The 144,179-nt window shown below is 42.2% G+C and overlaps 1 long non-coding RNA gene across 1 annotated transcript; it reads right to left on the bottom strand.

The window, feature by feature from the left end:
* Window positions 1-35,443: 35,443 nt before the first annotated feature.
* Window positions 35,444-108,968, bottom strand: LOC126106463 (uncharacterized). The gene is made up of 3 exons (XR_007523352.1): window positions 108,812-108,968; window positions 69,995-70,234; window positions 35,444-36,022 (listed from the first exon to the last, which is right to left on the bottom strand). It is a non-coding gene; the product is annotated as an uncharacterized LOC126106463 (long non-coding RNA).
* Window positions 108,969-144,179: the final 35,211 nt, after the last annotated feature.

Here is a 144,179-nt window from a genome sequence, read left to right as displayed (position 1 = left end):
CACATCCAAGAAACAACAGAATGGTTTACATTAAGCCTTCCAGCCACAACAGTTTGAGACTGTGCTGCTTCCATTTCTTCTATGACCCTTCAAAGCAGAGAGTCTGGTAAGCTTCTTTGTGCCATACTGCACCGTCTGTGACTGTTTTTGTATGCCCATCCTTTTAGGAGGAGGTCTCTGGGACGACGGCCGTTTACTATCGTGACAGAAAATAAAAACGCCTTCAGCCATCCTTATGATTTTATTTTATTTTGTCGCTACCAGTTTAATAAGTCACAGCTGCAAAATGCTAACGCAAATTCTTTACAGACGAATGGATAAACTGGTAGAAGCCGACCTCGGGGAAGATTAGTTTGGATTCCGTAGAAATGTTGGAACACGTGAGGCAATACTGACCTTACGACTTATCTTAGAAGCTAGATTAAGGAAAGGCAAACCTACGTTTCTAGCATTTGTAGACTTAGAGAAACCTTTTGACAATGTTGACTGGAATACACTTTTTCAAATTCTGGAGGTGGCAGGGGTAAAGTACAGGGAGCGAAAGGCTATTTACAATTTGTAAAGAAACCAAATGGCAGTTATAAGATTCGAGGGACATGAAAGGGAAGCAGTGGTTGGGAAGGGAGTAAGACAGGGTTGTAGCCTCTCCCCGATGTTATTCAATCGGTATATTGAGCAAGCAGTAAAGGAAACAAAAGAAAAATTCGGAGTAGGTATTAAAATCCATGGAGAAGAAATAAAAACTTTGAGGTTTGCCGATGACATTGTAATTCTGTCAGAGATAGCAAAGGACTTGGAAGAGCAGTGTCTTGAAAGGAGGGTATAAGATGAACATCAACAAAAGCAAAACGAGGATAATGGAATGTAGTCGAATTAAGTCGGGTGATGCTGAGGGAATAAGATTAGGAAATGAGACACTTAAAGTAGTAAAGGAGTTTTGCTATTTGGGGAGCAAAATAACTGATGTTGGTCGAAGTAGAGACGATATAAAATGTAGACTGGCAATGGCAAGGAAAGCGTTTCTGAAGAAGAGAAATTTGTTAACATCGAATATAGATTTAAATGTCAGGAAGTCGTTTCTGGAAGTATTTGTGTGGAGTGTAGCCATGTATGGAAGTGAAACATGGATAATAAATAGTTTGGACAAGAAGAGAATAGAAGCTTTCGAAATGTGGTGCTACAGAAGAATGCTGAAGATTAGATGGGTAGATCTCATAACTAATGAGGAGGTATTGAATAGAATTGGGGAGGAGTTTGTGGCACAACTTGACTAGAAGAAGGGATCGGTTGGTAGGACATGTTCTGAGGCATCAAGGGATCACCAATTTAGTATTGGAGGGCAGCGTGGAGGGTAAAAATCGTAGAGGGACACCAAGAGATAAATGCACTAAGCATATTCAGAAGGATGTAGATTGCAGTAGGTACTGGGAGATGAAGAAGCTTTCACAGGATAGAGTAGCATGGAGAGCTGCATCAAACCAGTCTCAGGACTGAAGACCACAACAACAACAATACCAGTTTCAACGCTTCATTGCGTCATCTTCAGGCTGTTTTTGATGCCGTACAGGTTTATTTCACCTCCTGTATAACCCATCAGTTGCCAGCACTGCTGGATACGCAGATAATGTCTGCACTACAAACATCAACAGCCAACTGTTACTGTACACAGCGATTGTGGATGTGGAACTACCCGGCAAACACAACCCCGTTTGATAGATTCCCTGGCATCATTGTTGGCGTGGTTGTCCGTTGACAGGACTGCCACATTCCTTTCAGAATACGATCATACGAACATCCGTTGACAGTTTGTATGATTATGTCGTGAATTACACACAGGACAGGGAAATTGATTTGTTGCTTTAATTTTAGTGACCAGTGTACATCCATATGTATTTCGGTAAAGAGAGAGATGATGTATCTAGTAATTGTGAAGTCAGCGCTCTATTCTAAGCATTGCAGGGGTCCACTATTTTGTGGCAAACACGAGATACTAACCACCGTTTCCCTGCCCTATGGTAATAAAGAAAACCACGGGACATCCGATAAAGTTTCAGTTCCACTTACACCATCCGACAACTGTGAAACAAATGTATGATCATAAGCTTTCCTGGCGAGCCAACCGCTCGTATTGCCCACGTGTGTCCAGAAGCGTGCAGCCGTTTACGAAATACGACATTTCGACAAACCAGTAAGGTTTTAACTTCCTCGCCATATTCGTTTCTGTATGAAATTTAGCCCAACTTTACATCCCACTCTACAAAAATCCACGTGTTACAAAACTAAGTCCCACATGGACTCGTATGATGCTAACCTTTGACTAATCAGAACCTAACTTGAACTGAACTGTAACTGATCTGAATGTAACTTGTCTTTACATTAAATACGCAACGGAAGTAATGCAACTATCTGGCCCGAATCAAAATTTTCACTTACCTCGCGTCTTGACAAAATCGTTACAGATTTCTTGAAAGCAAAACTACAAGCAGGCAGCGGCTACTTTGAAATAAAATTTCCTAACAGTACTCAAACTTATGCTTACCATATGATGCAATGTAGTAATTGGTAATGACAAACCTTCTTTGAACAGCGGGATTGGGAGAGTAACTATTTCTAAGAAATGATTATTCCAAGACAACAATTTTAGAATGAAGTATGTATTCAAAAAGGTAGAGTAAGAATTAGCGTAATCTTCACTCATAACATTGGTCTGAACAATTCTACGCTTAATAAAGCGTGCAATGATTTAAAGAGGGTACACTGTTAACAGAGAATTTCTATAAAAATCAAACAGTTTAATCAGTTAATGTGTTAATGCATGACTCAGAGAAGCGTAGTGGTCTTTCTTTCAGCTCTGAACTATTCTTTTCGCTGTCCAATATATATCATACTCATCCTTGGTGTCCTTTACAGTACTTTTTTTTTTTTTAGCTAACAGATACAGTCCAACACAGCACTACTAATTACGTCTATCACCTACCACACTTCAACTCAGAATGTATGAGACGGCGCAGAGGCAAGGACTGTGCCACTACAAGAACAAAGACTGTTTAACAGTAACGTAGCTTGCTCTCTCCTCACGTGCACATCGATAACATACAAAAACCAAAATGACATGGCCACCTTACAAGGTAAGATGTTGAAATATAGTGTTACGTAAACGACTGCAACCGGCTGGTCACGCAAGAGCAATACAAACACTTGGAAAACAAATGTCCAAGTGGTCTACAACAATTTCTCCGTCCTTTCGACTTTCAAATGACCTTGTTCTTCTCCAGCCACTTCTAAAGCCAACATGTTCTTCCGGCGGAATAAATACGGAATTACCATTTTGTAACGTAATTTCTATAGAACAACGAATCTTCAAGAAGTAACCAAGGTCCTTTAATAGAGCAAGCTCAAAGGGAACCTGAAAAATCAGTTACAATAAGACAAAAATAATGCACAATCGACACAGTGAAAATCAAATGGTGTTAAGTACTAACGAAGCCATAGGAGCTCTTTGCACCATTTTTGTCTTTTAGGTCACATAAAAAAATCACTAAATGGATAGCAAAAGAAATGAACAGTTAAGCACTAGCATTCTGGGACGTTCTCGGCAAATGCTGTAGATTTTGAAACGTTTCTCCTAGTGAATCTGAAATGAAAAGTGTGCAGGTAGCTTGTGCATTACCAGCTTAGACGAATGACAGAGACAGACGTTCAAGATAAATACTATACAAAAACTTTGCGTTCATCAGCAAGCAATGGACAGATACATCTAGAGAACTATTAGGTCAGGTAGTAAAAAAACAAACAATGTAACAGGGAGTGGAATAGAGTGGAAGACGTAATTAGTTTCAAAATTGACCGTTTGTATTGTGGTTTGCATTTTTCGTATATTAGCCGACAATGCGAAGGGGGAACGCAGCAGTAGCAGCAACTAACTTGGTCGCCTGTCTAAGCACAGTCCCACTCCGATTAAAGTACTTCTCGTTGTTATGTCGCAGTGCAAGCAAAGCGAGTGGGGTAAATCTCCTCGCAGTCATTTAACGTGATTAAATTTGTTGACAATGAGAATGAGAAGGGACTGATCGTGATGGCTGAGAGGGCGACGGAACGTGCAGCCAAAATGTTAAAGCTGAGAAACGGAATTGTTTTGCAAAATAATGTAAGGGCAGACAGGAAACCTACCAGAGCGGAATTCAACTTTAAAAATCAAATAAGGAGAATCAAGGTGCTTACAGTACGTAATCCAGTGACGACATGAATAAATGTACGACGTAGTGCAACATTTTTTTTTTCTGGAAACAAGTTGGTTTTACTCAGGATTTCCCACTCTTTCGGCTGCAAAACACTATACAAGGTGATTTTTTTTCCTCCGTGTGCGAACTCCAGGGACTGATCGATTAGAGGATACCGAACAAAAGAGATATCATGAACTTGTGTCCAGATATGCGTTTTCCATGCTAGACACCATTTATTCAGTCATACATTGTTACAGAGACTGCACTCTAAAGGTGACTACGCGTGCTCGCCAGAGACTTGTCTGACTTGTCTGACTTGTCCGACTTGTCTGACTTGTCTGACTTGCGCTCGAGCTGCTTCCATCTTCGTCCAACTACTCCAGTGGCTTGCCAGGCTTTGGCTCGTGAGAAGCCGCACCGTACTCGCACTACTGACCAGTGCCACTTTCCTAATTTAAAAAATGGACGAAGCGGTTATAGTAAGTGCCAGCTTAGTTGTGATGCGCCTTTTAGCTGAGGAAGAAGATGGAAGAAGATGCTACAAAGACCCAAGAAAACGCAGGTGGTGGATGATGTTTGCTGATGTCGGCTGCCAAGGTCGAATTTCAGAATGTGGTGTTTTTCGAAATACATCTTTTTTAAGATAAGAGTAATGATTTCGTTTTTCTGGACGATCGTACCCTCCCAGGTTAACAGAAAGAAATACCCTATATTACTGTCGCAGACGACGCGTTTCCCCTGAACAGTCATTTCATGAAATTGGGCAACAACCTCAGAGGGCAATGAAAAGAATTTTTAACAAGAGACTTTCAAGAGCACGGCGGATTGTGGAAAGTGCGTTCGGAATACTTTCTTCCGGATACTAAGAAAGCCTGTATTACTACAGGCTGAGAAGATCCATAGTGTTGTTGTGACTTGTATATACCTCCATAATTTCTTCCGAAGAAGTTCTGCTTCCAGACAAATTTATACCCTTGTAAGAGCAGTGGATCATGAGGAGAACGGGCATTTAAAGCCAGGAACATGGAGAAATGAGATCACTCCTGCTGCAACGTTTACACGATTAGCGATCATTCCACGACGTTCAACGCAGACTGACCAAGACAATGGCGATGAATTCGCTGCTTATTTAGTTTCCGAAGAGGGAGGACTGCCATGCAAAGACGATTGGCAAGATGATTACCAATCACATATTAAAGAATTTTTTTCAGCTACTAGCTACGTACGTACTTGTGACTGCCTGACTGCACACATTTCAACTACCTATATCATAACTTATTATTTTTATTTCCTCAAATAATATAATATACAAATAAAATATACATAAATGCACATCTGCTTAAATATATTGTGTTACAAAAATAAATGTTATTCATTACTATTTACTTATTACTAGCTGAGTACCCAGAATTGCCCCAGTATGTATTCCAGTCTGTTAGTCCATTTAGGTATATTCCTAATAGAAATAGTAGTAAGCTAAAATAAATACGAAAAACTATCTTAGGATATGACATGATTAATAGTATATGAGGGAAAAACATAAAAAAATATAAAAATAACAAATGAGCAGGGACCGAAGTGTAACTGAGAAAGACAAAAAGATAAGTAGCTGTGGAGACAGAACCCAAAAGGGACCGAACCCCATTAAGTTTGTTAATAAGTTTTTTATACATTTCCAAAAATAAATATTTTTTCACTGATATCTGTGTTGGTAGTCTTCCTCAGATGATATTTGCAGTGCAGAAATTCAAACGCTTTGAAAGCGAGCCAGTTTAATTCGGTCACATCTACCCGAAGTTCTGTGGCGATGGAATCCCACGCTTCACTTTTTTTTCAATTTCATTTTATATCGGGAATTCCCCCCATGAATCATGAGCCTTCCCGTTGCTGGGGAGGCTTGCGTGCCTCAACGATACAGATAGCCGTACCGTAGGTGCAACCACAATGGAGGGGTATCTGTTGAGAGGCCAGACAAACGTGTGGTTCCTGAAGAGGGGCAGCAGTCTTTTCAGTAGTTGCAGGGGCCACAGTCTGGATGATTGACTGACCTGGCCCTGTAACACTAACCAAAACGGCCTTGCTGTTTTGGTACTGCGAACGGCTGAAAGCAAGGGGAAACTACAGCCGTAATTTTTCCCGAGGGCATGCAGCTTTACTGTATGATTAAATGATGATGGCGTTCTCTTGGGTAAAATATTCCGGAGGTAAAATAGTCCCCCATTCGGATCTCCGGGCGGGGACTACTCAAGAGGACGTCGTTATCAGGAGAAAGAAAACTGGCGTTCTACGGATCGGAGCGTGGAATGTCAGATCCCGTAATCGGGCAGGTAGGTTAGAAAATTTAAAAAGGGAAATAGATAGGTTAAAGTTAGATATAGTGGGAATTAGAGAAGTTCGGTGGCAGGAGGAACAAGACTTTTGGTCAGGTGAATACAGGGTTACAAATACAAAATAAAATAGAAGTAATGCAGGAGTAGGTTTAATAATGAATAAAAAATAGGAGTGCGGGTAAGCTACTACAAACAGCATAGTGAACGCATTATTGTGGCCAAGATATACACGAAGCCCACGCCTACTACAGTAGTACAAGTTTATATGCCAACTAGCTCTGTAGATGATGAAGAAATTGATGAAATGTATGATGAGATAAAAGAAATTATTCAGGTAGTGAAAGGAGATGAAAATTTAATAGGCATGGGTGACTGGAATTCGATAGTAGGAAACGTGGTAGGTGAATATGGATTGGGGCTAAGAAATGAAAGAGGAAGCCGCCTGGTAGAATTTTGCACAGAGCATAACTTAATCATAGCTAACACTTGGTTTAAGAATCATGAAAGAAGGTTATATACATGGAAGAACCCTGGAGATACTAAAAGGTTTCAGGTAGATTATATAATGGTAAAGACAGAGATTTAGGAACCGGATTTTAAATTGTATTACATTTCCAAGGGCACATATGAACTCTGACCACAATCTATTGGTTATGAACCGTAGATTAAAACTGAAGAAACTGCAAAAAGGTGGGAATTTAAGGAGATGGGACCTGGATAAACTGAAAGAACCAGAGGTTGTACAGATAGCATAAGGGAACAATTGACAGGAATGGGGGAAAGAAATACAGTAGAAGAAGAATAGGTAGCTTTGAGGAATGAAATAAGGCAGCAGAGGATCAAGTCGGTAAAAAGACGACGGCTAGTAGAAATCCTTTGGTAACAGATACTGAATGAGAAAATATAAAAAAGCAGTAAATGAAGCAGGCAAAAAGGAATACAAACGTATCAAAAATGAGATCGATAGGAAGTGCAAAATGGCTAAGCAGGGATGGCTAGAGGACAAATGTAAGGATGTAGGGGCTTATCTCATGAGGGGTAAGATAGATACTGCCTACAGAAAAATTAAAGAGACCTTTGGAGAAAAGAGAACCACTTGCATGAATATCAAGAGCTCAGATGGAAACCCAGTTATAGGCAAAGAAGGTAAAGCAGAAAGGTGGAAGGAGTATATAGAGGGTCTATACAGGGGCGATGTTCTTGAGGACAATATTATGGAAATGGATGAAGAAGTAGATGAAGATGAAATGGGAGGTATGATACTGCGTCAAGAATTTGACAGAGCGCTGAAAGACGTAAGTCGAAACAAGGCCCCAGGAGTGTAGAACATTCCATTAGAACTACTGACAGCCTTGGGAGAGCCAGTCCTGACAAAGCTCTACCATCTGGTGAGCAAGATGTATGAGACAGGCGAAATTCCCTCAGACTTCAAGAAGAATATAATAATTCCAATCCCAAAGAAAACAGGTGTTGACAGGTGTGAAAGTTACCGAACTATCAGTTTCATAAGTCGCAGCTGCAAAATACTAACGCGAATTCTTTACAGGCGAATGGAAAAACTGGTAGAGGGCGACCTCGGGGAAGATCAGTTTGGATTCCGTAGAAATATTGGAACACGTGAGGCAATACTGACCCTACGACTTATCTTAGAAAATAGATTAAGGAAAGGCAAACCTACGTTTCTAGCATTTGTAGACTTAGAGAAAGCTTTTGACAGTGTTGACTGGAATACTCTCTTTCAAATTCTAAAGGTGGCAGGGGTAAAATACAGGGAGCGAAAGGCTATTTACAATTTGTACAGAAACCAGATGGCAGTAATGAGTCGAGCGACATGAAAGGGAAGCGGTCGTTGGGAAGCGAGTGAGACAGGGTTGTAGCCTCTCCCCGATGCTGTTCAATCTGTATATTGAGCAAGCAGTAAAGGAAAGGTAAGAAAAGTTCGGAGTAGGTATTAAAATCCATGGAGAAGAAATTAAAACTTTGCGTTCGCCGATGACATTGTAATTCTGTGAGAGACAGCAAAGGACTTGGAAGAGCAGTAGAACGGAATGGACAGTGTCTTGAAAGGAGGGTATAAGATGAACATCAACAAAAGAAAAACGAGGATAATGGAACGTAGGCGAATTAAGTCAGGTGATGCTGCGAGAATTAGATTAGGAAATGAGACACTTAAAGCATTAAAAGAGTTTTCCTATTTGGGGAGCCAAATAACTGATGAATGTCGAAATAGAGAGGATATAAGATATAGACTGGCAATGGAAAGGAAAGCGTTTCTGAACATGAGAAATTTGTTAACATCGAGTATAGATTTAAGTGTCAGGAAGTCGTTTCTGAAAGTATTTGTATGGAGTGTAGCCATGTATGGAAATGAAACATGGACGATAAATAGTTTGGACAAGAAGAGAATAGAAGCTTTCGAAATGTGGTGCTACAGAAGAATGCTGAAGAGTAGATGGGTATATCACATAACTATTGAGGAGGTATTGAATAGAATTAAGGAGAAGAGGAGTTTGTGGCACAACGTGACTAGAAGAAGGGATCAGTTGGTAGGACATGTTCTGAGGCATCAAGGGATCACCAATTTAGTACTGGAGGGCAGTATGGAGGGTAAAAATCGTAGAGGGAGACCAAGAGATGAATACACTAAGCAGATTCAGAAGGATGTAGGCTGCAGCAGGTACTGGGAGATGAAGATGCTTGCACAGGATAGAGTAGGATGGAGAGCTGCATCAAACCAGTCTCAGGACTGAAGACCACAACAAGAACAACATCGGGAGTTCGTTGCGTCTTAAAGCACAGGATATTGTTCACAAATATTTATGAATTTAATGGCAAAATCGTCGGCCCACTCTATTTTAAAGGAAAAACCGATGTCCACAACACAGAAAAATAATAGCGCCAAGACCAAGCTGTTAGAGTGCAACGAACCATCTAGTCAGTGCTTGTTACCGTCCACACCACTCGCGCAGCTCGCCGCGCATTCCTTTGATGTGCTGACAACGGCCGGAGCCAGACAAGCCATAAGCTCGGGCGGCTCGCACGCCTGTTTTATATTACTCATTACTCGTAAGTCTCGCGAACTCACAAGTACACGAGCCACACGAGTAGTGTGGGCGCACCTTAATACACACTGTACCATTCAGCCAGGGTAAGAGTGTGCTGAAAAAGGTTTCCATGTTTTAATATTTTTTGTGAGATCTAAAATTTAAAAAGCTCTCTCACACCGGCCTGATTTAGCTTCACTGATCAGGGTAGTAAAAACATGCGTATGTTAAGGGAATTTTCATTCACAAAGCAGGCTTATCACATTCACACAGTTCAGTACTGTTCTATCCTGATTAAACTGAGCTTAACTTAAATTCCATAAGGCAGTGAAGCAATTTCGAAGTCTCGGTGCGACGAAAATTGTCAGTCGATCTCCTGAAAACATTTGTAATAATTATTAACTTTCGGTGATCACATGGGGAAGACCGGAGATCTGCTGGTAAGACCGTGTTAGCCTATTTATTTGAAGTAACTGGATATCTTGAGCATACAAATCGGCAGGTTCGTCCAGTGTAAATCAGACGTTCCCCACTGATCCCGTGCAACACAGCGTAGTAAGCAGACACTGTCAATAATAATCAGTTAAATAATACGCGAACACACTTACTTTAGTTTAGTTCACGTATTAAATTCCTTCTCATACCCAGTCTCATCAAGATGGCGAATAGCTCAACAATACATACATATACATCCTCCTTCTTTCACGACTAATCGGCAAGAAGTCCTTCATTCTTTTCATAAGAGAAAACATAGATAGCAGAGAAGCTATTCCACGGAGTAAATGGACGCTCCAAGGAATAACTGGGCTTGAAACTACTTTGCATTGATAATCGGTAAGATAAGAAGAGATATTTCGAGATATGTACTGAGTTATATAATTTATAAAATTTCTGAAAATACCACTGCAAGAGACATTACAATGTGCTTCAGCATACGCGTGTACGTGCCGTAGAATGATCTGCCTCACACTTTCATATCGACCAGGCCGCATCCGACCAGTGTCAGAGGCAGCATGAATTCACTGCTCTGGTGGCTCAAATCTGGAATGGGCTCTGCATACACAGTACTCTTGGTATGACACCATAACCAGCAACCAAACGTGTCCAGATCCGGTGAACGAGCAGTCCGTGCAACTGGAACCTCTCGTCCGAACCATCAGGGAAGACACGAGTAAAATGCGTCCGGACGTTAACGGCGAAGTGGGCTGGAGCACCATCGTGTAGCAGCCACGTAACCCTTAGAATCATCAGTGGCACTTCTTGCAGCAGGGGAGGCAGAGCCACCCGCAAGAAACGCCGATAGTTCCACCCTGCTAGGCGACGTGGACGGAAGACTGGTCCTAAAATACGGTCGCCAGTTATCCCGACCCACACATTCCGGCTGCACAGATGCTGATGATTAGCTCTCACCATACCATGGAGGTTCTGCGTACTATGCCACAGATGACTTACGAAGGTTAAAGATACCACTCCGCATAAAGGTGGCCTCAGCTGAGAATAGGATGGATGACACAAATTGCGGAATCAGGGTTGCCTAGTGAAGAAACCAGTGGGAAAACCGCTCCCGATATGGAAAGTGCGGTGTCACAGCCAGACGCCACACTTGCTAGGTGGTAGCCTTTAAATCGGCCGCGGTCCGCTACTACACGTCGGACCCGCGTGTCGCCACTGTCAGTGATTGCAGACCGAGCGCCGCCACACGGCAGGTCTAGTGAGACGTCCTAGCACTCGCCCCAGTTGTACAGCCGACTTGCTAGCCAAGATACACTGACAAATACGCTCTCATTTGCCGAGACGATAGTTAGCATAGCCTTCAGCTACGTCATTTGCTACGACCTAGCAAGGCGCCATTTATCCTTTGCTATGTATCTAATGAAGCATGTACAGTAACGAGAGATGTACACCAATTGTGTATTAAAGTTAAGTATTCCAGAAGCTATGTACTATTTTTGGCTACTATAATTCCTTGTCATTTTCCAGACCTCACGCCAGCCTGCGTGAGCTTAAACGCGTGCCTTTCGGCTACCCGTCACTGTGGATTGGCTGTCTTGCCAGTCCACTACAGAAAGTCTATCGCTAGTAAACTCTGCACACGCTGTAAGTGATACGTGTAGTAACAATTGTCAAGGAAACTGTTCCACACGGTAATCTGGCTTACCCTGTACTGGCGGGCCAGATGCCTGGTACTGACACGGCGGTCGCCTTCCACAGTGTTAATCACATTTTCCTCCAACTCTGGTGTTCGAACATTTCGGATAGGTCCTTTATGATTTCATGCTTCCTAAAACGACCCTGTCTGAGACAAATAGCGAAAGCTGGCCGTTGTGGCCGAGCGGTTCTAGGCACTCCATTCCGGAACCGCGCTGCTGCTACGGTCGCAGGTTCGAATCCTGCCTCGGGCATGGACGTATGTGGTGTCCTTAGGTTAGTTAGGTTTAAGTAGTTCTACGTCTAGGGGACTGATGACCTCAGATGTTAAGTCCCATACTGCTCAGACCCATTTAATTTGAAATGCTGTGAGAAATTGTTAATGTCGTCGTTTAACGGATGCGGCATCTTATCGATGTCTCTGGCGCTCGTATTGAACAATACGATATTGCAGGGTCTATGTTGATGAAATGAACGATGCAATGTTCCTTCGAATCTGCATGCATGTCCGAAGCGACAAGCATTGTGGCGACTACAGCCGTTGTGATAAACATTAAACGTACTCACATTTCCGAATATGAACAACTACAACATGTACAAGGGAATGACGATAGTGAAAATGAGTCGTCTTTCCGTTATACAGCTGCTGGTTGCTTATAAGTGTGAATACGCTTCATTCATACTGAACAAACAGCGTAAGCGACGGTTTACAATCAAATCAACATTGACTTTCTCACTTGTTTGATATTTTCTGCACACGTTCTGTTCCCAATCTCTTACATATGGGAATATTTCTATACTTTTTTACACTACTGGTCATTGAAATTGCTACACCAAGAAGAAATACAGATGATAAATGGGTATTCATTGGACAAATATATTATACTAGAACTGACATGTGATTACATTTTCACGCAATTTGGGTGCATAGATCCTGAGAAATCAGTATCCAGAACAACCACCTCTGGCCTTAATAACGGCCTTGATGCGCCTGGGCATTGAGTCAAACAGAGCTCGGATGGCGTGTACAGGTACAGCTGCCCATGCAGCTTCAACACGATACCACACTTCATCAAGAGTAGTGACTGGCGAATTGTGACGTGCCAGTTGCTCGGCCACCATTGACCAGACGTTTTCGGTTGGTGAGAGATCTGGAGAATTTGCTGCCTAGGGCAGCAGTCGAACATTTCCTGTATCTAGAAAGGCCCGTACAGGACCTGCAACATGCGGTCGTGCATTATCGTGCTGAAATGTAGGGTTTCGCAGGGATCGAATGAAGGGTAGAAAAAAATGGCTCTGACCACTATGGGACTCAACTGCTGAGGTCATAAGTCCCCTAGAACTTAGAACTACTTAAACCTAACTAACCTAAGGACAACACACACATCCATGCCCGAGGCAGGATTCGAACCTGCGATCGTAGAGGTCGCGCGGTTCCAGACTGTAGCGCCAGAACCGCTCGGCCACCTGCGGCCGGCAATGAAGGGTAGAGCCACGGGTCGTAACACATCTGAAATGTAACGTCCACTGTTCAATGTGCCGTCAATGCGAACAAGAGGTGACCGAGACGTGAAACCAATGGCAACCCATACCATCACGCCGAGTGATACGCCAGTATGGCGATGACGAATACACGCTTCCAATATGCGTTCACCGCGATGTCGCCAAACACGGATGCGACCATCATGATGCTGTAAACATAACCTGGATTCATCCGAAAAAATGACGTTTTGCCATCCGTGCACCCAGGTTCGTCGTTGAGTACACCATCGCAGGCGCTCCTGTATGTGATGCAGCGTCATGGGTAACCGCAGCCATGGTCTCTGGTTGTTGTATTGCAAACGTCCCCATCTGTTGACTCAGGGATCGAGACGTGGCTGCACGATTCGTTACAGCCATGCGGATGACTGTCATCTCGACTGATAGTGATACGAGGCCGTTGGGCTGCAGCACATCGTTCCGTATTACCCTCCTGAACCCACCGATTCCATATTCTTCTAACAGTCATTGGATCTCGACCAACGCGAGCAGCATTGTCGCGATACGATAAACCGCAATCGCGATAGGCTACAATCCGACCTTTATCAAAGTCGGAAACGTGATGGTACGCATTTCTCCTCCTTACACGAGGCATCACAACAACGTTTCACCAGGCAACGCCGGTCAACTGCTGTTTGTGTATGAGAAATCATTTGGAAATTTTCCTGATGTCAGCACGTTGTAGGTGTCGCCACCGGCGCCAACCTTGTGTGAATGCTCTGGAAAGCTAATTATTTGCATATCACACCATCTTCTTCCTGTCGGTTAAATTTCGCGTCTGTAGCACGTCATCTTCGTGGTGTAGCAATTTTAATGGCCGGTAATGTACATTCACAGCACCAGTTCTGCACCTATTGGCCAAAATGGGAACTAATTTTTTCCCAGTATAAATCTGTTGCACAATAACTCATTAGTGTATCTACCCAGTTTGACTGCCACATGATAATTACAGCCCATACCGGACATCTGTGACTAGTGCCCTATAATTATACCCACTTTGTATGTTACCTTACGTTTTACATTTCCGATGTTCATCCCTTTTGAAATTAATTTATGGTTTTAAACTGGTCTCTTGTCTTTATTGTTAACGAAATAATATTTTTTTGTTTGTCAGCATAGGTTCACAGCGCACCCTGTAACTTGGTTGGTATAACGAACAGTGTGTTGTAACCTGTCTCATTAGTGAACTGGGTGTGTTTCCTTTTATTGCCTATTTTTAAAATGTCTTAAAATGGTTATTTGTTTACATTTTCCGCTTATTTATGTAGTGCCAAGATATACAATCAGCCTGCAGTGTAGATAGACATAGTCTCTACCAGAATGGGTATTTTATTACCATCTAACGTTAATTACTTTGAAATTAACCTAAGGCAGTTATCTGTTTCTTGTTACTTTTACGGATCGGAGGTTGGCCATTTAGGAACTGAAACTAATAATAGGTTCTAGAGTAATGTGTTTTTACCATCAAGACAATTAAAAAATATTACAATTTTTAAAAGGATTTTAGAAATTCATAAGGTCGTTTATCTCCCTTGACTCACTAATGAAAATGAAATTAAGGTTAGCAATATATTATCTGTCAGGGCCACATAGAAAGAGGAAGTCATAAGTGTTGTGGATTGGCAAGAGAGCCAACCCGGTGTGAGAGGAAGCCGAAAGGCACGCGTTTTAGCTCACGCAGGCTGGCGTGAGGTCTGGAACAGGTCAAGGAAATTAACTAGCAAAAAAGGACGTAGCTGTGGAATACTTAACTTTAATCCATAAATGGTGAACATCGCTCTTGACGGTACATGTTTTACAGCATCAATAGTAACTGGTGTAAGTAGGCTGTTTATATTTTCTTATTGGCAATGTTACGTAGCGCTCTGTATGAAAATGACTGGCTGTGCTGTGTGCAGTCTGTGGCTAGTTTGCATTGTTGTCTGCCATTGTAGTGTTGGGCAGCGGCAGCTGGATGTGAACAGCGCGTAGCGTTGCGCAGTTAGAGGTGAGCCGCCAGCAGTGGTGGATGTGTGGAAGGAAATGGCGGAGTTTTGAAATTACATATATTATGACTTTTGATGATATTAAGGTAAATACATTGTTTGTTCTCTATTAAAATCTTTCATTTGCTAACTATCCCTATCAGTAGTTAGTGCCTTCCGTAGTTTGAATCTTTTATTTAGCTGGCAGTAGTGGCGCTCGCTGTATTGCAGTAGTTCGAGTAACGAAGATTTTTGTGAGGTAAGTGACTTGTGAAAGGTATAGGTTAATGTTAGTCAGGGCCGTTCTTTTGTAGGGATTTTTGAAAGTCAGATTGCGTTGGGCTAAATAATATTGTATGTCAGTTTAAGCACAGTCTCGTATAATTGTTCTAAGGGGACGTTTCACTGGTAATGGCGCCTTGCTAGGTCGTAGCAAATGACGTAGCTGAAGGCTATGCTAACTATCGTCTCGGCAAATGAGAGCGTATTTTGTCAGTGAACCATCGCTAGCAAAGTCGGCTGTACAACTGGGGCGAGTGCTAGGAAGTCTCTCTAGACCTGCCGTGTGGCGGCGCTCGGTCTGCAATCACTGATAGTGGCGACACGCGGGTCCGACGTATACCAACGGACCGCGGCCGATTTAAAGGCTACCACCTAGCAAGTGTGATGTCTGGCGCTGACACCACAATAAGGATTTGATTGTACCTCTAAAAATAAAATTTTGTAAATTATTTTTAGTTCATTTGCCACTACACCTCTGCTGTCCTGTCACACGCTGCAATCACCACGCCACAGTAGAGTGCATGCAGAGTACCAGGGTCAGTAGACGCACATTCAGGGGGGCAAAGTGCCACAAGAGCAGTGGTGGTGGGGGCCGTGGGCAGGTGCTTAATGCGGTGCAGAGGAAATGCTGAGTGCTGGAGGGGAAGTGTCATTCTAAACTGAAGCCGAAACTCACATTTTATGCAGATATTAAGTGGAGCCCCTTCACGCCCTCGCTTGCACGGTGACCATTATAACGGTACTTTGCGGGCAGGAGTGTCAATTAGCATCACATCAATTAAAATCGGGGATAAATAGACTTTATTTTGGAAGAATTAAAAAGGGGAAAGTAATACGAAACTTTAATAACTGCTCAGTATTACTAAGAAGCAATATAATGTAAAGTAATAAAAAGCAAAGTAGCGAAGTCCAAGCGGGACAGAAAGATATAGGGGCGCGTTTGTTTTTTAATACATATAAAAGAACATGTAACACATTATTGAGCTCTCTGCCTTCAGTTATCGCGAATGGGCTAGTCGATAAAAAAGTGGTACGCGACTGCGAAATTCGTTAAGGAGATTATTTAAAGACTCTTCAATCACGTTTAAAATACATTACATGTGACGAAGTGATCAGAGACGTTTATTGTCGGGTGAAGTGAAAATGATTCCGACAACATAATTCGAACTTTGTGTTAGCTGGGAAAAGTACTCTTGGGAAACTACACTCCTGGAAATTGAAATAAGAACACCGTGAATTCATTGTCCCAGGAAGGGGAAACTTTATTGACACATTCCTGGGGTCAGATACATCACATGATCACACTGACAGAACCACAGGCACATAGACACAGGCAACAGAGCATGCACAATGTCGGCACTAGTGCAATGTATATCCACCTTTCGCAGCAATGCAGGCTGCTATTCTCCCATGGAGGCGATCGTAGAGATGCTGGATGTAGTCCTGTGGAACGGCTTGCCATGCCATTTCCACCTGGCGCCTCAGTTGGACCAGCGTTCGTGCTGGACGTGCAGACCGCGTGAGACGACGCTTCATCCAGTCCCAAACATGCTCAATGCGGGACAGAACCGGAGATCTTGCTGGCCAGGGTAGTTGACTTACACCTTCTAGAGCACATTGGGTGGCACGGGATACATGCGGACGTGCGTTGTCCTGTTGGAACAGCAAGTTCCCTTGCCGGTCTAGGAATGGTAGAACGATGGGTTCGATGACGGTTTGGATGTACCGTGCACTATTCAGTGTCCCCTCGACGATCACCAGTGGTGTACGGCCAGTGTACGAGATCGCTCCCCACACCATGATGCCGGGTGTTGGCCCTGTGTGCCTCGGTCGTATGCAGTCCTGATTGTGGCGCTCACCTGCACGGCACCAAACACGCATACGACCATCATTGGCACCAAGGCAGAAGCGACTCTCATCCCTGAAGACGACACGTCTCCATTCGTCCCTCCATTCACGCCTGTCGCGACACCACTGGAGGCGGGCTGCACGATGTTGGGGCGTGAGCGGAAGACGGCCTAACGGTGTGCGGGACCGTAGCCCAGCTTCATGGAGACGGTTGCGAATGGTCCTCGCCGATACCTCAGGAGCAACAGTGTCCCTAATTTGCTGGGAAGTGGCGGTGCGGTCCCCTACGGCACTGTGTAGGATCCTACGGTCTTGGCGTGCATCCGTGCGTCGCTGCAGTCCGGTCCCAGGTCGACGGGCACGTGCACCTTCCGCCGACCACTGGCGACAACATCGATGTACTGTGGAGACCTCACGCCCCACGCGTTGAGCAATTCGGCGGTACGTCCACCCGGCCCCCCGCATGCCCACTATACGCCCTCGCTCAAAGTCCGTCAACTGCACATACGGTTCACGTCCACGCTGTCGCGGCATGCTACCAGTGTTAAAGACTGCGATAGAGCTCCGTATGCCACGGCAAACTGGCTGACACTGACGGCGGCGGTGCACAAATGCTGCGCAGCTAGCGCCATTCGACGGCCAACACCGCGGTTCCTGGTGTGTCCGCTGTGCCGTGCGTGTGATCATTGCTTGTACAGCCCTCTCGCAGTGTCCGGAGCAAGAATGGTGGGTCTGACACACCGGTGTCAATGTGTTCTTTTTTCCATTTCCAGGAGTGTATATTGGTTGTGGAACCCACGAAAGTTGTACGGAACGGAAAGCTATAGTTTACGTAATTATGCATTTTTTAAAATTGTGAAACGCGTGTGCGCGGAACATTAAGAGAATCTTATCCACGGACGGTTGCGGGGGTAACTGATACAAACAACGCGCCAGCATAAAAATAGTTCGCTTATTAACTACCAGATATTAATTAACGGGGACCTAAAATACTAAAAACAGTGCATACACCGTTAAACTGAACCCTGCGTGTGAAAGACAATCACATCGAACATTTCGAGAGCGAAGAATAGACATTTAAGTGCCGAATTGAGAGCCTGGGTCGTGTCTATATTTGGACATTATATGACACACGTTATACAGAACACGATATCGACCATTCTAATACTGAAAAGAAGGATAGGATCATCACCTCCAATCCCGATTCATATTCCATATTTAGTTAATGAAAAGAAATGTGTTAATAAACAAACTACATTTCAATTTTATCCACGATTTTGGCTTCATTACGTAGTCTTGATTACATGATAAACAATATCTGTGGAAGTTGTATACAATGTATCGTCATAATATTTAGCCAACCAATATTGTGGGACACCAAAAAATGTAAATGCATGAAATTGTTCTTACAGCGGATGTATAATGTGTGAGTGCGACGAACTATATTGAGAAACTGAACATCCATTACGTACTTGCATGTTTATCTGCGAAAATGGTCCTTGTCGGTACATCAGCATAGAGTTCGAATAGAATCGCTGGAACATTGCAAACCATTCAGATTAATCGAACATCTAAATACGCATAATGCTGTTGCCACCAGGATGTGTTCTTTCTCCTCACCCCCCTGCCAGTAATTGAATTAAGAGTCAGCCGGGAATAACATTTAAATCAATTGACGGCCATTGAGTTAGCGTCACGAATTTTCAAACGTCCACTGCCATGTATGAAGGCGAGTGACACCACGAGTGTTAACGTCGTCGATGAGTGTCGTCGTGATCGTATTGAATGACACTGAGCGGTCACACCATCCGAAAAGATCCCCTGTTGCCTTTGCTTTGGTTAGTATCTGAAAATAATTCCGCTGAAAATGCAACAACAGCACCGATTTCGTTTCGCCTGGCGCGTTAACCATTTGCAACCTTCAGAAAAGCGTTGGCGAATTTTGAGTGAAACCTATCATTCTCTTGTTGGCATGTTAAAATTTGTTGGTTTTGTGAAAGCAGCAGAATTTTGCAACAATGTCACCTCACGTGATGTCTAGGCGCAATTGAGAGAGAATTCTGAAGCAATGGCCTATTCACTTTATTAAGTAAGGAACGCAGGGCAAATAAGGTCTATAGCTTATGGAAAAGCACACCCTCAGCACAAAAATTAACGCATAAATGTCTTAACTTACACTACTGGCCATTAAAATTGCTACACCAAGAAGAAATGCAGACGATAAACGGGTATTCATTGGACAAATAAATTATACAAGAACTGACATGTGATTACATTTTCACGCAATTTGAGTGCATAGATCCTGAGAAATCAGTATCCAGAACAACCACCTCTGGCCGTAATAACGGCCTGGCCTTGATACGCCTGGGCATTGAGTCAAACAGAACTTGGATGGCGTGTACAGGTACAGCTGCCCACGCAGCTTCAACACGATACCACAGTTCATAGAGAGTAGTGACTGGCGTATTATGACGAGCCAGTTGCTCTGCCACCATTGACCAGACGTGTTCAAATGGTGAGAGATCTGGAGAATGTGCTGGCCAGGGCAGCAGTCGAACTTTTCCCGTACCCAGAAAGGGCCGTACAGGACCTGCAACATGCGGTCGTGCATTATCGTGCTGAAATGTAGGGTTTCGCAAGGCATCGAATGAGGGGTAGAGCCACGAGTCGTAACACGTCTGAAATGTGACGTCCACTTTTCAAACTGCCGTCAATGCGAACAAGAGGTGACCGAGAGGTGTAACCAATGGCACCCCATACCATCACGCCGGGTGATACGCCAGTATGGCGATGACGAAGACACGCTTCCATTGTGCGTTCACCGCGATGTCGCCAAACACGGATGCGACCATTATGATGCTGTAAACAGAACCTGGATTCATCCGAAAAAATGACGTTTTGCCATTCGTGCACGCAGGTTCGTCGTTGAGTACACCATCGGAGGCGCTCCTGTCTGTGATGCAGCGTCAAGGGTAACCGCAGCCATGGTCTCTGAGGTGACAGTCTATGCTGTTGCATACGTCGTCGAACAGTTCGTGCAGATGGTTGTTGTCTTGCAATCGTTGCTGCACGATCCGTTACAGCAATGCGGATAAGATGCCTGTCATCTCGACTGCTGGTGATACGAGGCCGTTGGGATCCAGCACGGCGTTCCGTATTACCCTCCTGAACCCACCGATTCCATATTCTGCTAACAGTCACTGGATCTCGACCAACGCGAGCAGCAATGTCGCGATACGATAAACCGCAATCGCGATAGGCTACAATCCGACCTTTATCAAAGTCGGAAACGTGATGGTACGCATTTCTCCTCCTTACACGAGGCATCACAACAACGTTTCACCAGGCAACGCCGGTCAATTGCTGTTTGCGTATGAGAAATCGGTTGGAAACTTTCCTCGTGTCAGCACATTGTAGGTGTCGCCTCCGGCGCCAACCTTGTGTGAATGTTCTGAAAAGTTAATCATTTGCATATCACAGCATCTTCTTCCTGTCGGTTAAATTTCGTGTCTGTAGCACGTCATCTCCGTGGTGTAGCAATTTTAATGGCCAGTAGTGTGTGTTGTTTCAAAATCCACGGTGTTTCTCGTTTCGCCAGCATTCTTTCATCGAAGAAGTCTGTAGTTAGTGGAATAACACAATAAAAAATTAAGATTTGCGTAATAACCATATGGAAAAATAAATCCTGGCATACAGTAGTAGTGTACCACAATAGAATCACCTGGAAGTATATACCACTACGGGCGGTTTCGTCGGGTGGCTTGTGGGAATGCAACAAAGGCTCCATCAATTTCGATGGGGGTGGCTGGTCGCTCTCAGGTCAACGATGAGAGTCTAAACACCGTTTTCACAGGAACAGAAGTCACAATAAACTCAGGGTCCTTTACTCATGGAGACAGTGATACTTCCTAAATGGCAAACTAGTAATCATTACATGGGGGCCAGAACCAACAACTAGATGGCATCTTGCTGAAGAATTCTGACTAAGACAAAAGGTCAATGAAGACCTTTGTCATATTGTCTCGAATGAAAAACAGCCCACAGTTGCACTAAATTATGTTTATTTTAAACCTTGACCGTGGTTTCTGCTATAATACGAGTGTAATCTCAAAAGTAAGGTCTCCTATTTTTTTATAAGTACATAGACCTGTTTATTTCTGCAGTGGTTTACATCAGTTTACAGCTTGAACATTTAGCTATTTTTCGATGTAAGCACCATTTCTGTCGATGCAATTTTGTAGACGCTGTGGCAGTTTTTGTATGCCCATGTCATACTAGCTCGCCGCCATGATGTTCAGAAAGTTATGAACCTCTCCTTTCACCTCGTCGTTGGAGTTGAATCGCTTTCCAGCCAAATGTTCTTTTAGCCTAGGGAACAGGTGATAGTCACTGGGCGCCAAGTCAGGACTATAGGGTGGGTGATCGATTACGTTCCTCTGAAACTGTTGCAGGAGAGCAACGGTTTGCCGAGCAATGGGTGGGCGAGCGTTGTCATAAAGTGTACACCCTTTGTTCAACATTCCTCTTTGCCGGTCCTGAATTGCCCGTTTCAGCTTTTTCATAGTCTCACAGTACCTTTCAGCGTTAATTGTGGTCCCAGCGATTCAGCTTCTGAACAGCATGGCGGCGAGCTCGTATGATATGGACATACAAAAACTGCCACAGCGTCTACAAAACTGCAACGACAGAAATGGTGCTTATGTCGAAAACTAGCTAAATGTTTAAACTGATGTAAACCATTGTAGAAATAAACAGGTCTATGTACTTATACTTTTGGGATTACTCTCGTAATAAAGCCTTCTTCAGAAGTCCTAAAAAATTATCAAAATAACATCTAGACCAGTGATACAATCTACACACAAACTTCAAAATTACGCAAGTGAAAACATATTTCTTATATACACACTAATAAATGAAAAATAGCCCAACGGCTGTGGCAAGACCAATAAAATAACTTCAACAGACTCAAGCCTGTTTCGAACATGGGTAAAATTACACATGGCACCGTATGTCCTCCGCCACTGTTATACTGGGCGCACGGTCGGCAAGTATGCTGCACCCCGTGCACCATAGGTGCCGCTCACCACACTGAGCTACGTCGCACCGTTTATCGGGCTACTAGTCAACACATACGACAGTAAATTAATAACAAGCCTACACGTGCAAATGAAGGACCATACACTTATTGATGCGAATTTCCAACACATGAAATACTGTTGCATACGATCATTAGAGTGGTAGAACATTAACAATTTCATATAACAAAGTTTGTCATATCAAAATTTGATGCAAGACCTTTGTCATAGGTGGAAAAATAAACCCCTGCTGCTGCTAAAAAGCTACCATGAGGTGAAGAAGAAGACCATGAGCTAGAGATGTCGTTCTGCTTCACGAGGACAGCAAACCACGGCACTTCCGGGAGAAAGCAATGGTACACGAGGTGTGGCGCAGCTGATATGATAAAATATGGACCCTCCTTCTGCAGCAACTGGATGGCACAAAGATTTGTCAATCAGTTAAGACGGTCATCTCCCTCGAGACAGACCGGGCTGGAGAGAATGTTCGGGAATAAGAGACTCTTGCGCCATTTGTTGGTGTTGTACACCCTCTGCATCATGTGTATATAACTGCGACTGAAATTGTAATGGATGCTGTGAATACGTCTGTGATCTGATGTTATTATGCTGAATTACTTTAAATATTAGTGAGCAGCAACATTTGGTGAGTTGGTAGATGCGCACCGCAACAATACACCATTATATGAAACGCCGGTTAAGTGGCGCAGGTCCTTCCAGTCTGGTCAAACAAATCTAAGTGTTGAAGAATGAAGAGGCAGACATCTGTCTGTGAAAAAGCAGGCGTTGCTGGAAATGTGGAGGTTCTGGTGCTCGAAAATGATGGTAGCACTATCGAGACTGTAGCGGAAAAAGTGCAAATCGCTCACAGATCAGTTTATAAGTTATACGACATTTTGCACGAGACAAAAGTCGTGCCTGCTGGATTCTATGAGTGCTCAGAGCCATTTAAAGACCCCCCCCCCCCCCCGAGCCGAGGCAACACCAGAAATACTACAGCTGGCTCAGTCCGATCCCGATGACTTCTTTACTTGCCCAATCTTCACGTAGAAATGCTGAGTGTGTAAGTATGAACCTGAGACAAAGGGGCGAAATAGTCAATGGAAAAATGTGAATACATCACTGTCCTCAAAGGCGAAGACTCAACCATCACCATCCTGTGTCCTGGGGACTCAGGATACTTTTTTGTATTCCATGTTTTGTGAAAATCTGCACCTATGTACTATTCCTTTTGTATATGATTTACAATACTGTAGTTTGTCACAGTTAGTGCAGAATATTTTTCAAAAGTATTTTGAACAATCTAAAATCTATTTATGTTTATAAAAACAATAATTAAAAATGGTTCTTAAAATTCAGGTGTCATTTAATCTCATAACAGTCATGTGAAAGGAACCAAGTTTTTACCGTATATGTATGCTATATTGGCTGAGGTAGTAAGTCTTTTTAATTCTGCACATTAAATATGTTAATCAATATAAAAATTATTGTATTTTGTATTTTAATTTTAAGCTATTTTTCCTGTTTAAATATTGTTGTATTTTTCTATAATTTAGTCGAGCTGCAGTAAAGTTCAGGTTTGCTGGATAGGTAAAGACAATTGCAAGTTAGAAAAAAATATTGCAATGCTTTATAAAGTTAAGAAGATATGTGTACTTAAAATCTGAAAAATTGCAAATTAAGATTTGAGTCATATTACAATGTGCCTCAGAACATTGCTGAACCATAGTCTTCATCCTGCTGCAATTCTCAATCTCCAAACTTCCTCCTGATACACTTTTTACTCCATTTTACTTCATTGGTCAATGTATGTTATTTATACACTTGTCCACATGCTTCAGCAGAAGTAACTATTAAATTATGTTTGTTGTGTGAGGTTACTAGCGAGATAAATACATTTTACAAAAATGAATACATAATTGCTTAAAAGAAATTATATCTGCCTAGCAATACAATTTTACATCTAATTCATTGGCGCGCACATAATTTTGGGGGATACTGCGACATAATATATTTATGAGTTATTGATTGTTGAATCATCTTCTTTGATAAAGGAAGTGGCGAAATGTTAACAACATGTTGGTATAGGTTGCCTAAAATTAACTGAACAACAAATTAGTATGTTTACTAGAAGATTTTAGTCATACCTGAATAAATATTATGTAGATTCTCTCAATAGTATGGACTGCTCTGCGTGTAAACTAGTTATCTCAGAATTTTCTTTTATCGAGTATCTTGGTGTGTGGCATTTTTAATAGTTACTGCACACTAACGAACTTCTATAGTCACAAATATCTTTGGCATTTAATCATTAAACTTTCAGTAGGAAGTAAACAAAACTCTCAATAAAGCCAAAATAAATGGGAGCAAACATGGTCATTTACAGATGCTGGAAACCAGCAATCTTATCAACATACATAATGCATCCTAATCGAAATCACTAGAAGCAGAAGCTTTCCAGTTTTATTGTTTTTTATTTATTTTTTATTTTTTATATGAAATACTGATGGTTTCCCTTAACTTGAGGAGTTGGAGCGTACACGATTGTGACTTCAAAATCTAGTTTATAGCGGTCATTTTTAATTCTAAGCCCAACAAAGTACATATCAGTGTAATCAGGAAAGGCACTAGAATTTAACGAAGTAACAAAAAAATTACTTTTATATTGTTCAGCAATACCCTGTGTTCTTCATGACGATATAATCCAGTAATATCGGTTCGTGCCAGATCAGTACTTACATGAAATGACATTTGATTTGTCTCCTAAGCCAGTTCACAGTCTTTACCACTACCGTTGAAGATCTTGCATTCCTGCATTTTCCAAACACTTTCTTAAGGATAGAAGTTTGCTGACATAAAAATATATCTTTAATTTGTTTGTGTTTAACAAAATCACAAGTTAGTGTTGTGTCAACATGTCATTCAACTTCTTGTGACGTGTGTCAATCCCACAAAAGTGAGCAGTGTTTAAGAACAGAAAGTACGATGATAAACACATTAGGTTTGCATTTTCATACATGTGTGACAAGGACTGTCCAAGGCCACAGTGTATTGTTTATGGGGACATCCTTACGACCAGTAGTCTGAAACCTTCTCTATTTCAACGTCATTTATAAAATAAACACTCCACGCACGTAAAACATTCTGCTGATATTTTTACGTGGAAAGCTCATTGGAAAAATGATTTAACTACTTTCGTATCCGTTTGCAAACAGTGACAATAAGGATGCACTTGAAGCGTCCTATCGCGTTAACCTACGGAATTGATAAAACTGCAAAACCTCACTGAGTGGTTGAAGATGTCATGTAGGCATGAATAAATGATATAGTACGGTGCATGCTTGGAGAATCTTTCACAAAAAAAGTCAACATAGTGCCACTGCCCGGCAATATGATCAGCCGCCGGATATGTCAAATTATGTCGAAAATGAAATTTTGGAGAGTGTTCGATTCAACTTGAAGAACTCAGTTTGTTACTCTTCGCCCGTTACATTAACGTCGAGTGTGTAGAAGAGAAGCTACTATTCTACAATAAGGGAAACGACAAATACTTCCGCGAAAAATTCAGTAGACTGGAGTCGCTGTGTAGGTATTTGTTCAGATGGTGCGAAATCTACGGCAGGGCGTAATGCTGAATGTACTGCCAAAGTGAAATCGGTAGCACCGAATGCTTCTTGGACACATTTTTGCATTCCTGATGGATTGAAATCTTTACTGGACGAAGCAGTGAAAACAATTAATTTTATTAAGGCTCACGCTACAAACTGCCGCATCTTTGCAGTGCTTTGAGAGGAAATAGGAGGCATTTATAGGTGTTCAAATGTTCAAATGCGCTGAAGTCCTAAGGGACCAAACTGCTGAGGTCATCGGTCTCTAGTCTTACACACTACTTAAAACAACTTAAATTTACGCTAAGAACAACACACGCTCCCATGCCCGAAGGAGGACTCGAACCCTCGGCGGGAGGGGCCGCGCAATCCGTGACATGGCGACGCGAACCGCGCCGCCACTCCGCGTGGCAAGTGTTCATTCTCTCACACTGAAGTTACGTGGCTACATGATGCTATAACTATTTCCAGACTGTAAGAGCTTGAACACGAAGTTAACGATTTGCTCACCAGCCACGCCTTCCACAAAGCAAAGTGCATGGAAGATGAAATCTGGGTTCAGACTTCACCTTATTTGACAGAAATGTTCTCATAAATTAACAGTTTAAATCACTCTAGGGGTAAAATATAAACGTTTATATTGTGAAAAACCGTATCGAATTATTCATTAAAATACTTAATTTTTTTACGAAATGTGTTGCAATAGGAATAAAACTGAGTGTTTTGATACCCATCACGACTTCGTGACGGAAAATAATCTTTCTTTGACGAAAATATCAAGAACAGTGTTAAAGGACATTTCAAGGGACTTGATAACACCTTCAGATATTTCCCCTATATGTCCAATAATGACAATTGAATTCGCAGTCCCTTCGAAGAGCTACCAATCTACATCAAGCGTAAATGATTTTTATTGATTTTCAGTTACACAAAACCTATAAATCTTTGTCATTAATTGATTTTTGGTAACGTTCTATGAAGTCCCAGTGTTAGCGAATAAAAGTAACGGCTTTATTACTGTTCTCATACACATATTTGTGAAACTTCCTGGCAGATTATAACTGTGTGCTGGACCGAGACTCGAACTCGGGGTCTTTGGGACGGGGCGTGAGTCGTGCTTGGGTGGCTCAGATGGTAGAGCACTTGCCCGCGAAAGGCAAAGGTCCCGAGTTCGAGTCTCTGTCCGGCACACAGTTTTAATCTGCCAGGAAGTTTCATATCAGCGCACACTCCGCTGCAGAGTGAAAATCTCATTCTGGAAACATCCCTCAGGCTGTGGCTAAGCCATGTCTCCGCAATATCCTTTCTTTCAGGAGTGCTAGTTCTGCAAGGTTCGCAGGAGAGCTTCTGTAAAGTTTGGAAGGTAGGAGACGAGGTACTGGCAGATGTAAAGCTGTGAGGACGGGGCGTGAGTCGTGCTTGGGTAGCTCAGTTGGTAGAGCACTTGCCCGCGAAAGGCAAAGGTCCCGAGTTCGAGTCTCGGTCCGGCACACAGTTTTTATCTGCCAGGAAGTTTCATATCAGCGCACACTCCGCTGCAGAGTGAAAATCTCATTCTGGACACATATTTGTGCTTTAAGTCATTTTCTTCATATGCCTCTTTATAAAAATAAATACAGAAACAGACTTCGTGCTGAAAGTAATTTGAGATTTTATTTAACTTCTGTGGTTCCTGACTTCAAAGCTGTGTGCCATGGAAAGCAGGCGTAGCTTTCTCAGGTAAGTAACTACAATGAAAACTCGTACTTAGTATTGAAACGAGTTTTGTGCGACTGTGCATGAGCTATGCAGAGATTAGCCAGTGCTGCCGTCGCAGTACCCAAGTTAGACGAGTTCCATGTCGCTGCAGTGTTGGGAATGCAGACTCGGTGACTTTAGATGCAGACAGAATTCGAGCTGTTGCTAGCCATGCTGCATAGCGCTAATTTCAATGTGCAACGAACTCATGAACCCTCTGACAAACAAAATTACTGTGAAGAGCTTGAAAAATCAGCCAACCAGTTGCAAATAAAGGTCCATTAGCCCTTCACCAACATTATGTTGATGACAAGAACCGCTTGGCTTCATCTGATCTATTGTACCATCATGTAATGTAACAAGACCACTACTTCTGAAGAAGATATTTTTACAAATATCGAAAATTAGGTCAATGGCCTATAAACGTTTATTTGCAACTGGTTGGCTGATTTATCACCCTCTTCAGATTTACAGTTGATGTTTCGCAGCCATATTTAAGATTTTAAAATTACTGTTTAAAAACATTATCTGCATCTCAGCAAATGTCAATGAACGACTCAGCATACAAAAATGGTACAAACGAATGCCATTTATGTCACACATTCAGATTGATTATATAATGGTAAGACAGAGGTTTCGCAACTATTACATTATACGACATTTCCAGGGGCAGGTGTGGACTCTGACCACAATTGATAGCTTATGAAATGTAAAATAAACTGCAAAAAGGTGGGAATTTAAGGAGACGGGACCTGGATGAAGTGAAATAACCAGAAGTTGTAGAGGGTTTCAGAGGCAGTATTAGTGAAGGTTGATGAGAACAGGGCAAAGGAATACAGTAGATGAAGAATGGGTAGTTTTGAGAGATGAAATAGTGAACGCAGCAGAGGATCAAGTAGGTAAAAATACGAGGTCTAGTAGAGATCCTTGGATAACACAAGAGATATTATAAAAATGTACTAAATGAAACAGGCGAAAGGGAATACAAACGTCTAACAAATGTGACTGACAGGAAGTGCAAAATCGCTAAGTAGGAATGGCCAGAAGACAAATGTAAGGATGTAGAAGCATATATCACTAGGGGTAAGAGAGATGCTGCCTATAGAAAAATTAGACCTTCGGAGAAAAGAGAACCACCTGTATGAATACCAAAGGCTCGGATGGAAAACCACACATAAGCAAAGAAGTGAAAGCAGAAAGGTGTAAGGAGCATATAGAGGCTCTATACAAGAGAAATGTATCTGGGGGCAATATTATGGCAATGGAAGAGGATGTAGATGTAGGTGAAAATAAATGGGAGATATGATACTGTGTGAAGAATTTGGCACAGCACTGAAAGATCTAACTCGTAACTAGGCCCTAGGAGTAAACGACATTCCATTAGAACTACTGATACCCTTGGGAGATCCAGCAATGACAAAACTCTTCTATCTGGTGAGCAAGATGTACGAGACAGGCGAAATACCATCAAACTTCAAGAAGAATTTTATAATTCAAAGAAAGAAAGTGCTTACATATGTGAAAATTACCGAACAATCCATTCAATAAGTGAAAGTTGCAGAGTATTAACACGAATTATTTACAGAAGAATGGAAAAAAACTTGTGAAGCTGACCTTGGGAAAGCTCAGTTTGGATTCCAGAGAAATGTAAGATCACGCGAGGCAATACTGACCCTACGACTTGTAGAAGATAGGATAGGAGAAGACAAACGCACGTTCATAGCTTATGCAGACTTAGAGAAAGCATTTGACAATGTTGACTGGTATACTCTTTTTCTTTTTCTATTTCTAAAGGTGGTAGACGTAGCTTGTACATAAACCTGACGGCAGCTGTAAGAGTCGAGAGGCATGGAAAGGGAGCAGTGGTTGAGAATAGAGTGACACAGGGTTGTAGCCAATCCCCGATGTTATTCATCTGTATATTGAGCAAGCAGTAAAGAAAAGAAAAGAAACATTTGGGGGAGGAATTAAAGTCCAGGGACAAGAAATAAAAACTGTGAGATTTGCTGTTGACATTGTAATTCTCTCAGAGACAGAGAAGGACTTGGGAGAGCAATTGAACGGAATGGTCAGTGTGCTGAAAGGAGGATACAAGATGAACATCTACAAAACAAAATCGAGGATAATGGATCGTAGTCTAATTAAATCAAGCAATGGTGCGAGAATTAGATTAGCATCAAAAACACTTAAAGAAGTAGATGTGTTTTGCTGTTTGGACAGCAAAATAACTGAGATGTCGAAGCAGAGAGGATATGAAATGCAGACTGTCAATGTCAAGAAAGGCAGTTCTGAAGAAGAGAAGTTTGTTAACATTGGGTATAGATTTAAGTGTCAGGAGGTCTCCTCTGAAAGTATTTGTATGGAGTGTAGCCACGTATGGAAGTAAAATACCGGTGGTAAACAGTTTGCAAAAGGAGAGAATAGAAGCTTTTGAAATGCGGTTCTACAGATGAAGGTTAGACGGGTAGATCAGGTAAATAATGAGGAAGTGCTGAACAGATTTGGGGAGAAAAATTTTTTGCACACCCTGACTACAAGAAGGGGTCGGTTGTAGAAGACATTCTGAGATATCAAGGGATCACCAATTTAGTACTGGAGGCAGAGGAGACCTAGTGATGGATACAGTAAGCAGATTCAAAAGGATGTAGTTTGCAGTAGTTGCTCGGAGATGAAGAGGCTTGCACAGGATAGAGTAGCATGGAGAGATGTATCAAACCGGTCTTCGGACTGAAGACCACAACAACAACAACAAATACCGTGAGCTTGAATAGCACACACTAGGAGAATGTCTTTATGTAAACATAAATTGGTAGTGTTGTTCTGTTTTTGTGCATCTCTGTCTACACGAACAGGAAGAAAGGTGTATTTTAAGGCTAATTCTTGTCGTACAATCTGTTTCGTTTCTCCCATCGTTGTGTTGCTGAACGTCAGTGGGGTACTACTCTGCCAGTGCCAAGATCTCCCTAGTTCTGACTGACCCCCACAACTTGTGTATTTTCAACCCTGGCTCCGAGTGCTTTGTAGAAACACTATAGTTACGAAATTAAGCATCCTGTTTGGTTTCCTGTAGGACTTGGGCGAACACCATGACATAGACAACCCGGAACGAAAGAAATAAGGCATCTTCAGCCGTACAAGAAAGATACGAGTAAATGTCCACTCCGCACCACCTCACAAAAAACCTGTACAAATTTTTTTTTTTCTATATTCCTGAGTGATATGTCACTTCTCTGCTATTCGTTTCGAAGTCTTGATTACAATTTCAGCAAAGAAATTCATTGCTGTGTCAGCATTGGTATGCTATAAACATGTTCCTCCATATCTGCATCCGGTGATGGCTACAGGTGAGTCTTCAAGGTCTGTTCAGACGGTGTTTGTTTTTTTCTGTTGTAAATGTATGGATGTATATATTTATTTCCAGTGGAGTATTCACCTAAGCATACTACAGCTGCATTCACTAACTAAAATGCTGTCTATGCTGCAAATTCATCGATTTGCCTGCAGGACAGTGTGATATAAATGTAAATCAACTTTATTACTGTTTAGTGTATCAACACATGTGATTTTTCTCTACCTTCTCTACCCAGTGAATTAGTACAACATTAGTACATGTATTTTTTACATTGTTGTTTACCTGCCGGCCGGGGTAGCCGAGCGGTTTTAGGCGCTACAATCTGGAACCGCGCTACCGCTTCGGTCGCAGGTTCGATTCCTGCCTCGGGCATGGATGTGTGTGACGTCCTTAGGTTAGTTAGGTTTAAGTAGTTCTAAGTTCTAGGGGACTGATGACCTTAGAAGTTAAGTCCCATAGTGCTCAGAGCCATTTTTTTGTTGTTTACCTTTGTAACTTTGTCAGTTTGCCACTAGGACAGACTGATGATATATATATATATATATATATATATATATATATATATATATATATATAGTAAGAGTTGAAAGAGTAGAGAATAAGAAATTTATTGTGTGGCATTTAGCTTATTAGGCAACGCCCTCGCCGCAGTGGATACACCGCTTCCCGTGGGATCACCGAAGTTACGCGCTGTTGGGCGTGGCCGGCACTTGGATGGGTGACCATCCATCCGCCATGCGCTGTTGCCATTTTTCGGGGTGCACTCAGCCTCGTGATGCCAATTGGGGAGCTGCTCGACCGAATAGTGGCGGCTTCGGTCAAGAATACCATCATAACGACCGGGAAAGCGGTGTGCTGACCCCACGCCACTCCTATCCGCATCCTCCACCGAGGATGACACGGCGGTCGGATGGTCCCGGTAGGTCACTCCTGGCCTGAAGGCCTCCTATCCGCATCTTCCTCTGAGGATGACACGGTGGTCGGATGGTCCCGGTTTAATCGGCTTCTATCTTCCCCTTTTCTATGATCAGCACTCAAGCAAGCAGGAGGTCATTAATGACTGTTCTCATTAAATATTATTTTTACTCCGGAAAGTTGGATCATACTCAGGACATGTACTACATTTTTGAAGCATAAAATTAAGGTAAAGCGTACCTCTACACATTTCTCATTTATGCATTTGGTCAGCCTTTAATCACTCATTGTAAAATGACTGGACATGTATGAGTTTTTAAGTAAGGCCTGAGAGAGTAAGAAATTTATTGTGTGGCGTTTCCGCGTATTGGAGAATATCCAACTGCGAGAAAAGAAAAACTTCTGTTATCATACTCTGGAGGTTGTGTTCAAATGGTTCAAATGGCTCTAATCACTATGGGACTTAACATCTGAGGTCATCAGTCCCATAGACTTAGAACTACTTAAACCTAACTAACCTAAGGACATCACACCATGCCCGAGGAAGGATTCGAACCTGCGACCGTAGCAGCAGCGCGGTTCCGGACTGAAGTGCCTAGAACCACTCGCCCACGGCGGCCGGCGGAGTTTATGTGACGACTGTCAAAACTACGTGGTGTAATGATCTAGACCGATATTTAAGTATCTGAAATACACTGACGGGGAAAAAAAATTAGCACATCGTTTTTAGTGCATGGTGTAGTCTTCATGGGCGGCAGTGCCGGCGCTGACTGGAATCCATTCGATCGTACAGATGGAGAATACTGTCCAGAGCTGCGATATGCCACGGCTGCTAGATCTGTTCACGTTGTTCTGTGTGAGTTGTTGGGTGACGAGTCGCATGGATCACTTCTCGTCCCATCATATCCCGCACGTGCTCGAGTGGAGACTAGTCCATAAATCATCTGTATGTCCATCCTTTTTAGCAGGAGGTCTCTGGGACGACGGCTGTTTACTATAGTGACAAAAAATAAAAACACCTACAGCCGTCGTAACGATTTTATTTTGTTTTGTCGCTACCAGTTTCAATGCTTCATTGCGTCATCTTCAGGCTCTTTTTTATGTGGTATAGGTTGATATGGTCCCCATGCATAGCCCATCAGTAGCCAGCATTACTCGTTGGAGTGCTGACACATTATCTGCATATCCAGTAATGCTGGCTACTGCTTACGTGTCACCAGTCATGCTTACGTGTCACCAGTCAGAGTCGTATTTAGACGTATCAGGGGTCCCACATAACTACAACTGCACCTGCTCCATACCATTACAAAGCGTCCACCAGCTTGACTAGTCCCCCTACCACATCCAAGGATTCATGAGGTTGTCTCCATACCCGTAAACGTTGGTCGGCGGCGGTGGCGACACCTACAACGTGCTAACGTGAGGAAAGTTTCCAACCGATTTCTCATACACAAACAGCAGTTGACCGGCGTTGCCTGGTGAAACGTTGTTGTGATGCCTCGTGTAAAGAGGAGAAATGCATACCATCACGTTTCCGACTTTGATAAAGGTAGGATTGTAGCCTATCGCGATTGCGGCTTATCGTATCGCGACATTGCTGCTCGCGTTGGTCGAGATCCCACGACTGTTAGCAGAATATGGAACGGGTGGGTTCAGGTGGGTACTACGCAACGCCGTGCTGGATCCCAATGACCTCGTATCACCAGCAGTCTAGATGACAGGCATCCGCATGGCTGTAACGGAACATGCAGCCACGTCTCGATCTCTGAGTCAACAGATAGGGACGTTTGCAAGACAACAGCCTTCAGCACGAACAGTTCGACAACGTTTGCAGCTGCATGGACTATCAGCTCGGAGACCATGGCTGTGGTTGCCCTTGACGCTGCATCACAGACAGGAGCGCCTGCGATGGTGTACTCAACGACGAACCTGGGTGCACGAATGGCAAAACGTCATTTTTTCGGATGAATCCAGGTTCTGTTTACAGCACCATAATGGTCGCATCTGTGTTTGGCGACATCGTGGTGAACGCACATTGGAAGCGTGTATTCGTCATCGCCATTCTGGCGTATTACCCGGCGTGATGGTATGGGGTGCTATTGGTTACACGTCTCGGTCACCTCTTCTTCGCATTGACGGCACTTTCAACAGTGGACGTTACATTTCAGATGTGTTACGACTCGTGGCTCTACCCTTCATTCGATCCCTGCGAAACCCTACATTTCAGCACGATAATGCACTACCGCATGTTGCAGGTCCTGTACGGGACTTTCTGGATACAGAAAATGTTTTACTGCTGCCCTGGCCAGCACATTTTCCGCATCTCTCACCAACTGAAAACGTCTGGTCAATGGTGGCAGAGCAACTGGCTCGCCACAAGACGCCAGCCACTACTCTTGATGAACTGTGGTGTCGTGTTGAAGCTGCATGGGCAGCTGTACCTGTACTCGCCATACACGCTCTGTTTGACTCAATACCCAGGCCGTTATTACGGCCGTAGGTGGTTGATCTGGGTACTGATTTCTCAGGATCTACGCACCCAAATTGCGTGAAAATTTAATCACATATCAGTTCTATTGTATTATATTTGTCCAATGAATACCCGTTCATCATCTACATTTCTTCTTGGTGTAGCAATTTTAATGGCCAGTAGTGTATTATTCGAAGTATCCTTAATGAGCGCGTCAAGTTTCCGTCACTTCCGACAGACAGCGTAGCTGCAAGACAGTTTCAAAATGCCGTCTGTAGGTAATGTACATTACAAGCAACGTGCCTTCATTGAATTTCTCACTGCAGAGAACGAAACTGTTGGGAATATTCACAAACGCTTGTGCAAAGTCTATGGCGCATCTGCTGTCTACAGAGATACAGTTGGTCGCTGGCAACAGGGGGTGAGGTTATCAGAAGGCACTTCGGCGGAGTTCGACGAATTGCGGCGGTCGGGGAGTCCACCCACAGCTGTCTCACCTGACAGACCTGACCTAGCCTCCGCTGACTTCCTCTTGTTTGGGCCAGTAAAGGATGCCATTCGTGGAAGTCATTTTGAGGTCGGTTAGGAGGTGATTCACACAGTGAAGCACTGGCTTCGCCACAGGTATTGGTACCGATAGGACATACATGCCCTTGTTTCACGCTGGAGGAATGCCATAGAATGGGATGGAGATTATGTGGAAAAATAGGGTGTGTAGATAAAACACCATTTTTTCGTATGTGGGATTATCATTATGTTCAATAAAGAATTGTGGAAGCTAAAAAATGTAGTGCATTACTTTCTGGGCAACCCACGTAGTACTTGATGTAGCATTTTTTGGTCGGCACAACTCTCTTCAGCTCACCAGAACCGTGTTGTCAGCGCCGTCTGTCCTTCGCTATTTGTAATGTTTTGAAATTGAACTGTTGATGCAGTTTATGCTTTACTATCATATACAAGAGCTGTATGCCAGAAAAGAGTCTTGTATTAGTTCCTTGTATTTTTTTATTTATATTCGGGTTCCATTAATACAGATGGTAAATGAATTAGTGGACTATGGAACGAGTAAACATTTTCATTAAAATCAATACAAAGACTTAAACTTTCAGAACTCATACGTTCCAGTTTGGTAATATTTCCACTCTCTCTTGATGTCATCAATCAATTCCTGAATCTCTTCATACTCCTCAAAAGCATCCCTCGCCACCTCCAAAGACTCGACAATCATCTCCAGACTTTGCCCCAAGTTACCCTTTTCGTTATTCAAGAAAAGGGTCAACTCTTGCACCAATCTGTTGATTTGTCCCCCAGTAAGACTTATCCTGCCGACTGCACCTCTAAGTCTCCAGAGCAGTTTGCACATCCTGGCCTGCTTAGGGTCCATCCTTTCTAACATACTTTCTGCCATTTGGTTCACCATCTCGTTCAAGAGCAGCTGTCCAGCAATCTTCCAGAATCCAGCCATCGTTCAGGATGGGTGCTTCAGCCTGAAAATAGAAGAGAACAGCCATTACTAACAGTTCAGCAGCAAATGGTGCCAGTACCGATATCCAGCGGCACCCAGTAATCCAATGTTCCCACTTTGTTAAGGTTTTGCGGCCATCTTTAGTAGCGCAAGAAGAGAGTCCGAAGTTTTGGCGAAGCAGCTTTGGAGTTTAGAAACACCAAAAGTCGCTAAAATTAAACGAGGCTCTTCGATCCAATAGAATTTATGTCAGACTTTATACAGAAATTACAGCTGGGATAGCTCACTTTTTAGCCATAATATGCTGTCGATCCCTCGAATAAAAAGCTGTGTCAAGAGATTGGAAAATGTCATAGGTCACCCTCGTCTACAAGAAAGGCGACAGAAGTGATCCATAAAACTAGCGACTAACTCAGTGGTGTCGTCCGTTCTAAAATCCTTGAATATGTTCTGGACTCAAACTTAATGAAGGATCTCGAAAGGAATGAACTTCTTCATACCAAACCAACATGGATACTGAAAATATCGACCATGCAAAACTCAACTTGGAGATTTCTCGAAGTAGATTTTCCAGAATTCGCATCGAGAACAACTGCAAACATGAGTAACCTAAGTATATATCCTAGGTGTAGCCAAGCAGCTTAAACCACTTAATATAGGCAAGGCCTCTGGTCAAGGTTCTGTACCTGTTAGGTTCCTTGCAAAGTATGCTGATACAACAGCTCCATACTTAGCAAAATGGTTCAAATGGCTCTGAGCACTAAGGGACTTATTATCTGAGATCATCAGTCCCCTATAACTTAGAACTACTTAAACCTAACTAACCTAAGGACATCAGACCCATCCATGCCCGAGGCAGGATTCGAACCTGCAACCCATACTTAACACGCTCGTCAAAAGATCCATGTCTAAACTGAAAGTTTCACAAGTCACACCACACCCAAGAAAGGAAATAGGATTAATCTGCTGAATTATAGGCCCAAATCAATAACGTCGTTTTGCAGTAGGATTCTGGACATACATTGTGGCCCAACCTAATGAATTACCGCGAAGCAAATGATTTCTTGACAAAAAGCCAACACGGAATCAGAAAATGTTCTTGTAAAATACAACAAGCTGTTTATTCTCACGAAGTAGTGAGTGCTATCGACAGGAGCTGTCAAATTCATTCCTTATTTTTAGATTTCCAGAAGGCTTTGCACGCCATTCCTTATAAGCAACTTCTGACCAAATTACGTACCTATGCAGTATCGTGTCAGTCGTGTGATGGGATTCGTGGTTTCCGGTCAGAAAGGACACGGTTCGTAATAATTGACGGGAAGTCACTGAGTAAAACAGAAGTAACATCTGGCGTTACCGAAGGATATGTTACAGTCCCTCTGATGTTCTTGAACTACGTAAACGATTTAGAAGACAATCTGAGCAGCCCACTCATATTGTTTGTAACTGATGCCGTCATTTACCGTCTTATAAAGGCATCGGATGATAAAAACCAATTGCAAAATGACTTAGACAAGACATACGTATGGAGCAAAAAGTGGCAATTGACTCTAAGTGTGAAGTCGGCAACATGAGTACTAAAAACAATCCGCTAAATTTAGGTTACGCGATAAATCACACTAATCGAAAAGCTGTCAAGTCAACTAAACACTTACGGTTTACAGTTACGAATAAGTTAAACTGGAACGAGCACATGAATAATGTTGTGCAGAAAGCAAAGAAAAGACTGCGATTTACTTTCAGATCACTTAGAAAACGTTAACAGTTCTGCTAAAGATACTGCTTAAACCACGCTTGACTGCCATCTTTTGGAATTCTGCTGTCCGATGTGGATCCCGCCATCACGTACGATTGGCGGAGGACATCGAAAACGTTCATAGAAGGGCAGCTCGTTTTGTGTTATCGTGTAATGGGGAAGATAGTGCCATGGACATGATACGCGAATTGCGGTGGCTGTCATTAAAACAAATTGTGAAATTTCAATCACCAGCTTTCTCCTCAGAGTATGAAAATATTTTGTTAGCGTCAACCTGCATAGGGAGAAATAATCGTCATAATAAATTAAGAGAAATCAGGGCTCGCACGGAAAGTCTTCGTTTTTCCCGCGCGCTCTTCGACATTGAAATGTTAGATAAGTAGCTTAAAAAAAGGTGGTTCGATGAACCCTCTGCCAGGCACGTAATTGTGAATAGCAGAGTAGTCATTTAGATGTAGATGTAGATGTAGATGATTCCTCCACCTGCCTAATGTGTTTTATCAATTCGCCTTGCAACACCTTCCCATGTGCTCTTGCTAAAACGGGCATTGGCATTGCGTAGCTTCCTGTCCTGACTGTGACCCCAGGCGTAATTACCTTTGGCCTTTAGCTGAATCACTACGATTATGATCAAGCTAGTAACAGAAATTAAGCACAGTTAGGGAGGTTACAAAGCTTTGTAAATGAGTCTTACACCGGCCCAAAGAAACAGAACTGTACATTTAAAAAAATCATTTTGGGTATGTATATACGTCTCACATTGGTACACATATCATTTACTATCTGAAAAGAAGCAAAGTGGGAGGACGAACGACCTACACTCCTGGAAATTGAAATAAGAACACCGTGAATTCATTGTCCCAGGAAGGGGAAACTTTATTGACACATTCCTGGGGTCAGATACATCACATGATCACACTGACAGAGCCACAGGCACATAGACACAGGCAACAGAGCATGCACAATGTCGGCACTAGTACAGTGTATATCCACCTTTCGCAGCAATGCAGGCTGCTATTCTCCCATGGAGACGATCGTAGAGATGCTGGATGTAGTCCTGTGGAACGGCTTGCCATGCCATTTCCACCTGGCGCCTCAGTTGGACCAGCGTTCGTGCTGGACGTGCAGACCGCGTGAGACGACGCTTCATCCAGTCCCAAACATGCTCAATGGGGGACAGATCCGGAGATCTTGCTGGCCAGGGTAGTTGACGTACACCTTCTAGAGCACGTTGGGTGGCACGGGATACATGCGGACGTGCATTGTCCTGTTGGAACAGCAAGTTCCCTTGCCGGTCTAGGAATGGTAGAACGATGGGTTCGATGACGGTTTGGATGTACCGTGCACTATTCAGTGTCCCCTCGACGATCACCAGTGGTGTACGGCCAGTGTAGGAGATCGCTCCCCACACCATGATGCCGGGTGTTGGCCCTGTGTGCCTCGGTCGTATGCAGTCCTGATTGTGGCGCTCACCTGCACGGCGCCAAACACGCATACGACCATCATTGGCATCAAGGCAGAAGCGACTCTCATCGCTGAAGACGACACGTCTCCATTCGTCCCTCCATTCACGCCTGTCGCGACACCACTGGAGGCGGGCTGCACGATGTTGGGGCGTGAGCGGAAGACGGCCTAACGGTGTGCGGGACCGTAGCCCAGCTTCATGGAGACGGTTGCGAATGGTCCTCGCCGATACCCCAGGAGCAACAGTGTCCCTAATTTGCTGGGAAGTGGCGGTGCGGTCCCCTACGGCACTGCGTAGGATCCTACGGTCTTGGCGTGCATCCGTGCGTCGCTGCGGTCCGGTCCCAGGTCAACGGGCACGTGCACCTTCCGCCGACCACTGGCGACAACATCGATGTACTGTGGAGACCTCACGCCCCATGTGTTGAGCAATTCGGCGGTACGTCCACCCGGCCTCCCGCATGCCCACTATACGCCCTTGCTCAGAGTCCGTCAACTGCACACACGGTTCACGTCCACGCTGTCGCGGCATGCTACCAGTGTTAAAGACTGTGATGGAGCTCCGTACGCCACGGCAAACTGGCTGACACTGACGGCGGCGGTGCACAAATGCTGCGCAGCTAGCGCCATTCGACGGCCAACACCGCGGTTCCTGGTGTGTCCGCTGTGCCGTGCGTGTGATCATTGCTTGTACAGCCCTCTCGCAGTGTCCGGAGCAAGTATGGTGGGTCTGACACACCGGTGTCAATGTGTTCTTTTTTCCATTTCCAGGAGTGTACTTTCCATAGGGGCGGAGGTGGATGTGAAAAAGGATTGATAGAAAAGCTTACCTCAGGAATGTTGAAGCAATTTCCGTCACCTAGGAGTGAAAATGGATGAGTAGCCGTCACATGTAAAAATATTCAATAAAGAAGGGTATTAGTATTGAATCTATAGTTTTCAGGCTCGCTAAGCTCATTGGTGAGAGCGCCAATGACGTCCCAGCCCTATGGGTGTGAGGGTGGAGAGGGGAGGGGGTGAAGCGAAGGGTGTTAATACACGTATCAACATATGTCCGTAACCTCGGAAGCGCTTTCTACCAAATTTGGCAAACGTATCACCTGCTACATGCGAAAAAAATTATTGTGAAAGTTAGGAGCAATTTCAACCAAGTTTAGTGTATGCATGACTCATCATTTGCATGAAAATACTACGGGATTAATACACCGCTGCTATCCCTAAGGTTGAGATAACATGTAATATACTTGCAAACGATTTTTTCGTGTTTCTCGTATTTAGTTCACTTGGAATACTTTCAAAATATGAATCACAATCTGCCTTTTATTTGTGTTGGCCAGTGCGTCGAATAAGTTGCGACAGCAGTGCAGTGAGCCAACAATTTTGTCAGGGTGTTTCTGGGTCAAAGATCATGACACATGACTGAATACACCAAGGATACACTCTATATGGCCTAAGGTACCACGTGCATTAAACACTCTCTCTGGAACCGCAAGGCATACAACAACTGCGAGAGAGGTGCCAGCGACATTACTTTCTCTCGCAACGACTATCAGCAATTTCTGTCAGTATGACTCAAACGAAGCGAAAGTCTATATAAAGGGCGCGGAAAAACAATTCGACGAAACGAGTAGTGCAGAGAGAAGAAGGAATTTTAGTATAAGAACTAGGAGTCGCAGTTGTACAGGAGAATACGCATTCTTCATTTACTTTGACTTGTTACTTTGACCTTTTAGGACACATCGAAACATGAAACACGGCCGTGGTTTTCACTTCTAAAGAAGTGCTGTATGGTACGTCAGCCAAGTAAGATATACGTGTATGTGATGCTTTAAGTTTTTCTTGTTCTCATCAACGCGATTTTTTTTAGTTCAAACGTCCTTTTTGCGTATACATTTTCTGTGAATTAGATTTCATTTTGAGTGAAGAGCCCATATGACACATCTCAAGCGCCGAAAATATTGAAATGTGACCGGAACTTCCAATAAAAAAATGGTTCAAATGGCTCTGAGCACTATGGGACTTAACTGCTGAGGTCATCAGTCCCCTAGAACTTAGAGCTACTTAAACCTAACAAACCTAAGGACATCACACACATCCATACCCGAGGCAGGATTTGAACCTGCGACCGTAGGAGTCGCGCGGTTCCAGACTGTATCGCCTAGAACTGCTCGGTCATTCTGGCCGACAACTTCCAATACTCAAATTATTTTGTATGTTGCTGTCTTTGTGAACTACACTCTTGGACAAATTGTTTTTTCGCACCATATATGTGACATATGTGTATTTATATGGAGAAAGAAAACTGGCGTTCTACGGATCGGAGCGTGGAATGTCAGATCCCTTCATCGGACAGGTAGGTTAGAAAATTTAAAAAGGGAAATGGATAGGTTAAAGTTAGATATAGTGGCAATTAGTGAAGTTTGGTGGCAGGAGGAACAAGACTTTTAGTCAGGTGAATACAGGGCTATGAATATAAAATCAAATAGGGGTAATGCAGGAGTAGGTTTAATAATGAATAAAAAAAATAGGAGTACGGGTAAGCTACTACAAACAGCATAGTGAACGCATTATTGTGGCCACGAGAGACACGAAGCCCACGCCTACTACGGTAGTACAAGTTTATATGCCAACTAGCTCTACAGATGACGAAGAAATTGATGAAATGTATGATGAGATAAAAGAAATTATTCAGGTAGTGAAGCGAGGCGAAAATTTAAGTCATGGGTGACCGGAATTCAAGCGTAGGAAAAGGGAGAGAAGGAAACATAGTAGGTGAATGTGGATTCGGGCTAAGAAATGAAAGAGGAAGTCGCCTGGTATAATTTTGCGCAGATCATAACTTAATCATAGCTAACACTTGGTTTAAGAATCATGAAAGAAGTTTGTATACATGGAAGAACCCTGGAGATACTAAAAGGTATCAGATAGATTATATAATGGTAAGACAGAGATTTAGGAACCAGGTTTTAAATTGTAAGATATTTCCAGGGGCAGATGTGGACTCTAACCACAATCTATTGGTTATGAACTGTAGATTAAAACTGAAGAAGCTGCAAAAAGGTGGGAATTTAAGGAGATGGGACCTGGATAAACTGAAAGAACCAGAGGTTGTACAGAGTTTCAGGAAGAGCACAAGGGAACAACTGACAGGAATGGGGGAGAGAATCACTGTAGAAGAAGAATGAGTAACTTTGAGGGATGAAATAGTGCAGGCAGCAGAGGATCAAATAGATAAAAAGACGAGGGCTAGTAGAAACCCTTGGGTAACAGAAGAAATATTGAATTCAATTGATGAAAGGAGAAAATATAAAAACGCAGTAAATGAAGCAGGCAAAAAGGAATACAAACGTCTCAAAAATGATATCGACAGGAAGTGCAAAATGGCTAAGCAGGGATGGCTAGAGGACAAATGTAAGGATGCAGAGGCTTATCTCACTAGGGGTAAGACAGATACTGCGTACAGGAAAATTAAAGAGACCTGTGGAGAAAGGAGAACCACTTTCATGAATATCAAGAGCTTTGATGGAAACCCAGTTCTAAGCAAAGAAGGGAAAGCAGAAAGGTGCAAGGAGTATATAGAGGGTCTATACAAGGGCGATGTACTTGAGGACAATATTATGGAAATGGAAGAGGATGTAGATGAAGATGAAATGGGAGATATGATACTGCGTGAAGAGTTTGACAGAGCACTGAAAGACCTGAGTCGAAACAAGGCCCCCGAAGTAGACAAAATTCCATTAGAACTACTGACAGCCTTGGGAGAGCCATTCCTGACAAAACTCTACCACCTGGTGAGGAAGATGTATGAGACAGGCGAAATACCCTCAGACATCAGGAAGAATATAATAATTCCAATCCCAAAGAAAGCAGGTGTTGACAGATGTGAAAATTACCGAACTATCAGTTTAACAAGTCACAGCTGCAAAACACTAACGCGAATTCTTTGTAGACAAGTGGAAAAACTGATAGAAGCCGACCTCGGGGAAGATCAGTTTGGATTCCGTAGAAATGTTGGAACACGTGAGGCAATACTGACCCTACGACTTATCTTAGAAGAAAGATTAAGGAAAGGCAAACCCAGGTTTCTAGCATTTGTAGACTTAGAGAAAGCTTTTGACAATGTTGATTGGAATACTCTCTTTCAAATTCTGAAGGTGGCAGGGGTAAAATACAGGGAGCGAAAGGGTATTTCCAATTTGTACAGAAACCAGATGGCAGTTATAAGAGTCGAGGGACATGAAACGGAAGCAGTGGTTGGGAAGGGAGTGAGACAGGATTGTAGCTTCTCCCCAATGTTATTGAATCTGTATATTGAGCAAGCAATAAAGGAAACAAAAGAAAAGTTCGGAGTAAGTATTAAAATCCATCGAGAAGAAATAAAATCTTTGAGATTCGCTGATGACATTGTAATTCTGTCAGACACAGCAAAGGACTTGGAAGAGCAGTTGAACGGAATGGACAGTGTCTTGAAAGGAGGGTATAAGATGAACATCAACAAAAGCAAAACGAGGATAATGGAATGTAGTCGAATTAAGTCGGGTGATGCTAAGGGAATTAGATTAGGGAATGAGACACTTAGAGTAGTAAAGGAGTTTTGCTATTTGGGGAGCAAAATAACTGATGATGGTCGAAGTAGAGAGGATATAAAATGTAGACTGGCAATAGCAAGGAAAGTGTTTCTGAAGAAGAAAAATTTGTTAACATCGAGCGTAGATTTAAGTGTCAGAAAGTCATTTCTGAAAGTATTTATATGGAGTGTAGCCACGTATGTAAGTGAAAGGTGGACGATAAATAGTTTAGACAAGAAGAGAATAGAAGCTTTCGAAAGGTGGTGCTACAGAAGAATACTGAAGATTAGATGGTTAGATCACATAACTAATGTGGAGGTATTGGATAGAATTGGGGAGAAGAGGAGCTTGTGGCACAACTTGACTAGAAGAAGGGATCGGTTGGTAGGACCTGTTCTGAGACATCGAGGTATTACCAATTTGGTATTGGAGGGCAGCGTGGAGGGTAAAAATCGTAGAGGGAGACCAAGAGATGAATCACTAAGCAGATTCAGAAGGATGTAGGTTGCAGTAGGTACTGGGAGATGAAGAAGCTTGCACAGGATAGAGTAGCATAGCGAGTTGCATCAAGCCAGTCTCAGGACTGAAGACCACAACAACAACAACAACATGTGTATGCCACTGGCAAGAAGTTTGTGTTGAATAAAACAGTCAGATAAAACTGCAAGAAGCTCACGTGTTGACAGATGTGATAGCGCTGAAATGAGCGGCACGGGGTACTTACACTGTTCAACCAGTGCACGTTATTGGACCAGAATTCATTGTTTGGTTTACAGGACAAAGGCCAACAATAAACGCTGAAATATACGAGAAATGAAAGTGAGCGAGAGAGAAATTCTGTCACACGATGCTAAAACGGCATCACAACTTTTAATGTAACTTGAGCAACAAAGTGGTTGATTCTGATGTGCGCTTGCGGTCGTTGCGGTATTTATTAATCAATTTGTCTCCACAAACGAGAAAATATAGAGGAGACAAAATTCAGCCGGCCGGTGTGGCCGAGCGGTTCTAGGCGCTTCAGTCCGGAAGCGCACGACTGCTACGGTCGCAGGTTCGAATCCTGCCTCGGGCATGGATGTGTGTGATGTCCTTAGTTAGGTTTAAGTAGTTCTATGTTCTAGGGGACTGATGACCTCAGATGTTAAGTCCCATAGTGTTCAGAGCCATTTGAACCATTTGACAAAATTCATGCGATACCTAATATCGTATCGGATCTCCTTTTGTCCCACGTAGTCAAGAAGCTCGACGTGGCTTGAACTCAACAAGTGGCCGAAGTGCCTTGCAGAAGTACTGAGCCATGCAGTCCATAATTCGGAAAGTGTTACCAGTGGAGGATATTGTGCACGAACTGACCTCTCCATTATGACCCATAAATGTTCGATAGGATTCTTGTCGGGCGATAAGGGTGCCAAATTGTCCAGAATGTTCTTCGAATCAATGGCAAACAATTGTGTCCCGGTGGTGCATTGTCATCAACAAAAATTCCATCGTCGTTTGGGAGCATGAAGTCCATGAATGGCTGCAAACGGTCCCCTAATTGAAAAGCATAGCCATTTCCAGTCAGTGATTGGGTCAGTTGGACCAAACGACCCAGTCCAGTCCTTGTACGAACAGCGCACACCATTACGGAGCCAGCACCAGCTTGGACAGTGCCTTGTTGACAACTTGAGTGCATGGGCTCGAGGTGTTTGCGCCACACTCGAACCCTACCATCAGTTCTTACCAACTGAAATCGCGATCACTTTACTGGTCCATCTTTTCCAGTGGTCTAGGGTCCAACCGATGTGGTCACGAGCCCTGCAGAGGCGCTGCAGGCGATGTCGTGCTGTTAGCAAAGGAACTCGCGTCGGTCTTCTGCTCTCTTAGTCCATTAACGCCACATTTCGCCGCACTCTCGTAATGGATACGTTCGTCGTACGCCCCACATTGGTTTCTGTCGTTATATCACACAACACTGCTTGTCTGTTTGCACTGAGAACTCTACGAAAACGCCTCTGATCTCTGTCCGTCAGCCACTGCGTTGTCTGGGGTGAGAGGTAATGCCTAAAATTTTGGTATTATTAGCACGCGCTTAACACAGAGGCTTTCCGAATATTGAATTCTCTAACGATTTACAAAACGGAATGTCACATGCGTCTAGCCCCAACTATCACTCGTGCGGCCATAATCACGTCGGAAACCTTTTCACGTGAATCACTTGAGTACAAATGACAGCTTCGTCCATGCACTGCCCTTTTACACGTTGTGTAAGCGGTAGTACCGTTATCTGTTTAAGGGGGGTAGGACGTCAAACGGGCCGACTTGGAGCAGGAGAGGCACCACAGGACATTTTAATTTCCACTGTCTATACCTTTACAAGTAAATTCGTAAAACTTTGTCAGCATGACCAGGAAGGATTCAGGATTCACACTCGTAGCAGCGGAAGTTAAAAAACATAACAAAATAATTTTTTTACATGTGAAATTTCATCATTTTTTCACTTACTATTGGCTGCATTTGTTGCTATAGGTACACTTTCCTTCATGAGTACGAGAGACTGTTCGATTAATTTTGCACAGCATACAAACCATACTTACAGGTGTCTGAAACTCTAGAATCTATTTAATTTATGAAAAAATGAATGAGCTGTTACGTTTTAAACTTTATGTTTAGAAAAGAATCAAATTTTGTAATTAATTATCTCAATTTCTACCACAGTTTATAACAGATTTGGAAAATTCTAGAGTTTCATACACTTGTAAGTATGGTTTGTATGCTATGCAAAATTCATCAAAGAATCTCTCTTACTTGTGAAGAAAAATGTACCTATAGCAACAAATGCAGCCAACAGTAAGTGATAAAACGATGAAATTTCGTATCTAAAAAAATTTTATTTTGTTATGTTTTTGCACTTTCACTGCTATGAGTGTGAATCCTGAATCCTCCCTGGTCATGCTGACAAATTTTTATGAATTTATTTGTAAAAGTATAGACAGTAGAAAATAAAATGTCCTGTGGTGCCTCTCCTGCTCCAAGTCGGCCCGTTTGACGTCCTACCCCCATTAAGTGCATATTGTATACCCGTAACTTCTGTTACCTCAGTGCATGCTTAAACAGGTTATTCGTTGCTAAACGACAACAGCCTGGAGGGTAGCTGTAGCTGTCGTTAGAAATGCGTGTCGCCTTCTTCCCAGAGGTCTACAAAGTGAACCACTAACGAGCACTGGTCGTTTTGGATGCTGTTCGAAACCTCGGTTCCAAAAGAACAGACGGCAGTTCGATGACAATACGTTTAAAAGCTGGCAGAAGCTGCTGCTATCGATGAATGCAAGCTCTTCTCAACCAACGAAGCGAGTGAATAGTCTGAAAACGGGCAGGACACAGTGGATGTCACTGAATCGAAAGGAAATGATTTATAGAATGAAAACAAATACAAAAGAAACAAAAGTAATGACACTGGGAGTAAATAAAAAGGTAAACATAATGCTGAATGGAGAAGTATTAGAACTCCTGCAAATCTTTAAAGAACTCAGAAGTAGGACTGAAGCCGACTGGATGTGCAGCACAGAAATTAAAACCCGAACGGCAATGTAGAAAGATTCATCTTAAAAGAAACGGTGATCTGTAGCCAAATGCATATGGATTTACGGAAAAGGCTAATAAATTTTTTGCCTATATGGATCTGAAAAGTGTACACGGCGGCAGAAAAGCACTGAAAGGTCAGAGGCATTTGAAATGTGGACAGCGCGGAGCGTGGAAAAATAAATTGGTTGGACAGAGTGAAAAATGAAATGAGATCAGTGGAAGAGCAAAGAAATATTTTTCTTTACTCATCATTCTTCTGACTGCTCGGCCCAGCACACAGTTTTAATCTGCCAGGAAGTTTCATATCAGCGCACACTCCGCTGCAGAGTGAAAATCTCATTCTGGAAACATCCCCCAGGCTGTGGCTAAGCCATGTCTCCGCAATATCCTTCCTTTCAGGAGTGCTAGTTCTGCGAGATTCGCAGAAGAGCTTCTGTAAAGTTTGGAAGGTAGGAGACGAGATACTGGCGGAAGTAAAGCTGTGAGGTCGGGGCGTGAGTCGTGCTTGGGTAGCTCAGTTGGTAGAGCACTTGCCCGCGAAAGGCCAAGGTCCCGAGTTCGAGTCTCGGTCCAGCACACAGTTTTAATCTGTCAGGAAGTTTAAGTCTTCTGACTGGTTTGATGCGGCCAGCCACGTATTCCTCCCCTGTGCCAACCTCTTACAGAAGCACTTTCAACCTCAATTATTTACTGGATATATTCCAATCTCCGTCTCCCTCTATAGTTTCCGACCTCTACAGCTCCCTCTGGTAGCTTAGAAGTCATTCCGTGACGTTTTAACAGATGTCCTATCATCCTGTCCCTTCCCCTAGTCAGTGGTTTCCACATATTCCATTCCTCTCCGATTCTGTTCAGGAACTCCTCACTCCTTACATAACAGTCCATCTCATTTTCAACATTCGTCTTCTCCTGGTGCCACATCTCAAATACTTCGATTCTCTTTTGTTCCGGTTTTCCCACAGTCCATGTTTCACTACCGCACAATGCTGTGTTCCAAAAGTACAAACTCAGAAATTTATCCGTCTAATTAAGGCCTATGTTTAATACTAGTAGACTTCTCTTGGCTAGGAATCTACTTTCTGATTTTGATATCCTCATTTCTCCGTCCGTCATTGGTCATTTTGCTGCCTAGGTAGCAGAATCCCTTCATCTACTTCATAACCATCAATCCTGAGGTTAAGTTTCTCGCTGTTCTCATTTCTGCTACTTCTCATTACTTTCGTCTTTCTTCGATGTACCCTCAGTCTATATTCCGTATTCATTAGATTGTTCATTACATTCCGAATTTCATGTAATTCTCCTTCAATTTCACTCAGATAGCAATGTCATCAGCGATTCCTATCACTGATATTCTTTCACTTTGAATTTTGTTCCACGCCTGAACCTTTCTTTTATTTACATCATTGCTTCTTCAGTGTATACAATGAACAGTAGGGGCGGAAGACTACATCCCTGTCTTACACTCCTTTTAATCCGAGCCCTTCGTTCTTGATCGTTCACTCTTACTGTTCCCTCTTGGCCCTTGCACATGTTGTGTATTACCCGTCTCTCTCTATAACTTACCCCTATTTTTCTCGGAATTTCGAACATCTTGCACCATTTTACACTGTCGAACGCTTTTTCCAGGTCGACAAATCCTATGAACGTGTCTTCATTTTTCTTTAGTCTTGCTCCCATTGTCAACAGCAATGTCAGAATCGCCTGTCTGCTGCTTTTACCTTTCCTACAGCCGAAGTAATCGTCATATCACACATACTGGATTTTCTTTTCCATTTCTCTGTACATTATTCTTGTCAGTAACTTGAATGAATGAGCGATTAAGCTGACTGTGCGATAACTCTCACATTATTCAGCTCTTAAAAAGTCCTCGGAATTGATATTTTTTCGGAAGTCAGGTGATATGTCACCAGACTCCATACATTCTACACACAAATTTGACTAGTTGTTTTGTTGCCACATCTGGCAATAATTTCAGTAATTCTGATAGAATGTTATCTATCCCTGCTGCCTTATTTGATCTTAAGTACTCCGACGCTCTCTTAAATTCTTATCCTAATACTCGAGCCCCTATCTCTTCTAAATCGGCTCCTGTTCCTTCTTCAATCACTCCACACATATCGACCTACTCATAGAGGTCTTCCTTGTACTCGTTTCACAATCCACTCTCCTGTCTGCATTTAACAGTGGGATTCCCGTTGCCTTCTTAATTTTACTGCCCTGGTCCGCCTCGATAAAAAATGGTTCAAATGGCTCTGAGCACTATGGGACTTAACATCTATGGTCATCAGTCCCCTAGAATTTAGAACTACTTAAACCTAACCTAAGGACATCACACACATCCATGCCCGAGGCAGGATTCGAACCTGCGACCGCAGCAGTCGCGCGGCTTCGGTCCGCCTCGATAGTTGAGTGGTCTGCAAGACGGACTGTTATGTCCAGGGGCCGTGTTCGATTCCCAGCTGGCTTGGAGATTTTCTCCAGACTGGGTGTCGTGTTGTCTCTTATCATCATCATCTCATCCCTATCTACACGCAAATCGCCGAAGTGGCGTCAACTCAAAAGAACTGCACTAGACCGCAGGTCTACCTGACTGGATACCCTAGCCACACGACATTTCCAATTTTTTTTTTACCACCCTTCCCTTTAATTTCAGCGAACGTTGCTTTGACTTTCCTGTATGGTTTCAGTCCTTCCGACAACCATTTCTTTCCGATTTCTTCACGCTTTTCATGCAACCAGTTTAGCTTCCCTGCACATCCTGTTTATTTTATTCCTCAGTGACTGGTATTTCTGCATTCCTGAACTTCCCTGAACGTGTTTGTGTTTCCTTATTTCATCTGTTAACTGAAGCGTTTCTTCTGTTACCCCTGGTTTCTTCGCAGTTACCTTCTTTGTACCTACGTTTTTCTTTCCAACTTCTGCGATCGCCCTTTTTAGAGATGTCCATTCCAACTATACTGCATATTGGGCTATACCTAAATTGTGATCAGAGTCTATATCTGCTACTGGGTAAGCCTTACAATCCATTATTCGATTGTGGAAACTGTCTGACCATGATGTAATCTAACTAGGACCTTCCCCTATCACCTGACCTTTTCCAAATATATCTCTTCCTCTTGTAATTCTTGAATAGAGTATTCGCTATTATTAACTGAAATTTAATAGAGAACTCAATTAGTCTTTCTCCTCTCTCTTTCCTTGTTCCAAGCCAAAATTCTCCTGTAACGATTTATTCTTCCTTTACAGCTGGATCCAGTCCCCAATAACGATTACATTTGCACTGCCCTTTATGGTCTGTCTTGAGCAACGGCTTTGCCGCACTGAATACACCGGTTCCCATCAGATGGATGGCCCTTGGAAGGGTGACCATCTGAGCCACCATGCGCTGTTGCCATTTTTGGGGTGCACTCAGCCTCGTGATGCCAATTGAGGAGCTACTCGACCGCATAGTAGCGGCTCCTGTCAAAGAAAACCATCATAACCACCGGGAGAGTAGTGTGCTGACCACACGCTCCTCCTATCCACATCCTCAACTGAGGATGAAACGACGGTCGGATGGTCCCGATGGTCCACTTATGCTTTTTTTACGTACTATATTATCCCTTCAATATCCTACTTTTTCTATCTCTTCATCTTCAGCTTGCGACGTCGGAATGTATACCTGAACTATCGTTCTCCTACACCCATTATGCCATTTTGTGCTACTGTTGATGTTACCCTATACTCATATGAACAGAAATTCTTGTCTCCTTTTCATTTCACTACGCTGCCCCATACTATATTTAAACTGAACCTTTGCATTTCCCTATTCAGATTTTCTATCTTCCCTACCACATTCAAGCTGCTGACATTGCACGCCCCTACTCGTAGAACGTTATCCTTTCGTTGTTTATTCAATCTTTTTCTTATGGTCACCTCCCCTTTGGCTATCCCCTCTCGGAAATCAGGAGCCTTTGCGATCATCATGACACTTTTTCAATTACAGGCCACATGTCCCGTGGTTACATTTTATGTGTCATTAATGCAATGGTTTCCATTGCCTTGTGCATCCTCATGCCGTTGATCATTAGTGATTCTTTACTTTTTAAGGGAATTTTTCCACCGCAAGGACAAGAGAGTGCCCTGAACCTTGACAAGGCCGTTGGCAGAATGAAGGTGACTTATTATGCAAGACGTTGCAGCCACCAATACTGATTATTAACCAAAATTTAAGCTGTGGCTGGTTTCGAACCCAGGACGTTTTTATTACTAATCAAAGACGGTATACCTAGACACTTAACTGGATGCAGTTGAAAAGGAGGAAACGAATCTGGATTGGACATACGTTAAGAATGAAAGAGGGTGTTATAAAAACAGTCTTGAAGGATGTGTGGAAGGAAAGAGGTGGCGAGGGAGGAAGAGATTTCAGAGTATGGATGATGCAGCGGACGGCACGCATACGTCGTGTGATCAAAGAGTAACGAGAATTTTTAATTTCACGGGCTGTATACATCCGACTTTCAAATTCCTATTTATCTTGTTGGTACATAAGCTCCTGATTTATATGTGCATTTTTAGGTGTTTTGAATATTTAGTTTTTTGCTGAAGGTCGAAAAGGTTATATGCATTTTCGAGTGCTCGGCGAATTTTTACTCTCAGAAAAGTTGCGTCGGAGAATTTGCATTAAATTTTGCTTTAAAAACGGAATAAAGTACAGCCCCTCATTCGAAATGTTCACTGTGGCTTTTGGCGAATCCGCTATGATTAAGCCAAAGAGTTTACGGGTGGTATGAACGTTTCAAAGAAGGTCTAGAGGACGCTGAAGACGACGACCACACTGAATGCCCTAGCACATCAGTTACTGACGACAATGTCGAAGAAGTAAAGAAAATTGTTCTGGGAAATTGCCATATCACCATCGGAGAGGTTTATGATCATGTGGGCACATCCTTTGGCTCATACCAACAATATTTTTGGATGTTTTAGGCATGAAACGTATAGCAGCAACGTTTGTTCCGAAATTGTCGAATTTCGGCCAAAAACGATGTAGTGTAGACATTGCCCAGGAATTGCCGAATGAAGTCGACAACGATCCAGAACTTGTAGAGAAAGTTATAACAGGTGACGAATGATGGGTATCTGGGTATGGCGTTGAAACCAAAGCCCAGTGTCCCAGTGGAAACTACCTGAAAGAACAAGACCGCAAAAAATTCTACGAGTTCGATCACATGTGGAGATTGTTCTCACTGTTTTCTTTGATCGCAGTGGGAAATTTTATCATGCGTTCCTTTCTTTGATAGCAATGGGATACTTTATCATGCGTTCCTCCCTTAGGATTGTACGGTCTATAAGGAATATCGCCTGGAAGTTATGAGCCGTCTGCATGAAGCAGCCCAAAGAAAATAACCAGAATTATGGCAAAACTGCATCACGATAATGCTCTGGCTCACACCTCAACGCTTTTTCGTGATTTTTTGGCAAAAAATCAAAACCGGTAAGTTGCCTCGGGCAACGTATTCGCCATACATGACTCCCTGCGACATCTTTCCATTCCCTAGGCTGAAGAGAATCACTGTGCGCCACGTTTTATTGGATTGCGTTTTATTTTCTGACCAGCGGGCCGCGGCTGACTTGCCAGCGGACCTGCCATCTCTTTTAGGCAACACTCGGACGAATGTGGCTAAAGTTTTAAAATTCTGTGCCCTGTCAAATGTTTTTACAAAGATTTTAGGGAGAGGATTTTAATTTGCTTACTGTGTGACAAGCTCGCCCATATTTTATGTAAGTGGCCAGCCAATCACAATTTCCTGTGACATTCTTGTTGCTATTTTTCCCCTTTCCTTAGGTTTTACATTCTTATGTAGCATTTTCCTTCTTTCTTTGAGTGTGTGCTTTAGTTTTCTTAGGTCTGTCCACATTCGTTCCTTTTAATGTGTGTCAGGGCGCTGATGACCTCGATGTTGAGCGCCCATAAGCCCCAACACACACACACACACACACACACACACAGAACCGCGAATGGACGTCTTTTTGACACCAATGAAGAGATAAAAACAGAACCGCTGGATGAACTGAAGACCACAACGAAAAGTGTGTTCCAGAAGTGCTTCCAAGATTGTAAAAAGCGCTGGCACAAGTCGATTACACACCGATGAGCCAAAACATTACGACCATCCATTTAATAGCATGTTCTTCCACTTTTAAAACGCACTATAGTAGAGATTGGGGCTTGACATGGGTTCTACAAGCCTTTGACAGTATTGCAGAAGTATATCAGATGTCTATGCACCGGATGGCGGTTTAAAGGCACACAGTTGGTGCCCAGTATGTGTTCCAACAGGTACAGATCAGGCACGTCTGATGACCAAGACATCGATGCCATTCACTGTAATGACCCTCAAACCACTGTAGCGCAATTCTGACCTTTCAATAGGGGTAGTTATCCTTCATCGCCATAGGTCGAGACTCCAAGGATGAAGCGATGCTCCTGGTCTGCAAAAATGTTTATGTAGTTCACTGCAGTCACGATGCCTTCGATCACCACCACAGATCCCATGGAACCCAATTCAATGTGTCCCATAGCATAACTGTGTCTTTACCGGCCTGCGTCTGCGGAGCTGTACATGTTTCGTGCAGCCGTTGCCCTGGAGGAAGGACCCAACATCGACCTGGTGTAAAAAGAATGCGATTCATTCGACAGGCGACGTGTTTCTATTGATCCTTGGAGGAAACTCAATGATGTTGTGTCCACTGCAATCATAATTGACGATGTCGTTGAGTCAGAACAGGAACACGCAAGGGTTGTGTGATGAGGAGCTCCATGTTCAACAATGACCTCTCAACAGTCTGCTCTGAAACACTGCTGCCTGTACCATCATTGCACGCTATTGTAGATCTGCCACAGATCGCCGCCTATCATGGACTGCACAGTGAGTGATCCTCTAACCCCTATGTTTTGTGATGAGGCGTGGTCGTCCAATACCATACGACCTCCTCCTTACTTCACCATCCTGCAACCACTCACGACAGCAGTACGCCAACGGGCGACCACCAGTTTCTCGTTTCCAGCCGCAGCGCCATAACAATGAGCTGTTTGTCAGAACCACTTATACCACTAGATTTCCTCACTCGCGGTCAGTATCTTCGCTCTTCGCTGTTTTGACTACCCACTCGTTTCTCTTCTGATTGCTTTCTTTCCTTACTGCGTCACATGCCCGTAACATCACCAGCATTGAACCTCGCGGTGGGCGGTGGTCGTAAAGTTTGCGCTCATTAGTGCATTTCATTTCTGTCAGAGACAGCAAAGGACTTGGAAGAGCAGTTGAACGGAATGGACAGTGTCTTGAAAGGAGGATATAAGATGAACATCAACAAAAGCAAAACGAGGATTATGAAATGTAGTCGAATTAAGTAGGGTGATGCTGAGGGAATTAGATTAGGAAATGAGACACTTAAAGTAGTAAAGGAGTTTTGCTATTTGGGGAGCCAAATAACTGATGATGGTCGAAGTAGAGAGGATATAAAATGTAGACTGTCAATGGCAAGGAAAGCGCTTCTGAAGAAGAGAAATTTTATAACATCGAGTATAGATTTAAGTGTCAGGAAGTCGTTTCTGAAAGTATTTGTATGGAGTGTAGCCATGTATGGAAGTGAAACATGGACTATAAATAGTTTGGACGAGAAGAGAATAGAAGCTTTCGAAATGTGGTGCTACAGAGGAATGCTGAAGATAAGATGGGTAGATCACATAACTAATGAGGAAGTATTGAATAGAATTGGGGAAGAGTTTGTGGCACAACTTGACAAAAAGAAGGGACTGGTTGGTAGGACATGTTCTGAGGCATCAAGGGATCACAAATTTAGCATTGGAGGGCAGCGTGGGGGGTAAAAATCGTAGAGGGAGACCAAGAGATGAATACACTAAGCAGATTCAGAACGATGTAGGTCGCAGTAAGTACTGGGAGATGAAGAAGCTTGCACAGGATAGGGTAGCATGGAGAGCTGCATCAAACCAGTCTCAGAACTGAAGACTACAACAAACAACAACAGTGTATTTCATGGGGATTACTCTGAAGAGGACAAAGTTGATAATAAAGAAAAACTTTTTGATCACACCTCATACACCAACCAGCATTAAGAAGGAAGCAATGGTTAGCATGAAGTGAAGACTCATGAGACTGCAGATATAGCAGAAAACTGATGACAATGACCTCGCTAAAGGCCATTGAACACATAAAGCTACACATCTCCAACACAGAAGTGGAGGCATGCAGGGTGGTCCAGCTGGTCGCGATTTCGCCTCTTTCCAAACGGTGCGATGCACCAAATTCAGCGACATCCCAGTGACGTGCTCGAGCCTCACACATGGAACGTGTAGTTGAAGGCCGGAACTGTTCTTTATATCATGGGTTGGACCAACTCATTCACAGTACCATGAATATGAACCAGAATTTTTATTTCTGCGTTATCGGTGGCCAAGTGTTGCCCTTTCTTCTACAACTTCACGAGTGGTATTCTGCGGACACTCGTTTTTCAAGGCGACAACAGTCCTGTTCACAGGCCTGCACCTTTGACCTCAGGCTTCCTATATCACCTCGAATGACCCACTAAACTACCCAACTGTAATCCCATACAAAATGTCTGTAACCATCTGTAACACTGGTTGCCACTTAGCAAACAATATTTCCACTGTTTGGTAGCTCCATGAGATCATGAATGAGTCGCTTAAGATTGTTTGACACTCCCGAACTAGCTTATGGACTCCCTTCCTCGCCGAACTGTGGGCATTATCAAAAGTAACGGTCTTAGCGTGGGGTCTCCTAGGGATGATTTAATTTTCGTTTGATTTGCTTATCTATGGCTCTGGCTCTGAGCACTATGCGTCTTAACTTCTGAGGTCATCAGTCGCCTAGAACTTAGAACTAATTAAACCTAACTAACCTAGGGACGTCACACACATCCATGCCCGAGGCAGGATTCGAAACTGCGACCGTAGCGGTCGTTCGGCTCCAGACTGTAGCGCCTAGAACTGCACGGCCACTCTGACCGGCGTTTATTTCTGGGGGTGATTAGATAAATCTGGTAATTTTCCATGAAATAACAGGACATTTCTGTTATGCCATCACGGCTGGTAAGCTCGATTGTTCCAAGGATCGTATAAAATATTTCAACATTGTATAGCGTACACTTCATTGCTGACAGCCACTTGAACTGGTAGTATGTCAACTGCGATTGAAAATTAAGAAAACGAGTTTCGTGCTGTTAGTAAACATTTTAATTTGAAGGGTTACACTGCCACACAGATCAAATCGGAACTGGATAAAGTTCCCGCGGACTCCGCACCATCATTGAAGACCATTTACTTTTGGATTAATAAGTTTAAATGTGGTCGGACAAGCACCAAAGATGAAGCGCGCTCTGGCCATTCAGTTGAGGTCCCCATAAAGGAAACCACCGACAAAACCCATGATATGGTCCATCGAATAGAAATTGCTGAGACTGTAGGCATCTCAATTAAGCGAATGCATAATATTCTGCACGGAGAATTAGCTGTGAAGCTGTGTGCGAGGTGGCTTCCACGATTGTTCAGAATCGACCAAAAGCGTATCCGCCACAATATTTCAGTTCAATGTCTGGTGACGTTTTATCGCAATCCGCAAGAGTTTTTGCGCCGACTTGTGGCTGTTGATGAAACCTGGATCGATCATTACACGGCAGAGCCAAAACGGAAGTCAGAACAATGGGCACAGGCAAAGGCTATTTTGTCAGCTGGTAAGGTGATGAGCACTGTTTTTCGGGATTCCAAAAAAATAATCCTCTCAGATTACTTGGAAAAAGGCAGAACCATAACTGGACCTATTAAGCTTCAGCTTGCGTTGGCTGAAAAAAGACCAAGGTTGGCAAGAAGAAAGTGCTCTGTCACCAGGATAATGCATCACTCCACAAAACAGTGATAACAACTGCGAAAGTAAAGGAACTGGGCTTTGCAGAGGTTCGTCATTCAGCCTATTCTCCAAACTTAGCCCCAATTGACCTCTTCCTAATGTATAACTTGATGCGTTGGCTTGCAGGCAAGAAATTTTCATCAAACGTGGGAGCGGTATTTACAGTCAACGAGTATGAAAAAGCTGGAGGATCGCTGACGAAATGTACACTCCTGGAAATGGAAAAAAGAACACATTGACACCGGTGTGTCAGACCCACCATACTTGCTCCGGACACTGCGAGAGGGCTGTACAAGCAATGATCACACGCACGGCACAGCGGACACACCAGGAACCGCGGTGTTGGCCGTCGAATGGCGCTAGCTGCGCAGCATTTGTGCACCGCCGCCGTCAGTGTCAGCCAGTTTGCCGTGGCATACGGAGCTCCATCGCAGTCTTTAACACTGGTAGCATGCCGCGACAGCGTGGACGTGAACCGTATGTGCAGTTGACGGACTTTGAGCGAGGGCGTATAGTGGGCATGCGGGAGGCCGGGTGGACGTACCGCCGAATTGCTCAACACGTGGGGCGTGAGGTCTCCACAGTACATCGATGTTGTCGCCAGTGGTCGGCGGAAGGTGCACGTGCCCGTCGACCTGGGACCGGACCGCAGCGACGCACGGATGCACGCCAAGACCGTAGGATCCTACGCAGTGCCGTAGGGGACCGCACCGCCACTTCCCAGCAAATTAGGGACACTGTTGCTCCTGGGGTATCGGCGAGGACCATTCGCAACCGTCTCCATGAAGCTGGGCTACGGTCCCGCACACCATTAGGCCGTCTTCCGCTCACGCCCCAACATCGTGCAGCCCGCGTCCAGTGGTGTCGCGACAGGCGTGAATGGAGGGACGAATGGAGACGTGTCGTCTTCAGCGATGAGAGTCGCTTCTGCCTTGGTGCCAATGATGGTCGTATGCGTGTTTGGCGCCGTGCAGGTGAACGCCACAATCAGGACTGCATACGACCGAGGCACACAGGGCCAACACCCGGCATCATGGTGTGGGGAGCGATCTCCTACACTGGCCGTACACCACTGGTGATCGTCGAGGGGACACTGAATAGTGCACGGTACATCCAAACCGTCATCGAACCCATCGTTCTACCATTTCTAGACCGGCAAGGGAACTTGCTGTTCCAACAGGACAATGCACGTCCGCATGTATCCCGTGCCACCCAACGTGCTCTAGAAGGTGTAAGTCAACTACCCTGGCCAGCAAGATCTCCGGATCTGTCCCCCATTGAGCATGTTTGGGACTGGATGAAGCGTCGTCTCACGCGGTCTGCACGTCCAGCACGAACGCTGGTCCAACTGAGGTGCCAGGTGGAAATGGCATGACAAGCCGTTCCACAGGACTACATCCAGCATCTCTACGATCGTCTCCATGGGAGAATAGCAGCCTGCATTGCTGCAAAAGGTGGATATACATTGTGCATGCTCTGTTGCCTGTCTCTATGTGCCTGTGGTTCTGTCAGTGTGATCATGTGATGTATCTGACCCCAGGAATGTGTCAATAAAGTTTCCCCTTCCTGGGACAATGAATTCACGGTGTTCTTATTTCAATTTCCAAAAGTGTATATCCCTCGAAGAAGACTATCATGAGAAGTAAGATCAGTTGTTTACGAAACAATTTTTCTCGCTTTTTTAGCAGATTTACCAAACCATACTTGTATGCAGGTTTATGATGCATTCTTGTTTCCTTACCCGTAATCGGCATGCTAGCCAGTATATAGTCTTTTCGTTTTACCTGTCTGAGCGAGTGTGACTGGGCATGCGCATTCTGTAATGTACACCCCCTCTGAGTGAGGGTTGCCATCAAATTAACGTGTAGAAAGCGTACAACTATCATTTCCGCTCATCAGGAAGAATGAACAGAAATTTCACCTCAGGGGATAAGAATGTAGCTCGTTAAATGTTTCGCTACACATTGCCTCTCCTCTGTTTGATTCTGCCTGGTTATCTTGTGTGCAGTTACATCAACGCGTTGGAGCTAGTGGTAATCTGGCATGTATGTGACTGTCCACAAATTACTGTCGTGTGTTTACAATTGTGTGTGTGTGTGTGTGTGTGTGTGTGTGTGTGTGTGTGCGCGCGCGCGCGTGTGAAAGAAGAGAGCAAAACCTAGAGAGAGACAGACATGGATACCCCACTACAGATGTGTGTTCATTGCGTAACTGTGCATCCACGTTTGTATCACGTGCTGTCTTGTTATATTCCTCAGTCCAAAGACCACTTCAATGCAACTCTGAATCTGCTTACTTTAGTCAATCCTTTGTATGCCTCTATAGCTTTCACCACCACACTCCCCTCCTTTACTAAATTAGCTATTGTTTGATGCCTCAAGATGTAACCTGCCAACTAAGTCCTTCTGTTAGTGTCAAGAAGCTCTTTTCTAATCGATTTCATTCACTATCTCTTCATTAGTTACTCATTCTATCCCTCTAATCTTCAAAATTCCTCTGTAATGCCTGATTTAAAAAAAATGGTATTCCCTTCTAATCTGTAGGGGAGAATGTTGTATCTAGTGTACCTAGCAACATATTATGTGTCCTGGTCCACGTTTTAATCTAATGACCAATTTTAGAATCACATCGGGGATTGTGCATTACAGACAGCCATAACCAGTTCCCAGAATTTTCTTTTCTGTTGTGAGAATGAGAACTGGGTTTTGTGCATAATTTCTAAATATTTTTAGTTCTACACCTTTAAGTTCTGCATACGTAATTTATTTAGATTATTTTGAAGACACTGTTAATTTTTCAGTTGCAGGATTTCACGGTGAGTAAAATTATCCATACATTTTTAAAACTAGTTACATAGCGTGTGGGCAGCCAAGCCATACCACTTCAGCTCTGCACCTTCTCGTACCTTGAAATGGAACAAGCTCTTCTACCTCGGAACGTATGACATTTCCAAAAGAACTGGGTTTCTTTAATGTGTTAACAATTTTACTTGTCACGAAAAAAGAAATCTGTGTTAGTTTTGAATATACTCTATTTTAAAATGTATTCAGCTTGTAACTGATTTTTGGTAATACTTCCACTTAACCCAATGTCGCTTACTGGTTATTGGGGTGAAGTAGAAAATAATGTAACAGAGAGTATATTAAATACAGCATCGACAAAACTTTCTTCATTGCGACACTTTTAAATTTCAATAGGGTATTTGGTGCTAGAATTCAACTGTCTTGCTGCAGAGGTAACACTGGCTCCCATTTGATAACTGAAATTAACTGCTGACGTGTTTGGCTGGCTCAGGTGACCATCCGGGTCTGCCGAAGTCTGTTGGCAAGTGGGTGCACTCAGAGCTTGTGAGGCAAATTGAGGAGCTATTTGACTGAGAGGTAATGGTTCTGGTCTCGTATACTGACAACGACCAAAATATTGGAAAGCTGACCTCATGTCCTTCCATATCTACATCCAGAGAAACCTATGCGCTACGGATGACACGACGGTCGGTCGGTATGTTGGCTCTTCAAGGTCTATTCCGGACAGAGGTTTTATTCGTTCCTAGGCATGTAACTCTGGCGTTTGGAAAATAGTTATTTTTCTAGAGCAGTTATCATAATTGCAGAACATGACTACAGCACATTAAAAAATATATTAAAATTATATTGCACAGCTGGGTAGAAGTGAAAGTCTGATAAGTGTTCCAGGGTGTAACACTCTCCCCCACTGTCATTCGTACATTGTCGCAACATTGCCGCAAAGGTGGGAGAGCATGAGGCGTAGCGCCTTCGCATCGCTCCTGTCACTTGTTAGGACGATATCGTTATAGGCATGAGTCATCGACAGATGTCACCAGCTGACATGGACCTGAGTTACAGAGCTGCACGTAGTTGTACTAGTAGCCGGCAGAGGTCAGCAGTTGACGGGCAGTGTTAGCAGTCGTAGTCAAAACAATGTTGTAAAGTTATGTTTGATTAATTTTTAATGTATTTGCATAGTTATAGTTGTTTTATATGTGTAGTAATTAACCGTGTGAATGTTGTATGAGTGAAGAAGAACAGAAGTAAATGAAAATTGTTTTGGTTCTTCACGAAGTACCAGTTAAATTATACAGGGGATTTACTATAATTAAATGTGCAGTCAGTTTATGGTACTAATAAATCGTGAGTAGAACACAAATTAATCGGTAATTTCAGAAGGAGTAATTTTATATTTGATACTTTTCTAAATTTATTTATTTATCAATTGCCATAGAAAGAAATGTTTTACTATGATTGGTCATTGACGTAAAGCGCGGGTTAGCGTGGGATAACCTGATTTGCTGTTTGTGATATCAGGCAATCAGAAAAATGCAGGCTCGCGCCAATCTATGCCGGGAACAAAGCCTTTGGTGTGATCTAGGGTGGTCGGAGCTGAGGGTTCGACCTAGTAACATCTCATTGAAAGCAGCTCGGACGAAAGTACTGTAAAATCGCGGAAAAATGCTAATTACGAGTTCGCGAAGTAGCACGAAGTGCATTTAAGTGAACGGTACAGTGGAAGTCGTGTGGAATTTCGGACGGAATATCAAAATTATTGCTTTTGACTGGTAGTTAAATCCACCTGGCGTGTTGTGCGATCTAAGACTGGAACAGATATAAGTGTAGAGCAGAGTGCACAACAACTGAGCGAGCATTTTCATAACTAAACGATCCGGTGAACTCTATTAACTTCGGTAACGGGTGTAAATACCATAAACTGGCCAAGTGTGTGATTGGGGTGTGCGTGTGAACTTCACATTGTGTTGCCACTTAGTACGGACTTGGCAGTATTAACTGTAATCTTTATCGTAAAAATACACCTGAAAATTTACATTGCCAAGTTAAAACTTCTATTTCGGGAGCCAGCCACATCCTGTTTACCGGACTATTCTATGTATGTTGCGACCTGCAATAGACAGTAGTGGTCTAGTATTTTCTACTACAGCTTTTAGCTAGACAAATGAACATTGCTGGACGCTGGCAGGGCGGTAAAAAAGTAACGTGCTGCGCCGCAAGCAAAAGGAGGCCTGTAACAAATGGCTTATGAGCAATGAGACCGATGACAGAAGTAGTTATTTGAGACTGAGGGGAGCAGTAATTAGAGCAAAAACTGCTATGTGGAACTTTAAGTATGAAGAAATTAATAACTGCATAGGAGTTCAAAGTCCAAAGAAGCATGGAAGGCCATTAAACAAGTAAGAATTAATGACAGTAGTAGTATAAACGTACAGCTGCTAAGCCTACATAGATGGAAGGTACACTATGAAGAACAGTTTAAAGATGATCGATCCGAATTTCAGGACTTTGCAGGCAGCGAACACGGCACAGGCGGTAACGTAGATGTACAGAATACAGCTAAGCGTACAGAATACAGCTAAGCAGTTCAAAAGTGGAAAATGACCAGGACCTGGAGCTTTATATATGGAGTTGTTGAAGGCCAGACTAAACGTGCAATTCGAACATCCCGCAAAGCTATTTAACCTTTGTCTAAGTGGAGAGGAAATCCCTGAGTAGCTTAAAGAAGGGCTCAGCACAAACATATTTGAACAGCAAGACAAGGACGACTGGGCAAATTATCGAGTCATCACAGTGCGCAGTTCGTCACCGAGACTATGTAGTAAATTGAGAAAGTAGAATAACACATGGCTTTCGGACAGAAGGGCTGTATCGATAATATTTGCAGCATTTGACTGACAATATACTGGCACATAACTTGGAGATTCACATGGTTTCCATAGACTTACAGAAAGCCTATGACAGTGTACCACTTTCTAGGACGTGGGAAGCGATGAAAAACCGGAACAGTCACACATGTTATGCATAAACCGTTAGAAATCTGTATTCAGATAGTACTTGTCATGTTAAAGTTGAGAAGCTACTACCACAGAAACTTAAGGTTAGCAAAGGACTAATACAAGGATGCTGTTTGGTGCCAGTTCTCTTTAAAATATTTTTGAACGAAGCACTGAAGAATTGGAAAAGGAAGTGAAAAAACATGGGAGTTAAAGTAGATGATGTGGTTTTGTTCTCCCTGAATTTCTCTGACAATCAGGTCATCTTCGCCGAAGAAGGAGAGGATGTATATTCTGTATTAAGAAAGCTTAAAGAAGAAAATGAACAGTGCGTCATGGAAATTAATTTTGCAAAGACTGAATACTTGGTTGTCGGAGGTATAGGAAGAGATATTCTGATGGATGATGGAACTATAGTGAAGAGTAGACGTTCATATAAATATTTAGCAAAACTCCCCGATGTTATTCAATCTGTACATTGAGCAAGCAGTAAAGGAAACAAAAGAAAAATTAGGAGTAGATAATAAAGTCCATGGGGAAGAAATAAAAACGTTGAGGTTCACCAATGACATTGTAATTCTGTCAGAGACAGCAAAGGACTTGGAAGAGCAGTTGAACGGAATGGACAGTGTCTTGAAAGGAGGATATAAGATGAACATCAACAAAAGCAAAACGAGGATAATGGAATGTAGTCGAATTAAGTCGGGTGATGCTGAGGGAATTAGATTAAGAAATGAGACTTTTAAAGTAGTAAAGGAGTTTTGCTATTTGGGGAGCAAAATAACTGGTGATAGTAGAAGTAGAGAGGATATAAAATGTAGACTGGCAATGGGAAGGAAAGCGTTTCTGAAAAAAAGAAATTTGTTAACATCGAGTATTGATTCAAGTGTCAGGAAGTCGTTTCTGAAAGTATTTATATGGAGTGTAGCCATGTATGGAAGTGAAACATGGACGATAAATAGTTTAGACAAGAAGAGAATAGAAGCTTTCGAAATGTGGTGCTACAGCAGAATACTGAAGATTAGATGGGTTGTTCACATAACTAATGAGGAGGTATTGAATAGAATTGGGGAGAAGAGGAGTTTATGGCACAACTTGACTAGAAGAAGGGACTGGTTGGTAGGACATGTTCTGAGGCATCAAGGGATCACAAATTTAGCATTGGAGCAAGTTAAGTAACTTTTATGCTTGTTATTATTTTAATAAATGTGTGTGAAAATTAATCAAGTTCTGTTTAAAGGTGGTCACCGTCAATCTGCTACTCTAAGCGTGCAAGTGGCACTTCCATCATCTGACCTAACGGTAGAAGATAAACACGCCACGATAAGACCACGAGACATATTGCTGACACTCACCTACTTCGTTAGAGTGACAGGTCAAATAATCTGATGGTGTGGGTACTGAAGGTCTTACAGTACGCACACCACACTGAGGCACCTCATCGAAACCTGATGGTAACCTTTACAAATGTCTGGGACTATTTGGTCACTAGATGAACTGTAACTGTCAACTTCCGTGCAGTTTCATAGTTATGGCAGGTCTGTTCATTAGTGGACTCTCTTCCACGCTAAACCGAGCCATTTATCATGCTTAAGACGGTTTTAGGGTAATTTCTCCTGGTTGTGACTAACTATACTGAAGGAAAAACTGACAACACTAAAAGGTAATTAATACAAATGAAATTTCAGGAATGTATATGTCTAGGTAACACTGCAAGGTCACAGGATAATGTAAGTGGGAGATAAATAATTGCAAATGTGAAATGCTGATACATTAATATGTGGTGTAACTGTCAGAATGTTGAATGCAAAAGGGCATGCATTGTGTTCTATAGGTGCCGGATGTCAGATTTTGTGGTGGAGTTCCATGACGACTGTTGCAGTTGGTCAGTCAACAGAGAGATAGTTGATGGTGTTTGTGGACGAAGCTGTGATTGTGCGGTTGTTGTCCGATGATGTCCCATTGAAACGTCCCCCTAGAAAAAATTAAAAAATGACAGTGCTGGAAACCTCTTACATTATTTGATTTTCAAACAGCTGAGCAAAAGTCAACGTACTCAGAGATTTCCCTCTTTACTTATTCTGATCATCAGTAAACTGACACACAATATTTTTAGTGCAACGCAATGTGACTTTCAATAATCCCTACAAAAGAATGGCGACGGCTAACAATAACCTATACTTTTCATGAATCGCTTGTTGTTGTTGTTGTGGTCTTCAGTCCAGAAACTGGCTTGATGCAGCTCTCCATGCTACCCTATCCTGTGCAAGCTTCTTCATCTCCCAATACTTACTGCAACCTACATCCTTCTTAATCTGCTTAGTGTATTCATGTCTTGGTCTCCCTCTACGATTTTTGCCCTCCGCGCTGCCCTCCAATTCTAAATTTGTGATCCCTTGATGCCTCAGAACATGTCCTACCAACCAGTCCCTTCTTTTTGTCAAGTTGTGCCACAAACTCCTCTTCTCCCCAATTCTATTCAATACTTCATTAGTTATGTGATCTACCCATCTAATCCTCAGCATGAATCACTTACCTCATAAAAATCTTCGTCACTCGAACTATTGCAATACAGCGAGCTCCAATAACGCCAGCTAAATAAAAAATTCTAGCTACTGAAGGCACTAACTACTGATAGGCATAGTTATCACATGAAAGATTTTGATAGAGAACGAACAATGTATTTACCTTAATAGTGTTCAAAAGTCATAATATATATATATATATATATAATTTTGTGACATCCAATTAAACAAATTTCCTTTTTCTGACGGACACACGTCCAGATCGTCCGCTCAGAACTAAGGCATCTCTCTCCCCACATCCACCACTGCTGGCGGCTCACCTCCAACTGCCCAACGATACGCGCTGTTCACATCAAACTGCCCAACACTACACAAGCGAATATTCCAACAACGAGTCCAACCAGCCACACACTGCACACAGCGCAGTCAGCGATTTTCATACAGAGCACTACTTGACGTTACCGACATAAAAACCTAAGCAGCCTACTTACACCATATACGCTCGATTGAAGACAGATCTGGTGATCTAGCAGGCCAAGGCAACATGTCGACGCTCTGCAGAGCATGTTGGATTACAAGAGCAGCAAGTGGGCAAGCGTTATTGTGTTGGAAATCATCCCCTGGAGTGCTGTTCATAAATGGCAGCACAGTAACTCGAATGACTGGACTGACTTACAAATTTGCAGTCATGGTGCGCTGGATAGCCACGAGAGTGTTCCTGCTGTCATACGAAATCGCAACCAGATCATAACTCCAGGTGTAGGTCCAGTGTGTCTAGCACACAGATAGACTGGCAGCAAGCCCGCACCTGGCGTCCTTCTAGCCAACATATAGCCATTACTGGCACCGAGGCAGAACCAGCTTTCGTCAGAAAACACAGTCCACCCTGCTCTCCAATGAGTTTATCTTTAACAACACTGGAAGTCGTAAATTGTAGCCATCCTCCGTCGATCTGCTGTCATCGACTTCTCTGACATAAGTTATTGATGTGGTTACCTACTGTACATGCCAGACTGTTTGTTATATCTATATTTCAGGTGGGGCAGCCACAAACATCTTCATTGTAACGGCGATTAAATTTCGGGTTTTCATTCTAATAATTAATGTTAACTTTCTGCTCAGTCGATCACCCTGCGGCCGCGCGGTTCTTTCCGTCCCTTTACGACGAACCTGCACCTACATGTGAACATTGTCTCAGCAGATCATCATAGGAGAGCCGAGTGAAACCTACTGTACTTCGACGTAAACCAGGCTGTAATTGAAGTCACTAATCTACGTTTCGGGAGAAAGTTTTCACACAAATGAAAGGTTGGAAATTTTGTCCTCAATTAATATATTCAGAAATTTAGGTGAACAAGTTTCACTGCCCGTGCTAGTCTTAACACAGTCACTCATAATCCCTTTGACTGACGTTAGCAAGTTTATGGTGTTGCATTTCCCGAAAACGTAATAGCTACAAAAATACTGATTGTTTTTGATTGATAATGCTCGCCAAATATTAAGTCTGTCGGTACCAAATGCAGTCACAGTTTTTAGCCACCGACCTGCTCAATACGCCACGCGGAATATATGTCTTTTTTCGTCACAAAATTAACTTAAAATTTCCGAAATTTCTACACGCCCATCGGAATAATTATGCTGTCACTTTCCAACACTTTTGATGTATGAAATAATACTAGATCCGGCAACTTATCATTTCCATCGGAACTACTGGTACACACGTCCGATGTTTCATGGCTAGGCTTCGACTCTTCTCTAGAATACTCTAAGGTCTTCTCTACCAGCAGAGAAAGGCGCGCGAAGAATATTCCTTTACCATTGGTCAGTTTATTCAACAGCCAATAGCAAACCAACATTCTACATTCTACATACACAAAAAAAACTGAGTGAATGGATTAATAACAAACTTCAACGAGCGTCAGGTGACGTCCGCCACGAACAATTGAAAGGAACAATAACGAACAAAATGAGATTACCAAAAAAAAGAAAAAAAAAACGTTGGTAGAGCACTTGCTCGTGAAAGGCAAAGGTCACGAGTTCGAGTCTCGGTCCGGCACACAATTTTAATCTGCCAGGAAGTTTCATATCAGCGCACACTCCGCTGCAGAGTGAAAATCTCATTCTGAATATTGTTCTGAATTAAAAGAGAGGTTATAAAATGATGGGGTTTGGGGTCAATGGACTACACGTTGTCCTCGAAGGAACCGATTTATAAGAGTCCTTTGTGTCACTGCGGTTTCGACTGCTGCTCGAATCGCTGCACATGCAGTACGATGCGCCAGAACCATATGCCGAACACGATGGTCAACCCTTTTGGTAGTGCAATGTGGCCGTCGACGGCCCAATGTTCTTCTGCATGTACATTCTCGTGAGCACCGATTCTGGTAATGATGTACATTGGCTACATTCCTGCCAAGTCTTTCTGCGGGGTAGAAGAAGGAACATCCAACTTTCTGTAGCCCATAACACGACCTCGTTCACTCCCAGTGAAGTGTTAACAATGGTGTCTTTGTTGCCTTAAAGGCGTTCCTAACATCAGTTCACCAAGTACAGTCTCGAAGGTGACTAAAATTGAAGACCTTTTTTTCCCTTTATTGTTATTTTGACTTTACACGAAGATAGGCCGGTAGCGGCAATACTACGCCGCTCTTCGGCCACAGATAATACATTTATTACAAGTGGAGACATCGAAAAACGAAACAACACGGTGGATAGACAACAGTAGACACACAAATTTAAAAATACATGAAGTCGTTCACAAGTGCAGCGTCCAAGGAAAAACGTTCAGCACTCGGGAACTAACAGAGACGACAGAAACGGCAGACGTGAACGAAGGAGCAAAAATGACGAAACAGTGAATCACTAACACGATGGCACACACAAAATCTGGCAACGATCTCCGGCGCGCGAATGTTCACTTGACGTGTACGAGTCTGGGGACCTGCAAAAAGGTGAAAAGGGGGCGAGGAGGGAGAGGGGAGGGTTTAGATGCCAGTGGGAGAGGCGATGGGAAGGGGTAAAGAATGTAGGGGGTAGGGGAAGCCCAGAAGGAGGAGGAAGGGAGGAGGGAGAGAAGGGAGAGAGGGTGCCCTTGGGAAAAAACACAGAATGCAGTAGAGGAGGATCAATGTTGGTAGGAGGGGTAGATGGAGGGGATGATGGCATCATCAGGGAGGAGGAGTTGGTGGAAGCCGTCTTGGGTGAGGGTATGGGGAGTGGAGAGATGGAGAGCAGGTGGGATGTGGGAATGCAGGCGCAGCAGCAGACGGGGATGGGAGAGACAAGCGGGTGAGGAGGATCAAGTTTGCGGGAGGTGTAGAGGATCCGTATCTGTTTGAGGAAAAGGAGGAGGTGTGGGAACGGGATAAGGTCATACAGGATCTGCCTGGGGGATGGGAGGCAGATGCGATAGGCGTGGTGGAGTGGATGGCATTCTAGGATTTGAAGGGATTTGTAAAAGATAGGAGGGGCAGAGATCCAAGTGGGATGAGCATAGCAGAGGATAGGGCGGATAAGGGATTTATTGGTGTGGAGGATGGTGGAGGGGTCCAGACCCCATGTGCAGCCAGAAAGGAGGAGACGGGAGTGTGCCTTGGCTTGGATAGTCCGTAGACTGGGGGTCCACGAGAGGCGACGGTCAAGGGTGATGCCAAGATACTCGAGGGTGGGAGTGAGGGTGATAGGATGGCCATAAATGGTGATATAGAAGAGACGGAAGGAAGGGGTGGTTTTACCTACAATGATCGCCTGGGTCTTGGATGGTCAAGACCGTTATAGCAACACTACTATCGCCACTCTCATGCGACTGGTGCGAAATTTGAACAGATGTCATTTTTCAGATGTAGAAACACATCTACAACATTCGGTTTATATCGCGCAACCCCTTCGTAGTGCAGCGATATTTCTCTGTCAGTGAATTTGTCCAGTGCGCTTTAAACTGACTGAAACTGACAGCACATGGTACTTACCTTTGGTCTCTGTCATTTAGGATGTTTTTATGGCGACTGTTATCACACAGTGTTACATAGCTCCTAGTGGAACCATTCTATGTAGACATGTTGGACAGGCCGCACTGATACACCACGTAGTATGATCATGAGCATGCCCAAAAACAAGAGATCCTCTCTGGTTTTCTGTTACACTTCCACGTCGTCCCGTCTTCCTGCATGGATTCCATAAATCTGACTGCCACTTACATACCATTTTTGTGCTACGACTTACATCAGCACCGGACAGTCACATGACCATCTGGTTCAGTTCAACACCACTGCAGTGCCCCACGGCGACCACTGTGCTGTTTTAAGGGGGTGACTGATCTTCTTTCATAAGTTTACCATGGATCTAACGGGACTGACAGAGAGAACTTCTAGCCAGTGTAACCCTTCGCTCACACTCACCTTGCAGATGTTCCGGCGCTGCCTGTGCGTGGTTCCTTGTTGGCACTGTTTGGTGGTTGTCACTGTTGGGCAGCTGAAGGGTGCTTGTCTTCAGAGGTCTGACCCTGGGCTGGTTACTGCCACAGTGCGTAGAGCTGAGGGCGAACTCCCTCAGTCAGAACAGACGCCAACTGACAGAAGACACCCTTTTACTATCGGCTGTTTAGCTTATAGGCACAACCCGGGCCAGACCAAGTCCCTCTGAAAACGAGAAAAAAGTTAGAACTCACGTGCCACGAAAATGTCCTCTTTCAAGGAATATCAAACATCCATCAAAATCATGTCCTTTTTGGCACGATTTTTTTCACATAAAAGTAGCTGTTCCCGATCATGCATTACCGTTCTCGGTCTGGTTAACTAGAAATGAAAGAAAAGAAAAAGCACATGTTTCTAAAATTTATAGCAATTGGTTATACATCCTTAACTCATTCCCCTCCCCCTGTCTCTGCCCATCTCTTCTTCCCCTCTCTCTGTCCATCCTCCTTCTCCTCTGCCTATCCATCACCCCCTCCCCCTCTCTCTGTCCATCTTCTCCTGTCTTCTCTCTCCATCTCTTCCTGCACTTTCTGCCTCCTCCACTTTGTATCCATATCCTCCTTGTCTACGTCCACTTGGTCCTACTTATATGTCTGCTTCCTCTTCCCCCTCTCTGACTCTGTTTATTTTTTTCTGTAAGTTCAGGTCCCATAGTGGTATTCCTATTATAAGCCGATAAGCCATAAATACAACGTTCCTGTATATTAACAATGTATCACTGTACATACATATATCCAAAAGTTTATTATTGTGCAAAAATTTGAAGGGAAACGGTCAAAAAGTTTTCCCCTATGTAGATTTCAGGATGCACATGGTGTCGTATTGTCCTGCTGGAATTGGCCAAGTCTGCTGGAATTTAGCAGGTCATCAGACAGGATGCTTACATACATGTCACCTGTCAGAGTCGTATCTAGGCGCATCATGGGTCCCATATCACTTAAACTGCACATGCCCCACACCATTACAATCAGAATTACAAGCAAAACACTTACGATTAAGCCCACTAATTAAGTAACATACTGCATATCAAATGGGGGGGGGCAATGATTATGCACGAAAAACAATTTATTAACTGGAATTATAATCATGGAGTGAACAGCACTATTCGAAACCTAGCAATTAACAGAGAAGCCCAAGATGATGAAAGAATATATTGGTACAAGTTTAAACACGCCTAGAGTCTCATCCGCTTATCTCCCACATTAGTAGCCCATAAATTGAAAACTTATAATTAATGTCAGGCTGAAACCAGTCAGAACTCCATAAACACTAAACATGCATATCTGGTAAGAACATCGTAGTATTCCCTATAAGCTCTATGGAGAAGTAAAGGAGAACGCTGCCAAATCCCACTCACGAAATGCCATTAAGAAGCGAGCAGGGGCCTGTTAAAGTTTGGGCCTAAAAATGTAACCGGCTAAAAAATGATATGCTGACGAATAGATAATGCTAAATCACACTATAAGGAACCAATAAAAACTTCACCATCCTAAGTATAATTTCAGTGTATGAGCTAAAAAATCTATAAACAAATATTTTATTCTGTTGTGCTGGGTGTACCCAGAAATTTGTCTCAACACTGCTAGATTCATATTGTAGTTTTAAGTGCTTTTATTATTATGAGTAACTTTCTGTAAAGCTCACTCTGTAGTACTCCTTGAGGTACACTATAAGTGTATTATTATGCATGTGCCTGAAGATCACATAATGGAATGCCGAAACTTGTAGTAAAAATAAAATAAAATAACATCTCAACTGCACAGCTGTTGGCGAATTTCATTGTTAAATACTTGAACAGCCGCTGTCCCATGTCCACAATGGATCAATAGAGAATGAAACCATAAAGTTGAGTGAAAAAAAGCTTTAAAATATTGACATTAATTTTCAGGGTGAAAGGATATCAGTGATAAGATTCTAGGATGACACCGCTGTCCACAGTCAAAGTGAGGAAGAACCGCATGACCTGTTACATGGAATGAAGAATCTACTCATTTAGTGTGACTATTTATATGGTATTGTTGCAGTGTCTGTAGTTCTTATCAAATAGGTGAGTAGACTGCACTTTGATTATCAATGTGGCGGCACCACCATTTGAGATAGGAAAGTTAGATTTGGTGCAATATTTCTGAGAGCGCAAGTTACAGCCAGGTGCGGCCCTGTTGACAGTAAGTTATGCTGACCAGCGGTTGCGAAGTAGAATGGAGGCCACACGGCCATCAAACCACTGAGAAGAGTAAACACAGTGGTTTGCATGGCGCGAGTTACAGGCAGAAGGGGCCCACTGATGCAACCTAGGTGTTATGAGTACGTGACTTGGAGCAGCACATTAGCAAAACACAGGCACACAGCCACATATCAATAGATGCCGGTTTTCTAACGAGGGGATTCAAGTGTGGCATCTCTCCTGGACGGTGGGGCATGTTACACCACTGGCTACACATAGCAACAGATGGGGGATGGAGCGCCAGCGTTGCAGTCTACGTCGGGTCACTGGTTCGACCCTCTGAGGTCAACCCAGGGTCCGTATCAGCCAGTGGCAGGCCACTCAACGGCTCACTACTGCGGGCAATCTGGTTGGCTCCCAACACATGTCAGAGGCACCCCGAGGTGAAGGCCACTGAATCAGCTGCCGGCGTGCCGCAGAACGTTGCACTGGTCACTGAGGTAGCCCTTCCACGCCAAGCTGTTTTGCAGGCAGCGAAGTGGCGTCCTCAGCATTGCGGGACCCTTTGAAGCAGACAGGGGGGAATGTAGCACCCGGAATAATAAAATACATGAAGATCACAGCCAAGTTTTAATACAGCGGATCCTGACAGTTTCCATCCATGTTGTACACTCCTCCACCGAACGTCAACATCTATATTTGGCAGAGATGGCTACATTTGGTGTCAGAATAGTTGGTGTCATCTGCCCCACCACCTGCATTACAAAATGTGGTGAGTGCTGACCAATTTTTCTTTTTGAGTGTTGGACGTTTTCTTTCTTTGCGTTGTCAGAGTAAGTGTTAGTGTGTTTGGGGCAGTAAGATTTTTTCTTTCGTGGCATTTAATTACTTTTGCATTGGGTTGAGTATGATGTTTTATTTATCTCTTCCTAAAATGTAAGATGAGATACTGACCTGCAGGAAGTCATTTTATTTTTGTAGTTAAATGTTTTGTTTCTGTGGCATTTTGTAGGCTGAAATGGGACTAACTGGGAATGAAAGCAACACAATGGCAGAGTCAAGGACGCAAGGTGTGTCGGAGCCAGAAGCGGTACAGGTTTTGTTGGAAAAGCAGCACAATTAACAGCGGACAATACGCAGTTGAGAAGTGAATTAACATCTAGGAGTGAGTGGGAAACTGCATCGGATCAGTCCTTTTTGCCTAGGGTGCTGCAGCAGCAGATTGATCCAGCTGCCACGAGTTTGATTATTCCATTTTCTGACAAGGCATCTGAGGACGCGTGTTCGTTTGTGGAGGACTTGGAAACTTCAGCTGTGATGAATGGTTGGTCTGATGAACAACTGTTACATATAGCCAAGATTAGAGTAACGAGTGAAGCGAAGACATATGTAAGGTGTTCTCAGGCCTTAAGAAAGGCAGGACAGTTTAAGCAGTTGAAGGAGGCGCTTTTACAGAGGTACAAGAGACAGAATAGCGCTCGCTACTTTAGGGAGAGGTTGAGAACAATGACGAAGAGACAGGGAGAGATGGTACAGAAATTTGCGGAGAGAATAAGAGAAATTAACGAGTATACTTACTAGTTGGATCAAAGCGATGAAGTAAATGGTGTTCTATTGCAAGAGGCCGAGCAAAGGGCACTCGACATATTTTCGAGGGGGTTACCGGCGCATACAGCGAGGAAAGCGCTTGAAGGGACTCCGAAAGATTTGTTTTCGGCCATTCAGTAGGCAATGGGGGTACGTGATAGACAAACAGTGTTTACAGTAGGTATAAAACGTTATGAGTGTGGTCGTATAGGACATGTGCAGAGGCAATGTACCCAGCCACTGAGGAATGGAAGAAGGGGTAGAAATCAATGGCGTACAGGATTGAGAAGTGGCGTTAGTAGCGGTGGACAATCGTTAAACGGCAGAGGGGGCTCAAGACTCACCTAAGGGAGCTCCCATTTAATTATGTATTCAGAAGTGGAATGTTCAGTGGTAGGATCCATAGCAGCTTAAAAGTTTAAGATTTTGTTGGACACAGGGGCGCAAGTGTCAGTGGCTACGAAGAGTGTAATGGGACAATGGAAGTTACCCACCACATTATAGGTTGCATGGAGTGGAGGATAAGGAGGTCACACGTTTGGGGCCAGTGCCGGTTGTTCCGCATAGGGAAAGTCCGATTTGATGTATGCATGGAGGTAGTACCATGGGTAAGCGAGGGCTACGAGGAGTAGATTTCTTGCATCAACATCATGCCAAAATTGATCTTGGACAACGAAGTATGGAACTTGGTGGAATGTTATTTCTTCTAGGGGAAACTGTTGTCGATGCAGAGCTGTTGCGAGGGGCGTTCAACGTAATGAACAAACCAAATGAGCTGCGTACATTAGCATTAAGACTTAATTCGCATGAGTGTGTGTCTGGTGGCACCGGGAAGTCGCTTTGGGTAAGTGTAGAGTCAAGTCTACCTGTGGATATGACATGTGTTATGGATCGATTGGAGGATAATGAAGTTTTGGATCGATTAGGTTGTTTTGTGAAACGTTGTATTGTACGAGTACAAGAGGGAAGCGATGGGTGAGTAGTCCCGGTGAATGTGGATAATTTAGCGCTGTACACGCGAGTTTGGGAAAAGGAGTTTCAGTAGTGAATTTGGATGTACCAGATAACGAAGACTGGTGTTCGAGAGGTAGGCGTAGCGATCAACTGCCGATAGAACTGCATTGCATAACAAAATTAAGCATTTGAAAGGAGGAGAAAAAGAGCATATGGAAGAATTGTTGTGGGAATTTAAGGATTAGTTTTTTCTGCGAGGGCCGTTTCCAGCAACTCCATTAGTTCAACATAGGATACCAACAGGGAACGAAGCACCTGTTTACTGTAAACCATACAGAATACCGAGGTATTTGCAGATGTTTGTGGAGGATTTCATTGATCAGCAGCTTGCGAACGGTATTAGATGGGAACTAAGACAAATAGGTTCTGTTGTGACTACCGATACCTCAATAATAAGACAGTAATGGATGCATACCCCATTCCAAACATATCGGAGACTTTGAATCACTTAGGACAGTGCCAGTACCTTTCTATGATGGATTTGACAAGTGGTTACCTTCAGTTAGAGGTGGCTAAAGAGGATCGTCCAAAAACTGCTTTCTCTACTCCTGGAGGCCATTATCAGTACATCAGAGTGCCATTAAGTTTGAAAAACGCTCCAGCAACATTTCAGAGGTTGCTAGACAGTGTGTTGAGGGGTTTGAAACCACTGCAGTGTCTTGTCTATTTGGATGACATTTTAGTGTTTTCAAGCAGTATGGAGCGAACACAGACAGCGGTTAAGGGAAGTCTTTATGAGATTAAGAGCAGCTCGTTTGACGTTGAGCCGGGAGAAATGTCATTTTGCATAGGAAGAAGTGAAATATTTAGGTCATATCATCAGTAAAGACGGGGTTGTGAACAGATCGGAGGTTGGTAGCGGCTGTAAGGGATTTTTGGGAGCCGAAAATAGTTAAAGAAGTGCAATCATTCATCGGAATTTGCAATTTCTTTCGAAATTTTGTGAAGGATTTTACAGATTTAGCACAGGCATTGATGCGATTGTTACGGAAGGGTGTGAAATCTGAGTGGACAGAAGAGTGTCTGAAAGCGTTTCACAAACTGAAAGAAGTGTTAACTACGGTTCTTGTGTTTCCAGATTCTGAAAAGGAATTTATTCTAGCATGCGACGTATCGAATCAAGCATTAGGGTGTGTTCTTAGTCGGGAAATTGATGGGAAAGAACATCCTATAGCCTATGCGTCTAGGCAGTTGAATGCAGACGAGAGGAATTACTCAACAACAGAGAGGGAGATGCTTAGCATAATCTATGGAATCACATATTTTAAATGTTATTTATATGGGAGAAGATTTCGGGTAGTGACAGATCATGCTGCGTTGAAGTGGTTGTTGCGGTTGAAGGATCCGTCCACTAGACTCGCTAGGTGGGTTGTGAGGATTAGTAAATTCGACTATGAGGTGGTGTACAAGCCTGGGAAGAAGCACGGTAATGTGGATGCACTGAATAGAAAGGTGCCAAAAGTACAAGTCATACGTTATGACCTAGCAGTATGGCAAGAATTACAGGACGTGGACCACGATTATAAATTGTATCGGACACAGCCGCAGTTTAATACGTACATCGGTCTTCTGTCCAGGGAAAAGAAGTTAGCGCCAAGGGTAGTAGTGCCAGCGAAGCTGAGAGATGAGGTTTTAAATGAAGCACATGATCACGTGTTATCTGGTCATGGTAGGAGTAGAGCGACGAATAGGAGAGTGGCGGAGAGGTATTGGTGGAGGGGCAGGAAAGTAGATGTGGATCAGTATGTCAAGAATTGTATACCATGTGTGCAGGCAGTAGATTTGAGTCGGAAACGGATACAGCTGAAACGATTGCGGGAAGCGATTTGTCCAGTGTTGGGAACTGATGTCTTAGGACCTTTCAGTTGAACATCATCGGGGAACAGATTCGTTCTGACAATAATAGACCATTTTTCGAGGTATGTGGAGATGGTGGCTATGCCAAATCAACAGGCAACAATGGTCACACAAGAGTTAATAAACAACTGGATTTTGAAGTTTGGTGTACCAGAGACAATAATTACTGACCAAGGAACCAACTTTATGTCAGGTTTAATGAAGGAACTGTATAAATTGTTGAATGTAAAGAAGTTGAGGACGAGTGTGTGGCATCCACAGCCGAATGGAAGGACAGAACGGGTACACAGAACAATCGGGAAGATGCCGAGTTTTTTGTGGATTCTCATCACTGTCATTGGGACGAGTATTTGAAGCATATTGTATGTGCATACAACGCAAAAATCCTTACCAATACCGGTTTGTCTCCGTTTGAAGTAGTGTAGAGGCGAAAAATGGCGTCACCGTTTGATTTATTGAAGCTACAGAAAGGAAGGACTGGTGAATCTGTACGTCAGTTTGCAAGGACGATTCGGGATGTTTGAAAACGGGTAGAAAAGGCGAATGTGAAGGCTTTGGAAAGGCAGGAAGACGCAGTGAAGCGGAAAGGAAGTTAACCGCAGTACAGAGTAGGGCAATGGGTAATGCTATCCAGCCCCATATGCCAAAAGGGAAAATGAAGAAGTTCGTCACGAGGTATCAAGGACCATACCAGGTAGTTGAAACCACATTCCCCATTAATGTTAAGCTTCAGCTGCCAACTAGAACAACGATAGTACACATTGGGCAGTTGCGGCCATTTAAGGGTTGTCCGGATGTGATTCTGGGCATGTCACAGGAAGGGAAGATGAAAAAAGAGAGTGGAGAGAGTTGTGAAGCACAGGGAAAACCAGAAAGATAGAGTACAGCATGATGTACCGTGTGCTTTGCGATCCAGAAAGTAGAGTATTTGTAGCTTTTGATTTATTGTTATGTATCATTGGGTTTGCGTAGATTAATTAGCCATTGTATTTTCATATGTTGTACGTGTTTTCGAGTATTGTGAGCCTGCTGGGACAGCAGTCTTTTTGAAGAGGGAGGAAGGGTTATGGTGATCACTGTCCTCAGGTCACTTAAAAGGGGAGCGTTGAGCAAGTTGGTAAAAGTAAAAAACTGAGGAGGTATTGCTGATCTCGGCAGTTAACAGCTGGTACACCGAGATGTCAAGGAAGGAATTACGGAGCTGTCATAGAGGGAAGGTATGTCCAGCCGGGGTGATAAGCACCAATCCCAACACATGCACGGAGCAGTTATTGTTGGCGAGGAGGAGAGAAATGGGCTGTCCAAGGGACATGGTGGAGCCAAAATTGAGCTTGCAACGAGTCGGGATGCATTGCATCTTCTCCACCTACAAAAACTTGATAGCAGTAGCAAGTTGTTTTGAACAGGAAGTATTTGCAGAAGAGAAATGTACAGAGCTCGAGGGAAGCGCAATTTTAATCACTGGAACTGCGTGTAACATAATACGACCAACCTTCCATCTGCTAGCATCAATTTCAGGAGTCACGCAGTTGAATGTTACACAGCCACAGCTGTACTGGCCAGAAGCAACTTGAGAGTTTCTGCCAAGGCAGAATCCGACCTTGTTAAATCAAATTCTGGAGTCGAGGACTGTTGAGATCCATAAAACCAGTTCATTTCAGAGGAAGAGGGTGCATATCAGCTGAGCAGCTTGTGCAGCATGTCGCTCAATATAGGGAGAGGCAACAAGTAAAGATTGTTTTGAGCACCTCTGTGCCAAGTGCCATCACAGCCTTCACTTTGTTGTGTTTTGTTTTCATTCTGATCAGGCCCAGAGCCAATTCCAAGAGGGAACCGCTTGTAGTATAATCACAGCTGATTGAATACCGAGTGCATAAGACAGGTAGGTAAGGGGTTGATCGAGCATTAAGTGGAATTTTTAAATTTTATCTCATGTCATGGGACAAGACCACATCTAAGTTTTCTAACAGTAGTAGTAAATATGCCATAAGTACATGCCGACCGAAACAAGTTTAAGAGTAACTAGGGGTCGACCCGGGGGCCTGGTTTCAACAGGGGAATAATGCAGTGGCACCACCGTTTAAGATAGGAAAGTCAGATTCGGTGCAATATTTCTGAGTGCACAAGTTACAGCCAGGCGAGGGCCTGTTGACGGTAAGTTATGTTGACCAGAGTTATGTTGACCAGAGTTATGTTGACCAGAGTTACGTTGACCAGAGGTTGCGAAGTAGAATCGAGGCCAAAGGGCCATCAAAGCGATGAAAAGAGTAGACACAGTGGTGTGCATGCGTGAATTAGGCAGAAGGACCCCACTGGTGCAACCTAGGGGTTATGAGTACGTGACTCGGAGCAGTACATTAGCAAAACAGAGGTACACAGCCGCGTATAAATCGATGTTGCTTTTCTAACGTGGGGATTCAAGTGTGGCAGCTCTCCTGGATGGTGGGGCATGTTACACCACTGGCTACATGCAGTAGCAGATGGGGCACCAGCGTTGCAGTCTACGGCGGGTCACTGGTCGACCCTCTGAGAGGCCAACGCAGGGTCCGTAGCCGTGCGCCACTCAATGGCTTGCCACCACGGGCAGTCTGGTTGGCTCCCAACACATGCTGGAGGCATCCAGAGGTGAAGGCCGCTGTGTCAGCTGCCGGCATATCCTGACGTCGTCAAAACACTGCGGCTGTACATGTCTGGCACACCGCAGAATATTGCCCTTCTGCACCAAGCTGTTTTGCAGACAGTGAAGTGGCGTCCTCAGCATCGTGGGACCCATGACGCAGACAGGAGGGGAATGTGGCACTTTAGCTGGGATTAATATAATACTTGAAGATGGTGGTCGAGTTTTAATATGGCGCATCCTGACGGTTTCCATCCACATCCAACATCCCTCCACCACACGCCAACATCTACATTTGGCAGTGATGGCTACATCAATTAGATTTCAAGAGCGGACAAGTGCTCGGATTAATGCACAATCAGCTTAATAGCTCATGTATCAAATGGTTCAAATGGCTCTAAGCACTATGGGACTTAACATCGGAGGTCATCAGTCCCCTAGACTTAGAACTACTTAAACCTAACTAAGGCCCATATTACACTATCAAATTTCTTTGTCAAATATTTTTGTCCAATATCTTTGTCAAAGATATTTGATGATGTAATAGGGAACTTTGTCAAATGTCGTCCAATATTTGATCAAATTGAGGGCCTCGCTGTAGATTTGATCAAAGAAGTCGCTTGTCTTCTGTTACTGCAATGTGACATGTTACCACATGGAGCGCTAGCATTGATGCATTCTGTCGTCTGTAGTGTTTGTATAAACATTGCCAGTAAATACAATTGGTGTGTGCCGACAACTACAAAATTAATAGAGATGTATGAAGCTGATGAGGCGCTTTACAACGTGAGGCACGCTGAATACAAAAATAGATTATGAAGATTGGAGACCTAACCTAACCTAACCTAACCCTCTCCTGTAGCAAGGAATTAGTGTTACAGTGAGCCTGTCTTCTGCAGATGTAGCGGTTCTTAAGTGAATATTGTGCTTTGTGGTATGAGGATACACTTCATTGAGCACATACAGAAATGTATGTTCATCCATTCTTAAGTAATTGATGTACAGCTTGATGTCATCCACCCCCCTGCGGGTCCGGGGTAAGAATAGGCCCGAGGTATTCCTGCCTGTCATACGAGGCGACTAAAAGGAGTTTCAACCGTTTCGGCCTTCCATGTGATGGTCCCCCTTGGGGTTTGACCTCCATTTTTCAAAATTCTACAGAAGTACGAGCCTTTTGGGGAAGGACACCTTACGTGGTGTACCACTGGTCCTAAGTGCACTAAGACCTTGGCACTCAGCATTGCACCGGCGTTGTAACCATACCCACTATTCCTCAAATTGGGCCTAAACACCTGATGGGTTGTCAAAGTTACGCCCATAGTGCATCTCCATCTGCACCAGCGATCATGATGGACTTTCCATGGCACCAGAAATCCAGCACGGTAGCCAGCCCGTTGTGGTGGGGTCGTCATGTACCCTCTAGGTTGTAGCCCCCTGACACAGGGATCGTACTGCCGATACCTGAGCTGCACCCACCCCACGTCGGCCAAGGAGTAGATGCCCGTCTCCTTGGGGCATCAGGACTCCCGGCAATGGTCATCCTGCCAGGTGGCCCTTGCTGCGGCTGGGTGGCGCCCGTGGGGAGAGCCCCTGGTCGGAGTGGGTGGTATCGGGGTGGACGTTTCGCAGATGAAACGTCACCACGTATCAGGTCGCTCTGCGGCCGAGTCTTTCAAAAGAAAAGGTACCGTTTCTATTTCTGGTTCTCCTGCCCTTTCTCAGTTGGCCACTCCATGGGAGGAGGGACAGGCCCGCCGGCTTGGGGCGAAGTACTTCCCCCGCTATTTGGTCTGTTCTCGAACCAATGGGGGGACATTCGCCACTTCCAAGCCCATGTTCTTTGTTCAGCACATTGAGGACATCTTCGGGGAAATCGAGGCTCTCAGCAAGATGCGTGCAGGGTCCGTTCTTATCAAGACCACCTCCGCCACGCAGTCGGCGGCGCTCCAGGCGTGCGACCGTCTAGGGGACATCCCAGTCTCCATTGTCCCACATCTGGCACTAAATAGGACGCAGGGGGTTATTTTTCATTGTGATCTCCTGCTACAATCTGATGAGGAGCTCAGGGCCAACCTGGAGCGCCGAGGCGTGCATTTTGTCCGGCGAGTCCAGCGCAGCCCCAAAGACCATCGCATCGACACTGGGGCCTTTATCCTCACCTTCGAGGGGGACGTTCTCCCGGAGAAGGTAAAGGTGATGTGCTACCAGTGTGACGTGCGACCCTACGTCCCGCCTCCTATGCGCTGTTTTAGGTGTTTGCGCTTTGGGCACATGTCGTCACGGTGTGAGGCTGAGCCCCTTTGTGGCGATTGTGGACGTCCTCTTCGTGAGGAACATACATGCACCCCACAACCTTGGTGCGTTAATTGTCCTGGCGTCCACTCGCCTAGATCCTCAGACTGCCCCGCATATCAGAAGGAGAAGAAGATACAAGAAATCAAAACTTTGGATCGGCTCTCTTATTCTGAGGCCAGGAAGAAGTATGACCGCCTCCATCCCGTGCCATTGACCACTTCGTTTGCCTCAGTTGTGTCCACTCCTTCCGCAGTATCCTCACCCCTATCCTGTCCCCCCTCCGCCTCCTCTGCCCATCAGGGGGCTCTGCCTCCGCCTCCCAAATCCCTCCCTTCCAAATCCTCCTCCCCCGTGGCCACCACCCCCTCTGCCCCAGGGGCCACCCTTCCTCCTCCTTCTCCCCCCATGCCCCCTGAGAAGCGATCCTCTTCTCAGGCGTCCATCGGGGAAACGTTCCGGACCCCAGCTTCCGAGGTCCGGCATTCCAAAACGGACCCCGCGCGTGAGGACCTTCTTCGGGTCCAGCCCACCATCCCTGTGCCTCCTCGGCCTTCCAAGAAGGCCTCCAAGAAGAAGTCTCTATCCCCCTCTCCACCCTGGCGCGTTTCGTCTGATGCTCCATCAGTGAGTCGCTGCTCCCGGCCATCCTCAGTTTCGCCGGGACGCTCTGCTGCCAGGCGCTCAGCTGGCCTTTTGTCAGCAAATGATGCTGCCCCTCCTACACAATCAGGGACAGCGGCCGCAGCTGGCGACGAGTCGATGGAACCGGATCCGCCTCCCGTTGGTTGTAGCGTTGTTCCCTCGAAACCTGGCCCTCCGCGGCCGTCGAGGTGACCAGCTCTTCCCCCGTCTCGTTCCCCCGACTTTTTGACTAGCGATGGCGTTGTTTCATTGGAACATAAGAGGTATTCGATCTCAGCAGGAGGAATTACAACTGCTCCTCCACCTGCACTGTCCGCTCGTCCTTGGACTCCAGGAAACCAAGTTGCGCCCGACTGACCGTATTGCCTTTACCCACTATACCTCGGAGCGGTATGACCTCACCCCTGTGGACGGTATCCCAGCTCATGGTGGGATCATGTTGCTCGTTCGGGACGATGTCTATTACCATCCCATCCCATTGACCACCCCACTCCAAGCAATAGCTGTCCGCATTACTCTTTCTGCTTTTACTTTTTCAGTTTGTACCATCTACACTCCACCGTCGTCTGCTGTTAGTTGGGCTGACATGATGCACCTGATCGTTCAGCTTCCCCTGCCGTTTTTATTGTTTGGCGACTTCAATGCCCATCATCCCCTTTGGGGCTCTCCTGCATCCTGTCAAAGAGGCTCACTCTTGGCAGATGTCTTCAACCATCTCAATCTTGTCTGCCTCAATACCGGCGCCCCAACTTTCCTCTCGGACTCTACTCATACCTACTCCTACTTGGACCTCTCGATCTGTTCTACCACTCTTGCCCATCGGTTCGAGTGGTATGTCCTTTCTGACACCTATTCGAGCGACCACTTCCCCTGTGTCGTTCGTCTCCTGCACCACACCCCATCCCCACGTCCTTCGAGCTGGAACATACCGAAAGCTGACTGGGGACTTTACTCCTCCCTGGCGACCTTTCCGGACCACGATTTTCCCAGTTGTGACAGTCAGGTCGAATACCTCACGGCTGTTATCATCAATGCTGCCGAACGTTCCATTCCTCGTACTACTTCTTCTTCACGTCGCGTTTCTGTCCCCTGGTGGAAAGAGGCTTGTAGGGACGCTATCCGTGCTCGACGACGTGCTTTACGCACCTTTCGCCGCCATCCTACGTTGGCGAATTGTATTGAATACAAACGACTCTGAGCGCAATGCCGTAGAGTCATCAAAGACAGCAAAAAAGCTTGTTGGGCCTCTTTCACCAGCTCCTTTAACAGTTTTACTCCCTCTTCCGTTTTACTCCCTCCTCGGTACCTGGCCTGACCTCAGGTAATGCGGTCCTTGTTGATCCTGTGGCTGTCTCCAACGCCTTTAGTCGCTTTTTTGCGGAGGTTTCAAGCTCCGCCCATTACTATCCTGCCTTCCTTCCCAGGAAAGAGGCAGAAGAGGCTCGGCAACCTTCCTTCCACTCGCTGAATCTGGAAACCTATAATGCCCCCTTTACTATGCGCGAATTCGAACGTGCGCTTGCACTGTCCCGGTCCTCTGCTCCGGGGCCAGATGCCATTCACGTTCAGATGCTGGCACACCTTTCTCCGGCGGGCAAAAGCTTCCTTCTTCGTACCTACAATCGCGTCTGGACCGAAGGTCAAGTCCCCATGCATTGGCGTGACGCCGTTGTTGTTCCTATACCCAAACCCGGGAAGGATAGACACCTTCCTTCTAGTTACCGCCCCATTTCTCTTACAAGCTGTGTCTGTAAGGTGATGGAGCACATGGTTAATGCTCGGTTAGTCTGGATTCTTGAATCTCGACGGCTACTTACTAATGTCCAATGCGGCTTTCGTCGCCGCCGCTCCGCTGTTGACCACCTTGTGACCTTGTCGACATTCATCATGAACAACTTTTTGCGCAAGCGCCAAACGGTAGCCGTGTTCTTCGATTTGCAGAAGGCTTATGATACCTGTTGGAGAGGAGGTATCCTTCGCACTATGCACAGGTGGGGCCTACGCGGTCGCCTGCCCCTTTTTATTGATTCCTTTTTAACAGATCGAAAGTTAAGGGTACGTGTGGGTTCCACATTGTCCGACGTCTTCCTCCAGGAGAACGGAGTGCCTCAGGGCTCCGTCTTGAGCGTAGCCCTTTTTGCCATCGCGATCAATCCAATTATGGATTGCATTCCACCTAATGTCTCAGGCTCTCTCTTTGTCGATGACTTCGCGATCTACTGCAGTGCCCAGAGAACATGCCTCCTGGAGCGCTGCCTTCAGCGTTGTCTAGACAGCCTCTACTCATGGAGCGTGGCAAATGGCTTCCGGTTCTCTGAAGAAAAGACGGTTTGTATCAACTTTTGGCGATACAAAGCGTTCCTTCCGCCATCCTTACATCTCGGTCCCGTTGTTCTCCCATTCGTGGACACAACTAAGTTTCTAGGGCTCACGTTGGACAGGAAACTGTGTTGGTCTCCACATGTCTCTTATTTGGCGGCCCGTTGTACACGTTCCCTTAATGTCCTCAGAGTTCTTAGCGGTTCATCTTGGGGAGCGGATCGCACTGTCCTGCTTCGCTTGTATCGGTCCATAGTCCGATCGAAGCTGGATTATGGGAGCTTCGTCTACTCGTCCGCTCGGCCGTCCCTCTTACGCCGGCTCAACTCCATCCACCATCAGGGGATACGTCTTGCGACTGGAGCCTTCTACACTAGTCCTGTCGAGAGTCTTTATGCTGAAGCTGCCGAGTTACCGTTGACCTACTGGCGCGACGTACTGCTGTGTCGGTATGCCTGCCGGCTGTCGTCTATGCCCGACCACCCCTCTTACAAGTCCTTCTTCGCCGATTCTCTCGACTGTCAGTACGGGTTGTATGTGTCTGCCCTGCTGCCCCCCGGAGTCCGCTTCTGTCGCCTGCTTCGACAATTGGATTTTGCCCTCCCTACCACCTTCAGAGAGGGTGAGAGCCCGACACCACCTTGGCTCCAGGCTCCGGTTCATATTTATCTCGACCTCAGCTCACTCCCGAAGGAGGGTACTCCGGCTGCAGTGTATTGCTCACGGTTTGTCAAAGTTCGTGCTTGACTTGCCGGTCACGCCTTTATTTACACCGATGGCTCCAAAACTGACGATGGTGTCGGCTGTGCCTTTGTCGTTGGGGCCGCCACCTTTAAATACCGGCTCCTCGACCAATGTTCCAGCTTTACGGCCGAGCTTTTTGCTCTCCATCAGGCCGTTCAGTATGCCCGCCGCCACCGCCATTCATCATATGTACTCTGCTCTGACTCACTCAGTGCTCTTCAGAGCCTTGGAGCTCCCTATCCGGTCCATCCCTTGATTCAACGGATACAGCAGTCCCTCCATTCTTTCGCTGATAATGGTGGTTCTGTCAGCTTTCTGTGGGTTCCCGGACATGTAGGAGTGCCTGGGAATGAGGCTGCGGATGCTGCAGCCAAGGCTGCAGTCCTCCTGCCTCGGCCAGCCTCCCATTGTGTCCCGTCATCCGACGTTCGTGGGGATGTATGTAAGAGGCTTGTGTCGTTGTGGTGGGATGCTTGGTCATCCCTCCAAGGAAACAAGCTCCGGGCAGTAAAACCACTCCCAACTGCTTGGACAACATCCTCCCGACCATCTCGGCGCGAGGAGGTCCTTCTGACCAGGTTGCGGATTGGGCATTGCCACCGCTACCTGCTTTCCGGTGACCCAGCCCCGCAGTGCCCTTGTGGTCAGGCATTAACAGTGCGCCATGTTTTATTGTCGTGTCCCCATTTTAGTCAATTTCGTGTTGTCCTGTCCCTGCCATCTACTTTACCGGATGTTTTAGCTGATGACGCTCAAAGCAGCTGCTCGTATTCTGCGATTTATAACTTTAACTGGCTTGTCCAAAGACATTTAACCTTTTTACTTATTTTATCTGCATCTTTGTCAGGTCCTTCCGGTGTCCCCCCCCCCATCCCCTTGAGTTTTACCAGATTCCATGTGCTCTAACAACAGTGACTGGGCGCTAATGACCTCAGCAGTTGAGCGCCCTTAAACCCAAACAAAAAAAAAAAATTGATCTTTCCACTGGGGAAAATAGTTTAATGTAAGGTGGAAAGAGAATTGTACTGGATATGGTCAGAACGAAAGACTTACATGGCAAGTATTGCCAGGGTATTCAAAACAAATGCCGCAGATTAAAGATTTTACAAGTTAACTAGTATTTGAAAGGGAAGGAATACTATTATCCCGAAAAGGGAATAGAGAAGACTACGGAAATACAGGAAATGGTTAACAAGAAGGTTACGGAATCGGATTATCTGATGGTTCAAATGACTCCAAGCGATATGGAACATAACATCTCAGGTCATCAGTCCCCTAGACTTAGAACTACTTAAACCTATTCTTGAGTTTCTCCCGGCGTATTTGATAATCAAAATATCCACGGGTGTGCTGCCGGTCTATAGTGTCCAACGGGCACAATATTTCGACGATCATACATGTCGCCATCATCAGGTGAACTGACGGACTGAGCTCCTGTGAACGTGCCGGCACGGAGATCCGTACGCTATGGCTGCTCAGAGGGAACTGGGTTCGGTCGCGGCGGCGGCCGATTTAAATACCCTCCGCCCGCGGCGCGCTCCCTCCGCCGTCCGCGCCCCGCGCCACGGTCGCGCGGTGGAACAGATTGCGACGGCGTCTGAGATGATGTCGGTGTGATGGCTCTGTCCGCCGTGGTCGTCACAACTATACGTTTGCCCGATTTACTCTTGATTAACCCAATCGCTGGTTCCCAAGCCTTGCTAAGATTATAGCCACAGTCACGGTTTATGAGGTCGTCATTGGTGCGAATTTCGATGGCCTCTCTAACAACGCTGTCCCAGTATCTCGACGTCTGTACCAGAATCCTCTTGCGGTCATACTCCATGGCGTGATTTTCCGACAAACAATGTTCAGCGACAGCCGACTTGCTCGGATACATCAGTCGAGTGTGCCTCTGGTGTTCACGGCATCGATCCTCGACGGTGCGCATCGTCTGACCAATATACGACTTGCCACATTGACACGGAATCTGGTACACGCCGGCCTTCCTCAAACCGAGGTCATCTTTGGCGCTCCCCACCAGTGCACGAGTTTATTTGGAGGACAAAACACAGTTCCGACCTGGTGTTTCTTCAGAATGCGGGCGATTTTCCCCGAGAGTGCGCATGTGTATGGAATAAATGCAGTGCCTACCTCCTCCCTCGTGACTTCATCCATCTCAACAGGTTGTGCTGCAGTGGTTGGGCGGAGAGCACGTTGAATCTGCCACTCTGAGTACCCATTTTTTCGAAATACAGTTCTCAGGTGTTCCAGTTCCTGGGGTAGACTCTCTGCGTCAGAGATAGTGCGCGCCCTATGTACTAGAGTTTTAAGTACCCCGTTCCTCTGTCAAGGGTGGTGGCAGCTGTCTGCGTGAAAATACAGATCAGTGTGCGTTGTCTTCCGATACACCCCATGACCTAGGGTGCCGTCAGCCCTTCTCTTGACCAAGACGTCAAGGAAAGGTAATTTACCCTCCGTTTCAGTCTCCATAGTGAATTTGATGTTGGGGTGTATGGAGTTTAGATGTGTAAGGAAGTCAAGGAGTTTATCCACACCATGTGGCCAGATGACGAACCTGTCGTCCACGTAACGGAAAAAGCAAGTAGGTTTCCATACGGATGACGACAGGGCTTCCTCCTCGAAGTTCTCCATGTATAAATTCGCTACCACTGGTGAGAATGGGCTACCCATGGCGACTCCCTCCGTTTGTTCGTAGTATTCTCCATTAAAAAGAAAATACGTGGAAGTCAAGACATGCCTAAAAAGTTCAGTGGTCTTCTCGTCAAACTTCAGACTAATCAATTCTGATTCTGATTTCTCGGTGAAACATAGAGTAGTAAAGGGTTACGAATACAACATAGAGGTGTTGCCCCTGAAACCTTATGTCACGCCGCATATTCTGTACCGTGCTCGAAGAAAGAAAAATATTCATCATAACCTGCCACATTCGGCTACTGGTTGTACACCAAATGAAATAATGTTTGATAAAATAGAAAAGAATGACTCGATAAATCCTTTACCCAGGTTGCAAAGGGCATCGGAGCCTCGGCAGGTAATAATTGCTGAGGTGGCAAACAATCCTACAAAAATGTCCAGAAGGAGGAAAGAAAAAATATGACCAAAATATAAAAAAGATAGCGCAATATAAAATTGGAGACTTGGTTTTAGTGAAAAATCGCCCTAAGTCATCACTATTGAAAAGACAAACAAGAGATGCCAGATGTTATACATTGGGCCATACAATTTCATTGACATACCACATAATTGTAGCTTTCTCTTGTCTAACATAGAGGGAGACAAGATTAAAGGATTATACCCTTACAAAGACAAACTGTATATAAAATGATTCATAATGACAATGTAGATATTTGATTTTCTTTCAGTTTTGATTTATTTTTCATGTACAGTGGAAACTCGATTAACAGTCATCTTCGGGACCGTGGTCGTGACGGTTGAGCGAATAGACGGATAACAGAAACACTGTATTCCTCCAAAACATAACCTCAATCAATTATTTTATGTATAGACACATATCACTCTCACAGTAATATAATAATATTTCGGAGCGAAAACAAATTAAACACGATTGTAATAGCAAATAAAATTATTTATTACATGATAAAAACATCCGTACAGGAGCTACAAAAGTTGCAAAATACGTAATGTACAGTACTGTACTGTACTATAAACTTACAGGTGAAATAGTTTATCTAGCTTGGAAATAGTCAGTCAATTTCTTCTGCCTTTTTGATGTTCGAGCTTTCACCACGGCAATATTTCGTATTTTTTGGAGCAGTAGTGCCTGCGTTGCATTAGCCTCTTCTTGACTTTCAAACCATTCTATACACTTGGACAGCATTGTTTCGGCCTGTGAATGGCTAATAGTTTGTTTTTCTTCATGGTTTGAACACTCGTCTTCATCGGCCCCTTCTTCTTCTTCTTCTTCTTTGGTGGCACTTACGGTGGCAACAATTTCGTCATCACTCAAAATTTGAAAACCCCCGTCCACTTTGTCACACTCTAACCACTCTGATACTTCTTCTGACGTCAAATTTGTGCTGATTTGTACATTATTGCCCAAATTGACCATCTCGTCAACTGTCACACACTCAGGTTCCTCCGATTCTTCACCTCTAGGTTTAGGCCAAAGTTTATTCGAGCCGTTCTTGAGATTTGACACTGACAAATCACTCCATGCACTGGCAGGCAACATTGAAAATGGCGTCTTTAACACTGTAAGACCTCCAAAACTGTTTTACAGATGTTGATTCATCAGATGAGAGCAAACTTTCGATAAATATTTTTCTATAACGACGTTTCATGTTTTCGATGATTCCCTGATCCATGGGCTGTATAAGTGAAGTTGTGTTTGCTGGAAGGAAGAGACATGTTATGTTGCCGTCATCACTTTTCATTTGACAAGTAGGGTGCGTTGGGGCATTATCTAATAGCAATAGCGCTTTCTGTGGCAACTGTTTTTCAGCCAGATGTGTTCTAACTTGATGTACAAATTGTTTGTGAAACCAGCCAGAAAAAATTGATTGATCCACCCAAGCACTCTTCTGGGCTTAGTATTCTGCAGGGAGAGCATTCAAATTCAAATTCTTGAATGCACGAGGTTTTCTTGATTTCCCAATCACAAGTAGGGGTAGCCTATTATTGCCGTTCTCATTTGCGCAAACCATAGCAGTGATGCGATCTTTTTGTACTTTGAAACCTGGAGCAGCTTTTTCAGAGAGTGATGCCAATGTCTTTCGTGGTAAAGCCTTCCAATGAAGCCCAGTTTCACCACAATTGTAAACTTGCTCCCTAACAAGATTCAATTCAGCCATTTTTTCTTTAAATTGTTCCCAGAAATCAGCAATTACAGAGCTATCCGCGCTGAGTTTTTCTCCACTGATATCAAGTTGGCAAATGCCATGACGAAATTTAAACTTGTCGAGCCATCCGATACTTGCTTAAAAAGACGAGTCACCATCAAGTTTTTTCTTCATTTCAGCAGCCTTGGCCATTATTCTAGGCCCTGAAAATGGAACCCCCTGACTTCTTGCTTGTATAAACCATCGGTACATTGCAGTGTCCAATTCATCATATTTTGCAGGTTTCATTGTCTTTCTTGTTCGCACATCTCCATCCATGCTCTGCATTGTTGACACATGTTCTTCTATTTTATCAGCATCACGTTTTATATCGTTACCTGTTGTTCTCCCAATATCATAAATCAGCGCTACACTTGTCACAGTTTCGCCCTTTCTTAAGCGTTGTATTGTAACAACAAAAACTGTACATATTACAAATTCTTTTCTTTCTGAATTTCGAGAGATTAATGTAAGCAATGTTTTGAATTTCTTTTTCTTTTCGTATCGTTATGTTAAAGAAACTATAAGCAACTTTTGAAATGAATATTATTATTATGTTAGATTTCAAGTAATGTGGTAATCAAAGGGAAGTTTACTTAATGTTGAAACTCTTGTAAGATGTGAAAATTGTATTTTATACGCCTGGTCCATACGTAGGAAAGGTATTAATATATGTTGAGTAGAAAACCTGTGGTGAATACCCTACCTATAGGGGAGCGGGAAAAGGTGGGGGCAGGCGAGTGCGGGAAAACGCACACTGGCGCGGTTCGGCACAACGGGCTCAGTATTACAGTCGGAGTTGGGCATCAGTCAGAGGAACACGTACCGTATCGAGGAGGCTATCCAGGAAAAGTGGATTCCATTGAGCCTCGGATGTGCCGATCCCGACGACTACATGGCATGGCTATATTCTTAGGCACAAAATTGGAAAGATTACGACGCTAAGAAGAAGGAAAGTGCCGATGCAGTGAGAGCCTTAGCCGTGCTTGTATGTGTGCTGTGCCTCTCGCTATCTCGCTGCCTGCCATCCGCCACACCGACTTGCACAGGTCAAACATTTAATTCATCTTTAGAATTGTATCTGTGTGGACCAGTGTCGAAAATGTTTCTAACTGTTCAATAATAATGTGACTTTTACCAGAATTGCCCTAACAATTAATCATCCTTATCACTGACCTAGACAGGATCCTTACCACATATTGTGCAACCCGAGTATCCCGAACTGAAAGTTTAAAGTTAGTGTTATAGCAGACAAATCTATGCTATAAAGAAGTTTAAAGTTCGGTGTGTTAATGCAAATGTTAGTAAAGAACAACAGTTTGATTAAATTGGAAGATAAATTTTTGAATGACACTTAATTAATTTGAGACAGAAAGAATGATAGTTAAATAATCCAGAAGTGAGACAAAAGAGTAGTAATCCATAGGTCAATAATTCTGAGTGTTAATTTACCTTCAGTACTTAATAGTTTCAGTATAACGACCATAACAGTTTCAGGGCCCCCCCTTCTCTTGTCCATTCTTTCAAACCTGGAAGTGTACTGATCAGATTTGACCAGCAAAGTTAAGTTCCATATTAAACTTAAGTGTATTAGTGTTTATCCATCCTTAATAGTGACATTGTATGTGTACTTTCAAGATTGCTAATTCTAGGGTAATCTATGCCCGATTTCAGTCTGATCAATATACAAAATGCAGTTCGTAGTAATCATTGCAGTGTGGTGTTGTGTATTTATAGCTCGTCCAAATTAGTACGAAAGGAGAAAACTTTAGTTCAGTGGATTTTTCCGGTTCTAAACTTTGCCATAGAACGCAACATTACTACGTGTTATTATGCTTGTACATGCACCCACTTGTACAAGGAAAAACTCACTCAATGCCTAATTAGGCTGGCGACAGAATTATTAATCATTGGTAGTATCTACTGTGTGTATTTCTTGTCCATGCGAACGAGTAATTATACTTTACATTTGCTTGACGCATCACTGTAGTTACTGACTGGATATAAGTCCGAATTGCTTCCAATTAGGTACACGCGGTCAACTTATGTACTAAAATCCTTGTTTATAAGGTGAAGCCCGTGAACTTATTACAGTACAGGCTTTAAAGCGCTAACGTACGCCCGAGCGGGCAGTAGCGTTACAGTATAATTTCAAGTTTTTGATTAAGTCCTAAAACAACACGTTTACGTTTTTCAGACATTTTATCAAGTCACTGTATCACACACACCTGCACTAAATACGGTACTGTAAAATATTAGTCAACGAAGCTTATTCAAGTGGCAAACACGTAACACGGCACAGCCCGCTAGATACACGGCGACAATTACAGTCTTCCCGCCACGACTGGAAACCGATCCAGTGGTGATTGTTGACTCACAAGTGAGACAAAGACAAGAAAAGGGGGAGACGTGTCAGCACGTCAACTGAAGGTCATATTTTATGTACCATTCTATGGCGGGCGGGTACATTCACTTCCCACTAAAATGGAGTAAATAAACAAAGCGAACGCGTCACTGCACCTTAGAGCATTCTGTTATTACAGTATTATTATGCTGTTACAGCAGTGACGGTTAACAGAAACTGACGGTTTAAAGAGTGACGGTTAATCGAGTTTTTACTGTATATAATAGCATAGAAGTGTTTTGGTTCAAATGGCTCTGAGCACTATGGGACTTAACTACTGTGGTCATCAGTCCCCTAGAACTTAGAACTACTTAAACCTAACTAACCTAAGGACATCACACACATCCATGCCCGAGGCAGGATTCGAACCTGCGACCGTAGCAGTCGCGCGGTTCCGGACTGAGCGCCTGAACCGCTAGACCACCGCGGCCGGCATAGAAGTGTTTTCCATGGTATATTTTTCTGTATTTAGGACACAGTGAGTGTACTTGAGAAAAGAACAATATTACTCGCTTTTCAAAGATGCATAGGAAAGACATTGGTTACTGAACAGTGTAACGAAGGAACACAAGTTCGTGAAACTGAAGTAGAATAGTGAATATTGATATCTATTTTTAATGCGAACATTTGATTTAATTCCATACTGTAATGTAAAGTTAGGACTGTTATTTCATTGGAAGGTTCAGCTTGTGAAAGATTTAGTAGAGATGTAAATTTAATTTTATTAAATATTAATACTCATTTATTTGGTAATATTTCAACTACTAGAGTAAAAAAGAAAGATGACCATGAATAAAACCCATGTTCAAGGGGAACACCATAGGTTATCAGCAAAGCAGATTTCGATAAAACAATTTTAGAATCAATCGAGCTTTGCTAGATCCATGGCTAAACTTAGATGCGGCTTGAGAAACGCGTATTAGACACTGTGTAACACAGGAACATGTACAGCAGTCCTGAGAAAATATAAACATGTTGGCAATTTGTTGAGTATGATATGGCAAAGCCATTATTATTGTAAAGGCAGGCCACAGTCCGAGTACAGGTCCTGATGATCTGTTGGTCAGGCAAACGTGGCATGATACGCAGGAACGTAAGCAACGAATTGTGTAATTCACTGTCAGCTCCATCTGCAACAGCAACAAGGGAAAAAGCCTCAACTAGAAACAACATCATCAGGAAACTAACCAGCGGATCCTGGGGTGCAAACCCAAAAGTCCTGAGAACTTCAGCGCTTGCGCTCAGTGTGTCAGTCGCGGAATACGCCGCTCCAGTATGGTCTGCATCAACACACGCGAGGAAAGTTGATGTCGCGGTGAATGAAATGGCACGGATTGTTACCGGATGCTTGAGGCCAACCCCAATACACAAGATGTACTTAATCATTGGGATCGCACCGCACAACATACGACGTGACATCGCTGCCGAAGCCGAAAAAACCAAGCAAGAAGAGGACATGGGTCACCCTTTATATGGACACCAGTCAGCCGACCGATGGCTTTGTTCGAGGAAGTTTCCTGTCACGTACCCGAGCCCTGGAAGGGTCGGCTGCAGAGAATCGTTTGAAAAGGTGGGAAATCGACCTGAGAAACCCCCATAAAGATGTAAAAGAAGAACTGGCGCCTGGTGGAGACCTACCATACACAGAGAACCCTAGACCGTATGAGGGTAGAAGTTCCAAAGTGCAAGACAAACCTGCAGCAATGGGGTTTCCTAAAAGAGAATGAGAACACTCTCTGTCTGTGTGGCTCTGTCCAGGATCCTCAACACCTGCTTATCTGTCCACATTTAGACCAGCCGTGCACAGTGAATGACTTATGGGAGGCAAATGACAAGGCCATATTGGCTGCTGATTTTTGGAAGTTTGAAGTCTAGTTCCGGAACCGGAAAGTAAGTATTCACAAATTGTAACACTTGCCTCTAAAAGAAATGACAGATAATGTGACAGAATCTTTGATTAACTTGCTCTGTGGAGAAAATATGTGTAGTCACAGAGACAATAAAAACCGTGACTTGAACTATATGGAAGTCTGTAATTCCCAATCTGTAGTATGTTAAGTGGGCGATCGCCGTACTTTGTACAGACTTAAGGCGGACGTCCTTGGCCGGCCGCTGTGACCGAGCTTTTCTAGGCGCTTCAGTCCAGAACCGTGCTGCTGCTATGGTCGCAGGTTCGAATCCTGCCTCGGGCATGGATGTGTGTGATGTTAGTTAGGTAGTAGTAGTTCTAAGTCTACGAGACTGGTGACCTGAGATGTTAAGTCACGTAGTGCTTAGAGCCATTTGAACCATTTTGAGCGGACGTCCTTAATGAACAGATGTTACATGCACACAGTGCGAGTATGGAAAAACTGTTTATTTCGTCTCCTGTAAACTGTGCGAACGATGTATTTGGAATAGACAGCGTTTCACGCGCGACAACAATCAACATTCCAACGCGAAGCTGACACTTGGTCAGCGAGTGACATGCCGCGCTCGGAGTGTTGTTTTTAGAACAGGTTATAAACAGTGAATAGTCATGGATCTAAGATACGGTGAAGTGTAGAGCGTATGACGACTTTAGGACTCTTATATAGCGCGAAACATTAAGAATATCATAAAAAGTGAAAAAAGCAACCATGTTCGCAGGACTATGTAAGGAAAAGAAGCCAGTACGTTGTCCTCGATGGTGAGTGTTCATGGGAGGTGCCCCAGGGAAGTGTGGTAGGTCCGCTGTTGTTTTCTATCTACATAAATGATCTTTTGGATAGGGCGGATAGCAATGTGCGGCTGTTTGCCGATGATGCTGTGGTATACGGGAAGGTGTCGTCGTTGAGGGACTGTAGGAAGATACAAGATGACTTGGACAGGATTTCCGATTGGTGTAAAGAATGGCAGCTAACTCTAAATATAGATAAATGTAAATTAATGCAGATGAATAGGAAAAATAATTCTGTAATGTTTGAATACTCCATTGGTAGTGTAGCGCTTGACACAGTCACGTCGATTAAATATTTGGGCGTAACATTGCAGAGCGATATGAAGTGGGACAAGCATGTAATGGCAGTTGTGGGGAAGGCGGATAGTCGTCTTCGGTTCATTGGTAGAATTTTGGGAAGATGTGGTTCATCTGTAAAGGAGGCCGCTTATAAAACACTAATACGACCTATTCTTGAGTACTGCTCGAGCGTTTGGGATCCCTATCAGGTCGGAATGAGGGAGGACATAGAGGCAATTCAGAGGCGGGCTGGTAGATTTGTTACTGGTAGGTTTGATCATCAGGCGAGTGTTACGGAAACGCTTCAGGAACTCGGGCGGGAGTCTCTAGAAGAATGGAGGCGTTCTTTTCGTGAATCGCTACTGAGGAAATTTAGAGAACCAGCATTTGAGGCTGACTGCAGTACAATTTTACTGCCGCCAACTTACATTTCGCGGAAAGACCACAAAGATAAGAGAGAGATTAGGGCTCGTACAGAGGCATATAGGCAGTCATTTTTCCCACGTTCTGTTTGGGAGTGGAGTAGAGAGAGAAGATGCTAGTTGTGGTACGAGGTACCCTCCGCCACGCACCGTATGGTGGATTGCGGAATATGTATGTAAATGCAGATATGTGATTACTGGAATTACGCACTTGGGGTGTAATAAACTATACAATAGCAGTGACTAATAATACGTGCATTTTTTGCCCATAGCGAATTCCCATCTGTGTGTTAAACAAATAATACCGCGTAATGGAATTTGTTTCGTGGCCACTCCTTCGCGTTACGAGCCGTTCTGGGAGACGACAATGCAGGAGGCTAAGCCGATGCAGCCTTGGCGGACGGTAGCGCGGTTAAATGTCAACGCGGGGAGGGGGGGCGGTGCCTGCCTCCACGCCGAAGCTACGCACGTTCCCGCCGTGCGTATCCATGATGACGCAGCACCGACTACGCGACGCCGAGCCTGCAACGTCCCACGAACATTCGACGGTCGACGACCACGCCTTCCAATTGGCGAACCATCGATCAACGGCATTGTCATACAACTGTAAAATTATGTATCTAATCGATAAAAATGCAAACTTTGCAAATCAAGAATGTACACCTTATACTATTCGAAACGCTACTAACAGATAGATGATAAAGGATAGTCTGTTTTGCTCCGCCTAGGTTTTCTGCGGTTTCCCTTGGGGCCCTCGTCCGAATGGAGAGCGACTTCAGTTCATAACAGACTATCCTTGCCAAAATAAAATATATTGTTCAAAAATATATGTACCAATAATGCTGAAATTTTGTAACTTTGTTCAATGGTGTTAAGTGTATTGATGTGAACTCGAAGTATCAGACAATCAGAGAAATCTATGACAAATTATGTTAAATATTGTGATGCGAAGTGAAAACTTAAGTGAAAGTGCTTCATGTGACGTAATGTAGAATGCCATGCCCGGACATTAGAACATGTGAACTTGGCATTCCAGAGAGCCTTATGACGTCCCATGGCCCAGATTATGAGAACTATAAATTTTAAACATTTTGCCACGATATTAAGCAATTGTATTTGTCATATGTAAAGGAAACTCTATTGAAAGTCAAGGAATAATGCGATTATAAAGAAAAACTATTATCTGTAACATAACTATTATTATTATCTTTGTTCTTTTTGGTAACGGCGTGAAACAAAAAAGCGCCGAAGGCTCTTCTCCTTTGCCTTGTTCTGATAGGACGCCATTGTGCGCAATCTACATAATAAGGTGTGTACAAGTTTTATTATTTGAACAGTGAGCTCCAATATACATCTAAAGTATTCCCGTTGTTCATTTTAACTGTAACCTGCACCACATACCCTGTTTGCTTGTCGCATTGTTTTTAAAGAATTTCAGACGCCGCGCCGGCAGCAAGCCGAATATCGCTGGACGGCTACAACTGGCCGCAATTAAGGGGCAATTTCAAATTATCGTAATTATAATCCCGGTCTTTCCACAGGCGACGCTGGAGTTCGGCAACATTTTCTTTCATTTATGATCTATAGGAAACTGTTATTTTCAAAGTGCCAAACGATTTATTCAGAAGATTTATGTTACCTGCAATAGGACACAGATTTGTCCTGCACTCAGACGAAATTAAATCACACGTAGGTCCTACGTACTGAAAATGGTGAAATACTTTTGTGTGTGTGTGTGTGTGTGTGTGTGTGTGTGTATAACCTATAATGATGAACTGTTTTTGAGCACGGATTCGTCTAAGTAACTTCAACAGGATCCTACGCTACATTTTTGTGTCAGTAAAATCTAATAACGATCTGTGTCTTCGCATGTCCTTGCAGTGAAACCAAAATTAAATAAAGTAAAACCCCACATTCACATTGCATTCAACAACACATGCATTAATAGGTTGTACATATCACACCCCCTAACTCTCAAGCAGTTTTCTCAGCTTGGTTACCCAACCATTACAGAAGAAGTGTTGCAAAACATCCTTCCAAATACAAAATATCCCCTAAAAATTGTTTTATAAGTGCCGCTTATCAATTAATCTTTAAAATGCATAAATGCCCAGGTGTTCATGAATTTTGGGTAGTTGCCCAGGAATTTATTCTGGGCATTTGGCCCAACCCGTAAATGCCCAACCATTTTACACCACTAGTCCTACTACTAAAAAAAGGTATAAATACAGGTATGACTTTATACGCACAGTAAACTCTTCCCAGTACCATATCATTAAAATCTGGGCCCCAGTTACGACAGCCAATTTAAAGTTTCTCATCATGAGAAGGAGAAATCTGTATGTACTTCAAAGAAATCTTTTATAGCCAGATCGGCTTCATTTTATTGACCGGTTTCGACAGGGACGACAGTTATCTTCAGATCTTCAGAAACATTTTTGACTGTACATGATGCTCTATAGGGCATTCATTACTCATGCCCTGTTAACATTTTAATGGAGATTATATTGCACATTTCTGAGAAATCTGTGGTATATGAAATGTACTCTCTACTACAATGTTAGCATGGCATGAATAATGAATGCACAATGGATCATTATGTACAACCAGAAAAAATTTAGAAGATCTGAAGATGACAGCCTTACCTGTCGAAACCGATCAATAAAAAGGCAGTTTTGAATGTAATATTGTCTCTAAAAGATTTCTTTATGCCAACTTATCCGCCAATCGAAACTATCACTCTGGCCATGTCCGTGTGTCACTCGATCTTCCGGTTTGAGTGCTTTCACTTAATGTGAGACAGTCAGCCGAGACAAGTCTCTCACAGTTACGTCAGTTATGTGAATGTTTTTCTCACTCACAAAGAGAGGTCCTCAGTGGTACAATCGACTTCTTGAAATTGAAATCATCTATACTGTGATGTAGGTTAAGGTCCCAAGTTTCACACACTGCGGCCATTCACACTCATCGGCCCTCATTTGAAGAAAAAAAAAATAGTTCTGAATTTTGATCCTCTCTAGCTTTACAAAACGGGCTCTTGCAGAGGCTATTCGTACAGCGGTAACATTTAAGGTACAGGTCTCACGTCTTCTTCTCTGGTGTTCTGAGAATTTTTATTTTTAAATCTTCATCGAAATGACTGATCATTATTTTTTTCGATTAAATATATTTTTTTTTAAATTTGTGGTGCTTTGTCACGTCATTTTGATTAACCTTTTTAAATTGCTCTCATTTTTTCCTCCTGACATTCTCTTTCTACTTGGAATACGTGTGCATATGATTTTAATTATTTTATTTATTAACTTCGATTTAATTTCTTCCGTTTTATCATCTTATATTTTTGCCCATGTTATTCCATTCAGTATCTCTGTTCCTCGTGTTCCTTGAATTTCGCTTTATTTATACTTCTTTCTTTCGTTTCAATCATCATCTGTGTTACTTAGTGCATAGCGGAATTAGAAGTAACGTTTTTAATATTTTTTTTGACATTAACCATCCCAAAAAAAGAACATTGCAACGAAAAATTCATTTTTGATACAAACGCACGGTTAATATAAATCGATTAATCGTCTTTTTTTAAAGAGATATATCGGCAGTTGAAAATGTTCAAGTATTATGACAGATAAATAAAAAAGTAATTAAATTGACATGTACAGAAATCCCAAGTGGAAATACTAGTCGAGGAAGACAAATGAGAGCAATTGTAAAAATTAATACGGTGATAAAATGATGTGACACAGCATTAGAAATAAAAAAATTACATTAAACCCGTTTAATCGAATAAAAATAATGATCACAATCATTTCCAAAAAATTTAAAAATGATAGATTTGAAAACATCAGTTCACAACCTTTTTGATGTCAAGCTTGTACTTTAAACAATCTGTGTTAATATCCCTTTTCTAAAACTTAAGAGCATTACGCTAATTGATGAATTCTTCTCGGGTTATCTGCCGAGTGGTGGCGTCGTCTTGTCACAACGTTTCAATGAGTTTCGTACCCATCATCTTCTCGCAAAGACGACGCCATCACTCGGCTGATAACCAGAGAAGAATTCATCAGTGGCATACGCCGAGAAAGACTGCAATCGCATAGTACGCTAATTTTTTCTTCAATTACTCGCAAATGAAAGTTTGAAACCTGGGACGTTAAACCTACATCACCGTATAATTCGGATGATTTCAAAAAGTCGATCTCACCGCTGTGAATCTCTCCTTGTCAGTCTTCTACGGTTACCTCAGTTATGTGAATGTTGTTTTGTTTTCACGGTCACTCACTCAGCCTTTTTCCGTGCCGGAGTTGGCGCCACTGCAGTCAGCCCCCTGTTGCCGCCAGGAATACAGTCGTCGCCAGGAGGTAACCCCACCGCTGGCGCAACTTTGGTGCCCGCGGTCTGCAGTAACACGCTGCATGCACGCCACCTCCTCGCAACAGCTGCTTTCCTGGCCGCAGCAGGAGAATCGCGTGGAGCGCGCGGTACGCATGCGCAAGACGCCAGCCAGTCAGTTTTTTTTTTTTTTTTTCAAATAAAATAAAATTTTATTGTCGTTAAACAACTTCTGTTGTAATAGACAGCGTCAAAAAATACAAGGAAAGGTACCAAAACACAAAACAATACATACATCGTTTTTTTTGTTTTTTTTTAGAGCTACCAATTAGTTTTTAAAAAATATACAGAAAAGTATACATCTCCTTGGATCAAATTTGTCACAGAATATGATACCGCCTATATTTTCACTACATGCTATAATGATCATTCATTCTGGAGGCGTCTTAAGTTTTCCTCGAATTCCGGAATGTTGTAGGTTGTATTCATAATCAGCCAATTTTTTTAGTTTCTTCCCTCGTTGCTGTACTGGCATTTCCCTCAGTGTTGTAGGCAGTTTGTTGAATAGCTTAATCCCCATGTAGTATGGCAGTTTTGGGTTTTCTTTATCCTTACCTGGGGTGTGTCAATGTAATGTTTATTTCTTGTGTTGTGTGAATGTACCTCCCCCCTTTCTTTGAAGTTGCTCTGGTTTTCTTTGATGTCTATCAGACAGTGGTATATGAATATTGCAGAGAGAGTCAGTATTTTCAGCTCCCTGAATACTGGTATGCACGATTCATTGTCGGGTAAGCCCTTTATACCTCTAACTGCCCTCTTCTGCCACTTAAAAACTTCCTGAGCCCCTGAAGAGTTCCCCCAAATTATTATGCCATAGACCAGGTGCGAGTGGAAAAAGGTATAGTATGCCTCTAGCATTTGGCTCTTACTGACACAAGTCCTAAGTTTGCGCAATAAAAAAATTACTTGCATAGTTGTTGGGTATGTTCGCCCCAGTTCAAATTCGGGTCTAAATAAATTCCTAGCAGTTTGACAGGTGTGTTTACTGTCCCTTCTGGTTTCAACTTACTCAAATGAAAATATATTGTCTGTGTTTTATTGCCCTTTAAGACCAATTTATTGCTTTGCAACCATGTGGTGGAGTTTTCTACCATGTCTGTATTTTTGTCCTGTAAAGTTACCAGATTTCCGTCTGATGTTATTAAGGTGATGTCGTCAGCATATGGAATTGATTTGTCTGGCAAGTTATGTGGGAGGTCATTGATATACACTAGAAAGAGAAATGGGCGTATTACTAATCCTTGAATAATTCCGGTTTCAATTTTAGTATGTCTGATAGTTGGTTCTCAATTATGACCATTTGTTGTCTGTTATCAAGGTACGATTCTATTAGCGATAACTGTGAGCCCTTTATTCCGTATAGTTTGAACTTAGAAAATAAGATCTCATGGGAAATAGTGTCGAAAGCCTTACTGAGGTCTAAGATTGTAATACTTGTATCCCTAAGGAAGGGGAACTTGCATGCTCAATTTTGTATCCTCAACGATACATCATCTTAATTACTTACATGTTAGCTGCACCTAGAACAACTTAATTCACGGCAATGGAATAGTCAGATTTAGACGGTGAAAATAAGAATTAATCTATTCAGTACGTGAATGAATAAATACGCATAATGCTTATTTCCACACCGCTACAAGTGGTTTGGCGCGAAATAAAAGCCAAAGCGTGAAATCTTCTGCAGTGTTCGCGACGTTTCTTTCCCGAATGATAGTCACACGAAGAAATGTCACCTTGGGAAACCTGTCTTCTCGTAGTGTTCGGACTTTCTAAATTTCGAATGTTTCTATGATCGGTATCATCGAAGGGAATGCCACAAATTTTCCTGTGGAATAAATGTAAGAATCAAAAGTAAGAATTAATACACTGAAGAGCCAAAGAAACTAGTACACCTACCTAAAATCGTGTAGGACCCCCGCAAGCACGCAGGAGTGCCTGCATGAGCTCGACTAATGTCTGAAGTCGTGCTGGAGAGAATTGACACTGTGATTACGAGTACGAGAGAGTGAAGATCTCTTCTGAACAGCACGTTGCAAGGCATCCCTGATACGCGCAACAATGTTCATGTCTGGGGAGTTTGGTGGACAGCGGAAGTGGTTAAACTCAGGAGAGTGTTCCTGGAGCCACTCTGTAGCAATTATGGACGTGTGGGTTGTCGCATTGTCCTGCTGGAATTACCCAAGTCCGCCGGAATGCACAACGGGCATTAATGGATATACACTCCTGGAAATGGAAAAAAGAACACATTGACACCGGTGTGTCAGACCCACCATACTTGCTCCGGACACTGCGAGAGGGCTGTACAAGCAATGATCACACGCACGGCACAGCGGACACACCAGGAACCGCGGTGTTGGCCGTCGAATGGCGCTAGCTGCTCAGCATTTGTGCGCCGCCGCCGTCAGTGTCAGCCAGTTTGCCGTGGCATACGGAGCTCCATCGCAGTCTTTAACAGTAGTAGCATGCCGCGACAGCGTGGACGTGAACCGTATGTGCAGTTGACGGACTTTGAGCGAGGGCGTATAGTGGGCATGCGGGAGGCCGGGTGGACGTACCGCCGAATTGCTCAACACGTGGGGCGTGAGGTCTCCACAGTACATCGATGTTGTCGCCAGTGGTCGGCGGAAGGTGCACGTGCCCGTCGACCTGGGACCGGACCGCAGCGACGCACGGATGCACGCCAAGACTGTAGGATCCTACGCAGTGCCGTAGGGGACCGCACCGCCACTTCCCAGCAAATTAGGGACACTGTTGCTCCTGGGGTATCGGCGAGGACCATTCGCAACCGTCTCCATGAAGCTGGGCTACGGTCCCGCACACCGTTAGGCCGTATTCCGCATACGCCCCAACATCGTGCAGCCCGCCTCCAGTGGTGTCGCGACAGGCGTGAATGGAGGGACGAATGGAGACGTGTCGTCTTCAGCGATGAGAGTCGCTTCTGCCTTGGTGTCAATGATGGTCGTATGCGTGTTTGGCGCCGTGCAGGTGAGCGCCACAATCAGGACTGCATACGACCGAGGCACACAGGGCCAACACCCGGCATCATGGTGTGGGGAGCGATCTCCTACACTGGCCGTACACCACTGGTGATCGTCGAGGGGACACTGAATAGTGCACGGTACATCCAAATCGTCATCGAACCCATCGTTCTACCATTCCTAGACCGGCAAAGGAACTTGCTGTTCCAACAGGACAATGCACGTCCGCATGTATCCCGTGCCACCCAACGTGCTCTAGAAGGTGTAAGTCAACTACCCTGGCCAGCAAGATCTCCGGATCTGTCCCCCATTGAGCATGTTTGGGACTGGATGAAGCGTCGTCTCACGCGGTCTGCACGTCCAGCACGAACGCTGGTCCAACTGAGGCGCCAGGTGGAAATGGCATGGCAAGCCGTTCCACAGGACTACATCCAGCATCTCTACGATCGTCTCCATGGGAGAATAGCAGCCTGCATTGCTGCGACAGGTGGATATACACTGTACTAGTGCCGACATTGTGCATGCTCTGTTGCCTGTGTCTATGTGCCTGTGGTTCTGTCAGTGTGATCATGTGATGTATCTGACCCCAGGAATGTGTCAATAAAGTTTCCCCTTCCTGGGACAATGAATTCACGGTGTTCTTATTTCAATTTCCAGGAGTGTAGATGATTGGACAGGATGCTTACATACGTGTCACCTATTAGAGTCCCATTTGACTCCAACTGTACCATTACATAGCCTCCACCAGTTTGAAATTTGTGATAAGATCTTATGGGACCAAACTGCTGAGGTCATCGGTCCCTAAACTTACACCCGACTTAATCTAACTTGAACTAACTTACGCTAAGGTCAACACAAACACCCATGTCTGAGGGAGGACTCGAACCTCCGATGGGGGGAGCCGCGCGAACCGTGACAAGACGCCTTGGACCATCAACTTTTTAACAGTCCCCTGCTGACATGTAGGGTCCGCGGATTCATGAAGTTGTCTCCATACCCGAACACATACACCCACTCGATACAATTTGAAACGAGACTCATCTGACATGTTTCCAGTCCAATGTCGATGTTGACGGTCCCAGGCAAGGCGTAAAGCGTTATGTCGTGCAGTCATCAAAGGTACATCTATGGCCCTTCGGCTCCGAAAGCCTATATCGATGATGTTTCGTTGAACGGTTAGCACACTGAAACTTGTTGATGGCCCAGCACTGAAATCTGCAGCAATTTATGGAAGAGTTTCACTTTTATCACGTTGAACGATTCTCTGCACGTTGGTCCCGTTCCTGAAGGATCTTTTTCCGGCCGCAGTGATTTGATGTTTTACTGGATTCCTGATATTCACGGTACAAACGTGAAAAGGTCGTACGTGAAAGTTCCCTCTTTATCGCTACCTCGGAGATGCTGGGTCCCATCACTCGTGTGCCGACTATAACACCACGTTCAAACTTACATAAATCTTGATAACCTGCCATTGTAGCACCAGTAACCTTCGACCATAGATAATAGTAGACTGGCCTTGCTGTGCAAAAGCTATAGGGCTGGTGTGGCTTGAACATAAACCACGTGACTGTTGGCAGAACGTGGCGGGATTTCAAATCAGCGGTCTGCCATCGTATGTTTGTATCGTATTTTCCCCACATTTCTCAATTGACTGCCAAACGCTTCCAACAAAAAATGCTTTTTTTATTTGCGAAAAATTATGTCAGAACTACATTTGACCTGGATTTGTTCACAGTACCATTTATAAAATCTAGCAAATACAGCGAGCGCCCCTCTGGTGGGCAGCGGGACGAAATTACTATAAACTATCAATTAAAGTAAAATGTCGTTAAAATTCTTTTAAACAGTAAGAGTGGGCTCGTGTCACAACTTTAAATATTAGATTCGCCGCGTTTTGAGCTCTACTCACTTATAAAAGAAAATGGGATATGGGAATTACGCCAACTATAGGTGCCAAAATTGTCGACATTAGGAGCAGGTCCATTTTAGAGTATCAATTTTAGGTGCGCTTCAAAGGTTCAGTTCCTACTATTTTTACAAATGTTTAAACTATCAGTTTTTAAAAAAATGATATTTTAGATGAAACGTGAGACTCTGAAGTTTCAGAAAATCATTTTGGAGCCTACATTTATTTAATAGTATTAGAAGGTAGAAAAAAATTCTCTTCGTGTGTCGACTATAGGAGCTCTTACCTTATTATAATCTCACTTGTATATACAAAAAGGCGCGTATGTGCAGATGGCTTAAAGTTTTTCCGTTTCTGGGCCTGTATCCAAAGCTGCCTTCGGTTTTCATCCTTAGGGAACCTATGAGTAGGAACGAGAAACAGTTATACTTACTTGTGTAACTGAATTATCACAGATACGTTCCAAAATGTAATATGCGTCTGACTTTACAGGCATCGCTTTCAACACTTTAATTTACGTGATACTCTATTTCAAAAAACATATAAAAGTCACTTCAGCAGATTTCAATAAACGCATCTGCATTATCATTGAAACACACGTGAAATGTAATGCCATTTCCCCCGACAAAACGCTGAGTACAGCCATAAGCGCAACACGAAACAACCATGTTTTGCCAACATTCACGTGACTTTAGACCAGAGATGTTGGAGCCACGAAAATGACGTCAGGGCCAGTCTATTATATTTATGGTCGAAGGCAGTAACCGACCTAACAACTGCGGTACACACCTTATTCTGTCTGTTCACATACTTCTGTATTTCAATACGCATGCCTATACCAGTTCTTTGGTGCTTTAGCGTATAGTAATCGCTATAAGAATGAAATAAAAAGAATTTAAAAACACTGTAACCCCGAAAATACCTTACACCCATATCTTACATAATAAAGCTACGATACCTATTGTGAAACCCAGTTGTAATTTTACTAATAATGTAATTCCCTTGTGCCACTAACTGATAAGGAACAATCACATAGTAACCTTCTATGGATACGGCAAGATAAATGAAAAAATAAGATAAAGTAAATAAAAACAATATTCGGGGTTCGAAACGAGGCGCAAAATTGACAGACCGCGACACCATTTCCCCTCAGAGACTCTGCGGAGAAATCTAAACTACGTGGAAACTTTCCACGTCGTTTTCTAAGAAACGGTTGAGTATCTTCAGATAAACCGAGACACTTGCTCGCTTATTTTAACTCCTCTTCCTTTCAGGGTAATTGGGTTACGGCATTTCTCCTGTCCTCCAGTTGAGGAATACTGGTACTATCCTCTAAAATCCCGCGCAAACCTGCAAGATTCCAACAAAATTATGGGGGATTGTCAAGGTAAGTACTAATACTACTCAGTCTAAAATATTTGTTTGCACTGTGTTCGATCATTATGAAGGATAATTAAGTTTAAATAGGTCTTTTCTAACATCGATTTTATACTGTAGGGCACAACCATCCCAAGAATCGTTCACTACAAGGGGTTATAAAGAGCAAAAAGTTACGTAAGCTTCACACACATGTGCACCTTGTGAACAGCCGTTTAAAGATGAACTTGTGGGTTCGAAACCGGTTATGGCGCTCTGGTTGCTGTCTTTTTCTTTGAAAGAATCAACCTCTAGTAAGAAATGGTTACAGCTCAAAGAACGGATGAATACGTCGTTTAACAGACAGAACAAAACTACACACTGGTTTCACTTGAAAAGACGGAGTGAATAACTCACTTAGTATGCAAAACTACAACAGAATGTAACAACTATTTTCTTTCGGTCACTGCCACAGGATGGTTGCAGTCGAAAAAGTGGGTGAATGCATGAAAATAATCCAACAGATACGTAAAACTACAACCGACGGAAAAAAACAACTGAATACTACAACTGCTACGAAAAACTAAAAGAACGAAAGAGTCGTTCGTTTCCCATTAACAGACTCAATCGAGCGCTTTCATTCGGTTGTTCCCATTACTTGGCAGAAGATGTCTACAAAGATCCGCGAATATTGTTAAATAATAGACAATACGATTCACAGATAATAAAGGGGCATTTAATTGAAAAAGTAGGCCAACACTGGGGACAGTCCTCTGGTGTGAAACGTTCGGTTCTAACTAACCACAGAGGTCACAAATTAATATAATGCAACGAGAAGAACATCTTCTTCCATAACACACTCTCCCACAAGAAAAAAAAATAAAATAAAATAAATACACCAAGTTTCAAATGAAACCAATTACAAAATAAAGATACCACATAATGAAGAAATTGTATAGTGCTATAGTTTAAGAGATGAATAAAAAACATTGATAGTTAAAATCATACTCTGAAAGTCACACCTAATAAGTACAAAGAAATTTAAGGTGTAGAGACGCGAAAGTTTCCTTAGGAATCGTTAGCTGCAGGAAGAGCAATATACGAGAAATCTGCTTGCCAAATGTCTACAGAAAGAAGCCAGTTACAGCTAGCACATCAGTTCTAATTAGCAAAACTCCTTAATTATTCACATTCAAAAGAAACAAGGAAGTCATGCTAAAAAAAAAAAAAAAAAAAAAAAAAAAAAAAAAAAAAAAAAAACCTTGAGAACTATTCATATATCTATTAATAACATATAAGGAAAGCTTTGGGTCCAATAATAAATACGAAAGAATGTACGTGAATTTCGAAACAAATGTGAAACATTCTGGACTACTAAAAGTGTTACAAGAACAATAAAGTGCACATTGCTTATCGAATAAACAGAGTAGGTGATGACAGGCTAGTAAACTACATCTTTAAGTATCTCTGGGAAAAGGAACAACCAACAAACTGTATCAAAGAAATGAATGATAAACGCTTCTAAATATGTAAGAATAAAAAAGAAAAAACAGAAAGAACTTTCTAAACGCAATGCATTGACAACAGAAGCGTTTTTGGACAAAAGCTGTAAGAGGGCAGTAACGAACTGTATGGAGAGAGAAGAAGAAAATGACACAGTTAAATGTCAAAAGAATTTGAAAGGAAAAGAAAATGAAAAAAATTATAAATGGTACACAGTCCTTAAACAACTGAAACAAAAAACTAACATTACAAAAATGTAAAAACCAGTCAGGTAAAAATTTACACGTTTGGTTACTTTGTGCATAACACAGTATTACAGATTGGAGATAATTCAAGAAAAGCAAAAAAATAAAGAAAAGAAAAGTCACTACAGAAATGATAGAAACGGTACAGAGACTATGTATCTGCAAAATTTACACGATAAGACAATATCTAAATATGTTCAACAGCTGTAAAACGGATAACAAATGCTGCTGGAAAATAGACAGCAAAGACGAAATCTGAATTTAGAAAACACACTGTGAATTAAACGGTAACCACACGAGGAAAACTCAATAAAGAAAAATAAAAAAAAACCACCTCAACAGGCAAAGAAACGAAGCGTTTCCTGATCGCCAGCGAAATTAATTCTAACGGTTGTGACATTTAAGACCAAGGACGATTTACTCACCGTATATACAGTGAGGACAGAACCCAAGTGTGCTATCTACAAGAGAAAAGTAGTAGTTACCTCCACCGATGCGCAGCATCCAACCGATCGACTCAAAGTGTGCCAGTGCTGTCCCTGCAGCCCGTTATAAGACCTTGTAGGCTTTACTACAGAGAGCAGGGACTCCCTCTGCAGCTGGGAGACTGCAGAAGTTTCTAGGGGCAGCAACGGGGATTCCCCGGACGGTTCTGCGCCACATACCGCCGCGTGCGCCTAGGCGGCCGAGAGGCAGCTAGGTGATTCCCGGACAGACCCGGCAGTGGCACTACATGCTGACTGGCTGCTTCTGACCAGGTTGCTTGAAAACAAGGGACTCATTCGCACACCTTTTGCGCTGCACTTACTGCTGAAAACTGTTCGCTGTAGTTGTAGGGTCGCACAATAGATTCGTTCTGCCCGCGCCAATACAGTCTAGAGCGATCGTGTAAATGCATCGTCTACTTATTCATTAAATTTTATAGCAATACTAGGACCAAAATCACAAACCGCTCCGTCTGCCAGAATTCATTTAATCGTTTTTCTGTGACGGTTTTTGGCAGATGTTCTTTTCTTAATGCCAAGCGGTCGAGCAAATCTTAAGAGGCAGTAGTTTCATCCAGGTCCACAAGTCGCGCTGTTGTCGACTTTGCTATTAACGTCAGCTACTAGATGGCCCTAGCGTCTCTGCGCTCCCGCGGCATCGATTCTCTCCAACCACGCGCTCTCTTTTTCATGTCCAGCGTGACGCCAGACATAAAATCGAGGAGACTGCACCATTATGACACTTTCTTGCTTATTTTTTCTACGTCTAGATCGTTACAGCATAAGAGGAGCTACTTTTCAAAACGCATTGTGTCCCAAAAAGTAAATTTTTCAAGAGAAGCGAAAAAAGTATACCGAAAAAAATGTTCGATTAATTTTCACGAATTTTACACCACCTACTCAGGTAGGTCTGTTGATCAAAATGTGTTTAATTCAAGGAAATTGCTTTTTATACTTTCAAGCTATGAGCACTTTAGTGACGGACAGAATGGTTTTGTTGGGTTCTGTTGGACAATCTGACTTTTGATGTAAGCTATTTTGGATATAATGCGTTTTGATTAGTATTCAGTGACACAGAATTGGTAAAAATACTTTTTATTGTTTGAAAATACATTTTTTAGCATTCAGTAATACATTTTAACACCAGAAGTAGGAACAAAAACGAAAATGTGCTTCATTTACAATAGCAAATTTCACAATGTTTTTCCCAAAACAGGCTTCTCTTCTAAACAATAACAAATAGTATCTTGGGTAATAAGTTCGTTACATGGACGGCTGATAACGGATTGAAAAATTCAAGTATTTCATTTTCTTTCCAGTTGTTTTCATGCCTAAGGCTTAGTAGTTGTTCCACATCATCAATCATCACTGATGAGATTGAAAAAAGAAAGGAAAGGCGATGTGGAAAAACTACTAAGCCTTAAATATGGAGACAACTGGAGAGAAAATGAAATACTTAAATCTTTCACCCAGATTAACAGCCATCCACTTTGGAGATATTTGATACTTTGACCAAGCTGTATCCACGTTTACCTAATGGCAAAGGTTCAAATGGCTCTGAGCACTATGATCATCAGTCCCCTACAACTTAGAACTACTTAAACCTAACTAACCTAAGGACATCACAAAACACCCAGTCATCACGAGGCAGAGAAAATCCCGCCGGGGATCGAACCCGGGCGCGGGAGGCGAGAACGCTACCGCACGACCACGAGCTGCGGACCTTTGAAGTATCATCAGAATAGTAGGTAATGTGTGTTTTGATTTTCACATCAGTCACCCTTTCACCTATCATATATTTCTTCAAATGGATCACTGATGCCGTCTACAAGCCTAAAAATTATACTTAGTTCCTTGAAATCAAATACTTCCCAGTCTTTCCCTAAAATCCTTGTTTCGCCCACTTCTGCATGAACATTCTCGGACGTGTTTGGATTCAATATTTCTGAAATTTTACGAAGTTTGTTTTCTACTCGTCCAAATACTCTGTCAGGAGTTAAAATGTAATGTCCTCGAACTGGAAAGCAGAGAGGTACATCAGTCACAAGCATTGCGGATTCTTTGAATAACCCGAAAGCAACTGCATGTATAACGTGTTGATTTTTGTTTTGGCCAGCGCATCCATCCGCGAACAGTTGAGAAATGTGACAGATGTGTCAATGGTAAATTTCTTTAAGAAATCGGTGATGGCTGAGGAATTTTCTTGTGGCCCTCTACCTGCCTGCGTTTCATTCCAAACGTAAATGTAGTTTCTGTATCTGCCACATTTGTTACACAAAAGAAGTACAGAGATGTCTTAAATAGTATGCCTCGCCAAGAGATAATTTTGGGAGAGGTTGTACCTGTTGTAAATCAAAGGCAAATGTCAAGCTACAGTCACACGTTTGCTTCATTAATTTATGAAAAGCTCTAGCTCTTAATTTATATGACCCAAGTTCAATCATTAGCTTATTGTTTGTGTTGATGTCTGTAGCAGTTTTCATTTGGTGATACATTCTATGGCAGAAGCTACAGGTATCACTTTCTGGAGTTCCAAAACCTAGATTAAATTTTATATCAAATATTTTCGTATAAAATGTTTTCTTCACTTTCAGATCAGATATGACTGAATTGTTATACATGAGGAAAAGTTTGTTTATACTCAGGTCATATGGCAGGTAAACGTGCTGGCTCTTATTTCTGGAGTAGTGACTCTCCCTTGCTTGTAGATATGAAATAAATTCAGTTACCTTTTCCCTTTTTGCACTATACTTTTCTGCTTTATGGTCTCCTCCTCTCTTGTCAAGCACTCCTTCACTTGTTTTAAGGCCATAAGCGATGGTATGCACTCTTCTTTGACCAATGCCGAAAAGCTTCCTGAAGAAAGCAGCACACACAGGAAGCCTACCACCTTTTGAATAAAACTGAAAAGAATTAAAGGTAGCAATTACAATATTATCCCTGTAACACATTTTATAAGAGTAAACAAATCATAAATTTGACGATGTTTTACTTACATGATACTGCACTATTAGAGCAGTTGGTTTATTTTTCGGATCATTCCGTACTCTCCTGCGCTTACTTGTTCCTTTTTGTCTGGTTTAGCAAACTCTACCCTTTTAGTTTTGTGTAGACTGCTAACCGGAATCGACTAACAGCAAAAGCGTCCTACTTTATCCTGGTAAGGAGATTCGAAGCTCATGAGATGAGGATCCTTATCCCAATATCTAAGAGGAAAGGTTACAAGAGAAATAATCATGCAGGTAAGTACAAATAGATTAATTTGTATACTTACTTGACTTAGTTCCTTTGGCCCCTATGGGGGCATAGGGCATCCAGGAGAACTCGCCATCCGTCTCTATCTTTGGCCATTTGCCTCAATTCTGCCCAGGTCTTGCCAACTCTTTTTGCTTCCCCTTCCACTGTCCTCTTCCATGTGCCCCTGGGGATTCCATTCCAATGCTTTTTTCTCGATGGCTCCATCTGGTTTTCTCAAGGTGTGCCCCAACCAGCCCCACTTTCTCTCTCGTATCTGGTCTTCTATAGGTATCTGGTTTGTTATTCGCCAGATCTCCTCAGTACATATTTTTTCTGGCCACCAGATATTCATGATGCGTCGAAGACATCTATTTATGAAGCTTTGTAACTGGGTTGTTTCCAGCTTTCCGGCCTTCACACTTGTATTAAAAATACGGATTTTTGTTTTGTATGTGATATTTCTATTTTTCCATATTGGATACAATTGTATGAAGGCAGCATTTGCCTTTTTAATGCGGTTTTTCACGTCATCTCCAGCTCCGCCATCTTCCGCCACTATACTACCCAGATACAGGAATGAGTTGACAGTCTCCACTCGCTGCTCACCTATTAACAGGGGCATCTCCATGTTACCTGAATTTACTCTCATTTCATTTGGTTTGCTTGTATTTATCTTGAGGCCAGCAGTCTCTGCTTCTTCTTTCAGCAAGCTTAATTTAGCTTGCATATCAGTCAGCCTTGGAGCTAATAAAACTATGTCGTCTGCAAAATCCAAATCCTCCAGACGTTCGTGGATCCCCCACTGGATTCCTCGTCTCCTGCCTGCTGTGACTCTTCTCATAACAGAGTCTAGAATGAGTAGAAAAAGTGTTGGTGACAAAATGCAACCCTGCCGGACTCCAGTTGTTACTTTTATGGGCTGTGTCATATTTCCCTTGTGGAGTATGCAGCATTCGTAGCCATCATATAGATCTTTTATGATGTTTAAGATCTTCTGTGGTATGCCATACTTCCGCAACACCTGCCAGAGCACTTTATGTTTCACTGAATCGAAGGCCTTTTGAAAATCAGTGAATGCCAGGTACATGGTTGCTTGGAATTTGTATAGCTTTGAAATAAAAATAATTTTATTACTCTTTATTCTTGCCTGTTTTCACACTCTAGTTCCGTTTTTGATTTGCTCTTCATTCGCTTTCTCGTTCCACGATTCATTTCCTCTTAAACAGTCACACATACACTCGCTATAATACTCTCCTTCTCAGCACAACAACGTTTTTACCTCTGACTTCTATAAGTCTACAGAGAGAATGATAAACGTGTATATACAACAATGCTGTAATACTGAAAACGAATATTAACTGTTCATTGTTGGCCAGTTAAAGCCTTTCGCTTTAGCCCGCCAGCCTTACATTGGAGCCAACATAGCTTAATAAAATAAAATAGTGGCAACTGTTGGAATTAATGCAGTTTGACTCAATCATACTAGAGGACAAAATGCTGCTTCTTTCAAGTGCTCTTTTTGAAGGTATTAAAATGCGTTTGGACACAATCTGATTGCAGGAGTGTGTAGAGCGGGTAATAAAATACCGGATTCCATATCAAATTCAATTTTGTCGACCAGTGGACATAATGCGTTTTGAAAAGGTGCTCCTCATTATCTTCTTACAACTGCTGATAGCGCAGTCACTAAACTGACAACACATATCTGTGTCACCATACATATTCTGCGAACTACTGTGAAGTGCAAAGCGGAGGGTATTTAGAATTGTGCTACGCATTATGCTTTGCACCCGTTCCAACCGTGTAATAGCACGGGTGGAACCATTACTAAAATGTCTCTCTGTGTGCAGTAATTAGTCCATATCGGAGCTACATGTAAGTAGGAGATCGAAGAATAATTTTGTATTCTCTCTATACCGGTCCTCGAAACTTTGTAAGTAGGCTTTTGTCGGATAATGTTCGTCTGTTTTAAAGCGTCGACCAATTCAGGTTTTTCAGCATTTCTCTCTCGTTAGTCAAGCAAGGTGTGATGTTGAGGGAATTAGATCAGGAAATGAGACACTTAAAGTAGTAAAGGAGTTATGCTATTTAGGGAGTAAAATAACCGATGATGGTCGAAGTAGAGAGGATATCAAATGTAGACTGGCAATGGCAAGGAGAGCGTTTCTCAAGAGGAGGAATTTGTTAACATCGAGTATAGATTTAAGTGTCAGGAAGTCGTTTCTGAAACTATTTGTATGGAGTGTAGCCATGTATGGAAGTGAAACATGGACGATAACTAGTTTGGACAAGAAGAGAATAGAACCTTTCGAAATGTGGTGCTACAGAAGAATGCTGAAGATAAGGTGGGTAGATCACGTAACTAATGAGGAGGTATTGAATAGGATTGGGGAGAACAGAAGTTTGTGGCACAACTTGACTAGAAGAAGGGATCGGTTGGTAGGACATGTTTTGAGGCATCAAGGGATCACAAATTTAGCATTGGAGGGCAGTGTGGAGGGTAAAAATCGTAGAGGGCGACCAAGAGATCAATACACAAGGCAGATTCAGAAGGATGTAGGCTGCAGTAGGTACTGGGAGATGAAGAAGCTTGCACAGGATAGAGTAGCATGGAGAGCTGCATCAAACCAGTCTCAGGACTGAAGACCACAACAACAACAGTCAAGCAAGACTAACCTTTCGTGGTGCCATTCTTTGAATATGTTTCATTAACTTGTAATGGTTTCATGCCTCATCAGAGCGAACAGAGACTATTAATTTTTAGTGGTGCAAGCTGTTCCGGGGAAGCATGTTCATTTTCCAGTGTAATGCAAAACCTTTATAATTTTTTCTCTGCTTCTACACAACGTTGGGATAAACTTCTTTCTTTCATGAAACCAGGAAGCAAAACGGTAAAAAGTTTATCAAAACATATTGGTCAGCAAGAGAAGAAGCGTGTGTAAGTCTGTATGAAAACTCGAAGGCCGTTATCAATGACCTCACTCATACTGCCAATAATATGTTTGAGAAACCGCTTGTGCGAAATGAGGCTTCAGCTATGTTGTATCAACTGATCAGACAAGAAACAGTATTCATGATGACAGTTTGGAAGGACATACTCCAGAGATTTAATAGTGTAAATCTGAAATTTCAAAAAATATTGATACTAAAATAGTGCATGAATTATTTGAATCATTTGTAGGATTTTCTGCATGTATTCGTGGCATGTTCGACTATTTTGAAAATAAATCCATGGAGATTGTGACTGACATAGACTATGAATTTACCTACAGAAGTTCACGAAAACGCAAACTTTATGATGGCGAAGAAGCGGACTGTGACTTGAAGGGAAAAATTTAGAGTTGAAACATTTCTCCCAGTACTTGACAACTTGTACGCCGAATTAGTGAGAAGGAACGAAAGCTACAGAACACTGTTGGACGCCTTCACAGTTTTCAGTAACCTTAAGAACAGTAAGTTCACCTGACGATAGTGCTGAACGTGCAGCAAAACTCAAAGCGTCGTATGACACATATTTAGAACCCTCCTTCCCTAGCGAATGTGTACATTTTGCGGAACTTTTAAAATCTTCTGAGATTAGTGATATACCAGTCGAAATGAGTAAATTTTTACGGAAACAAAGGTTACAGTTCGTGTTTCCGAATGTTGACATTGCTCTTAGAATATTTCTATGTGTAGCTCTTACAAACTGTCTCTTAAAAGACTGAAATCATACCTACGTTCTACGTTGTCTGAGGAGAGACTGAACGCCTTGTTCATTCTTCACATCTAAGCTGACCTCCTAGCTGATAACCGTCTGAACTATGAAGATACGGTCAACGAGTTTTCTGCCGTCAAAACCAGACACAAACTTTGCTGACGTTCATATTAGTTTTAAAAATTTAATATTATAATGTGATCTTCATTTTAATTTAGAGCACATTCATTGGATATGAAAATTACGTATTACCTGTTTATTTTACAATTAGCTGATGGCAAAACGCGGAACTAAACCTCGTTTACATGCAACGTTACCGAATGCGCCCGACAATATTAAACAATAGCCGAAGGACCCAGGCCGCTCAGCGCTGTACAGTCAAGTCATACTGATACTGTGGTATATTACAATTGATGCGTATCCTTGGCGTCTGCTGAAATGTACAATTACTGCGGAAATATACGTTACCGGAGAGTACGCTCAGATGAAAAAGTGTCAATAAATAACGTAGCTCAGTTCTGTCGATAAATACGCAAAAGCTTTGCTTAGAAAGAGCTATGGTGAGAGCAACAGCTACAGTACAAAAATGTTCAGCCCTTACATAGATTAAAGGTATTGTGTACACTTATTTAGCTACAAAGACCCTAATGCTTTACACATTAACTATTAGATATTAAAACAAGCTTGATTTTCCCACACTAGTCTGTCAAATTATGTAATAGTAAATCCAGTTCTGTGTTTGTTTGTCTGTGTTTAGTTATTTCTTCGTGCACTGAAATATCTATTTCATTTTCATTTCTTACACTTTCCTATAGGTTCACGTACTAATACTGAACGTGTTTTTTTTATCTGCTACACATTCAAGTTATTACACTACTGACCATTAAAATTGCCACACCACGAAGATGACGTGCTACAGACGCGTAATTTAACCGGCAGAAAGAAGATGCTGTGATATGCAAATGATCAGCTTTTCAGAGCATTCGCACAAGGTTGGCGCCGCTGGCGACACCTACAACGTGCTGACATGAGGAAAGTTTCCAACAGATTTCTCATACACAAACAGCAGGTGACCGGCGTTGCCTGGTGAAACGTTGTTGTGATGCTTCGTGTAAGGAGGAGAAATGCGTACCATCACGTGACCAACTTTCATAAAGGTCGGATTGTAACCTATCGCGATTGCGGTTTATCGTATCGCGACATTGCTGCTCGCGTTGATCGAGATCCAGTGAGTGTTAGCAGAATATGGAATCGGTGGGTTCAGGAGAGTAATACGGAACGCCGTGCTGGATCCCAACGGCCTCCATGTTCTGTTTACTGCATCATGATGGTCGCATCCGTGTTTGGTGACATCGCGGTGAACGCACATTGGAAGCTTGTATTCGTCATCGCGATACTGGCGTATCACCCGGCGTGATGGTATGGGGTGCCATTGGTTACACGTCTCGGTCACCTCTTGTTAGCATTGACGGCACTTTGAACAGTGGACGTTACATTTCAGATGTGTTACGACCTGTGGCTCTACCCTTCATTCGATCCCTGTGAAACCCTACATTTCAGCAGGATAATGCACGACCGCATGTTGCAGGTCCTGTACGTGCGTTTCTGAATACAGAAAATGTTCGACTGCTGCCCTGGCCAGCACATTCTCCAGATCTCTCACCAACTGAAAACGTCTGGTCAATGGTGGCCGAGCAACTGGCTCGTCACAATACGCCTGTCACTACTCTTGATGAACTGTGGTATCGTGTTGAAGCTGTACCTGTACACGCCATACAAGCTCTCTTTGACTCAATGCCCAGGTGTATCAAGTCCGTTATTACGGCTAGAGGTGGTCGTTCTGGCTACTGATTTCTCAGGATCTATGCACCCAAATTGCGTGAAAATGTAATCACATGTCAGTTCTAGTATAATATATCTGTGTAATGAATACCCGTTAATCATCTGCATTTCTTCTTGGTGTAGCAATTTTAATGGCCAGTAGTGTAGATCATAAAACGACAATTAATTTTAATTTTGAACGTATCTCTGTAAAAGTACGTATTAATTTCTAATGTATGACCTGTTCGCTTCAATTTTTAGATCGTAACACAACTTTTTATTCACATTTTCACATATTAAAAGTGAATGAATGGATCAAGGCACTGGAACATCTTTGGACCTAGTGCATGAATCTATAAGGAGACTACATTGAACAATAAAAAAAATTTCAGTGGTGTAAGTACTTTTTTCCATTCAGTTCCGAGAACTTTTCAAACCACCTTCGTAACAGTAAGCACTCGATTACATCATGGTCAGACAGAGATTTTGAAACTAGATATTTGATTGTAAGGCATACCCAAGAGCAAACATGGACTCAGATCACAATTTAGTAATAATGAAGATTAGGTTGAAATTTAAGAGGCTAGTCAGGAAGAATCAATCCTCAAACAGGTGGGATATTCAAGTGCTCAGGAATGAACAGATACACTTGAAGTTCTCTGAAGCTATAGATATTGTGATAATGAATAGCGCAGTAGGGCAATCACAGAAGTTGGGAAAAAAATGTAAGTACAAGGGAGGTAACTTTGAAAAAACCATGGATAACAGAAGAAATAATTCAGTTGATTGACAAAAGGTGGAGCTACAAAAATCTTCAGGGAAACTCGGGAATAGAGAAATACAAGTCAGTTATGAAGAAAGTAAATAGGACGTGCAATGAAGCTAAAGCAAGATCGAAAAATAAATTATTGTCAGAAGGACTCACTCAGCATATAAAAATGTCAAAACAACCTTCAGTGCAATTAAAAGCAGGAGTGGTAACATTAAGAATGCAGTAGGAATTCCACTTTTAAATGCGAAGGAGCAATTGGGTAGATGGAAAGAAGACATTGAAGACCTACATCAGTGGGAGGACTTATGTGATGACATGATAGAAGAAGAAACTGGAGTCGATTAGGAAGATATAAGGGACCAACATAGTATCAGAATTTACAAGACCTTTGGAAGACTTAAGATCAAGTAAGGCAGTGGGGATAGATAATATTTCGATGTTGCAGTTGATAATGGAAGCAAGACTGAAGAAAAATCAAGACATATTCATACACTTTGTTGATCTAGGAGAAGCGTTCAACAATGTAAAATGGTGCAAGTTGTTCAAAATTCTAATAAAAATATGGGTAAGCTATAGGAAAAGATGGGTAAGATACAGTATGCCCAAGAACCAAGAGGGAACAATAGGACTGGAAGAGCAGGGATGAAGTGCTCAGATTAAAAAGGGTGTAAGACAGAGATGTAACCTTTTGTTCTTACTGTTCAATCTATACATCACAGAAGCAATGACAGAAATAAAAAAAATAATTCAAGAGTGGGATTAAAATTCAAGGTGACAGGATATCTATGATAAGATTCTCTGATTATACTGCTGTCCTCAAGGAATGTGAAGAATAAGTTCAAGATATGCTGAATGGTAGGAACAGTATAATGAGTACAGGATATGAATTGAGAGTCAATCAAAGAAGGAGAAAAGTAATGGGGAGTAGCAAAAATGAGAAAAGTGAAAAGCTTAACATCAGAATTGGTGATCACAAAGCAGACACAATTAAGTAAGTCTGCTCCCTGGAGAGCAAAATAATCAATGGTGGATGGAGCAATGAGGACATAAAAACAGAATAGCACCAGAAAAAATGTCATTTTTCGCTGAGAAACATATTTTTTAATTTGAGGAAGAAATTTCTGACAATGTACATTTGAAGTACAGCACTGTATGGTAGTGAAACAAAGACTGTAGGAAAACCATAACACAAGAGAATCAATAAAATTGAGATGTGGTGCTATAGAAGGATGTTGAAAATTAGGTGGACTGATAAGGAATGAGGAGCTCTTCTGCAGAATCGGCAAGGAAAAAGACATATGGAAAACAATGACAAGAAATAGTGACAGGATGATTTGAAGGCTGGTAAGACATCAGGGAATCACTTCCATGGTACTAAAGAAGCTGTAGAGGGTAAAAACTATAGAGAAAGTCAGAAATTGGAATACATCAGACAAATAATTGAGGACATAGGCCACGCAACTGGTATTCTGAGAAGAAAAGGCTGGTGCAGGAGAGGAAATTGTGGTGGGCAGATTTGTCTTTTTTTTTTTCAGTTGTGTCAGGACAGCCCCAAAGGCTTCCATAACCACCTAACAACTTCAGAAGAATGCATCACTAAGCCCGTAAAACAAAGGATCAAAGCAAGCAGTGAAAATGTGGAAGCAGAAAATGGCAAAGTTCTGACCATCACTGGGCAAGGTGCTGGGACTAACATGGTGTGACTCCAACAGATTTTGGCTGTGAGTAGTGAACCATCACAGTGGAATATTCCTGAAAGCTCTTGATGTTGTTATGGAGGGCTATTAGGATTAAATGTTACACGAAGCTGTCTGAGTGGATGATTTTGTTCCATGGCAGTGTTCCAGTTGTGTATGGTACACAATCACACACGCTGCTTCTTTGGGCTATCAAATTTTGACTCATACCCTGTATTGTCCTGGCCTGACACCCAGTGACTTCTTCCTTTTTCTTCAGATTAGGAATCCATTGAGTGGCAGGCATTACAGAATCTCAACAAGGCAAATTTTGAAGTAAAGCATTTCATGAAATTCCAAAATGCAACTTTCACAAATAAATCACCTACAGTTGGGAAAAGTGTGTGCAGAAGAGCAAACACCATAACCAAAGCTTGTAACGTATCCCATTAAAGGAGCATGAATGAAATGAAATGCTTGTAAATAATACTCTAGATGCTTATTGCTCAGAAGTCGGATACATGACAGTAAATATAATATAACAAGGAAATATACATCATTAGAATTTCAATTTTCTTTGGAATTAGACCTCCTACATGCTCAAACCTGCTGGAATAATTTTTTTCCTTTGTAGCCAGGTGAAGAGTCATTATTAGGGAGCAGAAAAGCTTGGTCATGGCACACTGTGCTAATATGATGTATAATACAACAGAATAATGTGCATTACACCAAGAAAAACTATACGCAGACTTTGTGACAAGGAATTTATATTACAAGCTTCAGCTTATGAAGAGTGCATGCAATGGTGCATGAATGGTATACAATCAACATCAACCCCAATTGCTTCCCATCATTATTAATAAACTGAAAAATGTAAAGAGGCTTTACATATTATTAGTAAAGGATAGTGGAACATTTTTTCATAAATAAAATGTAGCTCAGGTTAATTACTTCTACAATAGATGACAAAATTACAGAAAGGAAGAAAATGGTGTGCTTACATTCTGCTAGTCATGAGACAAGAGACTGACAAGAAGCAACCTATACTCCTTACTTAGTTTTAAACAGATGATAGTAAAAAATCAGTCACAGATGCATTCAATACAGCGATATGAGTTGGATAGAACTTCAAAAAAAATGTATCTCTTACCTTATTATATACTCAAATTTATTGCAAGTTTTATGACTGCACCTTTATAAGGAGGACCAGTAGTATGTTCTTCAGCTTGTCATAGAGAACAGGTTATTGAAATCTTATTATTAATAAGATTTTCCCATGGCACAAGTGAGTGTCAGTGTCTTCTGCTAGAAATGATTGAGAACTCTATTGTAATATTATAGTTTATTTATTTATGGTAAATGTGTCCCCCAAGTTAACATTTAAACAGTGTGGCAGACAGAATGCAGGTATGTGTTACTATGGAGCAGTATCACTTCACACAGTCTTCCCAGTCATTGTTCTTGGACTGTGTCTGCAACATGTCTCAGCTGGTAACAATAAATGTCAGCAGAGATAGTTACACCCCGGGGAAGCAATTTGTAACACACCACATTGACGCTGTTCCACAAGATACATAACATTATCTTTGTGGATGCGTGCAGGTCTTACTATGGGGAGTTGTTGCTTTGTTTTGGCTCAACCATTCCTTTCTTTTCCTTACATTTCTCATCACCAGTGATGATATAGGATATGAATTTCAGTGTCATTCATAAGCCAATTGATGACGAGCTAGCAGAGGTGCATGTATGGCCACCTCCTGATTTTTGTGAGTTTGGCTTGGAGCATGCAACACCCATACATCCAGTTTTTAAACCTTCTCATTGCATTCAAATGTCACACGATAGTGGAATGATAACAGTTCATCATATTTGCCAGTTCTCAAGTTCAGTGATGTGGATCATTGTGGATTAAGGCATTTAAATGATCTTCATCAAAGGTGTTCCTGAACATGGAGAAGCATTAACGTCAAAACAATCATCCTTAAAACCTGACACCATTTTCTTGCTATCATCTGCCCAATGTCATCAACCTCATACATGGTACAAAAGGCTGCCTTCACTGCTGTTGCCCATTTATTGAACTCAAACAGATGAATATGTCAAAATATTCCAATTTCTTTACTTGACACTCAATTCTCTAGAATCCACAGCTCATCTGCAAATTACAAAATTTAAACTCAAATAGCAACAGTGAACTACAAATAAAAAATGACAGTCGGTAAATAAGTATGTAGCAGTACCAACATGCAAAACAAAAATGCTATGAAGTTGTGCACCAACCTAATTACTTTTATTCCTTTTGAACATTGACCATGCTATATAATAAACTGGATTCCTAGTACATAAAAGAATATTCAAGCCAATCATGTACCTGTGAAGATATTCTGTATGATAATATCTTTTTTCTCTATTATTGATGTGGTATGGTTATAAATGCCTTTCTGATATATAAGAAGACTGCAAGTTCCTGGTCCAAGAATCTACACTATTGATTGCAAGGTACTGTGTACAGGCAGACCATATAGTGTTTCACAAAAGTGGTTTTTACTTAATCTGTGTTGATGCTTTGACAGAATGTTTTTCTCCTCTAGGAACACCATAAAGACTGACAAGTGGGTCTTATGGACTGTTCTGAAATCTTCTATTTTTTTTATGAGTCTTCTGACTGGTTTTTTGGTTTAGGCATGGTCCACCACGAATTCTTCTCCTGTGACAACCTTTTCATCTCAGAGTAGCATTTGCAACCTATGTCCTCAATTATTTATTGGATGTATTCCAATCTCTGTCTTCCTCTACCATATTTACCCTCTACAGCCACCTCTAGTGCCATGGAAGTTATTCCTTGATGTCTTAACACATGCTCTATCATCCTGCCCTTCTTCTTTTCAGTATTTTCCGTATATTCTTTTCATCACCAATTCTAGGGAGAACCTTCTCAGTCATTATCAGTAAACCTAATTCTCGACATTCTTCTGCAGCACTGTGTCTCTTACATTTTGATTCTCTTCTGCTCTGGTTTTCTGTGTTTCACTACACTCAATTCTGTCCTCCAAATGTGCCTTGTCAAAAATTTCTTCATCAAATTAAGGCCTATGTTTGATACTAGTAAGACTTCTCTCAGCCAGGAATACTCTTTTTGCCAGTGCTAGTCCACTTTTGATGTCCTCCTTGCTCCATCTATCAAGGGTTATTTTGTTCCCTAGGTAGCAGAATATTTTTTTTTTACTTCCTATAATTTCTCGCTGTTCTTATTTCTGCTACTCCTCATTGCTTTCTTTGTTCTTCAGTATATTCTTGATTTATATTGTGTATGTATTACACTGTTCATTCCTTTCAATAGATCCTATAATGCTTCTTCACTTTCACTGAGAATATCAATATCATCAGTGAATCTTATCACTGATATGTTTTCGGCTTATATTTTAATCCCACTCCTGAACCCTTTCCTGTCATTGCTTCTTCAATGTATAGACTGAATAGTAGGGGCAAAAGACTACAGCCATCTTTTAGACCCTTTTTGATGAGAGCCCTTTGTTCTTGTCTTCTCATCACATTCTCATCTCCTCTTGGTTCTTCAACATACTGTTTATTACCTGTCTTTCAATACTGCTTATTCATACTTATAGGATTTGTGGCTCAGTTCCTTGAAATCAGTTTCCTAAAGCAGTATGATGCAAATGTCAGAAAAATCCTGAAAAAATCCACTTTGAATATCAAAATACTTCCAAGCACTATTATATATTGTGCATTCATGAAGTCACTGTGCACTGGGTTATGGACAACAAATGGATTATGTTGGAGGTTTGAAACAAAGATGGCAGAATAAACACTGGCAGAATTGTTTTTCCATAGGTAAGCAATTATTTTTAATTCATTTTATTGCTGCATAACATTTAACTCTTTCATTCAGTTGATTAAAGTTGTTAAATGTGATACTTACTGTTTAGAGGTTCAATTGTTTTTAAATTATAGTGTTTACTGCTGAGAAATGTATTTTACACATTGAAATTTGTTTGACAAGGCAATAAAGACACACCTTTAGTGCATAAGGCATTTGCTGAAAATTTACTGGAAACAGCAGTATCTCATCATCCTGCAGTTCATTAACTTACTGAGAAATTTTGAGAGATAGGGTCAGTGTTAGTTGGTGGATGAAGTGGTAGACCATCTAAACTAAACAAACAGAAGTTGTAGGATATTTCTGACACTGTGAAGCAAGCCAGTGAAATCAATGTACAAATACTGAATCATTACTTTTATGCAGAAATAACATCAATTTATTTCTAATACTGATCAAATACTGTGTGAGGTAGCGCTGTGGTTAGCAAACTGAACCTGCATCTGTGGGGACTGTGTTTCATATCTGCATCTATTCATCCAAATTTAGTTTTTCCACGATTTCCCTAAATTATGAAACAATTCACGCTTGCGTGCCAGTCTCTAAAAACATCAGTGTTGACATGGCTTCAAACCATAATGTTCTTCCTTCTTTTTAACTGCTTGCATGAAACTATTCACATTAAATTAGAATTTGGTGAAAAAATATAAAATTTCAAATACAAAATAAAATACTTTTTCATTTCTCAAGATATAACAGTATTCTATGTCATTCACCAGCCACAGCTGGACAGACAGCGTCAAGATACAACATTATCAAATTACATGAATACAACTCTACTATGATAGTAATTTAATACTTCAAGACATATTTAAGTTATAAATTAGTTTACAATAATATCACAACAATAAAATAGATGCAAGTATATAGTGAAATTAAATATAACGATTGCTGTTGGAATCGTGGAACTGAGCTGCAGCTCAAGTAAACACTATGTAATTACTAGAGAAGAATTCTTCAATATTGTAGAAGGGTTGATCTTTTAGATTACACAAAATAGTAGTTTTACACTGCTCCCAAGGTAAAGGCTGAATTTCATCAGGTAGAGCATTAAACACTTTTAGGGCCACCACTGGGAAGCTGTTTCGTGTCTTTGCTAATCAACACCTTGGCATGTCGATACTGCCTTTGTTTGCAAGTGCTGCATTTGTGAACTTCATTTCTCTTTCTGTAGATATTACTGATGTATTTTTTTTTTTTTTTGACAATATGGAATTTTGGATATCTTTATTGAATTAAATGTATTTTCAAATGACCAATAATTGAAAATAAGAGCATGTTATTGTTCTTAACTTTTATCATCAATATTTCTTAGTTTACATTTCCATTTTTTACTGAATATAGAATTTGAATAAAATTGATAAAATATTTTTTGTAACTTGCGAAATTAAAACCCATGATTATACACTGAAGAGCCAAAGAAACTGGCCCATCTGCCTAATGTTGTGTAGGGCCCCCACGAGCATGCAGAAGTGCCACAGCACAATGTGGCATGGACTCAAGTAATTTCTGCAGTAGTGCTGCAGGGATGTTTATCAATCTGTAAGAGTATGAAGGGGTGGTGATCTCTGCTGAGTAGCATATTAAAAAGTGCACCAAATATGCTATAACGTTCATTCTGGGGAATTTGGTGTCCAGCGGAAGTGCTCAACTCAGGAGAGTGTTCCAGGAGCCACTCTGTAGCAATTCAAGATGTGTGGGGTGTTGCATTGTCCTGCTGATACTGCCCTAGTCTGTCGGAATGCACAATGAACATGAATGGATGCAGGTGATCGGACAGGATGCTTATGTACATGTGACCTGACAGACTCATATCTAAAAGTATCAGTGGTCCCCTATCACTCCAATTGCACTACTACAGACCCACCACCAGCTTAAAAAGTCCCCTGCCAACATGCAGGGTCCCTGGATTCGTGAGGTTGTTTCCATAGCTGTACATGTCCATCTGATCTATACAATTTGAAATGAGGCTCGTCCGACGAGGCAACATGTTTCCAATCATCAACGGTCCATTGTTGATACTGATTGGCCCAGGTGAAATGTAAAGCTTTGTGTCATACAGTCATCAAGGGTACATGAGTGGGCATTTGCCTCCAAAAGCCTATATGGATGATGTCTCATTGAATGGTTCCCACAGTGACACTTGCTGAAAGCTCAGCATTGAAAGCTACAGCAATATGTGGAAGGGTTCCAATTCTGTCACATTGAATAATTCTCGTCAGCCATTGTTGGTCCTGTTCTTGCAGGATCTCTTTCCTACTGCAGTGATGTTAGAGATTTGATGTTTTATTGGCTTCTTGAAATTCACAGTACACTCGTGAAATGGTCGTATGGGAAAATCTCCACTTCTTCATTACCTCACAGATGCTGTGTCCCATTGCTCATGCGCCAACTATACCACCATGTTCAAACTCACTTAAATCTCGATAATCTGCCATTGTAGCAGCAGTAAGCAATCTAACAACTGTGCCAGACACTAGTCTTAAATGGCCATTGCCCACTGCAGTTCCATATTCTGCCTGTTCACATATCTGTGTATTTGAATACACATGTCTATACCAGTTTCTTTGGCACTTCAGTGGACAATTGCCAATGGCTTTGCCACTGTGGAAACATCAGTTCCCATCAGACCACCAAGTTAAGTACCATCGGGCTAAGTTAGCACTTGGGTGCGTGATCATCCACATCTGCCACGTATTGTCGCAAACAGGCTTCACTCAGTCCTTGGGAGGCCAGCTGAGGAGCTAGTTGACTGAGTATCAGCAGCTCTAGTCATTAAAGTTGCCAATGGCTGGGAGAATGCTGTGATGACTGCATGCCCCTCCATATCTTCATCCAGTGACTCTACCGTTGAGGGTGACACCATGGTTCATTGGTACAGTTGGGTTTTCCAAGGCCTGTTCAGACAGCGTTTCAGTTTGAATTTGAGTTTGATTATACAATTAATAATTATTTAAACTACACACTCAGCTACTAACAACTATGTTAATGATTTGCAAATAGGAAACTGATGTGTAAGCACTAAGGTTCAAGGGCTATACCAATGAAAAAAACTAAAGCTAGCAGAGCAACCATATGGTCTTCTTGTGAGCTTTGTATATGGTCTTGGATCCTTCAACAAATGGATGTTAGCAATATTGCTGTATAATTCAGTGCATCCAATCTTTTACTCTCTTTGTACATAGAAGTAAGATGTACACTTTTCCTGTCACATGGCACTGATTTGTGTGTGTAAGATTCTCCTTAAATATCAGCAAGGCAAAAAATTAACTAAGCGTAACATATTATAGCAATTCTAAAACTTCCTGGCAGATTAAAACTGTGTGCCGGACCGAGACTCGAACTCGGGACCTTTGCCTTTCGTGGGCAAGTGCTCTACCAACTGAGCTACCCAAGCACTACTCATGTCCTGTCCTCACACTTTTACTTCTGCCAGTACCTCATCTCCTACCTTCCAAACTTAACAGAAGCTCTCCTGCGAACCTTGCAGAACTAGCACTCCTGAAAGAAAGGATATTGTGGAGACATGGCTTAGCCACAGCCTGCGGGATGTTTCCAGAATGAGATTTTCACTCTGCAGTGGAGTGTGTGCTGATATGAAACTTCCTGGCAGATTAAAACTGTGTGCCGGACCGAGACTCGAACTCGGGACCTTTGACTTTCGCAGGCAAGTGCTCTACCAACTGAGCTACCCAAGCACGATTCATGCCCCGTCATCACACCTTTACTTCTGCCAGTACCTCGTCTCCTACCTCCGCTGCAGAGTGAAAATCTCATTCTGGAAACATCCCCCAGGCTGTGGCTAAGCCATGTCTCCGCAATATCCTTTCTTTCAGGAGTGCTAGTTCTGCAAGGTTCGCAGGAGAGCTTCTGTTAAGTTTGGAAGGTAGGAGACGAGGTACTGGTAGAAGTAAAGGTGTGAGGACAGGGTGTGAGTCGTGCTTGGGTAGCTCAGTTGGTAGAGCACTTGCCTGCGAAAGGCAAAGGTCCCGAGTTCGAGTCTCGGTCTGGCACACAGTTTTAATCAGCCAGGAAGTTTCATATCAGCGCACACTCCGCTGCAGAGTGAAAATCTCATTCGTATAGGAATTCTGTTAGAGCCTGGTGCGGTGCCTCATTCATCTTGAGTACTCATAGCTGTTTTTAAATACCAAGGATACTTATTTCGGTATCTCTCACTTGTAAATGTGAGTGAAGTTTAAACACAGGCACGGTGCAGATGACTTAAGGTGACAGTTTTAGGTGGTGGGTGTCCTGAACTGTGGTTGCACAAGATATTGGTAGAGGTCCAACCTATACTATCTCATTAAATTCAACAAGTAATTGTGTGCTAGTCATTACCAAAAGGTTTGGGTACTCCACTTCACTTTATGTGTGGTGCATTGCTTGTTGTTTTATTTTGAAATGAATGAAGACACTAGTCAGTCCATGATCGGCATAGTTCAAGCACAATTTCCAACAACCACTAAAAGGAAACAGGCAACAACCTTGGCGCATTGGCTACATCGGCTCCTGTCAGATCACCGAAATCAAGCGCTGTCGGGCATAGCCGGCATTTGAATGGGTGACCAACCAGGCCGCCATGCACTGTTGCCATTTTTTGTGGTGCACTCAGCCTTGTGATGTCAACTGAGGAGCTACTCAACCAAATAATGGTGGCTCTGATCAAAGGAAACCATCATAACAACCAGGAGAGTGGTGTGCTGACCAGATGCACCTCCTAGCCCCATCTTCAGATGAGGATGACATGGCAGTCAGATGGTTCTGATGGGTCACTTGCGGCCTGAAGATGGAGTGCTTTTTAAAAGGAAACGGAGGTTCATAATCTGGATTGGGATTCATAAAATTATGCACTATGTGCTGGAGAGATGTGAGGGAGAAGAAAAAGAGTGAAAGCTCCTACACCCTATCATTCAGACATTTAAAAGAGCTGTCACTTACACTGCCACAGACCTGCAGAGCCTAGACAGGATTAGTTAGTTTGCCAGCTCTCATCCTGGTACTGAACAATTGTATAATTGTTTGAGTATGACAGTTGAAATTACTTTATTTTCTTTTAATTGGGAAGAGATTCAGTGATATTGAATACGTGGACTGTATGACACAACGCTTTACGTTTCACCTGAGCCCAGCATTGGACCGTTGATGACTGGAGACATGTTGCCTAGTCGAATGAGCCTCATTTCAAATTGTGTAGAGCAGATGGATGTGTACAGGTATGGAGACAACCTCATGAATCCAGGGACCCAGCAGGGGACTTTTTAAGCCGGTGGAGGTTCTGTAACGATGCAATTGGAGTGATAGGGGACCACTGATACTTTTAGATATGACTCTGACAGGTGACACATACATAAGTACCCTGTCTGATCACCTGCATCCATTCGTATTCATTGTGCATTCCGACAGACTAGGGCAGTATACCAGCAGGACAATGCAACACCCCAAACATCCTGAATTGCTACAGAGTGGCTCCAGAAACACTCTCCTGAGTTGAAGCACTTCCACTGGCCACCAAATTCCCCAGACAAGAACGTCAGAGCATTCGGTACGCCTTGTAATATGCTATTCAGATGAGATATCCACCCCTTCGTAATCTTACAGATTGATAAAAAGTCCTGTGGGATGCATTGTGTCAGTTTCCTCCAGCACTATTGCAGACATTAGTTGAGTCCATGCCACATTGTGCTGCGGCACTTCTGCATACTCGTGGGGGCCCCACACAATATGAAGCAGATGGGCCAGTTTCTATGGCTCTTCAATGTATAATCATGGGTTTTAATTTCTCAAGTTACAAAAAATATTGTATTAATTTTATTCAAATCCTATATTTAGTAACAAATGTAAATATAAATTAAGAAATATTGAATGATAAACATTAATAACAATAACATGTTCTTATTTTCAATTATTGGTCATATGAAAATACGTTAAAATTCAATAAGGATATGGAAAATGCATAAACGTTAATAACAATAACTTCTTATTATTTTCAATTATTGGTCGTATGAAAATATATTAAAATTCAATAAGGATATCCAAAATTCCGTAGTGTTCAAAAAAAAAAAAAAAAAAAAAAAAAAAAAAAAAAAAAAAAAAAAAAAAAAAAAAAAAAAATAATAATAAAATCAGTAATATCTACAGAAAGAGAAATGAAGTTCACAAATACAGCACTCACCGCAAAGACAGTATCAACATGTCAAGGTGTTGATTAGCTTCCCAATGGTGGCCCTAAAATTGTTTAATGTTCTACCTGATGAAATTCAGCCTTTACTATGGGAGCAGATTAAAACTACTATTTTGTGTAAGCTAAATGAGCAACCCTTCTACAATACTGAAGAATTCTTCTCTAGCAATAGCATGGTGTTTACATGAGCTGCAGCTCAGTTCCATGATTCCAACAGCAACTGTTATACTTAATTTCACTATATACTTGCATCTATTTTATTTGTTGTTATATTATTGTAATCTAACTTATAACTTAAATATGTCTTGCAGTATTAAATTACTATCATAGTAGAGTTGTATTCATGTATTTTTATAATGTTGTATCTTGATGCTGTCTGTCCAGCTGTGGCTGCTGAATGACATAGAACGCTGTTCAATCTTGAGAAATGAAAAAGTATTTTATTTTGTATTTGAAATTTTACTTTTTTCACCAAATTCTAATTTAATGTGAATATTGGAATTTTCATGCAAGCAGTTAAAAAGAAGGAAGGAAGATTATGGTTTGAAGCCATGTCACCACTGAGGTTATTAGAGACTGGAGCACAAGCATGTATTGTTTCACGATTTAGGGAAATCGTGGAAAAACTAAATTTGGGTGAACAGATGCAGATATGAAGCATAGTCGCCACAAATGCAGGTTCAGTGTGTTAACCACAGTGCTACCTCACACAGTATTTGATCAGTATTAGAAATAAATTGATGTTATTTCTGCATAAAAGTAATGATTCAGTATTTGTACAATGATTTCACTGGCTTGCCTCACAGAGTCAGAAATATCCTACAACTTCTGTTTGTTTAGTTTAGGTGATCTTCCACTTCATCCACCAACTAACACAGACCCTGTCTCTCAAAATTTCTCAGTAAGTTAATGAACTGCAGTATGATGAGCTACTGCTGTTTCCAGTAAATTTTCAGCAAATGCCTTATGCACTAAACGTGTGTCTTTTTTGCCTTGTCAAACAAATTTCAATTTGTAAAATACATTTCTCAGCAGTAAACACTATAATTTAAAAACAATTGAACCTCTAAACAGTAAGTATCACATTTAACAACTTTAATCAACTGAATGAAAGAGTTAAATGTTATGCAACAATAAAATGAATTAAAAATAATTGCTTACCTATGGAAAAGCAATTCTGCCAGTGTTTATTCTGCCATCTTTGTTTCAAACCTCCAACATAATCCATTTGTTGTCCATAACCCAGTGTACAGTGACTTCATGAATGCCGAATATTTAATAGCACTTGAAAGTATTTTGATATTCAAAGTAGATTTTTTCAAGATTTTTCTGACAATTGCATCATACTGCTTTAGGAAACTGATTTCAAGGAACTGAGCCATAAATCCTATAAGTATGAATAAGCAGTATTGAAAGACAGGTAATATACAGTATGTTGAAGAACCAAGAGGAGATGAGAATGTGATGAGAGGACAAGAACAAAGGGCTCACATCAAAAAGGGTCTAAAAGATGGCTGTAGTTTCTTGCCCCTACTATTCAGTCTGTACATCGAAGAAGCAATGACAGAAAAGGGTTCAGGAGTGGGATTAAAATTTAAGCCAAAAACATATCAGTGATAAGATTGACTGATGATATTGATATTCTCAGTGAAAGTGAAGAAGCATTATAGGCTCTATTGAATGGAATGAACAGTGTAATACATACACAATATAGATCAAGTCTCCTCTGACCCAGTGTTCTGGGCAATTTTTCTGAAATGCATCCCTTGCCTTAAACTTTTCCACTCCTTTTCCTTCACCCCTATCCTTCCCCTTCAACTCCTTTGCCAGAAGGAGGGGCCACTGGCTGCAAAAACTTGTAAAAATTAAACCCTTTGTGTGTTTCCCTGCTGCTGCTGCTTGGTGAGTACATTTTTTATCTATCCATTTACATTATATTATCAATAATAGATTATTTTCATTGTTCCCTACAAAAAACGATAGCCAAGAGAAATTCAACAAGGCTGGCAGCTATAAGAAATTTGTGGTCCATGACAGCATGTGCCATTCATGCAGAACTTATAATCTTTGTAGATATATTTGATGTAAGAGCATTAGAAAATGGTAATACACATTCAACTTTTGCATATGAGATCATAAAGGGAAACCACTACCTACACAATATTAAATCAGATCTGAAGGTCCTCGGAGAAAGCTATAGTCTGTACAGATAAACCTAACAATAGAGCAAAACTACACAATATTACAACCTGTTTCATGAATTCATACCATTATGCAACATTTTATTTCTTTTTGTTTTCATGTTCCACAGATCATGGATGTAGAACATAGTCCTTTTGTATTTTTGTTTGTAGTAAGATATTACAACTGTCCTCCAGTTCCACCACAATGATGACTCATAAAGTAAGGAACTAACTTTATAAAATTTATAAAGCAGAGCTACAGAAAGTACTCCATACATGCTAGAAAAGTTGATGTATATATGTGGGTACGTGTGTTGCCCATCTCTTCTTAAAGCTCTGGACTGTTTTCAACTAAACTTGGTACACATATCACTCACTGTCTAGAAATGACTACTGTGGGGGTAAAAGTCACCTCCCTCTCAAAGTGGTGGGATAAAAAAGTATGGTAAGTCACATTGCACAAATAGCAGACATATACAGTATACATCCACTCCCTGAGAATGAAATTATTTAGTGACTTGCAATTAACTCAGCACATAACTTCAAATTGTTTCAAGACTTTTTCTTGCTCATAGTTTAACCCAATAATTAATGAAAAAAGTTCGTAATTCACTACATTTTTGTCACTCATGTAGTAAAACTGCTGCATCACATGATACTTTAATTCATTAGTTCTTTACTACAAACTCTATTCACAACACATTTTGAAGACATTATTCACATATGCCACTGAATGAACCTGCAACAATATATGATTGTATGACACATAGTTCAAGAGGTATGTCATCATAAACATTGAATTGTGTGGAAACATAACTGCAGGGCAAAATTTAGTAGAGGCACAAGTAATATATATGTACAAATATGAGTGAAATATGTTATATATAAGTGAGGCAATTAAAAGCAAAGGGTGTAAATGACAAAATCATGATTATGAGAAAATGAGCTTCAAAGTTTGTATTAGATTTAAAATTCTATTTTTGTGTGTTATATTGTCAACCATTACCAACATAGGCAGTGGTTTTTAATAAAACTGTACATACAATATCAGTAAATTAAATTCAGAATGTTGTGCTCACTAATGTTTTTACATACAATCTAGTTACCATTTACAACCCTTTGCCTCCAAGGGTTTCAGTAACATCTCTTTGACTCTCATCATTCATATCTGGTTTGGGATGACACACAACAATGTAATACAATATTCTGTCCCATTTTGAGGTATTACATTAACCCATACATACAACTTTTATTGCTATACAGATAATGGAGTGGATAAAGTAAATGAATAAACAACATTACATACAGAAATATGAATTTCCAAGCAATCTCTTCGCACGTATGCATATATAAACTCCCATTTGTTTTTATTACAGGAGATGTCTACTGCAAGTCATCATCAGGAGGAACAAATTCATTAGCAGGTTGTGTCTTTGGTCCTCTGCTTACTGGTTATCTCCAGTGTGCTTTGGAAACAGATGTTTTTGGTTTCTGGTTAATATTTGTATAGAAAGGATGGTAAATTGGAGGCACAAATGGAAGTAACTGCTGCAGATTCTGATATTTCTATGTTACGGCAGGTGCTGACAGTAAATTTAACTCCATTATCACTGATCTTCAGTGACCAATCTTTTATCAACTTAAGCTAGTGGAATCAAAATGAATGTCATCATAAAGGGTAGTATCATAAGACATTCTATACAGGAGGGGCCTGAAATCAGAAACTTGTGATCAATGGTCTTCAGTGAGGTGTACATCATGATATACTTCTGAAAGTTGATTATGTTTTTGTTTTTGTTCAGGTGCTTGCACTGTCACTACCGTAAAGGCAATGGGGAGCATCACAGACTGAGGAATTTGTTGCACATACCTCGGCAAACCACTTACACTTCTGTGCCTCTAACTGCCTCATGTGACAATAGCATACTCAGGAAAAGCCACATGTAAAAAGCTTCCCCTACACCCCTGGATAGATTTCAGTCAAAATTTATACACATATTACTAGAGCTCAGATTTTAGTGACCTAAACAACAGTGAAATGTGCAAGTATTTATAACCTAAAACTATACATCTGACCTTCAAAATAATGTAAAATTAAGACTTCATATAAGTTCATTCAGAATCATTCTTTTTGATTTTTTAAAGTACAATGTAATGCAAAATTCTCTCAAGAACAAATTCTAAGTACAGTACTTACTTTTTGCAGTGTCTGAAGCAAACTAGTACTTATTTTTGGAAAGTCTGCATGTGTCTTAAAAACCATGAAGTACAGTGAAAACAAGATCACCTATCCCAAAAATAAATTCGCTTGTTTAAAGTACTCCAAATTAGTTAGCTCATCCTGTCAGCCTTCAGTTTCTGCAGATTCACAAGGAGCATTATCTGGTTTTCCATTTTCAAAGATCGCTGTCGCTGAGGGCAGTTTCGGACCTGGAAAATCTCCTCCCCACGTTACAAGGCTTCACAGTGGCATGTTTGAGGGTGGAAAGGGCACTACAGGCCATCTTTGTTTCATTGTCTCCAAATATTATGGCATTCCCAGAAAGTCTGTCATTAACTTTGCTCATTGTAAAATATCCAGGATTCCACTGGAGAGCACTTCACAATCTGTTGTTCACTTTGTCATCCACAAGCTTCACCCACATCACTCAATACACATGTTGTGTAATATCCAGTGTGTCACACAGTTGAGTGCCAGCTGTTTCCAGTTTTGTGATGGCTTTTGATACCACTGGAAAGTTGGCATTGATGTATGCCATGTTTCCAGACAAGGTATATATAAAAACTGCTTTCATACCTTTGATAGCACTTCCTTCATTGACATCAAGCTTAAAAAATAGTCTTTATTTTGGTTTAGTTGGGGTGGTAATACTCGGCAGCATTAAGCCAAGAACCATATCGTGTAACAATAGGCTGACAGGGGAGGGGCAGTGAAGGTGCTTCGGGGAGGAGGAAATGGATGAGGGGGGGGGGGGGGGGGGGAAGGAGTAGATGAACAGGGGAAGGAGCAGGTGGTATGAGAGAGGGGAGGAACAGATGGGGAGAAAGGGGGACAGGAAGACATTTACAGAGAGAGACAGAGTGGGGGGTGGGGGGGGGGATGTTGCAAGAAGGAGAAGTTGAAGGAGGTGGACATAGAGAGGGGGGGGGGAGGGGGCGAGTGAATCCACACAGAGAAGAGGAAGAAGGAGATGTACTAATATAAAAAAGTAGGAACTATATACCCGGACAGCATTGGGTACTCAGATAGATCTTACATAAAAAATTCTGTCTATAAGTAATTTACCAGTCCTACATAGTACGCTCACATAGTAATGTTTAAAATTAAACACAGCGCAAAAAGCATAACACACCATTAAAATATTACTGTAAAGAAGAGAAAGAACTATCTGGAAGACAACGTTTCTTTTCTTTTTTAGGGGTGGGGGGTGGGGTGGGGGGGAAGAGCCGCCAGTAAGTTATTTGACAGGAATTGGAAGTTTATCGTATATTTTTGTGCTTCTACTATATTTTGTACCATGCTGAGATTTTTAAAATCTTTGTGAACATCATGTTTACTTCTTTTATCATGATCATAAAATTCGCTATTCATAATTATCTTCTGGGTATTGCCGATCATCTTATTTTGGTGTCTTGTAAGCAATACTGGAGAGGAATTCTGCTTTATGTTAGATGCTATTTGCCAGTTTTGTTTCCAACCATACACATTTCAGCATTGTTTGTTCTACATTCAGCTGGATTTTTATTTATTTTCTTTCTGAAATATTGTTGTTAAATGTTAACCTCTTGTTTAAGTTATTGAACATTTGTCTCAAAAGTATTTAAATTTGTAAAAGAAATGAGTATTAGGTGTCAAATATTTCACATTAGTTTTTATACAATATAAGACCGTGAGAAAACATCACTGAATTTAGGCTCATCAACCCACGAGCCGAGTAATCTGCCACCCTAGGTGCTCTTTTGTACTGTTCTAATTCTTTTTGACTGCTGCAATGTATAGGTGGGACTGGGGTGTTCAACTGACACTGTTCAAATGTGATTGCTCATATGGATGCCTGACAGAGCAGAGAGGCACTGGGGCAAAAGACATTCAAAACCAGCAGGGGTATGCCAGATGCCACGGCTCTCCTGCTCCACTGCTAACGCTCGAACCTGCTCTTACTGTGTGTGTGTGTGTGTGTGTGTGTGTGTGTGTGTGTGTGTGTGTGTGTGTGTGTGTGATACTTTTGAGTAGTGGGCATGGTTATGCAAGTGGCTCACAGCTATTGTGAGCCATACAGATTGTGAAATGTGTGACCCTACATGCCCATTCCAAGACATGCAGTCTAGTAGGTAACAACCCTTGTGTAGGCTCCTGTATGAAAACCTAGTTATGACTTTTACATCCTTTTAAATGATCAATTCTGGTCATGTTTTGGTGGTATCAGTAATGACAAAGCCTATTCGACAGACTGGTCCAAAAGCCACACTAAATCCTTCAGTCAGTCAGATGAATGCCTGTTAGATTTAAAGCTATCAACATACATATTAAATAGTTCATGTGAAGTATGTAAACAAAAGTATATATGTACATTATTTCCAAATTATGTTTAAAACCAAAATCTTTAAACATATTATAAATGAACAACACTTAAACTCGTGGCGTACGCCTTACCCTTCCACTGTATGCAAACTAAAGTAAAATGTTCAACAATAATAGTCATTCCTTTTGAAAATTTAAGTGTTTCTGAGCCAAATATTTATATAACCTAAACAAGAGGCTAACAAGTAACATTAATTTTTCTGTAAGAAAATAAATAAAAGTGTTTTGGTAAAAAGAAAACAAACAAATGATATCTTACATGAACCAGAATTACTCTCCACATTCACTGTTTATTTTATAAATTGTACAATTATTGTTGAGAAGGCACATAAGTGATTGACTGTACTATACTGGCAGACATGTTGAGAAACCCCAGTTGCTTGAATAAATTTCTGGAGGGTGAACTCTACTCATAGATTTGATGAGCTCGTTCTGTGCCACACAGACTTTATTTGTTTGTGATTGATTTCCTCAGAATATGATGCCAAATGTTATTAGTGAATGGAACCATCCAAGTTATACAGCTTTGATTGCTTCCAAATCACATACAGATGCAGTTGAGGAAATGACAAATGTTGCCGAATCCAGTGTTTTTTTTAATCATTCAGCTCATATGAGCTTATCCAGGCTGTGAAGGCCCAAAGGATGTGTACCAGCCAGCATGTCATCCTTTGCCTTTTGGCAACATGCGAATGCACAGACTGTGGAGCTCCAAATACTCAGTCAAAGTGTCTTCAGTTTGTATTGAGCACATGGGACGTAAATCATAAAAATAAAAATTTTCCTTATTACAAATCTGATTATCAGCACTGATAGCTGAAACTTTAAATTTCTTATTTGTAGCTACATCTTTATATTAATAAGTGCCAGAACTGAACAAATGGCTTTATAAATTGTCTAAAATTTCAGCTTCTATTTAACCCTGAAAACTAATTTCCTCAGGCAATGCAGCAAAGCATTGTAAAGTAATACACTGACAAAATATCTCTGAAAAACTATACAAATGTTTTCAGGCAGTCCATTTCAACAGCCTACTGCTGAGATAGCCATAGTGCTACTTTGACCATCACTGCAAGGTTAGTTTTTGTACATAGGCTTTCGCCTGTATTGTCACACTTGTGATACAGATGGTCTGAAAATAGAAATAGGTGTCCAAAACTAGTCACCACCAAGAAATAAAAAACATACTCCTTAAGCTACAACCATTTATTTCAATTGTGAAACAAGTTGCAGAAATATTTTCCACCTGCAGAGTGCTGAAAGTTCATGAACATTTTTTATGAGTCTGTCATGAAAATTGCAGGTACTTAGGAGGAATAAGACCAAATGTGGATGGAAATAATTCCAGTAGAGCAAACCAAAAGCATCCATGTTGTTACACCTATTTCTCCTTTTATTATTGAATGCCAGTACCCTCACCACCAACACCATCACCACCACCCCTTCAAAGTATGCACACATTTCATAATGCACGCTTCAGCCAAAGCAAATTCAGAGTACCTTGTAAATGTATGGCCTTGGTTTAAGGTGATTTTTCTCTGGTTGAATATGGTGGAAGAAAGCTGCCAAAGCTTTTTTGTAGTGCAAGCAATTTATGTTGATGATTGTGACATTTCCTTTCTTAAAAAGAATGATGCAAATGGAAAGATGTTTAAATTTCTCTTAAGGAAATATAACTGTTGTAGTGAAACTGGCTGCACTTACTACCAAACAGAGGAATAAGTACCATTTTCCTACCCAACAGCAATGAAAAATGAAAATGGCAATTTTCAAATGAAACTGTCATTCTGTTAATATAAAGTGTCGTTCTGTTACCAGAGATTATTGTTTAATTTCATTAGTAAAATATTTGTCCAATGCATTCATCTTTTTCTTCTTCTTCTTCTGTATGCCTCTCCATAACGTGATTTATGTTAATTTTTACAGGAAATGGGAGACATGAATTATTATTGTATTATAAATGAGAACAATGTGCTTGTCTGTACTATCTTATTCCATTGCCAGAAATTTTTACGAAAATCTCAATACATGAATGAAACATAAACTGTTACATAAGAACATTATATTTATTTGCTTACATAGGAAATATCATAAAAACATTTGGCCTTTATAATGATTATTGGTAATTTTTTATGCTTTCAGTGCAAAAATGATTGCCTGACTTTCATTCCGTAAGCCATGGAATTACCTTCCACTTACTAAGGACAAATCCTTGGTTGTACTGTGAATCAAACCCAAGACCTGCACATGGCGGCCATTTGTGTTGACCAGGCAGTAATTGATGTGGTCCTCTCTCTCTCTCTCTCTCTCTCTCTCTCTCTCTCTCTCTCTCTCTCTCTCTCTCCCTCTCTCTCTCTCTCATATGAATACACAAACTATTCCAGTACATATGATTTGCAGATGCAGATTCTAACAATGCACACTCAAAATGAGCAACCAAAGAGGTAAAACTTCTTTTTTCAAGTGTGTCACATAGCAGCTTCCTCAATTTTTTTATCTTTCCTCAAACTGAAGTAATAAGATAAAAGTGAAGAGGTAAAAGGTACAACAAAGACACTGTCTACAAATACACCACACCACACACTATGAATACAGAAAACACAAGAGACAGAGGAAGAAAATTATGACAAAAATCCTCAAGGGCCCTACACCCTAGCAATAGATAATAGTTATTCATAATCTGTCTGGAGATTGTAATGGTCGCCTGGTCGTAGATATTGCTAATTGCTATAATCGCACTATTTCACTCCCATTTACGGAGCTTGTTAGCACTTGATGTTAGGTTGGTGCCATTAAAATGTATTGTGTTGTGGTAATCGCTGCTACTTGCTGGATCGCTGCTGTGTCTCGATGCTGATGCTGGCTCTAAATCTGGTGGTCTAGGGTTAAAAACATGAGGTCCCGTGTTTTTTATGTGCTTTTGACGATAAAGAACGAGCGAAACCAACAAATATGTAAACTTCAAATATTTATTACTCTGGTGGCCATCTTAATTCCACTGTCCACCAAAGACCATGACTCAACACAAAGTAGTACTTCCGTTATATGTTCTTTGCATTGTTTATCCACCTCAAACAATAACACACAAACACACTTTACCAAAGTGACATTCCGACTGCCTCTCGACCCTTCTTGCTGCTCGTATTTATAACATTGTCAAAGAACTACTAAAACCAGATATAGTTTATAAGTCACATGTACATCTGTTATCATAATTTGTGCAGAAAAGTTATTAATTTGCATAGAGTGACATAATTTAACATGTTTTTAACATGACAGACAGATTTGTTGACTTGACAGAATAATTCTTTGTTACAAAAAGGCCGTTTTTTAGAAGTTTGTCAATTGACTTCTCTAATTTGCATAAATAAGTAAATAACATGAATTATTAAGAATTACATTGGTTTTCGTCTAAAATAGGATTGCTTACATGAATACTGAGTGAAAACGCTCCTAGTGAACAAATAGGTTTCACTGGGTGATTTTTATTTAAGGAGATCCAAAATACCTAAGTTGGCCACTATTTTTCGAACTTCATATTAATTATTTAAGATGAACTTAGTGTTTTTACATGATGACATTTGCTGTATCAGTGATCAAGTGATATAAACTTTTGTGTGGGTCAGTTACTCAGTATAATTTAATGGGTTGACTGTTTATGCAGACATGTTATGCAATCATTGTTAACATACACAATAACTTTTCTATAATCATAAAAACTCGTTAAACTAGTTGAATTTGGAGGGTATCGCATACTTCGGTACAGTAAAGCCTTTAATATGTTCCGTTACAATACCCCCCTCGGGTAATATCATTTACAGAATGTTAATGATATTAGCCGACTAGGACAAATGTGTCAAATGGTTAAAATTTGGGAAAGTACTACTTTAATAAATTTTTTTTTGTTTGTTTTACTATGCATAATGTGTATGTATACAATGACCGTTACACCGTTTCAAAATGACTTTTTCCTGCAAATGTTTTAGTTGTGTTGTTTCAAATGCACTTTGTGTTATGGCTCTCAGTATGACAGCATAATAAAAATATTGAGTAATATATGAAAGGAAAAAAAATGTTTATCTTTGCTCCCAGTGAGCCACATGGAAAATGATCAAAAACAGACACAAATATATCACATGCGATTTTAAGATATATAAAAAATATATGTAAATTATTTCAAAGTCAGTTCTCATTGAGTCACAGATTAATCAAGATAATAGAAGGAACGTAAATATATTACATAGATGGACAGGTCATATGTCCATAGGAAAATATTGCAACTGTCTGCTCTTTTTGAGCCACATAAAAGAAATGAAAACAAAGAACATAATTATAAGTATGGACATGATATATAAACACAAACACTAGAGAAGTCACATGTATGAATATAATATGCATTTTAAAAAAAAGGAAATATTTAAAAAAACTTGTCTCCCATTGAGACACATAGTCAAGACAGTACAAGAACATATTAATACTAAAATTGGATACTTAAATTGGTCACAACATAACACAAACATCAAACTTGGTGAACATCTGATTAGCTGTAGAAAATTGTACACAAATCATATGCCTAAGAACACAATAGTAACAAAATGATGGGTCTTGCACAACAATTTTTACATTGTCTTTTATTTGGTGCAAGTATGTCCCATATTCAACAATACAAAAGGAAAGTAATAAATGTTTGTCACCTTCTTGCCCATTGCAAGTAAAGAAGATGTCTCAAAATTTAATATTCAATAGTGACAATAAAAATATAAAAACATTCTCTCAGAGACCTGGAACTTTTCCAGGGTCTGTCGATGAGTGGTAGTTGCTATTTGACACACCCAGTAAAAATCTTTGCTGATAACATGCTTTATGGAAAATGGGTAAGTAACTGTATTCAAACAGGGAAATGTGTTTAATCATGTTTATATGGTTTCAATTCAGTGATGTTTCTTAATCCAAATAACCTTCTTGATCTGGGAAGATAAGTCTATACGCATTAGGATGTGGGCTTTCTTTTATTTCAAATGGACAAATGTCAATGTTTACTTTAACATATGGACGACCTAGCTCAACATCTTTGTCTATTTCTGTATTTTCAAACAATAGATCATTTTCAATTTCTTTAGTTCCTAAGTCTAATGTCTCTTTCCTACACTTAGACACATCCCTCTCTGTTTGCAAAGCATTGACATTTAAACATAAATCTTTGTTTTCATCTGTTCCTTTTAACACTGTGTTGTCACTTAACAAACTACTGTTTTCACCCCTTTTTTTATAAAGTCCACTACGGATTCTTGTCCACCATGTAGGATACAAGGTTGCACTTACCTTCGCTAATTCTTTCCAAAAGGCATCTTTGTTTATACAGTTTCCATAGTTGTTCCACAAAACTTCTAAAAACTTTTCCCCTTTTTCTTGAAAACACACATTTACATTCCATCCCTTTATATTTTCTTTAATATTATTATTACCATTCTCATAGATTAGTGTTTCATAGTTCCCAATCGGCAATAGCTTGTCCTCAGATACACATTCCCTAGTCTGCATTTCACTTAAATTAACCTCATTATTACCCATGTTTGTCACATCACTTACATTTACCACATAATCACTTTTCAATTCTACAAATACTTTTATTTCTTCCTCCACACTCTCATCAATAACATCACTTGATTTAGGATCATTATTTAAATGTCCCTCTATTACTTCTTCCTCCTCCTCCACAACAACCCCATCTTCAGTTTCCCCCCTATGTATCTGAATCTCAGCAATTGAGTCTTTGGCTCCATTAAACACTTCGTCATCCCCCTTCTTATCAAATAAACCCCCCAAAATAGATTCTATTTGTGGTGTTTCTGACTTGTTATTAACACCAGTATCTTTTTCAGCCCAACTATGGACTCTGCAATACCTACAACTTCTGCACTTTCACTAACTACCTGTGCTTGAACACTGTTTTTATTAACTGTATCACTTTTACTCATAGTATCCCAAAACCTTTTAATAAATTCTAATTTATTCATTCTAACAACATCAGTATTTTCATGGTACTTACTCTTTACATTGTATCTTCTCCTTTTCCAGTTTCAGTTATGTGTTGTCCTGTCATAATATTGTCTAGCCCCAAAACTATGGACATCTAGTGGGACTGTCCACTGTTTCCCGGCTGGTTCCCTCGGTCTGTCCGTTTGTAGTTGTCGTTTTGTTCACTAGTTTCAACAAACCCCCTTCTATCTTGTTCTCTTCCCCAATACCTATTTCTATCATTCCTGTTATCTCTCCTCCATCCTCCCTCCTGTGTATTGTTTCTGAAATCATTTTCATATCTCCTATCTCCCCTATTTGGAGCATTATTACCAGAATTTTCAAAGTCTCTCCTCCCATAATAATCTCTATTTACATTCCTGTTCCACCCCCCATACTGGTCGTTGCCAGAGCCAAAACTTTGGTTATTTTCTCTTTCCAAGGCCCTATCTAATCTATCTACAAATTTCAGGAACTCTTCCATTGAATCGTCTGGTCCATGGACCAATTCCCACTGCAGTCTCTCTGGTAACCTTCTTTTTAAAACATCAATTTGTGTCAAAATATCAAAAGAGTTATTCAAGTGAGCAAGTTTTTTCAATTGATCTCTGCAAAATTTTTGCATTCCCCCTACTTTCCCTCTATACACTGGTCCGTTTAGAAATTCTGACTTTAATCTGGCTTGTATGGTTTGTGACCAAAATTTGCAAATAAATTTAGCTTCAAACTCTTCAAAAGTATTCCAAGAATCATTATCCTCATATGCCCAGGATAGGGCCTCTCCTTCTAGAAGCCGTTTTACTAACTTAATTTTTATCTTATCTGACATTCCTACAACAAACATATCCTTACATTTGTGAATAAAGTCAATAGGGTGCAGATTTTCACCAGGAAAGCATTTTACTTGGATGTGCCCATACATTGTATTTTGATTGTAAAACATTTGTTTTGACATCAATGCATCTTCCAGTTGTGTATATTTAGTGTGTATATTTTCTACTTTTGTATCTACATTAGTGGTATACAGGTTGTATTCTTGTTTAAGGTTTTTTGATGTTTCTTCTATTCTCTGATCTAATCTTTTAGCTTCAGTATCTACTCTGTTGTAGAGGACAGCAATGCTGTCTGTGTTCGCTTGTATGTTTTCATTTAAACTTTCAACCTTAACTTAAAATTCTTTTCTGAAGTGTATCAACTGTTCTCTAGTGTCCTTACTGAGGGTAGTTTTAATTTCCTCACACTTCTCATTGAGATGAGTACTTAATAGATCAAAATTCAAACTTACTTGTTCACTCGATTG

The sequence above is a fragment of the Schistocerca cancellata genome, chromosome 10 (assembly GCF_023864275.1).
Source record: "Schistocerca cancellata isolate TAMUIC-IGC-003103 chromosome 10, iqSchCanc2.1, whole genome shotgun sequence".
Taxonomy (NCBI): domain Eukaryota; kingdom Metazoa; phylum Arthropoda; class Insecta; order Orthoptera; family Acrididae; genus Schistocerca; species Schistocerca cancellata.
This window is presented reverse-complemented; position numbering and strand designations above follow the sequence as displayed.